A 144,179-nucleotide genomic window follows, 5' to 3' on the forward strand; every position below is an offset into this window, starting at 1 on the left:
TCAACGATACCATGAACAATGAAAATTTGTGAGAAACAAATGCCCATTCCTGACGAGAATACATCACTTGACGAAGAATATAAACATTTGAGAGCTGTAAGAAAAAGTGCAGAAATTGCTTGTCGCAGGAGTGGAAATATAGAAGCATATAGAAATTCGCAGCAAATCACTCAGTCACGCGAAGACGACTGCAAAAATTTGGGAAAAAAGATGACGTGACTTTTGCAACACGTTGTCTCCGCTGACACAAATTTCACGAGTATGGATGACTATAAGTGCATTAAGCGGCCCTGTTGTTAAAACACAACCATTTCGTGTTCTCGCAATAGCCAAGGATACTTCAGAATTAGTGATTGCTGAGGAATTCTGCAAAGTTATAACTAGAACAAGCGTATCTATTACTAGTGCTGAGTTTCAATGTTCGGTTGAAATGGCAAAACCAAAAGTTCTTGCGTTTTTTTCAGTCGCGGCATGTACACTTAGACTATGAATTCTCTATGATGGAGCTAAAACGTGCGCTTGCGTCTTGTAAGACAAAGACTGCTGCAGGTCTAGATTTCCTTACATACGGTATGTTTCAAAACATGGCAGCTAATGGTCGATTGGCACTTTTGGAATTACTCAACGGCTTGTGGAAAAAGGAGGCTGTCCCTGACTCTTGGAAAACCGCACGTGTGATACCTATACTTAAGACTAGAAAAAAACCTCTTTCTCTTGAATCTTTTCGTCCTGTGAGTCTGATGAGCTCTTTATACAAGATCATGGAGAAAATAATTGACACTTGGCTGCAATGGTGGTGCGCGCAAGCAGAAGTAGTTCCCGATCACATGACAGGATTTTGAAGGTGGCGATGCACCATGAATGCAATTTTGGATATCGTTACGTATGTTGAACACGAACGAGCTCGGGGAAATGTCGGAGTAGCGGTTTTTCAGACATTTAACGAGCCTTTGACGCAGTCAGCCATGCTCATGTACAATGTAGCCTGCTTGAACTGGGAGTCTCTGGAAGGGCGCTACGGTGTATATCCGACTTCTTGAACGGCAGGCCAATATTTATTCAAACGAATGAAGAAAAAAGTTCCTCTCATAATATTATTCAAGGAGTCCCACAAGGCAGTGTATTAAGTCCATTTCTTTTAAATTGTGTGATGGCAGATTTACCGCGCAGATTTCCACCTGCATTACACTACTCTATATATACGGAAGATGTTTGCATTTGGGCCTCTGGTTCAAGTGCCAGCCTTATTCAATCAACTTTGCAGGAAGGCCTAAACGTTGTAGACAAATACTTAAAGGAATGAGGAATCTAACTGTCTTGCAGTAAAACGGCTGTTTTGCATTTCACCACAGGACATCTCAACGATTTTCAGCTGTACCTTGAGGGACAACCTTTAGACATACTGAAACAACATAAACTTACGGGAGTTATACTAGACAGACAACTTTCTTAGAATTCTCGCATTAAAACCCACGAAGAACAAATAAACTCATTAATAAATTTTCTTCGCCACGTAGCAGGTACGACCTAGGTAGGGTCGGTTTTGTCCTTACTTAAAGTCCGTAATGTACTTATAAAGCAAAAGATAGCATATTTTTCACCTGTTCTGCATGGAATCTCCCGTTCATCTGAAGAGAGACTCCAACGAATAATAGCTAGTAGCCTTAGAGTATGCTTAGGCGTTCCTCTAGCAACCTCAAGTTCCTTAGTTATTGTGGAGGCACGCGATCCTCCATTTCCTATTATGAGGATGGTTTAACCCTGTCGACCCTACTTTCGCGTTTCAGTGCAGCACAAAAGGCACTCACTAGCATGTGCACTAATTGAGAGAGACGGGGCGAACATCAAATCGGTGATTCAGGTGCAGAAATATCTACTAAAGCATCATGAATTTCGGTCCTCAGATATCTCTTACCCTCCATGGCGACTCATCCCTTCAAAAATTGAACTTTTGGTTGAGTAAATTATTCCAAAACGAGATATATTTATGCTAGCAGCACAACAGGCGTTTTGCTAAATATACTTTCAATACCCTGCCTGTATTCACGCGTATACAGATGGCTCTTGCCGAACAAATTCTTCTACAGCTGCCTTTGTCATTCTAGAATGCAACCAAATACAAACATTTAAACTATCTCACACAACGTCATGAACAGCAGAGCTTTTTGCAATATTGCCTTTGCTACGCTACATAAATTCAATGCAAATAGGGAAACAATGGGTCATCCTTTGTGACTCGCACGCAACTTTCTCTTCACTTCATAGTAATATCAGCAATTCAAATCAGCGTTATTTAACGAGTTACCTATAAAACTCACAAAAGCAAGGGATGAAAATCGCACAGTAACGTTCCAGTGGATACCTGGCCACTGCAATATCCCTGGGAATATTGCAGCAGATAACGAAGCTGGACAAGCGCATGTTAATAACACCACACATGGTCCGCTCTAATACAAGGTGAATTGTGCCGCATACTAAAACAGATGTCAGCCCGTGGTTTCAAAGTGACATGGTTCGATAAGAACTCAAAATCTTCCCATTTATTTCACATTGACCCGTCACTTCAATTCAAAGTCCCGTCCGCATTAAATACAACCAGAGCGTTTGAAACACTGATTCACCGTCTGAGTCTCGGTACCGCGTACACAAAACACTTTCTACATAAAGTTTCAAGAGCTGATAGGCCACGCTGATGAAGATGTACAGCATCTTGTGCTAGAATGTCCGCGACACAACACACACGGACAACGCTTAGCACTTGATTTAGTGGCCTTAAATCGCAGGCCTTTCAGCCTAAAGAAGATCTGAGGTTCTTGGCCAACATATACTAATTGCAAAGACAAGCGTTACTGGCCCTTCAAAGGTTTCTAGAGCAAGGATAGCCAACCGGAACTAGCTCTGGTTAACCGCCATACATTTCTATGCATCCTATTCTCTCTCTAGAAGCAAGCAATATTCATGGAAAGTATTTAATAGAGAGAGACGAAAGGGGAGGAAAGACAGGGAAGTTAGCCAGTGTAAGTGCCGGCTGGCAGCCCTGTGCTGGGGAAACGGGTAAAGGCAATAAAAGGAGAAAGAAGAAGGAAACAAAAGAAACAAAATTCAGACAGTAACGCGATGCTACGCGCGACATCATTCAAGGATGGTCGCACAAATCGTATGTCCTTAAAGCATTCAGCAAAGCCCTTAAAGCCTTGAGTGTCTTAAAAATTTTTCTTCTGTGAAGGGGCGATCGTCCAGTTTTTCGAGCGCGATCACGAGCACTTTTCTTGGCACATTGTAACGGGAACAGTCACAAAAAAGGTGCTCGATCGTCTCGTCGCAGCCGCAGGTGTCGCAAGTAGGGCTGTCGGCCATTCCAGTGCGGAAGGAACAGGAAGGATTTCATGGTTGTCCCGCCGTGCCACAGGCGGCACAGAAGTGTTGCTTCCGGCTAGTGGTAACCCTGGTGGAAGACAGAGTTGCAGACGTGGATCCAATTTGTGGAGAACTGCGTTCGTGAATTCATTGGTGTTCCACATATTCTGCGTAAGCTCGCGAGTGACGGAGCGAAGTATTGTGGCTGTATCTGTTTTTGACAGTAGTATTGGTACAATATGGGCACCATCGTGGGCTGATCGGGCAGCGTCATCCGCACTGTGATTTCTCGAAATTCCGCAGTGACCCGGTATCCACTGGTAGATGTTGTTGTGCGCCTTGTCAATTGCCTGATGGTAGAGTGGTCGGATGTCTGCGACTAATTGCACATAGGTCCGTGGTTGAAAGGGGACAGACACTGGAGAGCTGCTTTCGAGTCACATAAGATGGACCATGAGTGTGATGATTTGTAACCAAGAAGTTACAAAGCAACACGGATAGCTGCGAGTTGTGCAGCCGTGGATGATGTAATGTGAGACGTCTTGAATTTCATGGTGACAGACTCTGCAAGAATTACAACTGCTCCAGCTGAACCTTAGAGGACAAAGAACCATCCGTGTAAACGTGGATGCGTTCTTTGTGCTTGTCATGTAGGAATGAAAGCACGGTTTGTTTGAAGGCGAAAGATGACATCTCCGTTTTCTTTTTCAAGCCGGGAATGACAACAAGAAGCACCAAAGCGGTAGAGATGGTCGCGCTGCAGGTTTGATGGTAAAGTTCCGTGGTTGGCGGCAATAATCTTGCTAAACGCTGAACGAGGTCGAGCGACAGGAAGGGAGGCGAGATGATGCGATGGAAGTCCGGCGAAGTGCCTGATGTGCATCCTTATAGCGTCGACTTGAATATACGTATTGATGAGGTGGTCCTGCGCAATGGCAATTGTTGCTGCCGTGGATGCACATCTGGGAAGGCCAATACAAATTCGCTGAGCTTGAGCTTGCACAGACTGGAGGGCATGAAGGTTGGTCTTACCGCTCCTACCCAACACAAGTAGCGTTTTTACAACTGCTAGTAGGTAGAGCGGGGCGTGGCGTTTCTCACGGCGCTCGACGTTTATGCGCAGGCGCGATAAAGAGTAGGTGCGAGAGAGAAAATCTGGGGGTCTTTGCTCCTTCAATATGGGAGTCTGCCTAGGCACTACGGAGCAGGTTTCTTAACGCATGTTGCATGCGTTTGTCCCCTAGACATGCCGGCATTGTGTATTGCGGTCCAGTGTGTTTACGCTCCGTCGCCGGCTGACCGCGCGGTGAGGCAGTGGGCACGGACGCCTCATCTGGTGATCGCTGTGTCTGGAGGGGCAAGGTTCCGAGTGGTGTTGTATAAGTCGCGGGTCGCTGTTTTAGTCGCGAAGATTGCATTTTTCACAAGCACTGCTCCAGGAGGGCACATGTAACCGGCAAACGGAAGCCTCAGGAAAGCAACTGAGGTTCTATTAAAGCAGGCGGCGCAGGATCTCCAGGGCAGCTAATTGGTAGGGGGTGGGGGGGATCAAAGCTGGATGCAGGGCGGCCGTTGAGTTGGGGCCGTAGAGGCTGAAGCGTGCCTGGGGGTGTTCGCACAAAAAATTGGCTGTCCGCTCACGCGGACAGCCGACCTTATACTTTCCTGACACGCGCAGGCCCAGGAAATATGAGGACTCCAGGAGAGGTCTCGATCTATTATCGCTCCTAGAAAGCGGTGCGTCTTCTCGTAGGCGATCGGCTCTCCATTAATTCTGACAAGGTACGGTTTAATTGCTTTGCGCGTGAAAGCGGCCATAGAACACTTCTCGGAGGATACCTCCAGACCTCGTGCTCAAAGACAACCTGTTGTTACCTTGGCCATTTTTGAAGACTGGCGTGCCCCTGGAGACGCGTCGCTTCTGATGACCAAATGCATATATTGTCTGCATAGATCGACACATGAACGGATTGCGGAAGGGTATGAACCAGGTCGATGAGCACGGGGTTAAATAGCGTGGGGCTCAAGATTCCGCCTTGTGGTACGCCACGGTAGATGTTGTGTTGTGATGACGCACTATCCTCTGTTTGCACAAAGAATAGCCTGTCCTTCAACTAGCTGAAAATCCATGGAAAGAAAGGCCACCTAGGCCGACACCGCCCAAGGCATCCAGGATGGCTCGACGGCTTATGTTGTCATAAGCACCTTTTGCGTTCAGGAACATCGCCGCTGAAAGTAAAGGCTTGTTTTGTGCTGAACAGACGAGACAAGGTCTATCAGATCGTCTGTAGAAGAGCGCCCACGTCAGAAGCCTGCCATAGCGTCAGCGTAGAACTTGTCGCGTTCTAGATACCACTCTAGACGCATCAGCACCATCCTCTCCGTCCCATTCTCTAAACAACTGGCCAGAGCAATGTGGCGATAAAACGCCACGTCTGGGGGTGATTTATCTGGTTTGAGCACAGGCACGAGCATGCCGAGCTGTTTGACCGAGCTTGCCGGGAGCTGCCTATGTCATCCCATCAGGCCCAGGCGATGAGGAACCTCTGCACGCTGCCAACGCCGCCTGCAACTCCTCCATGGAAAATAGATTGTCCATACGAGAATCCCGCGGCATTGGAACGTCATGGAGATCACATGTGGGGAACGAAGACGGTAGACCAGCAACCTTCAAACAGAAGTCCTCCGCTACGTCTATCTCTCGGCGACTTTGGCAGAAAGCCAGGCATTTGATGGGGTGGCGTTTTTGCTCTGATGTTCGAAGACCGCGCACCGTTCTCCATATAAGGGACAGGGGTTTATGTGGATTAAGAGAACCACAGAAAGCCTTCACTCTTAGAGGCGGCAGGGAGTTGACCCGGTGTTGAATCTTCTTTTGTATGTGTCTCACCTCCCTTAAGTCGTAGATGTACTTGGTGCGCCTGTACCTTGTTCAGCGCGACAGCGAATTTCTCGAAGCTGCTCCAATACTGCTTCGAATTCAGAAAATTTAGGAATAGGCCTCAAAACTCTTGTGGCTTCTTTAGCAGCGTTGTTAATTAGTTTCTCGGTGCTGCAGGTATATAGTACTGGATCTTTCGGCAATTCTTCTCCATAAACGACGTGTATTTAGGCCAGTGCATGCGTTGAAGAACTGTGGTAGAGTGTGACTTGCGTATGCCGTCGTCCTTAACGTATGTTGGAACGCGGTCCCTACCATACGTTTTGTTTTCCGTAAACCATTTCACACTGGTACTGAGGCACCTTGAAACAAAAGTTAAGTCGAGGCAGCTGCTCTATGTCAATCCCCGCAGAAAAGTGGGACTGCCGTCATTTAGGCAGCAGAGTTCATCTTCCGACGCGAATGATACTACACGTCTGCCTCGACAATCCATCTTTAAGCTTCCCCATAGCTGATGATGCGCGTTGAAGTCGCCGGTAATAATCCATTGTCCAGGTGTCACTGTTAAAATTGCACTTAGTCTCGCGATGTCAAATCGACTCAAATGTAGGCACCTACTAGCGTGAGTGCGACGTTCTTGCATTTTATAGTCAAACATGCGTACTGATTGTGATCATCTGGTGCCACTGGGTGTAAAACATTAGTGAAATCGCACCTGTCGCAAACGATGACTTTGCTGCGGTCGCTAGAGGTGGCAGACATGAAAGCTTCATATCCTGAAAAGCGTGTTTAAGCGTGGCTCACAAACGACCATGATTGGAAATTTGTTCTTAAAAACAAAGTACCGAAAGTCAGAAATGCGCGATTTAATGCCTCTGACATTCCACTGGAAGATAGACGCTTCCTTGACTTGTTTAAGGAATTCTTTTCAATAGAGCGTTTAAATGTGATAGCGCATTCTATGTTCTTCATTTAACCGATTTTGGCCAATCCAATGCCTGGTTTTTTGTAACTTCATAAGACTTTAAACTGTGATTTCTTATGTGCCCTTATTTTAGTTTAGCTAAGTGATCAGACTTGGTGTTTACTTTAGTGCACATATGTGACTGAACTTTTTGTTGCTGTGTTACTGAATTGACTTTCAGCTTTAGTGTGGCATTAGTCTACTTACGTGACTGGACTTTGTTTTTTTTATAATATTGAGTTGTCTTTCAGTTATAGTGTGACGTTGATGTACTTACGTTACCGGAATTTGTGTTGTTATGATTTCACTATTTTCGTTACGATTTATTCGTTTTTTTTAATCCTTATGAGAATAGCTGTAGCCGACGCCAATTAAAGCCGACAACATCTCCTATATACCATATAATAAAAAGAAAGATACCACCTGGTACGCAGATATCCCAACGCCCCAAGGACAGGCATCCGTGAAGGGCCGTCATGGATTTCGATTAGTGTGTTCCACATATTCGCTGTGACGTTTTCTACATTGCGCTACAGATAGTCTAACAGTCTTGATCTTCCTTTCCTTGATTCCGTCAGTGTTCTGAGAGCGGCCGTTTTTAATCGCCATGTCGGCTTGCGACCATGCTCAGACCTTATGAAGTTTGCCTGCTTCAGACCAGTATACTCCAACCCTGGAGAGTATATGAGGTATGTAAATAAACAAATCTAGTAAATAAATAAATACCTGAATAACTACGTAAATAAATAAATAAATATCCAGGTCATGCTGATATGCTGGCTCACGGTAATAATAAGTTCGCGTCTCCAGTCACCGCCTTCGGCTATACTGTTTTCTTGGCCATGCTCTTGCGCTTTACCTTACGCTTGGCACGGGCGCCCTTTCTGATTGCGTCACGCCACGCAGAAACACGTGCGCTTTCGAAAACAAAAATGTGGGGTTTTGCGTGCCAGAACCACGATCTGATTATAAGGCACACCATAGTGGGGGGACTCCAGAAATTTGGACCACCTGGGCTTCTTTTACCTTCACCAAATTCCAAGTGCACGGGTGTCTTCACATTTCACCCCCATCGAAATGCGGCCGCCGTGGCTGGGATTCAATCCCGCGACCTCGTGCTTAGCAGCCCAACGTCATAGCCACTAAGCAACCACCGCGGTTCGCGTGCTTTTTAAGAAGCAGTACTCTTTAATTATATGGTGGTTGTAAGGAGACGCTAAGGCAGAGGAGGAGTGTGGATAGAGGCAGGCGGACCTAATCTTGAAAAGCTGCCAGCAATCGCTCCACCCGAGCAACGCTTACCATGTGCAGTACAATCTGAAGCCGTTCAGAAAACAAGTAGTGAGGAATAACGGCGCAACGAAATTAAACCAAGGCCGACCATCCACAGTACACCATCCATCTAACCTCACCTTGCCATACTGCCCACACAGCTCCCCATTCCCTCTCCAGCTTGGTTTCGCCGATGTAGTTGAGGTAGAGCCCGAACAGCTCCGTCTTATATATTTAGTGCCCTCGTAGGAACAAAACGTCACATAGATCTGCTGCTACCTACACTTACTGAATCTACCTTCTTGACATACGCCACTGGGAAACAATATTTGTGCTAAAAATACGTTATTCACAAATGTCTGCGATAGAGAAGTACTTTTGCACAATTGGCGGAAACCTCGCGCACGAAACACTCCAAGGCGATACAATGAACCGATTGACAATTCCGATTTCTCTCGAGTCTCTTCACGACAGCCGCGCGCCAATCTCAGGCAATTTTCTTCAGCTGATCACCTCCTGTGACTATCTCCATCGCAGCTATTCGTTGATGCCGCCATCTTGATTTATACATCTTTGGAGAACCACTGTTTGCGTTTCCCGCTTTTCGTCTTCCTTGCTCTGTATTGTTCTGCGCCCCTGGTTTCGCTTGACATTTCTATTTACTAAATTTGTGATGCCTTTCTTTAGGCCCTCGCGTGTGCACCCCATGGGGCCGTGCGTCGGCACTAGGTCATCGAGTGCATTTGGTATCAGAAAAAAAGCTAAAAAAGAAAAAAAGAAGATGGAGCACTCGATAAGATTAGATTCGACATCTGTAACATGCAGGATCGAAATAGGTAAATGCGCGTTTTTAATCATAATTGCATTTTCTCAATTGTTCACCCGCTGGTGTTGTTCAGCAGTTGTGCCAGTGTTCTACTGAGCACAAGATCGAAAGTTCGACTCCAGACCGGGGTGGCCCCATTTCAATGGGAAATAAATACAAATGCGCTTGAGCGCCGTGTTTCGCATGCATGCTAAAGAATCCCACGGGGTCACAATTATTTCGAAGCCTCCCCTTCCTACTGCGCATCTCAAGTTCTCGGAATAACTTAAGGACCTTTAAACATCACAATTCAGAAATCCATTCATTCAGTAACACGCTTGCATTTAGCATGGCTACATGACCATGTTAACTGCGTGTAGTGCAGAAGCCGGTTGTTGACACTTTGACTCAGTGGCCGGTGTAACTCTAACATGACTCTTTGCCTAAAATACATTGTAGAACAGAGGACAAGGAAGTTACTACTTACACACAGTGGCAGGACAGGGTAGAGTCAAATTTCAATAGAGCTTTTATTTGAAGTGCGAAGGAATAAGTGAAGGTTGCTTTTAATTTCATCGTTGAAACATTCATTGGAGTTATACGCTTCATTCAGAGGACAGCAGAATTTTAGCATTGGCTGTTAATGCTATTTACATAAGCAAACATTCCATGAACAGCACAATACACGTCCTGAATGGATGAACCAAAGACACCTTAACTGCGCGTCTCGTTTCTTCTGAAGCGTTCAATTTTTTTTACGCCCTATTTCATAGATGTATGTGTAGGTGGAGCTAAGCTCGAACAAGCGGCAAACCAACAACAAGCTTTGTACCGTTTGTAAACTGTACACGCAGCTAGAGGTACTGTAGCCAAGTGGCTGGAAATTAAATCTTGTCCTTCATTTTTGTGGTTGTATTACGGAGAAAAGGACGTCCACAGAAAGATATCGCACAAGTAACCCGGTTCAGAATCATTTAGCACGGCTTCTAAAATGCGTTATACGCTTGCAGTCGGTGCTACCTTTTTGTCGAGCCTTTCGATGCCGTCTCCCTGTTACGTGTTTAGTCTTTATGTTGTATAATGAGACCTTTCAGTTAATTACCATTCAGTATGTTCACTTCGCAAGCGACTAAAAGTGAGTCTCTAGCAATAGTGTAAGAAGCTAAACAAGTCCACTTTGTCGTCGACGAAAAATATCCACCGTGAGCAGAGAAGTAATTCTCCGGCACTCACGAAATTGTCCTGTATGAATACATTATTCCCTTTGAATCATCTATGGTCTTTTGATCTCAAAAGTAAAACTGTTAATGTTAATGTTAATGTTAATGTACTGACTAGAACAACCTCGTCCTCACAGATCAAAGCAGAAAAAATGCAGATAGCTCTCTTTCTTTTTCGTTTAGGTCGAGCGAGTTGAAAAAAAAACGTGCGACGTTAGATGGCAGACCTGGAAAATGCCATCATAGGCGAGTTCAGAGAGATTGAGAGAAAGGCAGCCTGAAATACAAACAAGCACGGGCAAGGCAAAACAAGACCAAACAGTTTTCGACAGTGGGCGCGCGTTTCGGGCGGCCCGTACTGTCAATAGAATAACGGCGGCACAGAGTTCTTCTTGCATTGTTCGGCCTTCCTCGTCCGTATCCTCATCCTTCTTTTTCTTTTTTCTTCGCTGCTCCAGCTTTCCCAGCGAAACCAATTCCTGTGTGACTCCCGCGATAGAAAAGTCTCGCACCTTCCGGGTCGGCAGGAAACAGCTTTGCTTCCCGCTGGGCGTGATCGCACTCAACTCTGTGCCACGTGACGCGCTCGCACTTGCGCAGCTCGGCTGCTGAGCCAGTCCGCGCCCCCGCGCGCACTTCACGCTGCTTAGTCTTTCGTTCAACCCGTCTTGGAAATACGCGCGAGCCGGTGGCTGGTCTGCCGGCTTGCCTGCCGCAACAGCTGAGGCCACTCGACGCGATGGCGTTAGGGCGGGCTTTTCACTTCACGTGGCGCGCCACCGAAGCGACGACGTGAGACATGCGACGGTGACTACGAGTGTCCAGGCGAGGCCGGATGTCCTCAGTTGACTAGGAGAGCCAGCTGCACAAAGACAAAAAAACGAAGAAACTTTGAGAAAGACTCATTGTGCGAGAGATAGTTGAGTTCGACAACAAATCGTGGAAGTTGTTTGCACCTGCTACTGCATGCACAATTAAGTAGAGCTGCGAAGGGTGTTTAAATGGAGTGGATCATCCCATTGCGTTCCGCTCGAGGAGACAAAAAGACGGCGGTATCAAAGAGCAGAACCAACAGACGTGATTTATAACCCTGTCAAAACTTTATGTACATTCGCTGCCACGCTTCAACAGAAACATCCGATAGGGAGACTAATTCACGTTACCGTTCAGTAGAACCATTAAAAAACGCGTGCAAAATTTGATCAGGCTGACCCGAACCCTTGCTCAGTCTCACAACTTATGCATGCCGTATATTTTTAGCATCAAAGTGTAAATTTCTTAAGCATTTTCTTAACATGAGTCCCCTTATATTTGCATGTTCATGGAACGCTTATAAAAATGCCGATTCGCTCTTTCAAATATTGACGTGTAGTCCCTAATGTCTCTATCTAGAAGAACCTGGATGCGAGACCTATCTGCAAAAAGCCTAGGTGCGAAATATTGACCGGTGTTTGTATGCTGCAACTAAGGAATACAACTAATTTTTCATGGTCAGAACTGCCCTTTTGCATTGAACCCCGAGTGAAGTCGGTATTTACTTGATGTGTGCGCCTGACATTGATAGATAGCTTCCGGCACAACGCTACAACTAAATATAGTCTGTGCAAATAAGCATAAAAGCACGCAATAAGGAGGTTAGTATAAATAGGAGCTGAAGGTTTTCTGTTGGTCAGATTCAGAGGTTTCCTCACTATGACCAGCTGGCCGGGCCTCCCGACCGACCCGCTGACATTGGCGGTCCACCCGATAAAGGCCCGCAGACAGGCATGCCGTTATTCCATGCGAAGGCCTACTGCGCCTCCGCTTTATAGTAGGGCTTCTTGAAATAAATTTGCTGTATTGTGCTTTGTCTCGGTAGCCGGCTTCCCTGTAGTTACAAGCTGACGCCACGACGCCACATCTTCCGAGGCAGCGCCGGAAAATCAGGGGCCTCATGTGACCATTCCACTAGGAGCGCGCTATACTACTAATGGCATGTCCCAACCACCAAACCAGGACACGCGCCGAAGCTTTTTCGAATTCTCAGGCATGCTGGGAGTGCTATCACTACCTTTTCGCTCGAGAAACTACATATAATGTCAAGATCGTTTCTCCAGTCCACAGCATGCTGGGGACTTGATGCCAAAAAAGAATGGAACATGTTTAAATCATCAGAAGAGATAGTGTTTGCGTACAACTTGTAGTGGGATAAACTAAGCTTCACCGCAATTGATAGAACAAGAAACGTGTGTAGAGTTTGAAAAAGACTCTTAGGCAAATAGCTAAACCAGCTGAATTGGCGGGTTTTCAAATCTAATGTTCTTTTTTTTTTATGAAACATAAAAGGGAGAAACGTAGTCACCTTATAGCGGTGACGACTACTCCGTTTCGCATAGCGCAACAACATTATGAAATATATGTAAGAAAATGAAAAAAAAAGAACAGGTAATAGGGTCAGCAATGCATAGCACACAGTCCTATACACCCATGAACATATCAATATAACAGGCAAATGCAAGTTTCACCCCACAGAGTTTGTAAACAGTCACAAACACACGCAAACAGCCTTGTTGTAGACTGCGATGAGCATATTGTTAGATAAGGAATTACGAAGAGTTGAAATAATGCACGCACAAAAAGAGAGAGAGAGAAATATAGATGACGGATTACACAGACAAAGAGTTCCTTTAGCCAAAGGATGGACCTGTAGATAGATGCAAAATGCTCCAGAGCAAAACGGTGTTTTTTTTCCCCAGAAACTGAGGAAAAACTGAAAATGGGAGCATTTCCGTTGCTGCTGAATTCTTAGGCTGGAGACTAATAGAGCATTTCCTTACCCTGTTTGTGACAGGAATCCTCGGTGATCTGCACATACATTTTTGTAAGAGCACTAGAGATATTACAAAGTCCATTAGACTGTGAGGTGGCCGCACGACCATGATCTTTTTTTCAATTACAATTGAACTACAGTCAAACGACATTTTTAAGCGCTATTACAAGAAATAAAATCTAAACAATTTCTAGAAACTACTTGGCAGAGAACTGTTTTCAGACTTCACATGCATAATTTGCCCTTGTGTATATGTCAATTTTCTACACTTGTAAGCAAACTTTATCCATAATGTAAAATGGGAAGTAGAGATACGAGGCTATTTTTTCTGACCAACGCCTGAGTTCCCTGCTTATTACTGACCCATCAAACTTGTCGCCGCATTTCACTGATATAATGAGGTCCAACAAACAGGTCGAGCGCTCACATAAGCTCCGATCCTACGTCATGGCAACGGAACGCAATTTTCGTGCTTTCAAATATAGTAAATATCGCTTAGTGCAGTGTGCTGTATTTCGCTGTCACATGATTTCCCATTTGTAGGCATAATAATACTGCAAATACCTAAATATACTGACGTAAATGTATGAATATCTTCTCTTTCGAATTTTGTCAGTTGCCATTCTACTTGAAATTTATTTATTGGTGTGATTATCACATTTCATATCTTGTCGTTCAGCTTCATCTGTTTAACATGTTGCAATTTGTATCCGTTTCAATTGCTGGCATTCTGATATTACAGCGTCTATCTTAGTGTACGCTGTAGTCGGGGGTCCCCTTCGTTATTAGTGAAAAATTTAAACCCTTCGTAATTGTGTTAAATTTTCTTTTCAACGTCATGCATATTGTACCTCGTGTATAGCTAGGGTAGAGCAAAAAAGAAAAACATGAAATATGAAGGGCCACTTAGGCAGGACGAGGTTAGTGTGTTTCCCATACCACGTGTTTAATTGCTTCGTGCATTGTTTCTGTGATGTCGCCCGTTGTCACTGCCGTTTATGTGCCACTTCGATTCATCCCCTGTTCTCTCTAAATATTGTGAGGTTTCTAAGCGGTTTAATATAGCTGTATGATGGATGTGTTTGGTGTCACGTCTATACAACGTCCTCATAATGTTCCGACATAAACAACTTTAAACCACTTGCCTCAGATTGTCTTTTTTTACCACATTTGAGAACCTGACATGAAAGCGTTTCCTTTTCGGGTTGACAAATTGGTCGATGTGCTTTCTAGCGATGTATTAGTGGCTTAGTCGCGGTTAAATTTTCTGGTAAGGCGCAAAAGAAAATGTATTTAACGTGCCGTCTGAAAATGCTTGTGCGCGCCTGAACATATATTTTAAAGGAACTCGTCTTTTCAAGGAATGAGCTGGGTATTGGAGACTACAATAATTACTGCTCATATAACTAGCTTATCGCAATATATCGCAATAATGGCTGCATGGCACCAGTCATGGGCGCAATAGAAAGGGTGAACATTGTTAAGTCTCGTTTCAATTATATAGACCTATGCTGTAAATTACACCAGTCGTCTTTTCTGGAAACTCTTAAAACGCAAACATTGTTGAGGCTAAAGTAGCGCAATACACAGCATAGTATGGCGTTACGAAGCGGCACGAGCTATCTCTGTCGTTGTGTATTTCGCTATATTCTTCTTGAAAATGGTATACCAAATGATCAATGCTTCTACAATATTGAAATGTATACACATTGCACCCAAGTTTCCATGAATTCGTTGAAATACCAGAGTTTCGGTACACATCAGCAAAACAAAGGACCCTATGTGAAAAAAAAAATGCTGACGCTTCCCAGACCACCTCAATGCATAGATATTTGCTTGGTTGAGATAAAATGACTGCGAACAAGCAAAGAAACTGGGTGCTACCTCTAAATCTTAACAAGCTTATTTGTCACCAGGGATGTTAATACTACTCATATACCTACGAAGACTAGCAGTAAATGCAAAATTCGAATCCTTAAGTAAGTACTTCGCTACTATTCCGGACATTTGCCGTTGGGTGAAATAAGAAGTTATAGAAAGATGTTGAATAATCAGTATAAATGTTTTAGTCAACGCCCAGCGCCGTTATACACAAATGTACATTCATTACATTTATTTTGCTTTTTATCCTGCTGCCGTCGGCGCCATCACTGGTCTCCAATCGGCTCTCCGACCAAGAAAGTTTGCGGACGCGTGCTCTAATTTAACCGATGCATCCAAATACGACGCTATAGCTGCGTAATCATTGGAACGTTTGAAAGTACTCTCAGTGCGCACAATGCGAGAATACATGTACGTGTGTAATAGTCTATTTCATTAGGCTAACTGGTAGAGTAGGCCGGCTATTAAGCGTACGGTTACCACTGGGACATTGTAGTTCCAGGAGCTGAGCAGTTTTTATCTATCGTAAGCAGAGTGGCACATGCGAGTCACATAATATTCCACATCCTTCTTGGCTTAATCATAAACCGACATACGAAGCGTTTCCAGCAAAACATTTCATCGGCATTCTCCGGAGAAGTTGATATGGCTGCGCATTCGTCGCACCGAAAACCGGGCCAACAGCTGGACTGCTGAGAACGAAACTCGTAGTTGTCAGGCGAGCAATGAAAGATTTACCTCTGCCATACTAACGTCAGTAATGCAGCAAGAATGTGAGTAACCCAACAACAGAGCAGTTTAATATCGTTAAGAAAGAAAATTTCATCAAAAAATATGCTTGTCACCGGATTCGTCCTCGACATAACTTGCGTGTAAAACTCGCACAGGCACATACGCACGTGCATAAATAGGGCTCATTACTGATGTGACCACGCTCGGGCTTCCTAGATTTTAGAGCGAAAGCTTTACTAACCTCGTCGAGCCGAGTTTCGCCGTCGCCGCGAATGTGACCTTAATTTGACCGCAGATGCGCCGTAGCCTTCGCAACGCGCCACGCGACTCGCCGCGCCAATTTCCGGTGCCGCCGCCTGACCACGTGACTCGCCGCGCGCCTTTCAAAGAGGATATCGCCCCGCGGACATCGCCCGGCGAGCTATTTCACTTAAGAGGGTCCGGAATGCAACAGGCATCGCACCGTCGTGATCAATGTAGCGACCGCTTTCGGGCCCTGTCCGTTTGTGCTTCGACGCTACGCATGTTCGCGGCGTCTCTTTGCATGTCCACTTGCCCTTTTCCTGTGGCACAACAGGCGTGACACCGTTGAACGATGCGTGTCTGTCCAAGCCTAATCACAGTCATGTCTAGCCACCGACCAAGGCACAGCCGTTATACCTGGCTTAACGATAATTGTATACCTTAGTATAATAAGTACAGCTGAATCAAAGGTTAACCAAGGGAAACCAAGACTTGACTTATGCAAGCTAAAGCAAGCTTTCGCTTTCCATATCCAGGGTTAGCTGAGCTAAACCGCAGCCAATTTTTTACTGTGGTTCTTTAAGTACAGAAGAGCCGTGTGCACTAGTTGATTGCCCTGCAGTAACAGATAAGCAAATGCATTACGTGAAGGATGACTGATTACAAGGGCACGAGATGCTGTCATAATGATGATGATGATGATGACGACGACGACGACGTCAAGCTATGCCGTATACGCATTAAGGGATATAGGCCGAGTTTCGAGCGGCACAGGCAAATATACAATAACTAGATAGACCTAAACCTCAATGAATAGACCAAATGAGAGCTGAAGATAAGGACTGTGATTCATTCATGAGTCAGAAATGGTTGATAATTTCTGTGATTAAAATAAAACAGACAGAAAGGACTGCCAAAATGAGCTAGAAAAAAAATTACAATAAAAACAAAGTTAGGAATTCAGTCGACGGAAGTCACAAATGAAATATTTCATTGCATTGGATATCTTGCTGTTGGTGTTCCCCGTTATGAACTTTCTAAACAAGAATTCTTAAGAAAAATTCAAGCTCAAGCCAAGATGTAGCGCAGAAGAATTTCCTGCGCCGTCCACAGAGAAACCAAGGGCATAGGAGTCAGTAGACAATGGTAAATTATTTCAATTTCGTTACAAAGCAGATATTGCGAAGAGAGCGCCAGCCTAGATCTGTGCCCGCAAAGATTTAACTATATACGGACCTTCCAGTGTTTGTCTTTCTCCGCGTTATCACTTTGCTTCTCTCAGTGTGCTCCAAGGCACTCCTCATGGCAGTGTGTCATTATAAAACAGTTGCCGCCCATGTCACCACACTAAAAGTTAATTGCTCGAAACACTCACAGTCGACCCTGATCATCTTCTCGGCGAAGATTGTTTGGAACGAGGGTGCGTCCGCGGAGACTTCGCATTTATACGTGCCCTCCGATGCGGCATCCATGCCTCGGATGAACACGCTGCCGTTGACAGAGCGAATCATCTGCGAGAGGACAACAACAAAAAAAGCACACAAGTGAACGTGGAGAAGCGTATTCGCCGCGGCAGTTTTGAGAAGCGCAAATTGCGCAACGCATTTGCTTCGCTGTTTCGATGCGATAGCATTATAGGCGGACTTCCCCGATATTGTGCGCGTCCGTCAAACAGAAAACGTGGGTCGACCCTGGAGATAGTTCAATAGTAAATTGGACCGCTGCCATACTATGCTGGACCCAGTCATCTCTACGCTACCAATTGTGCTGCAAAAGATTAAAAATTTTATAGCATTTAAACACCAGCGTCACGAAAGATTTGTTTCTCTTAGATTTCAGCCTATGCATGGGGCCTGGCCTTACTGTAGCTATATAAAAATGCATAACTCCCAACCGTATAAGAATGCTCTCGCGTACTTTGACAATTGTAGCTAGATTTTGCCCTAATTCTTTCTTGATGCATGATCTTATTTCTTTCACAAATTATATGTCAAAACATTGAGCTTTAAATATCTTTGCATGGTCTCCACCTTCCGGTGGCCATGAAAAGCTATTTATTCCTTAATGCACTAACATGGAAATTTGTAAAATGGACAACACAGATACGTCGCCGTAATTAACACGTCTTAAAAAAGTATAGCTGTGCATTCTGTGCAAGACAGTTGGCTACAGACACAATCCTTCAGCCGCACGTTAGGTCTTATTTGCACGCTAACACCCCTTAACATTGCTCATCAAACCGGCATAAGCTGGGCCGAATAAATGCAGCATGATAACTTGATGTTGAAAGTTAAAGGCTTATGTGAAATTGCAAAATTACCCGTAGGACAAGAAGCTGGCATTTTCTCGCTTATAAAGGGCTCTATTCTGCTCCCTTAAGCTGTCGTTCTGTCTTCGCACTGTCTGTCCGCCATCACAAAAAAAGTAATTTTTTAATGCTTGCATTCCAAGCAGACAAATTGCTGCGTAAGGCTGGAAAAGTTTTGATTTATTATTGGCCAACGTTGGATGCTGCTAGCAATAGAAACTGATGACTACTGCTCAGCAAGCGGTCGGGATCGGCAAGCGCGTGAGTGTTCTCGTACAATTCACTTTACCAGATGGTAGTCTGATGGTTCAGCAGTTACAGACGCAAGCGTGCGAAACGCGCAGGCAAACGCTGGTCACTGAAGTGTGGAAAGAGAGATATGAGAAGCTTTCGACATCAGAAAGTTGGGCAAATAACTATGTGTGCGCCCAACTCCATCTCGCCAATAAGGAACATGAATTTTGAAATTTATCTCTAAAGATACCCCGCTGAGCACGTGTTGACATGCTAAGATGGAGCGGGAGAAGGGGGGGGGGGGGGGGACTGTCGCTATATTTTTTTTACCTCTGAATTATTTGTTTTTTACACATGTGTAGCAGCGATCTGGCAGAATTAATTTGCAGTGAACTTCAGTTGCCAGTGCAGCGTTGTCCTCTGCGTGTATTTTTTTTTCTCGTGGCCGCGTCTATGCCTGCTCGAACCATCACGCTATCCTCATGCACCAACTGGCCCAGAAAACCACCCTAATAAACTTACTCTACCAGCGTTGGATAAGATTGTCGCCTCAGCATTAACACCCGTTTTCAGTACAACGTTCGGTTTACCGTGCCTGCGTAACCTTTTAATTTACCCGCTTTTAACTGCGCACTTTCGAATAGGTCATTTTCATTTACGCTTCAATCTCCCACCACATAACGCGTTGAGGCCATTCTTCACAATAGCGCTGTTTGTACGTCATTAAAGCGATTCCACAAATGCACTTGCCATGATACGTTTTAATCAAGAATGTGTGTCAACAAAGCACTCTTTCGAGAAGGTTGTTGAGGGAAGCTAGGACAACGTTGTCCCTGGCTCCCACACAATGCCTTAGGCAGCTGATACTGAGGAAGTACGATCGTAAGTGTTATTTGTAGTTGTGCTACTAATGAACTACGCATCCAAAGTGCCTAAAGACATTGCAGAAGAGGTAGTGCGGTGCTCACGTCTACACGTATGCCGTTCACTTCGAAGTACTGGCCGGGCGGCCTGTCGGAGGGCACGTATCTGAAGAACTCGATATCGTCCTTGTACCACTTCACAGAGTAGAGCAGGTCGCCCTCGAGGTCGTAGGCGCACTTTAGGAGCGCCTCGCGACCCACGCTCACACGCTGAGGCACGTCCAGTGACACGATGCGCAAGCCAAGGATACCTGAAAAGTAAGAAGCACAGACGTGTCAATTCTTGTTTTCTTTTTCTTTTCTTTTTCTGTGCAGAGAATGATCGTAAAACCACGACTTCGATGGCGGAAATAAAGATGATAAACACTAGCGACCCCTTAGCTCTTAGAACAGCCACAAGAGAACATATTTCTCGTCGCTCATCATTCCCTGCCATCTACTACACTTCATTTTCGATTTAAGCTGCCATGCTGCTTTTGTAGAAGCAAATCTGTCGAAATGCAGAGAATCAAGAAAGATCGAATGGACCATACACTTCGACTAGGAGTCGCAAGGAGCTTCCAAGGTGGACTAAGTTAAAGCGGCTGTAAAAGTTCTGTCGACCTGCCTGGTACATCTTATCTTTGCGAAGGCTTGTAGGCTCCGTAAACTAGTATGAAATTACTCAAAAATTGTGCTAGTTACTCATATTTCGCTCGCATATAACGTAAATTATATCAGTTGTACGATAAATGAAACTACGCCGCCTGCATCTTCTTTTCATTCCATAGCTTGAACCATACCTTGAGAAGCAAACACATATAAAGTTCGGTTTAGGTGGCGTATAATCAAAAAAAAAAAAAGTGAACACATAGCTTTGTCTGTCATTTGTCTTTGACTGTCGAGCAATACCTACCCAAAATGAAACGCTCCCAACTCTCCCAAACTGCTACACTTGTCAAGTACGTCGAAGCACAAAGATCATTCATGGTATTTTCTTTTATGCCATTTCCCACCCATAGGTCTTCAAACTTACAAGCACGCGTTGAAATGTTTGTTTATCTAGTTACATGGTTCCAGTCCCACACCGATTGTTGAAAGTTATCGAAAAGGCCGTCGTGTTTAGTTGGGAAAAGGCCCTTCATGCATTCTTTTTTGGTTGAATCCGTCATGCAAGCATACTACAAATAGAATCAACCAAATAAGATGATGAATGTGCGAATGTGCACCAACACGCGAAGACGAAATTAGCTGATGTTGCGTGTCGTAGTTATGTGACAACGGTTGCTGCTTACTTTGAATTATGTTTTGCTTATGTTGACATCCTGTGAAACCATGGCGGAGCGCACTGCCAAGTTCTGGCGAAATACTGGTAAACGAACCAGTGTTTTGCCAGTCTTTCGTCGTTGCTTTGGAAGACGGCGTTGTCTCTATTTTTCATTTATAATTCCTATTGTTTCTTTCCTGACAGTGCTGATTACTACCTTGAGTCAGCTCGTCCTTAACTTGCGGCTTCCAGATAATGTCAACCCTTCCGTTTCATATTAACACACGTGCAACCAATATAAACTCCATTACAAGGGAACATGTTACTGCCATTCTAGGCTATGTAACCACTTTGAGCACGAAATTGAGCCTCGATTATATCGATCGGTCAAGAACTATCAGCAGCTCCCGCATGTTACGATCATTAGTGACTGTGATAGTGCAGTTACACGGAACTTACCATTCGGCGTGCATCTTTTTTATTCAAGTAGACTGCTTTAGATAAATGTTACAACTTCCCATGCAAAATAACTTCGATGCATTCTTCTCCGCTAGAGCAATATCAGCGTATAAAAATAGTTATTCAAATGTCTTACACGTTGCTCATAACATGCGCCAGTTGGATATAACGCATAACCACACTGATTAGCGATAACGAAGTTGGTCATTGAATCACACTGCAGAAAAACGCTCATAGTCCGCATTTGTCTTCTTTTCTTTGAGCTCTTTCGTGGATAAATTTGCAAATCTGGATAACTTCATTCTTGCGCTTCGTTGAAAAATACTGTAACATATATTTTTGTAGTGTTTGCACACAGTGTTCTCTTATTTTATCCTGCCGCAGGCGTGTCTGACGCTCAATTATGATGATTTCGTCAGATGGAAGGGGCCGCTACACGGCAGACAAACTCAACGTCCTGAGCCAAACTTACAACTCAAGCTTTCTCGATGGACGGTCACCTAACAACCCTTCTTTCCGTCGTAAAAGCGCCATAATCCGAACAGCTAAACCTAGTATTTGTAGCGCGAACAGTCCCTATATGTCGATGACTCCTTTGTTTCCAGCGTGAATAGCCGAAGTTGCGTGTTTTCTTTTTGCTTTTTTTTTTGTCGAAGGACAAGAAAACTCGCTTCTTGCTACCCTACGGGAATTAGCATACCTATTCTATTCTTTAGCGGCAGCGCAAAGCTCCGCCAACTTGGCCGAGACCTGCCGGGACCAGTGAAGGTGCGTGAAGCCAGAAAGATGACGAATGGAAGGGATACGTGTTTCAACGCCCTCAATCTTTCTCTTCAACGCAATCAGCTATGCTTCGCTAGCAGTATTTCTTTTATGTCTTTTGCATCACCGTCGACCGCTATTTTAGCCTCACTAGCCGCATTGTGCTAACTGATGTGGGTGAAACAAAAAAAAAAAACTACACGTGAATGAACACAAAAACCTTGAAGTACCTAGCCGGCGATCTCGTCTCACCCGTACCCTGTTTGAAAATCAGTCAGCCCTCATTATGCGAGCGTTGTACTATATAGATAATACGGGAAAAAAAAGAAAATGTGCCAGTACTTTCGTCAGTATACCCCCTGCGATTTATGCGCCAAAGATTGTATACGAAAAACAAAGTTAGGCATCGTATTTCTCGATGGGATGCAAATGCGCAGCCAAATGTCATTCTTCAAAAGGCACACTTCCATACGCACAGCGACACCGCCTGCTCGACAAATATGAGGTCCACGATGAAAATCTTCGAGAACAAGTGGCTCACAGTAAGGCTGGCGATATGTCAATAAAGTATACCATATTCCTTATCTCTTAAGCTGTACATACGGAGAGGTATATTGCAAGGAGGCATGCCTCTCGCCGTTTTCCTAAACTGACGACAATATGGCCAACGATGAGCATACGGCTGCCAACTGGTCAATATGTTATTCATTTCAGCGCTCTTATCCTGCCTCACCACTGCTCATTCGGGAAGTTATTTCGCTCCAGCTTGAAGTCAGCAGTTGCTGTTGCGCTACACAAATGTAACGAGGTTCGCGTGCACTTCATAGATTATCTGTTTGTAAAGCGTGCTTTTCTGAAGGACAGATTAGTAGGACGGCAAAGCCAATAAAGAAATCATAATTTCCGAATTTCTGTTTTCTTTGTTTTTTTATTTTTGTTTCATTAGCACGCTCAGTACTCACATGTTATGAAAAAAAAAGGTGTCTGTGAAGAAAACATTTTATTGAAATACATTTTACGATAAAATATTATTTTAATGATTCACTTAGTGTCACTGAAAAAAATATTAAAGAGTTATAAGACAGACACTTGCCTACGCCATAAGCCAGATATGAAGTGTATGTACAAAAAGCAAAACAATGGCATTGCACTTGTATTTTAATGCTGAGCTGAAAAAAAAATATTTGCGAAAGTTAACATTGAGTAAACTGGTAAAAATCTTGCAATCCTACGCGTGCGATATTCCTGTCGCACATAAAGCGCTGACAGAATAAATCACTTGCAGAACCAACAATGTGTGTCTCGAATTAGTGTAAAAAATCACCCCCGCCAACTTTGTTGAGGTTCTTCACCACCACTCTTGCGGTCTCTTCACTTCTATCGGCCTTTCGTGCCAGAGTAACTGTCCTCAGAATTAGCGAGATTACATTTTGCAGATTTCCTTTTCCGAAATTAAGCAAAGCTACAGTGCAGGTAACTCCGCACGCCTGCCAAGCTGACCGTCGCTTCGACTCTACTGTTTTTTTTTCTCATTTGTCACTTACATGTATAGAAGGCAAGGATGTACATACAGGAGACGTGACACGGCGCCCGCGCACAGCATATTGGCGGCGGCAGCAGTGCCGATGAAAACAAGATTTAAACAGGCTCTACCAAAATACGAATGCGCAGCAAAACAGGAACAAATGGAAAGGATATAGAAATAAATAGGCGAGAAAAGCAGGAAAAGCAGAAAAAAAAAGCGCTTAGAGAGATCCATGAGCAGGGATCGAACTCTATTTTGTCGAATCCCTACGGTGTCGACCGGAACATAGGTTTGCGCCCTGCTGCAGACGGCTTTCTTGTTCACACCCACGCACGAAATACTAGTGAGGGTAGTCCAAACCGTAGAGAGCGTCGGGGTAGGGGTGTATGTGTGGGAGATGAACGGATTGCGAAACGTCTTTTAAGGGAAGGGCGCACGGTGCTGTGCCGCAGGTCTTCCCGGAAAAGAAAACGGGATGGTCAGCATTCAATGCGAAAAAGAAAAGCAGAGAGAAAGAAGGCCTAAAGGAGAATGCAGCCATCTTAGGTAAGACGACTGCTGACGTGCCACGTATGTACGTACAAGCAGGTATTGTTGCCCCCTCCCGCACCCCACCCAGCAGGACTCCCCCTACATCCTCTGTTCGTGACTGCAACCACGGGAGGACGCACCACGATAAAACGGGTAAAAAAAGGCGCAAAGCAAAATCAGTGTTGCAGTTAGAAGGCCATTTATTTCCAGCGTCTCCTTTCGTATATTGGCTTCTCTTCGCAGCTTGCTCTCTTCGTTACCACCCCACTAGCCTTTCCTCGAGAGACCCGACCTTCTGCCGTATGAGAAGGGGCGAATGTTTTCGGCAAGTTTAACACATGTTTATGAGCGAGCCGCTTCAACGACACTCGTGGGATGCAGAGGGGCTGACAAAACGAGAAAAGTTATGGGCGAGACGCAGTGAAACAGAAGCTATGGGGCCACAGTCCAACAGGGTTTCCAGCCGGTGCGAATGAGCGCAATAGATAAGTGTCCCCTTTTTTTTCCCCTTTTGTTCGTTGCTCGCCACTGCACACAAGCACATCCACAACTTTAACAAATGCTCCTTCCGCTTGCCTATATTTTTTTGTCGAACCTAATCTCGCAATTCATTCTGTTCGTCTTTATTCATTTCATTTAAAAGCGTAATTCGAGGTAGTAGCTTGCGAAATGTGATGCAGTAATTATAGAAGAAAAAAAAACATATCTGCGGGAATCACATTGAGATATAAATAAAAATAAAAGCAATAACCAGCATTACAAACAAAACATTGATTTAAAAATACCAGAATGTAACACAGAGAACCAGTGTGAGCTCCGGAAGTGTTCATATAAATAAAATTCCCAAAACTGATTTCACTTGTTCCTCTCACGGTGAACAAAACTTTAAACCTCCAATTGAAGTCCCTATTATGTCGACATGCATTTCGTTGGCTGCAGTCCTACATTTTTCTTGATGTCGAGAGTAAAATACACTGCCAGAATTTTAACGATGAATTCGCGACCAGAAGATAAAGGATGTACCCGCATAATTTCTTTTTAGCTATGCCTATTTTCGTTTAGAAAAGAGGAAGGCGGCTGAAAATGTCTTCCCGTTTTCTTACTGCGCCTTCTTTCTTATTTATTTGCATGATCTAGTTTCAGCCTATTCATACCGTAAACAGTCCCAAGTTAAGCAAGAACTATCAGTAGAAACAACAGCAAGCTGGGATCACCAAAGCCGCGGAGAACTATGGAGGTTTTCGAGGATTCGACGAGAAAAAATGTTACTGTGCCGCCTGCGAATAGGAGTTTCAATCCCAAACGCATTCACATTCCTAATTGGAATGGCGGACAGTGTCAATTGCAGCCCACGTGGTGTCGAAGAAACGACAAAACATCTCCTGCATGACTGTCCTACATACGAAAATGAGAGGAGTGCCCTTCGGACAGCTCTAGGCCACTTAGATGACAGGCCTTTTACAAAGGAGAAGATCTTGGGCCGGCGGCCTCATGCGTCTGCTACGTGCAAAACCATGGAGGCGCTGCTGCGTTTCTTGAAATGCACCAACCTGTATGACCGCCTACGCCTGACTCAGTGATGAACGCTTGTGTGTGCAACTGCACCAAGTGTGAACTTCTCTATTCCTTCTCCTCTTTCAATCGCCTTTACCCCTTCCCCGGTGCAGCGAAGCCTACCGGGCTCAGCCCGGTTAACCTCTATGCCTTTCCCTTATGGATTCTCTCTCTCTCGGCACAGTTTAACATCTCACAGTAATAATCTGGTTAAACAGATTACATAATATAAAAATATATAGACCATTATTTTATACTAATGATATATTACTGGTCAATAATAATATAAATAAGTAAAGTAATAAGATAATCGGCGAAGCTTTAGTTTTCATTGACAGAAACACGGACAACCAACTTTATTTGATCGTGAGGAGCTACTGTCAGGAGCTCCTAACGGGAGGCCGTTGTAACCGCTTGCCGCGGGCACATAGAGGACAGAACGCCGTGACGCTCCACTCTTTGCTGGGCCCTTTCGATAGCCTGGGCTTGCTTTCGGAGTACCGCGCTTCTGATGGCCTCCTCCCCTTCTGCTTCGCTGGAGAGAAGGCCCTTAGGCAACGCGGGACATCGCCAGAGCATGTGAGCCATAGAGCAAAAGGTTTCACTGCAGTCGAGACAACCAAGGTCCACATCCAAGTATATCCTACTGAGGAAGCCCCGCGACGAGAAAGATCCCGTCTGCAATATTCTTAGACTAGCTGACTGATTTCTACTGAGCTTCGGGTGAGGCAGAAGATGAACTCTCCTGCCAAGTTGGTAATGTTTAGTATTTTTATTGAATGTGAGATGCGGATCGTTCTGCTTAGTCCTTTCTTGCCCCTCCGGAGCCTCCAGACCGTCGCGGCGCGTGAGTTTTCGAGCACGGTCGTGGGCCAACTCGTTGAGGTTCAGGAATCCGTCGAGAACCTTCGTCCTCATGTGTGCGGGGGAACCACGTGATATAATGAGAACCGGGGCAACCCCTTTTCTCTAGTACAGAACCCGCCTCTCGAACGAGGTTACCCGATTCAAAAGCTCTGATTGCGTCTCTCGAGTCGGTGTAAATGTGGAAGCGCTCTGTGTTACACAAGCCCAGCGCAACCGCGATTTGCTCTGTGCCGTCTGTAACTGACAACGCGAACATTCTCCTGTTCCCGTACTGTGGCGCATCGACAAAGACCGTGGAGTCTGTCATCGTTAACATTCTTCATCATGGCTCGTGCACGGGCTTTACGTCTACCCTCGTTATGCTCTGGATGTACTTTTCGTGAGAAGGACCTCACTAGGTAGATCGCCCTCGTTTCCCATGTCAGTGTTATCCGCCGGTCCTCCGTTATTCAGGAGCCATGCCAACCTCGTCAAGGATTCGCCTGCTAGCCTTGGTCGACGATAGCCTAACCAGCTGGACAGTGACCTGCGTCTCTATGATCTAGTCTATGCTATTGTGTATTTCGAGTTGATCTAGCCTGTCGGGGCTCGTGACAATTCCTGCTTAACAGCTCAGTATAATGCATCGACTTCATCAGTCGTATACCTGAAGCCACTCGCATTCGAATCTGTCTTCACAAAGAGACCAAACCAGCGATGTGCGTCAGTATTATTATTTGTTTCGAAAACATATGTACCTATGACAGGAAAGGGAAAGCGAGGAGTAGGCTAGAAACTGTTACCGGATTCGACACCACTCTTGTCTGCTCTTCAGAAAGGAGGGGACAAAAACACAAATGGAAGTAGGAGAGCAAACGCGAAAGAGAGAGCAAGATGTTAAGTCTCAACGAATAAAGTAGAAAACACAGTGCAGGTCACACACAGCAGGGCCAGTCACCGCAGATCACGCTACTACAGAATGCTAAATAGTTGAAATAGTGTCTGAGCTACAAAGGTAAGCTTTCGCCCACAGAAATAATGCGCCGGCAAAGTCCGACGTTTAGGTGAAGAATAGAGTAAGGTTGAGATGAAGAATACTCAGATATCTTGCATGCGACAAATTACTAACGGCGTTCTAATGTTTCACGGCATCGAGAATAAAGCGGTCGCCTTTCACTAATTTGTGCCACTGCCGCTTTCCTGACAAAAACTAAACAACAGCTTTAAACAGCACGACACAGGACACAACAAAAAAAAGCATAGCATGAAGCGCTGACTGTGGATGGAGCTCCGGGTGTTTCGTTGTGCCGCGTGTCGCGCTGTTTAAAGCTTTCGTTAGCGAGATGCGTTAACCCGCCTAAATTAACACCCTGTTAACCTGAACAATGCCACGTAAACTGCTCAAAACACTCCACTGCGGAATCGGACACCTTCTCTTTTTTCGCATTCATGGTACTCAGTGAGGCACGATTGTTTTCCTCATGCGACATAGTAAATGCGAGGTCAGGCGAATGCGAAAAAAAACATAATGGAATAATACTTGACGTCCGTTCAGTCAGCTGTGTTCTGTTTTCTACAAACGCGAGCACAGCCTATTGTCGGTTTATTTTCCTGCGTGAGTGCGGCATTTGCCCCGTGCGAGGAGCGACAAGCACGCGCTCATTGAATTCATCAGGAAGGTTAACTTCACCTCAATTGTCAATTAAAACCTCTCGTACAATTTATAAACCAACACCTATCTGTACTCGTGCTAAGCACAGTCCGTGGCGCTAACCAGTTCGAGTAGTTGAGGCTTCTTTTCTTTCTTTAAACATTCGCCAAGAAAGAAAACAAAAAGATGCTCGAAACTTGCCCAAACAATACGCGACACTAAACTAGGCATGTCACGCTCCCTATTAAATCTACGCGTCATGTACCGGAAGGTGTAGGGTTAAAACACGAAAACATTTACTTCGTGGTCAGGTGTATGCTTGAGAGGGGGATATGGAGCGCTGGGCTCACGAAAACACCGAAACAAAAAAAAAAAGGCAGCTAATTGTATTTGGTCCACAGCCAGCTTTCGTCCTTTGGCGCGGGATAATTACAGCCGCGAATGAGTTAGGGCGGCCGGCCACACACGTTCACTTTTCTTTAATTTATTCTCCATAATGCCCATCACGAACTTGCCAAAGCAGTTAATGTTTCTTCTTTTTTAACGTTGACGTCGTTGACCATTGTTCCCTTATTTATCTTCTTTTTTGGAGTGCGCTAAAAGCCTGTTGGAGAGATTTTTCGCGTTATTATTATTTTTATTAGGACCGACTGCGCCCACTCGCTCAAGGGTTCTAGAAAACGAGCTTCGCGTAGCGCTAGCGCGCGAATTGAAGCAGCTCTCTCTCTCTCCTCACGCTCTCCGCGTTGATAGCGTAAATGGAAAAGTTTAGCCGACGCCGAAGACCCATCTCGTTTCTTTAGTGCAAAACTTTCCCCTGCTTTCCTCACCCCCCTCCCTCCCTCACCTTCGCATCACTGTCTCTCGCCCCGTCCAAACGCAATCACCTGGTCACGCTTACATAACAATGCATCCCCGTTGAATGCGGGACACGGCGTCCGCGCGTGCAAACGGCTGTTGCGTTTCGCCTGCGACACGTGGTTTTGCCGGCGCGACTGCGGCGGGGCGGCGGACATTTTGGCCCGATCGTCGTCGCCGCAACACTCATCGCCAGGTGTTTCCAGGCGCGTCTGCGGCGATGCGACCGCCTAGGGATCTCGTTCCAGTCATTGTGCCCGAAACAGGCGATGCCAAAGCAGGGATCTCATTCCAGTTATTGGGCCCGAAACAGGCGATGCCAAAGCAGGGATCTCGTTCCAGTCATTGTGCCCGAAACAGGCGATGCCAAAGCAGGGACCATCTTCTCGTTACAGTCATTGTGTCCGACCGGCAGCGCCACGACAGGGTGCTACGAGATCGTGCGCAGCGCCACGACGGGGTGCTACGAGATCGTGCGCAGCGCCACGACAGGGTGCTACGAGATCGTGCGCAGCGCCACGACAGTGTGCGTCACCATTAGCCCATTGTACATTCACGTGCTCGTCTTTTGAGGGGTTCCTTCTTGCCCTCAACTGCGAGAGTATAAAAACAGCTGCCCCCGGACGCCAAAAAGAGGGCTCCGATTTCTTCTGTTGAGTGAAGTGCTCTCCCGTCTCTCTACTTCGGTCAACCTGACCGCCAACTCTTTGCGATGTTAAAATAAACAAGTTGTTTCGTTGTTACCAGTCGACTCATGCTTTGCCGGGACCTTCGGATGCTTCCAGTTGTACCCCAGGCCGCCAGGCCAACGCTACCCTTGGGGCTTGCGACCCAGGTACAACCACGGGCGTCAGCGCCGAGTTCCCAACAGATCGTACCAGCAGTCAGATCCAAATATCTGGTTGCCAGCGGTGAGATCGCCTCCGACTTCAAACAACTGTCTGCCAGCGGCGAGATCGCGACAACGGAGGCCAGCAGCAAAGAGATGCAGTTGACTGTATGCTGAGCAGCTCAACGACGATCCGGGAGCAGTGCAACGAGCCCTGTGTGACGACTGGTTGCCTGCAGCGGAACGACTGCGCGGAATTCCTGCCTGCGAGGTTTGGTGAGTGCGGGACTTTCTTCTTCTGAGCTTTGCCAGGCTTTTGTTAGTGTTAGAAACAGAGCTGGTAATTGTGGTTGTCGTTGCTGCCGGGTTAATTTGCGGCAAGACAATAGTAAGCAGTAGAGAAAGCAGCATTCAGAGCAGCCATGGATTTGAAGTCGTTGCGCAAACCGAAATTGTTGGAGCTTGCAAGAGAGTTGGGTCTGGATGTCTCAGACAAACTCAGAAAACCAGAACTGCTAAAGGCTATTCTTGAGTTAGAGGCTGAGGATGACGAGCTGTCGGAATGCCTTGAGACTATTGAAGAGAGGGAGACTGCAAAAGAAAAAGAAGAGTGTGAACGTAAAGAACAGAAAGAGCGAGAGCAACAAGAGCGTGACCGTCAACACGCTTTGGAAATGAAGCGTCTTGAGGTAGAGATGGAACGCGCTCGTAATGGAAGTCAGGCACACGGTGCAGGAGAACGCGTATTGTTCAAAATGACTGACCTGATGCGGCCGTTTAAGCTTGGAGAGGACATTGGTTTGTTCCTGGTTAACTTTGAGCGAACGTGCGAGAAGCAGGGGTTCTCTCGGGAAACGTGGCCACAGCGCTTGCTCACTTTGTTACCCGGCGAGGCGGCCGACGTAGTCGCTCGCTTGGATAGAGAGGAGGCAGAGGATTTCGACAAAGTAAAATCGAGTCTGCTAAAAAAGTACCGGCTGTCTGCGGAGGCGTTCCGTCGGAAGTTTCGGGAAAATGAGAAAGGCAAAAGTGAGTCATATACAGAGTTTGCGTATAGGCTTATGTCGAACATGCAGGAGTGGCTCAAAGAAGAGAAAGCGTTTGGTGACCACGATAAAGTTCTGCAGTGCTTCGGGCTAGAACAGTTTTATAGTCGGTTACCGGAGAACGTGCGATACTGGGTCTTGGATAGGCCAGACGTGAGTACGGTGGCTAGAGCCGCTGAGCTAGCCGAGGAGTTTGTGACGCGTCGAGCTCGCGGAGCTAAGGACGGTCAAAAGGGTGAATTTGGCTCCAAGTCTGAGAGGCCAAGGTTCACGCCCATGAGATTTAAGGGGGACACGCGTAGTGAGGATGCGAGTGAAAGCAATCCGACCAAACGTAAAGAGACGGCAGCCGAAGCCGAACGCAGAAAGCGGTTCGAGATGAGGCGAGCGGGCGTTTGTTATACGTGCCAGAAGCCGGGTCACTTTTCGGCGCAGTGTCCGGAAACAACACCAAAAGTTGTGTTTTTTTCAATAGGCAGCACTGACGAGAACATGAAGCTTCTTGAGCCTTACATGCGAGACCTCCTCGTAAACGGGAAAGAGTGCCGAGTGCTTCGCGATTCCGCAGCTACGATGGATGTAGTTCACCCGTCTTACGTAGAACCCCATATGTTCACGGGCGAGTGCGCGTGGATCAAGCAAGCCGTGGAAGCTCATAGCGTGTGTCTGCCGGTAGCAAAAGTGCTTATTGAAGGACCTTTCGGAGCGCTTGAGACGGAGGCGGCAGTGTCATCTATGCTGCCACCCCAGTACCCGTACCTATTTTCAAACAGGTCCGATCACCTCCTGCGCGAGAAGGGGCTTTTGTTTGGTGAAGCTAGTGTTCAGGCCTTAACCAGATCGAAGGTTCGGGAGCTCGCTGCAAAGGCGGTAGTTGCGGGGCCGACGTTATCAAACAACGAAAAAGGGTCAGAGGCGCAGCAAGCTGATATTCAGAGCACGCCCGAACAGAATAGAATTGAGTCTGTAGCGTTGAAGGCGCCAGATACTGGAGAGGAAAATCCCGACGCGGGAAAGTTAGAAGAGCTATCTACTGATTTGCTCATCGCGCCTACGTCAGACGGACTTGATAGGTTGCTAAAAGTCAGCCGGACGGCTTTGATAGCCGAGCAAAAAAAGGATGGCAGCCTGGAAAACGTGCGCTGCAATGTCAAAGAAGGTATCGCCAGGAAAACTGCGCGTTTTGTGGAAAGAGGTGGAGTCCTGTACCGGAAGTATCTAGACCGCCGAGGAGTGGAGTTCGATCAGCTGGTCGTGCCTCAATGCTATCGTCAGGATCTGTTGCGCTTGTCACATGGGGGTTCGTGGTCCGGACACCTAGGAGTTAAGAAAACTAAGGACCGTCTCTTGCAAGAGTACTATTGGCCAGGGTGTTTTCGGGACGCAGACCATTTCGTGAGGACATGTGACACTTGTCAGCGGGTGGGCAAACCAGGGGACAAATCGAGGGCGCCGTTGAAATTGGTACCTATCATTACGGAGCCTTTTAGACGGCTCGTTATTGATACAGTGGGACCTCTGCCGGTAACAGCCACGGGGTACAGACACATTTTGACTGTGATCTGCCCAGCGACAAAGTTCCCTGAAGCAGTGCCGCTTAAAGAACTCAGCTCAGTTGAGATAGTTAATGCACTACTGTCCATATTTGCGCGAGTTGGTTTTCCTGCGGAAATCCAATCAGATCAGGGCACAGTGTTTACTAGCGCTTTGACGACAACTTTTCTCGAAAGGTGTGGGGTAAAGCTGCTACACAGCTCAGTGTACCACCCACAGTCGAATTCCGTTGAGAAGCTCCACTCCGTCATGAAGCGCGTGTTGAGAGCGTTGTGTTTTGAACATCGAACTGACTGGGAGCTGTGTCTGCCTGGGGTGATGTTTGCTTTAAGGACCGCGCCGCATGCGGCTACGGGGTTTTCGCCAGCTGAACTGGTGTACGGTCGCTCGCTTCGATCTCCGCTTCGCATGCTTCGAGAATCATGGGAAGGTAGGGGCGACGACCCAGTCGTGGTGGAGTACGTGCTTAAGCTCCTCGAACGCTTAAGAAGGGCACAGGAGTTGTCAGGTGAAGCAATGGCAAAGGCCCAGCAGAGGGCCAAGGTTTATTATGATCGGACAGCCAGGGCCCGTCGTTTTGAGGTTGGCGATGAGGTCATGATATTGCGCACATCGCTAAACAACAAACTAGACGTGCAGTGGGAGGGCCCAGCACGAATTGTTCAGAAACTGTCGGACGTTAACTACGTGGTAAGTCTGCCAGGAAAGCGGAAAGCACAGCAAGTTTACCACTGTAATCTGCTCAAACCTTATAGACAAAGGGAAGCAGTGGTGTGCATGATGGTAAACGTTCCTGAAGAGCTTCCGGGACTAGGCTCAGTGACGAACAGGGAAGACACCGGTCAAGTCATTAGTGACCTTATCAGTAAAGCACCGCTGTCGCCTGAGCAGAAAACCGAACTACACCAGCTATTACAAGAGTTTCAAGGTCTGTTCTCTGAGAGGCCTGGTAGGACTTCTGTACTTACTCATGATATAGAACTTACCTCCCCAGAGCCAGTACGATCCAAGGCGTATCGGGTGTCACCCCGCCAGAGCGATATTATGGAGGCTGAGGTAAAGAAAATGCTACAGCTCGGTGTTATTGAGGCAGGTGAGAGTGATTATACCTCCCCTTTGATTTTAGTTGAGGTACCGGGCAAGGAACCTCGTCCTTGCGTCGACTACCGCAGGCTTAATTCCATCACTAAGGATCAAATTTATCCGATCCCTAACATCGAGGAGCGCCTTGAGAAAGTTAGTAGCGCTCAGTTTATTTCCACCCTAGATCTTGTCAGGGGTTATTGGCAGGTTCCACTTACAGAAGAGGCTAGTAGGTATGCGGCGTTCATTTCACCAATGGGAACATTCCGTCCTAAAGTGTTGAGTTTTGGTTTGAAGAACGCGCCATACTGTTTTTCAAGCCTCATGGATAAAGTGTTGCGGGGACAGCAAGAATTCGCTTTACCGTATCTAGACGACGTAGCGATATTCTCCGCATCCTGGTCTGAGCATATGGCACACTTGCGGGCAGTGCTAACCCGCCTGCGCGAAGCGGGCTTGACAGTCAAGGCTCTTAAGTGCCAGTTAGCACAGGCCGAGGTTGTCTACCTCGGTCACGTGATTGGTCAGGGTCGTCGCCGCCCCTCTGAAATAAAAGTGGCCGCTGTGCGAGACTTTCCGCAACCGCGCACCAAGACCGATATTCGGTCGTTCTTGGGTGTCGCCGGCTACTATCAGAGGTACATCCCTAGGTACTCTGATATCGCGGCTCCCCTGACGGATGCTCTAAGAAAGACAGAGCCTCAAACAGTCGTCTGGGACGAGACAAAGGAAAGAGCTTTTAGCGCCCTAAAGAGTGCCCTAACAAGCCAGCCTGTGCTACGATCGCCAGACTATACAACAGGGTTCATTGTTCAGTGCGATGCTAGTGAGCGAGGCATGGGCGTTGTACTGTGCCAACGGGAAAATGGAGAAGTAGAACACCCCGTCCTGTATGCTAGTCGTAAGCTGACCAGTCGTGAGCAGGCGTATAGCGCCACCGAGAAAGAGTGTGCGTGTCTCGTGTGGGCCGTTCAGAAATTGTCATGCTATCTAGCCGGCTCGAGGTTTATCATTGAGACGGATCACTGCCCTCTCCCATGGCTGCAGACCATCTCTCCCAAAAATGGCCGCCTCCTGCGCTGGAGCCTCGCTTTACAACAATATTCCTTTGAGGTGCGTTACAAAAAGGGGAGTCTCAACGGTAACGCCGATGGCTTAAGTCGAAGCCCCTAACGTAGGAATCAGCCTCAAAATTGTTTGTTACTGATGTTTTTCTTCCTGAGGCAGGATTTTTTTTAACATATTGCTTTTGTTTAGTGTTTCAAAGTGATGATATGCTTTCTAGTGCAATTTTTCAATTTGTGGACGCGTTCTGAGTGATGCTAGACTACTGTAAGGAACTAGGCAGTGGTATAAAAAGGGGAAAGAGCCTGGCAGGGCTTAGTGAGGGTTGTGCCGTGCTTGCTGACTGAGCGGTTGAGTTTTCAGCGTAGTTCTAACGCTTGCCGGGAACGAGAACAAAAATGTGAACTCTCCCGAAGTCACTTTGCAGTGTCCCGTGCGAACCTGAACGAGAGAACGAGGCCTTCTCTGTGCGCTGCGCTCAAGAAACGTCGAGGGACGCCCGACTTCGGTTATGAGCATCATCGAGCGACATCCCTCCGGACAGCGGATGCAGTCCCCTGTCCATCGGGATCTCCTTCCCCCGGCGGGGCGGTCTGTTGCGTTTCGCCTGCGACACGTGGTTTTGCCGGCGCGACTGCGGCGGGGCGGCGGACATTTTGGCCCGATCGTCGTCGCCGCAACACTCATCGCCAGGTGTTTCCAGGCGCGTCTGCGGCGATGCGACCGCCTAGGGATCTCGTTCCAGTCATTGTGCCCGAAACAGGCGATGCCAAAGCAGGGATCTCATTCCAGTTATTGGGCCCGAAACAGGCGATGCCAAAGCAGGGATCTCGTTCCAGTCATTGTGCCCGAAACAGGCGATGCCAAAGCAGGGACCATCTTCTCGTTACAGTCATTGTGTCCGACCGGCAGCGCCACGACAGGGTGCTACGAGATCGTGCGCAGCGCCACGACGGGGTGCTACGAGATCGTGCGCAGCGCCACGACAGGGTGCTACGAGATCGTGCGCAGCGCCACGACAGTGTGCGTCACCATTAGCCCATTGTACATTCACGTGCTCGTCTTTTGAGGGGTTCCTTCTTGCCCTCAACTGCGAGAGTATAAAAACAGCTGCCCCCGGACGCCAAAAAGAGGGCTCCGATTTCTTCTGTTGAGTGAAGTGCTCTCCCGTCTCTCTACTTCGGTCAACCTGACCGCCAACTCTTTGCGATGTTAAAATAAACAAGTTGTTTCGTTGTTACCAGTCGACTCATGCTTTGCCGGGACCTTCGGATGCTTCCAGTTGTACCCCAGGCCGCCAGGCCAACGCTACCCTTGGGGCTTGCGACCCAGGTACAACCACGGGCGTCAGCGCCGAGTTCCCAACAGATCGTACCAGCGGTCTGATCCCAAACACGGCCCACCGGAGAGGACGGCGATAGCGCGCGCGCCCAGCCGGCGCCCAAGTTTTTCAGAGAAGCAGCTTCCACTTCGAAGGAATAAAACAGCAAGCCTTACAGCGACAAGATGATGATCAGCAAACAAGGCCCCGACGATACTAACTCGCGGGGCAGCAATGAGCCGTGTGCAGTAGAGAAGCGACAGCAACAAAGCGGGGAGGGGGAGGGCACGACGGGTGCGCTGGAGGCAGAAGAACGGGGGGAGGGGGGAGGGGCGAGACGCGAGTATGGTGCGCACCTAAGCGACGCAGCTCACGAAGCGACGGGCGCGCAGCCTACTTTTCTTGCGTACTCAGCGGCGCAACGCGGGCGAGTCTATACCACCACCGCGGCTAGTGCCACTCCAAACAGCGCACAATGTTTTCTGCTCACGGAAGACGAGAGCGCCGGAGGTCGTACAAAAAGCCGCAAATCGGCTGCTTTGCCGTGGCCCCCAAGAACAACACGGAGGGGAGTTGCGCCGTGCGAAGCCTTGCGACGGGAGGTTGGGGGCGGCTGAGGCGGAGGAAAAGGGTTCGGCGCTGCGTGCAAGAACGAAGTGAGCGAGCGGGAAGTCGGGGAGGGAACGCTCGGAAACCGCGCTTTTTTCAGGCTTGGCCGGAGACGCCGCGCGCGGATGTGCGCTTATTCGCATCACGTTGCGCTGAGTAATTAGGGGAGGCCGCTATGTCCGCGGAATTATTAATACAAACCACGCCTTGCCCTCTTCCATTGCCGCTCTCTTGCTCTCTAGCTGCCGTGTTCTCGCTTTCTGACCGCGTCCCGTGCTCAGCTTACGGCCGCGGGCGCTCGGTGGCCGTGTAATGCAGCGGAGAGTATAACACGGTGGCGTCGGTCCGTTTCGCCTACGAGGCCGGAGAGACAGAGAAGCATTTTAGTGAAATTGGTGCACGCAGAAGCGAGGCGCCGTGGCGGCGGGATCGAAGAGCGTGGCCAGCGCGAAGGACCTATCGCCATTGGCTAAGGTCCCGAGGAGTGGATAACAAGGCGGAGAGGCAGACAGACGCTTTAGCCGAGATCGGGGGTGGTGCCAACGTTGATAACAAGTGGAAAAACGTCCAGGCCACAAAACAACCTCTTTCTCTACAGCCGTGTTCAACGGTCTGTTGTAAACCAAACCACGCAGCTGAAAGTGAGAAGAGAATGAAGGAAAGCGTGTTACAGGTAACTCAATCAGTCGCTGTTGGCTTCGGGATGCCGCTATCCTGAGGAAGGAAAAAAAAACGCTGAAACGAGAGGGCAAATGTAAAAAAAAAAAGTATTTCTACTCGCTAGTGGAAGGCTGGTGATGCCTGATGGAAGGTGCCTGCCGGGTTTGGTTACTGATGGTATTTTAGAGGCATTTAAATTCCACCTGAACACAATACAACTCCACGTATGGAATACCCTCTAAATGTGTAGATATGCGTTGCGAGAGTCATCGCATAACTCGCAAGTGTTGAGCGCATAACACGGACATACGCATACGCATTATACAAGCGTAAGAATACGCAAACCCCTATACGCTTAAGCGCAGATATAGGGATAGGTTTCAACTTTCTCGAGCAACTCAAACAAGCCTCGCATCATTAGGCTTGAACGTTGCGCTGGGTCAGCATGTTCCTATTACTTGGAAGCAATTATTGACAATTATTATCTACCAACTTCAGGCTAAATAGAGTTTAGTATGGGAGAGTCAACTAGTTTTTAATTAAGATTCAGAGTGCGTATAATTCTTTTGCGGTAACTTATTAAAGAGCGCATGAGCCCACGCGTGCGAGAAATAGAGAGAGTCGAAAGAAATGAGAATGACGTGAACGTTAATCAGAACTGGAAATATGGTTTAATAACCCACACTGGGTAACGGGGGAAGGAAAATTTAGACAGATAAGTTGGAAAAAATAGAGGACGCTTAAGCTTCGCGTTTAAGAGGAAGCTTTAGCTCGGGCCCCAACTCCGACGTAGCTTATTCAAGTATGTGTAAAACATAAAACGTTTTTCTGACATAACCCCTTGACCGAATTTCATGAAACTTGTTGCATTGGAAATAGAAAGTTAAACTCTAGTGACCGTCGGAAACGGAATTTCGATTTAGGGCCTGAATTTTCTTACAAGACTATTCAAAAATTCGAGTGTTTGAAAAAATAGAAGCACGAAGTTTACCAATTAATAGTTCTGCATCAAGAACAGATATCGTGGTTTTGTAAACAGCATCTATTATATCATTGAAAGGGGGCAAACTTGATGTGTCATTTTATATCTTACATCAATTCGTTACGTTGTGTACAAGGGCTCTGCAAAAGCTGTATTTCCAGATTACTTACTTTCTTTAGATTCATGTGTGACATAATAATTTTGTCCGCTTTAGATGTACTAATAGATGCAATTCACAGAATTGTGGTATCATATTTTTTTGTTGAGGTACAGAGCTGTAAATTTGATAGTTTCGTCGACTGAAAATTTTCGAAATTCGCGAAGTTTTATAAAAAATTGACAACTTAAAGAAATAATGCAAAAAGAAATGTGCAACAAACCTTGCCAAATTTGGTGCAGTGGTTGCCGAGAAAAATGAATTCTCCTTTTACGCGTATTTAGATAGGAGCATCCGAACTAAATCTTCCTCTTAAGAGTGGAACGCAATAGCAATAACCGATCCTTGACTGCTTCACACGCTCCCCGGCAACTAAAGCGTATGTAATCGTAATGTTTACCGCGAAACGCTGGCCGCGAACGCTATGCAAGAAGGCGGGCTTTCTTGTAGAAACGCGGCCTCCTGCGTGGGCCGCGATGCGGCAAGAGGAGCGCCGTCCGGATGGTGTTGTTTCAAGGAACCGAGCGCGCCGCTCCCTAGCCTCCGAGATGCTCACGCTCCGGCGCGCGCAAACGGCGCACGCCGTGGCCGGTCTATGTAAGCCAGAAAGGGGCTTTAAGTTTTCGTGTAACAGAATTTTGTTTTCTTGTATAGTAAAATTACATTCCGACGCTATCAACTCTGTAGGTTGTCTGCAAGTAGTACTTTACGATTTTTCTACGTATTTTAGCTAGAGAAATTCAATTAGTTCAGTAGATTGCTTGCTCCACATGGAGGGCCTGGGTATGGGTGGTTCGAAAATCTTTTTGCCGAAACGACGTCCGACAATGGATTTTCTGCTAAACGGGGCTCTTAACCCTATCGCGTTAAAACAGAAGAATATAGAGAGCCCGGACACACAATGAGAGCCAATCACAATCGCTGCACACTATTACCACGCAATATGACGTGTAGCCTAATGAACATCACTTCATGTTAAGTTAGAGAGATGCAAATGAGAGAAAGGCAGGGAGGTTAACCAGTGTTAAAGCCCCCGGTTTGCTACCCTGCACTAGGGGAAGGGGAAGTAAAGACGCAAGGAAAAGCGGGGGCAAAAAGAAAGGGGTGAGAAAAAAAACCGTTTATGCAGGTATAGAGGGAAACGAAGGCAGCACTTTAGGTTTTTAGGAAAAAGATCACAAGCATGTGCGACCGCCTAAGCACAAGCAAATGCAGAGATGAACCACAGACTGGAGAGCTCCAATTGGGCGCTCTCAAATTTACAGAAAACCCTTAAGCTGAGTGCTAATTCGGGAAAGACAAATTAGGCGCACAAGTGGGTGACCCGCATTCATTTCACATTTTGACGTCGCCGACGGTTTCCATGGCAGCGGGCCATCCAGGTGCGGGAACAAAGACCGCTCATTCGAAATATCTCTGCACAACTCTTTCGCGAGGCTAGGGGCAGGTAAGGGGAATAGGATCGTTCCTGCTTAGACAGCAGTCACTGGGCTTTCCGCACACAGAGGAGACAATAGCAGAAGCTCTTAAATAGAAGCCGACCAGTGAAAATGAACGGGCCGTTTGTTTTGGGTGGGCTTTTTCTCTAGCAGCGCTGACGGCTCGGATAATTAGAGACCCTTTCTAAATAGCCTCTCCTGCCGGTATTGTCTCTCCTTCTTTTTTGTGCTCTCTTTTGGTAGGCAGTTTCCCTTTGGCTGTTTCTCAGTCTCGTTCTTGCCTCAGAAAGAGTATTGCTTTTCACGTTCTTCTCAGCGCTCAATCCAGTGAGCTATGGAATATTTTCTGAGAGCTGTGGACGCTATGTGCTTGCGACACCAGATAATTTCTTATCATGTGTTTCTGACACAGTTCCCAGAAAACACGGATACCTAATGTAATGTCTGAATTTAATAAACGAAGCTTTTTGAGTATATTGTCACGTGGTAGTGACGTTAAAGAACACAGATACAGGTAAAGTAGCACACGTGTCAATATGGAGAAAGGTGAAACCTGACCAGTGACTAAGTGCTTATCCGTGCATTTGTGCTTACGTTTTGTCGATTTGTATGTCTTTGCTAAACGAATGTCGTGCGTCTGTGTGCTTATGTGTATGCTTTCGGGGACCATGTAAAGTGACGTTCAGCCCCAAATGGAGAATGCGCTGCAAAGACGCAGCGCTTTACACTTCGATCCGAGACGTATCGTACTGCGCATACTGGATGTACAGAGTAAGACGCCGACGCAGTAACGTCGCGATGATGAAGGTAGTGTTGTAATTCTTTTCGAGGAACGAACAATGTCGCAAGGTGTTACACCCTTTTGTAATACTGGCGTATTGCTGTGCGGGGCCGGGGGTGGGGTGGGGGAGGGGATCGGCCAATATGGGCACATACCTAGTGGCATGTACCCAGTGGCCCAAGAAATATACAGGCTAAACGCAAGAAATATGCGAAAACCGATGAAGCTCGAATGTCGGCGCTTTTCTATTACAATGTTTGCGTGGTTTAGAGAAAAGTATGAGCCGACTTTACATGCACAGTATTTATTGCGGTACTAGTAATGATGACACTTCAGGCGCGTTCGTGCCGTCGGCGGCGTGCTTCGCCGTCATGCTGCCACGGCATCCTCGTGCATGTGCGGTCCCCGCGCTTGTAGGGTTGGAAGGCCCCAAGAGACGCGCACTCCTTGTCACTGCAAAAGCGACGAAGCGGACGCACCTCCCTGCTCCGTCTAATCGGCTCTACCGTAGCGAGGGCAGCGTTCTGACTTCTGCGGCTGGCAGCAGCATAGCGCGCGCACGCGCAGCGTTTCTACTGGGGAGCTTTGGGCACGCCACACCGCGGTGCATACACGGGTCTCAGCGATGCGGACCGTAAACTTCAAGCTAAATCTATCTAATCATTTAAATGGGCGCTGACGAACGCCCGGGGTTTCCCGTCGGTCTCATCTAATCCACAATCGAGGTACGACGCCTGTGACGTCGCTGCCGGTGTTCCTCACTGTGCCAGCGTTGTGAGACGTGTAGTACCTGCGGTGGCGCTGTTCTTGCTACGCAGCAGTAGTAGCCTCGCATACTATGTCCCGCCATGTCGTCTCCGCGAATTGTCAAAACACCTACCCCCCCCCCCCCCCCCGCCCGCTCAACGCTAAGTTCTGCTTTCGGTTTGAATGTTCCGCCTTAGGGCAAAAGTGGCAATTTTGTGTGGTAATTTTCCAAAAGGACTTCTTCTTGGGCAACTTGGTGCTTAAATTTCCTAGGTATACTTTGTGGCGCAAAATACATTTCTTGAAGAGGGACAGAAGAAAGGGAGACAGTGAAGCGCCACTGTCTCCCTTTCTTCTGTCCCTTTTCGAGAAATGTATTTTGCGCCATAAAGTATACCTAGGAAAGTGTGGTGATCTGTTGTTTGATTGCGCAACAAGAAAGAAAGAAAGCAGGTGCGCTTCACTTGCACTATATTTTTAGTCCAAATTTCGTGCTATATAAGCTGAATCATCCAATTGTGCATACCTAGGTCAGCGAGAATGGGATGGGCCAAATATTAGAAAATTAACAGAAACTACGAAGCCGCTCAACGTCATACGCTATTCTATTAAGATGTCGGTATATTTCACGGATACATATAGGAGCCGACATTTTATATCAAGTTTTTATGTCGTGACGTATTGTGCAGAGCACAGGTTTGTTTGGTGGCAGTAGACTGTCGGTCATTATTCTGTATTGCAGCATAATACAGCCGTCTATAGAGCGCGAAAACGTTCCTTAAAGCAAAATCAGGGGTGGTAGACAAAGGAAGCTTAGTTTTATGAATATTTCATTTGGTAGTCAGTTGCGATAATGTATTGTTGATAATCTTAAAATAAAAGCCATACATCCCGTGCCTCGATCTGAAGTATCTAGTGTCTTCTGTAATTGTAGATAAAATGTCTTCATAAAGGAAAAGGGTAATTCCTAGGCAACATTAGTGGCAGCTTGAGGGCCCAACATTTACAAATTATCTAAGCCACTTTATTGCTGTGCTAGTCGTTCTATATGCTTGATAAAAATGTCATAAATTATAGCATGTAATGCATCAAATCGCGCCAAGAGCTAAAAGAACTGTATATGTTGTACACGCAGTGTGTCGTGAAACACTGCCAATCATGGGGCGTTTAGGCTTGATTCATATGGTTGTCATCCGTCCCGTCCAGTAACCACCACAGCACCGGCCTCAATCAGAAGAGATCATTTCTTCACCCGTTTAATCTTAATTCTTATTCTTAATATGCTGCAGAAATTCTGAGAATTGTCTACCATTGCGTAAGCATTCTTTGGCTCGGCTGATAATTCGCTTTTGCTTCCTTACTTTTCCTAGCTTATGCGTGTCTACCCATCGCTTTACCGCTGCCAAGCAAATGAAATTCGTGTACTGAAAGGTGTGGAGATGAGTTGCCAGGATGCTGAGTGGTCCCTGCAAAGCGATCGTATCAACTCAGCCGGAACGCCATCCCAAGGGGTTTCACCACGCATTGTGTTGTCGTCTCCCTTCCGTCCTTGTTTGCTGGCGCTAAATATGCTTTCAGTTAACCAACACGCCCAACAAATGGCAATGTTTCACCATAGTTTTTTTTCTTTTTATTTCAGTTTATTATTTATTTTTTGTTACAACCTTGACGCGGCGGTGACAACGTCACCAGTTTTCTTTTTTTAACGTCATCAATAACTTATCATAATTATACCATTATCACATGTGCCAATCATACATTGTTATTTATACACAGAGCATCCCTACCGCAGGCTTCTCTGCACACTTAACAGTAATGCAGGATAGTAAGTTTTCAAGGCGGAATTAGAAGAGCGGTTTTCTCTGTGATCAATTTTATTGCTTTAGAGCGCGGCTCGTAGGCGCCCGTTCTTGCGGCGAGCGTCGGCGTCCCTTGTAACTGAGTGAACGAACACAGCGAAGGGTGAAAGAGCGAATGCGCAGTGCAGCGGGCGATGAAAGACGGCGACAGCTAAGAGAGCGTGAGGGCAAAACCGGAGGAGGAGGTTGCAGTGGGACCATGATGCGGAAAGCGGAGGTTATGGTAAAAGCATGCGAAGAAAAAGCGTAGTGCCACAGAAGACGGGCTCTGTGGCGACGATGGCTACGAGATGGCTCAAAATGTAGCGCGCGTCGTCTGTTCACCGATGATGCCACCGATACCATGTAGGGAAACAAAGCGCCGCATGAGTGGAGGTCTGTCTGCGGCGGCTGCTGTGAATCGCGCCCACGTGTCACCCCCTCGCTGCCTCTGGCGATCTCCAGTTTAGCGAGCCGGTTAAGCCACTTCGCTCTGTTTGCAACGTGCTGTACGAGGCAGATTTTCCGCGCCAGCCAATGTAACAGAAATTGAAAACACGTATAGAGCTGCACTCAAATTTCGCATTAGGGAGTATCGTAATCTCATCTTATTTTCAATTGGTCCTTATCGTTTATAAAGTTACTAATAATCTACATTTACACTATTATAACATTTAAATGTCTTCGCAAATTACGCATTTTGTACAGATACAAGATATTACACAGATTTTGCTGGGGTACTCGCCAAAGAATGCGCACGCATTAAAACGGGACACCGATAACGTTTCGAGCATCATCCAGCGTCTTTAGTGCCCCGTTTGTGGAGGAGAAACAGGGGAGGAAATATTCTTTCCTGACAGACAAAAGTGCTGTGATGTTAACAGGATGGAGTTGATGATTGCTGTGTAAATCAGGCCTTACAGTGCAAGACAGCTCTCGCAGACGAGTTCCTTTATTGATCGTCCATAAAATCTGGTGGAAATTGTTGCCATTGGGGCACCGAGCGACACATCTCGACCGATGCGTTCAGTCAATTGCATGCCGTGAACAAAGTTGCTAACTGGAAGTTCTTGCACCTACGTTCTAGTAGACTACGTGTTAATTGAGCTTCTACGGGCAACTCGCTTGACTTCCCTCTTGCCTTATGCAGACGACTGCGATAAATATTTGCGCACTGTTCCCGTGCGTGAAATGCAGTTCTTTAATGAGAAAAAATTGTAGTCGTATAAGTTATTCGAAAATGCCCACCCGTTTTCACCGAACTTCGACCCCAGTGAGACGTTCACGTCAATTCACAATGCCATTACGACACGTACATGAACATCTGCAGGTGCGTCCTCACCGCACCGTAGTTTGCAGTCACGTCAAAGGTAAATGGCTCAAGCCTGATTTCTAGTCTGTGACACAAGCCATGCCCAAGACGCCTGCCGCAATAGCTTAGTGGCTGAGGCGTTGCGCTGCTAAGCTCGTGTCTGCTGGTTCTAGTATCTACGTTTTGGTGAACTGTCTCGTGAAAAAGGTTTTCAGCTGATTGCTTTATTTTCTTCACCGTGGACCGTTTATTTATCTGGGCACATGGACGACGCTTCCCGCTTCAATCTGAGCGCAGTAAGGACCGTTTAACTCCAGCATACACGGTAATACGGACATTTTGTACGAGCGGCTTTGCGCGTTTGTTTAAAATATCGTCGTAGGCTTCTTTCTTTGCTGGAGGGGCAGGAAAATTACCTTTTGCGCAGCTTCCTACCTGAAACATTTACTTCCTTAAACACAACTATTAAATACGGATTATATTTCCCGCACTACTCGACGCAATACATCCGTATTGCTGACCAAGACGGACATATTGCTTCGCAAGGCTACAAAAATCAATATGTTTATGTGATTGCCGGTGACATATAAATAATCATATGTAATATATACACTCGTGCCGACTTATCTATGCCATATGTCACACCATGATCGTTGGGAAGAAGGTGAACCGAGGGGCTCGCCTATGCCGTTTAGTGGTACACTGACCATGATCGTTTTACTTGATCTGCCAACACAGGTGGATAAAAGGATAGCTTCGCAAAGCTGCTGTAACTTAAATCAGCATACATGTTCTCTGATGTATCGTCATATAGATTTTATACGTACGACTAATCTCCGCATTACTTGCAATCTTCCGTGTGATATAAATCGAAAGACGATGGTTGTATCTCATCCGCAAAAGGGAGATGGTTATAAAGCTTCGTACAGGCCTAAAGTTACCGTAACTAGAAATTTCTCAAAGCGAAACAAAGTTCCTCCAATCGAAAATTAATGTGACATCACCCTTCTGATTCGAAGAGTAGGCGACACCTCGCTGAAAGTCGTTCGACTAGTCTTCTTTCTGCAGGCCAACATCACATCACGGGCTATAGAATGAAACATATAAACTGAGAAGACAGCTTTGCTGTCAAGCATAATTTCACTGCGGGAAGCTGTTTCAGGCGAATGAACAAAAAATTGCGTAAAAGAACACTGTGATAAAACGTCTATGCCATTTAGTGTTACGCATAAGGAAATAAGGTAGAAAATAAGGGAAGAAAGACCCAGCGCACCTTTCCGAGGGATTGTTCTTGCGAGGCATAAATGTTTTATTCCACTATAGAAGCCCTCGGGGCACGGCTGGGGAAGTAAGGGCCCCCACGGGCAAGGACTGCCAGTTTTCCAGCGTACGGGACGGAGGACTCATCAATATTCGAACATCGCACGTGAGGTGGCGTGCAGGTGGCTCACTTCCGTCGTAATCAAGCCACGGGAACAGCGGATCGCAGACGACGACGACAACACTACCGCTTCTCAAAATGAAAACAGCGCTCTGTTTTCTTGCCTCAAAGACTGCCTCAATAGGTTCTTACTAGCTTTTCTTTGAACCTTTTTAGCGTACTGAGAATTACTAGCTGATGCTATTCTTTCCCCACTTTTCCTTCCTTCTTCTTTTTCTTTTTGTTTTTCTTTTTCTCCGCCACGAAATAGCTTTGAATGGCGAACGGAGGCAGAATGCCAAGGTAGTTTTATGCTGCATGCGAAGTTCGTGCGTGTTTATTCCGGTTATATCCCTTGTTCGAGTGCCAAGTTTTCCGTTTTAGGTTCACTTGATAGTGTAGCCGGGCGGCATGCCTTGCTTTTTCTATCCACTTTGCTCGTGTTAGGCTTTCGTCGATATTAAGTTTTCTTTCTCTTTACACCACTGGTTCACGGCGTAACACCGTTTTTTTATAGCTCGTGGCGGCGAGCTGCTTCGGCCCGTGATTATTCAGGAGCGTCACGTAGCTCAGTGCCTTCTCGGAATTACGTTCAGCCTCACCGTGCAGTATGACCGCAGAGGCCTGACAAAGAAACAAGAAAGGCGCCCCGGTGTTGTGTTTTTTTGGTGAGCAGCATACGTCTTTTTATTTGCCGCGTCATTTCAACCGACAGTTCAGAAAAAGTTTCAAGCAGTTTTATTTTATTTTATTTTATTTTTTTAGCTGCGACAACCATTGTGAACGGGGCGGAGATAAGGGGGCAAGAAGTGCCATGCTTGTACACATTTCGCTGGCTGACGACGTTGTTTTCTTGAAACGCCAGTTCTTAAAAACGGCGTAAGCTTCGCATATCTTCCAAAACGTTTCTTTCCGTTCTTTCTTTTTCGTTTTCTAACAGGCACACGTTTCTTGCACAGCCACTACACAATTACCGATTCGTGAAATGCATGTAACCACAATTTCCCTTTGGGTGGTTTGCAGTTCTTCTGAAATATAATATCAGTTACCTGCACGCTCAGAGTCTTACTCACACTGACTACGATATGCCAACGTTTCTTTTTTCGTTGTTTCTTTTCTTTCCTCTTGGTAATCCGCGAAACATACATGCTGGTCAAGTGAGTCTGATTTGTCTGTAAGCTAAAGAAAACGCAGTAGCACATCTATTATATTTATTTATTTCGAAATAATAATAATAATAATAATAATAATAATAATAATAATAATAATAATAATAATTATTATTATTATTATTATTATTATTATTATTATTATTATTATTATTATTATTATTATTATTATTATTATTATTATTATTATTATTATTATTATTATTATTATTATTATTATTATTATTATTATTTTGCATCAGCGACTTGACAGTAGGTTCGAATAAAAAAAACCTAATAAGACTTTACTTGCCAGTAAAGTCGCTAGGTGTTCTTCATTTTTTTAAAATGAACATAATAGAAGGATCTAGTTTGCTCTCTGAACTAAAGATATATGGTCTGCTTGCAATAATCTATGACCAAAGGCTTTTGTTTGATGATTACTGAAGTAGTTCGTATCATGTTTCTCTCCATAAAACAATAGATTCAGACAAAGAAAGGCAGCCACCCCCTGCACTGTGCTCAGCAACAAATATCCCTCCAAGAGCTGTTTTTAATATACCCGAGGTACGATTTTAGCTACGCTGCGTTTAATATACTATAATTCATAGTTAAGCGCGAGAAGCTGAACACATGTAGTAGCGTTTTTGAAGCGCTGGAGCTAGTGTTCGGTTTCGCATAGCTCAGTACACATGTTGCAAATAAATAATTGGGGTCCCAGTTAGGGTTTTATTCAAATAACGTTTTATTTTTGTAGAGAAGTACAAGATAAAGTCAGGGATAAAGGTGATCAAATTTTAAATCTTTTTGGTGATAAACGGTGCTTGGATTTTACATTTCAGATGGTTAATGTGCGGTCAAATGCGCAACTGAGCTACGCGTCTCACCACCTAAGCATGCAACTCTGAAACCAGTGCAAGCAAAACCTCGGAAGAGAACCCGCTTACAGGCCGCAGCTGCACTGCGAATGCCTCCCTGCATCTTTATCCCAAGTGCCGAATAGACCAAAGTGCATGCAAGTGGTGCGCCAGCGCACATAACTTCGACAATTGCCCACGCGACTGCATAAAACCACGGTTCAAAGTGAAAGAAGGATTAACCGACGAAGACGAAACGCCATCCGAGTGCCCTGTTTGAAATGCGCGGGCCATCGGCCACGGTGCATCATGCTACTGATTGCGCTAGGCAGGCTTTCAAGTTTCAAGTTTCAAGTTTCAAGTTTATTGCTTCATTCATTAGTAGTACATATATGCAGTAGAAGTTATACAGAAAGAGGTCCCACAGTTATAAACTGCAGCGGGTTACAAGAGTACTTTACCTCCCGCTAGAACACTGCGAAGCACGCTCTCTCATGCTGAAGTATATTTTTTAAGCTCAAAAGATATATTTCCTTCTTTTTACCGCAAAGCTGGCATCTACCTCAAGGATGTCCTTAGAGCTCATACCGTGACTCCATTCCCCGGAATATAAGCGGCTAAGGTAAGCGTATTGCGACTGCAATAGCGCGCAAGAAACGTGTGAGGCGTTGACGCGTTAGGCGACAATGTCGTCTCACGCGCCGAATGAGACAAGTCTTCAAGCTTCCGTTAACGCTACGTGGCTGCGAATTTGCAGCTTACGCACAATTTCCGCCACTCCAGCCCGTTAACCAAAATAAATAACGACTTTACTGCTTCGAATAATAAACGTTTCTTTCTTTCTCTCTGTAATCTTTTTCGTCGAAACAAAAAAAATACATTAAGAAATGCAGAAGGTCGTATGAGACTCCCAATACACAGCGCCGTCACCAGTGCCCGCTCCTTCGTTCCTTCCTGTGTCGCCCTGGAAGCCGCATCAGTAAGTCAAAGCATGATAAAGGAATTTCAATCCATCGTCGTCGAACAAAATACTTGAAGTAAGTGCAGTCCCGCTGCCTTAAGCAGCGGGGAAGAGGATCATCGCCCTCGGCGTGGATTCAGTGTCGCGAAAATGCACCGCGCGGCCGACCGAGCGAACCACGTCATCTCGCGGGATTCCCTCCCTCCACGTCGAGGCGCGCAACACGCATTAGTCTCGGCTGCTGCGACTAATGGATGCGCTGCAGAGACACTAGCGGCAAACCAGAAGAGGCATCGCACCACGGCAAGACGCTGATCGATGGAGACTGCTTGCTTCGGTGCGTGGGTTGATTTCCTTTTCTTTGCGAAAGAAGCGCGCGGAGCCGAGAGGGTACAACGTGATGGGGAGGTAGGGAGCAGCGATAGCGACGACGACGCAGTCTCGGACGACGCCCGTTTCGGGTGCCGTGGATTCTGCGCTCCCGGAGGACGCCTCGCGTGTTTACAAGCGCTGCCGCTGGGGAAGGTGTGCGTGTCATGAGCGGAAGAAGTTTGTCAGGGGACGAATAAGAACGACGGAACACGGTGGATGCAGACTTTCGGCGTCTTCGACCTGGACCACTCGGCCTTGGCGGTCCTGTATACTGTCTCATGTTTAGTTTCCTCTAGGAAAAGGCCTGTACTTTGCAAAATCTGCTGCCCATGACATTCTCGTGAACATTAAAATAAAGTTGCGTATCTTTTTTTTTCAGTTCTAAATCGCTTCAGTGCTTCCGTGAAACTTGAGCAGTACCCCTTTGGGCAATATGAAAGTAACGACCCAATTTAATATTGCGAGGCTATGTAGCGAAACATGCATGCACTGCATACAAATGCTCGATGGTACATGTTCTACTGTAGTAAACTTTGTGGAGGTCGACTGCGCCAACTGTGTATCGGAGGGCCTGGACGTTGTAAAGCATGGCAAGGTTTCAGCACCTAAGGTACCGGAGAGACGCGTTGTGTCCTTTTTGAAAGATCACGCGTTTTGTGTTTTACCCGCCGACAAGGAAGGAGGCTTCGCTGTTATGTTTCATGGATTATTCAATGAAAAAGGTTTAGAAGCGGTCACAAAAGCCTTTAGCTCTTGAAAGAACTTGTCCGTTTCAAAAGTGAAATTAGAACCGAGAAATCTCTGCAATAGCCTGGAGCTAGAAAAGGTTTTCAAGGACATAGAAGAAAGTAAGAGGAATTGCATAGAGATCTTTTTATAGTAAAGAACACACAAGGTTGATGATCACTTCACGATGATCACGAAAATCAATTGCCCTATTTCTGCAAGAAAAGCTTAACCTTTTACAACTTGATGACCCGTTCCAGGTGAAGAATTCCGATGTCGTTTTGATTTACACCATGTCGTTAGCTCAAAAGATCCTCAGAGCCTTTTTCGCAGATATCAAGGAATTGTTCTATTTGCTAACGCAATCTGACATACTCTCTTCACTTCAAGACTGTATAGATAGGTTTGAAAATGTAGCTTTCTAGAACGTGGGCGGAACGTCGAGTAGTGGCTTTTTTGGAACTTCTCAGTCTTTACTTCGATCAACTTTGATACAGTGGGATGGGTGGCCGTATCTGCAAAAATAGGGAATATGTATAGTTTCCTATATCGCCTCTATGCTCAGTGATTTCTGTTTAGCACATCTAGACAGGGGCCTTAACTGCCGCCTTGCCGAATTCTATGTAACAAAGACGTTTAGGTACGTAGATGACATAATATTACTTGGCTTTGGCTCAGACTGCTTTAACTCACTATCCAATAATACACTAACCTTCGTATGCGTAGGCTTAGCTCCACTAGAAATAACCTACGAGATGCTGTCAGATAATATTACTAGGTTCCCTAAAATTAGACTTTTATTTCAGGATGAGCAAGTTCACTGGCAGTACGAACCACGCGCCAATAAGCCACTGCTCCCGTACGACTCTGCGCATTCAAAACTGATTAAGAGGGGCATCGAAAAATCATGCCTTTCTAGTGCATTCCATAGGTCTTCTCCTGAACTAATGGCTGCTTGGTTCAATGAACAAACGTTCCGGTTGACTGGTTCTGGGCACCCCACTCATATACTAGTCAGTGTCGCCGAAGGCATTCTAAAACGGAGCTCCTCAAAACTGCCTGATGCCTTGCGGGCTTCTGGTAGGAAGCACAAGTCTGCGGTGATCCCGTACATTCACGGCTTGTCACATCGACTAAAGATGATTGTGCAAAGGGCGAATGTTCAAGTTGTTTTTCTTGCTAATCACAAGGCTCAGAAAATGTGAAGGATGACCAATCTTGGCACAAGATTGGGTGCAATTTAGAAGCACATAGACAAGTTTGTCAAATGTGCATAATCGATCGTGTATAGTATACCGATCTGTTGTGGTAAGACATATAGGCCAAAGTGGGAGTTGTGTAAATGTTCGCCTTCGTGAACACAGTAGAAATGTGAGGGACAAGTGTGAAGGGTTTCTCGACCTGAAGTGCAGGAAGCGTGAGTATAATGATGATGCTAGTGCTCTGTCTAGTTCAGGCAAAAGCGCAAACTCCGGTATAAAATCTAGCTGCGTGCCAATCTATGAAGATTGCAACCATCGTCACGAGAAGCAGCTGCCAACTGTCGCATGAAATTATCGAGGCAGAGATAATTCATAGTTTTCGCAATAACTGTATGTCCAAGCCGTCGACAGTTTTAATCTCGAAGGAATTATGATACTTATATCTTCACTGATTATTTTTCTTGCTGCGCTTACGTGATGTTTGGCCGCAAGATGCCTTTATATTCCGCTCTTCGCACGTCTTGTTAAATTGTTGCAAGTCAGCGCTCGTGTGTCTGTCTTCTTTCACCGTCCTCGTCTGCGCTTGAAGTTATCGTAATAATGACGTGTGCCACTTCAATTTTGTGAGCCAATTCCAGTTTTGTATACGCTTGTTTCCACCTTCTTCTTGAATCCCTTCTTTCGTTCCCTTCGCGCAGGGTTGTAAACTGGACCTTTTGAGGTTAACACCTCATGCCTTTCTTTTGTTCCTCTTCCGCCCCCCGCCCAAGTGTAAGGTAGCCAAACACGCATTTCTAATTAAAGTACCTCTCTCTCTCTCTTTCTTTCTTTCTTCTTCTTCTCCTCCTCCTCCTCCTCCTCCTCCTCCTCCTTGTCTCTCTCTCTGAAGAATGTCCAATGGCCCAGTGCAGGTGACCAGTTGTCAGTATTTGTTATTGGCTTCAGGAGCTTCGTCACGTTTTGTTACTGACAGTTTTGTTCTGCATGATTTGCTCCTATAATAAATGCTGTCATCGAAATGCCCCTTTGATTTTGTTTTATATTAGCATGGCTAAAACTACTACAATTTATAGTGTCACACACTGTGTCCCAACTGCCACGCAGCACTGCATTGGTGATTATTTCCTTCGTTTGCTTTCCTTTCTCTTTCATTTGTTTCTTTTAGACCCTCTTTTCCCTTCCCCTGTACAGGGTAGCCAATCAGAAATATCCCCCTGGTTCATCTCTCTGCATTTCCTCTGCTTTTATATCTATGATGCACTTTACGTGCACGATAGAGAGAGAGACTCACACATAGAGACAGCGCTGTCCTTGTGTGATATTCTATCATAGATTCAAACCAACTAGCCCACCAACGTGCTTTAACTAGATTAACAACCACAGTGTCACGCGTGCTCAGGTAAACATGAACACATCTCTCGTTGAACACGCAAACTCGCTGTCAACATGCTGGAGTGAGGAAGCGCGGCAGCAGCAAGTGAATTGACCTTCGTGCATCTCTCGCTTCAACGCGAACTAAGCATCGAAAGCACAGCGCATACGAAACTACTAACACTGCGCACACTCTACAAACATATCGGATCGCTTTGCAGATGAGGCCCGCGCGGACCCGCACTTCGGCCACGCCGCAGATCGCTTTCAAAAGACACGAGCGCCGGCAACGCGTCCCTAAGGCGTCCGCCAATCGCGTGCCCAACGCCATTGAAGACGCCGCGGTTGTCTCCACTCTGTACGCGGTGGGCGAGGAGGACATCGAGACACCCTAGCAGCCGCCGGAGAAGAAGACACCTCCTCCCACACTTGACCCCCCCCTCCTCGTGCGCGACAGGAGAGGGCACTTTTCCGGCCCGCGTTCCTCGCTCGCGCACGTGAGATTCAACCGCGTTCGCCGGTTCACCCTCGCAAGCTTTCACTCGCACATACAGCATACGGGGCGCCGCGACGGTTTTACTGCCCTTGGACTTTATACGGAACCTCACGGCGACGCCGACGGCAGACATGCGTCTGGAGTGTCCCCATAATTTTATCGCAATATTAGCGAGCAATCGAAGTAAAAAGGTGCCGCATTACTGGGACTGGAAATATGTAATCATTAGGATTACACTATTGAACTTGTACGAAAGGAACACCGCTCGTTATTGTGTAGCCTGTCAATGATGATCATTTGTCCTTTATATTCCTTTCGAACTTTGAGATTTGCGATTCACCGTGATGATGGTGTCTTCATGTTTCCGTCCTCGTCCGACACGTGCGTGCTGTATCACGTCCTCATTGCTTAGCGATCAGTCAAGCAATTGATAGCCTAACGAACAGTTTTATGAGCAAAAGTACAAATGGGAGAATTGGTGACTTCACTTCGCGAAACGAACGAGAACAGCAACAAAGTGGGGAAAACAAATGCATGAAAGTGAGGTGTGACAACCAGTCGTGTTATGCCACAGAGTGCGTGCGTCCATCTTTCCTCAGTTCTTTTATTGTTCGAGCTTGCTTCGTTATATATGTAGAATCATATCAGCTTACACGCAATGCTACTAGTCGGTTCTTGAATTACCGCTATAAACATGTGTTGATCCAGGACGATCTTCGACATTTTCTTATTACGTAAGTGCCCCAAAAGTAAGCCACGCCATTGAAACAGACGACCATCGATAGCCATCGCGATTTTCTGGGTGGCTGTGTTTCTTTTAGTCTTGGAAGCACAACTCCATACAATAATGCCGCTGGGCAAATAGAGCGACCGAATAAGAAACAATCTACGAACGTCATCTGACGGCAGCTGCCATGCTGCAGGCGTGAAAATTTATTGACGCTTGTCGAAGACCTTCTGTGGTTAAGTAACTCGCCCGCTGACCATGTGCCTTCTGAAGTGGCCAAATCAGAACCAACGAATGCATTTGACTTTCATCGCCTGTAAATGGACCTTTGCGCGAATGGGCACATTTTGCTAACGGCAACATCGCACCACGTGTAGATCAGTCTGTTTCACGAGTGAAGTCCTCACGCTTTAGTTTCCACACACACACGCACGCACACGCACACGTACACAAAATAATAGTCAATGCAATAAAAAAAATTGCACTTCTTGGTGTGACTCAATCACGCTCATGTTTTTCTTTTTTTTATGAAAAGGTAGTTATCTTTCAGTTGTGGCAAGAATTTATATAGGCATTCATAGGGACCGTGATAACGAACATCGATGCGTATTTGCAACTCAACTCCTCCGAAAATTAATCGCTCCACTGTACTCAGTCACTGATGGAGGCGCTCCGGTGCGAGATTTCTCTTCTGTCTTTATGGTCCTATTTGCATGAATGCTTTTGTCTGCAATTATCTATTTACGAGAGCCGTGTACCAATAGTGCGCTTGATTCACCACTTCACGGCAGGAAGGAAGGAAAGAAAAAGTGGAGAAGGAAAGGCAGGGAGGTTAACCAGTTTAGTTCAGCCGGTTTGCTACCCTACACATGGGAGCGGGATGGGGGGATTAAAGATGGGGAGGAGAGAGGGAGAGTACATAGCACAGCACACACATCGTCAGTTACAGTCCGTCACTCTTGCGTGGCACGTTACATCACTGTCACAGCCGCTTGCCCAAGCACGTCTCTTTCAAAAACCGAAGTAGTCCTTTCGTCGCTTTCAGCTTCGATGTCTTCTGTCGGCTTCATGTGAAAATCGTTTCAACTGACAATAGTCTACTGTCAAGGCGCACCAGAACGGACGCCAGGGACTGTCTCTGAACATTATATTCACGGCAGTGTACACCATGTAGAGATATAGAGCAATATCATTACAATAGCCCAGCCGCTGTCGGTACACATGTACATATATCTCGTTAAAAAAGAATTACACACTGGTCAAGCTTACCGAACGTAACCTTCCGTAATATTCGCTACGATACGCTAGCCATTTATCAATGCACGCATCTAAACTGAGGTGCAATCTCCATGCCGTTACTACGAGGATGATTCCCCATATTTTCCAGATCCCATAACTGAATATTATACCAATCTTGCCACCTTCTTTTTGTTTCATATTCAACTATACATCACTCCACCCACACCATCAATGTATAGTTTTCTTTGCACTTCCCTAAGGGAATGGCTCGGAGATACACCGCACTGCCTCAAAAACGCATAGTAAGAACTTGCGTCAGCCACCGAAACAAGAAAATAAAAATCTGATTCGACGCGTAAACGTCCTGTACAATTGATTTTAGCCCTGGGTGATAAGAAGCAGTGGCGTGCTTCGACGACCAGTCGTACTTAAGGCATCAGCCCGGGTCTTCCAGCGTCGTCCGACTCTTTCATCGTTGCTGATAAGCCACGGCCGCGAATTAGAGGCGGCGAGTTCGGAAAGGGAGCCTCACATCTCGCTCTCCCCCGCCATCTCCTGCCACCTGAAGCGAGAAATGTACGCGACGGCATCGATTAAAGCGCCACGCGGTAGTGCCGTGCAAATTTAATACGGTCGTGAGGTCGTATACCGCCGGTGAGTGAGCCGGGAAAGTTCGCTGAAACGGGCGGCCTGGTCCGGGCGTACTTTCAGTCATAAAAAGCAGCGCGCTCTCCGAGTGAGCGGGGCCTCCCGTGAGAAATCAAAGTAAAGCTACGGTGCCCTAAGGTTAATGTCTCCATTCGCCGGCTCTAGATTAGGACAAGGTAGTGCTCTTACACAGGAAATCAGGTCCGTGGCCTGGACCTTTCGTCCGATGACTTCAGGCCGTTAGGACTCTGGTGTTGTCTCGCCCGTCTGTGCGTGCTTCGTCTATCGCTTCCTCCTTCACATATCCAGCCATTTTGCTTGCTTTCCTCGCCACATTTTTTTCTTTCTTTCTTCGTTTCTTTGCTTTGATTTTCGACGTTTTACAGCCAGCGGCCGCGCGCGTATCGGTTTCGCCGTGGTTTGATGGCACAGAGCAGGCTTACGACGCGCCTGAGGCACGGTGGTGTGGCACACTACAAGGATTAGCTTTATTTTGCATTCCCTCTTATCCTAGGATGTAGGTGCCTACATTACTTTCGCGCGCATTAGTTCCGAAGAGGTCTTTGTTTCAGCAAACGCCGCGGAAGCTTAGTGACGAAGACGTTGCGTCGGCTGAGCTTTTTGTGGAAGGTTCGATCTCGTACGCGGCGGCCGCATTTCGACGGGGTTGAAATACGAAAACGCTCAGGTACTTAGATTTATTTGCACGGTGGTGAACACCAGCCGTCCAATACTATTCCGGAGTCCCCATACTGCGGGGTGCCTCATAAATCAGATCGTGGTTTTGGCACGTGAAACACCAGAATGTTTCTTTTCTTTTTACCTTTGAGGTCAATTATAATTCAATTCTTCGCAGTCTTTGTTGTGCTCAAAATTAAAGTGTTGCGTTTGAAAGTAGTACATTTATGTTCGAATTAAGCATGCGAAATTGTTGCGGATCGGTAATAGCAACCGACACTTACTAGGCACACCTGTGGTGTTCACTTTACCCTATCCCTGCCTGCAACTCCCCCGCCACCCCCCCCCCCCCTGTCCTACTCGTGTATTTACTCTTCTGCCTATTCATTTTTAAAACGCCATATCAATACTTTTAGGGAGATGTGTGCATTCCTCTGCGCGGTGGACTCTGTAGTGGTGCAATCTATGAGACATTTATTGATTGGACAAAGCAGAATATTGGGAGCTCATTTTGTAATGCACAACACCAATACATAAACTATACAAAGTATTAAAATTACGCTTTATTGAAAAGCTTACGTTTCAAAAGTAACATTCTACGTTTTTGGTGAAATTCGAATAACAGTTATGGGAGGTTATCCGGGCAAAGTAACACAAAGAAAAGGACATAGCACTTATTAATGTACAAAATGCTTAGCGTTGCTTGAGGCTGTATGTTTTGTTTATTATTTATTAGCGGTTAACCATGCACGCAAGCTTGTTATAGAAAGCCTTATGTGGAGCGGCAAACATGTCCGCGCGATTGATTTTGTTTGTATTAGCTAGCAGAGCGTATTTATAAACGAACGTGCATGAAGTTTCTATAATATTGCTTTCTCTTCACAGAGAACAGAATCATCTGTGCTCGGCTGCTGGCGACTTTACGCTTCATGTAACAGAGCCACCATAGGTACAAGTTACCAAAGCTGCGGCCTATGTTGACCTTCGAAGCCTTAGGGTTCGACCAGGACATACAAATGTAAGCATGTGGTGATCGCGGGGTCATAATGACAAGTTCGCGTTTATGTCAAGTACACTCTCTGACGTCTCTGGGAGCACCTCATGTCAGTTCGCAACCCGATCTATACGCAACTCAAACATAACTAAACTCCGCTGATGAGCTGTAGTTCACCTTCCAGGTCAAGTTCAGAACTTATGCTTCCTAGCATTCGTAATAATGTCTTTCTATGACAACTTTTATGTGCTTGCTTCTGAAAACTCTATCGTACGACGCATTTATCTTGATGCCGATGCAAGGAGTGATCGCTGCAGCATTTAATGCAGTGAGCAAGCGCCGTTTGCAGGCGCACTACTCTAGCCTGTGTCCAATAAGCAGAATAAGAAGAGAGAGAAGAGGCGCTTCCAGCGCAGCACGTGTGAAGGGATATGAAAAAAATTTTTCTGCCCAGCAGCAGCCAGAGAAAATGAAATGCAGCGCTTGGTAAACAACAACGTTTTGTACGAATACTTTAGGTTGCACAACGTTATTGGAAGAAACACCAGAACGCCGATACGAGAACTTGGTACATAACAGCAGCACTCGGTAAAACGTGAGCCCGTGCGGAACATCAAGTGAAAAAAGAAAATGAAATAAACGCACAGTTGAAAGCGGGTACACAAGTTTGCTCGTGTTTTCTAAGATTAATTTGGCATCCATGGGACCAGCTTTCCGCTATGATGCGTGCCGCACAACACGGTACTGTATGCGTCTAAGAGTTTCAGGAAGCGCAGAGAAGTAAATGCGCCCAAAGTGTTGAAAACGCGTGGCCACGACGCTTGAACGTTGACGGGTATTCGGACTTCGAAGCCGGCTGCTGGCAAAAACATATGGCGACGATTACAGCCGCCCAGGACTCCACGACACCGGATTAAAAAAAAAGGAGGCGCACACGTGCATAGCTGCTTGTAACAAACAGATGCCAAAAGGCAAAAGAAAGCAGCAGATTCAGCCGATGTTATCGCTTGTTTCTCTTCCCCTCTCAGCTTGCAAACAAAGCAGATTCATTAATGACGGTATAGTCGCACAAGGAGGGCACGACGTTACCGGTCTCACTGTAAGCAGGCGGGAAAAAAATGAGAACGCCGCGTTTGTTATACCTGAATGGAGCAGGCGCAAGCTCGGTTCGACGCCTTTTTGAATAACATTACTATGACTGCTCAGAAAAGGATATAAAATTCAAAAGGCAATAAAAGTAGCAGGAGCGAAAAACGCAGCAACGGCATGAAACATGTTCGCGATACACTTTTTTTAATTCTTTATCTCTGGCTTGGTAATTGCATTTCTGGATACTTTTCAACAACGCACATTTGGTGGGAATGAATATCATAAGCTCGTGGATACGCCATTTCCGTATTCAAGCCAATACTTATTTATTTTTTTTTCACTGCAAAAAATGTCAAGTTGCTTACCAAAGTTTGTCCTTTCTCGTGTAGATATTAAATGTCCTTTCTTAGGCAGTTTTGACAGTAAGTAGCCTCTCTACTTAACAGCTCTTTAGTAGAAAAGAATAATCTGATTTTATTGCAAAACTTTTTTCAGAAAGCTTTCCTGGGCTGCTCACAATAAGGCGTAGGAACTGTTACGCTCCAGACTGACCATTTACTTAATATTTTGGCACTCTTGGGCTTCGGCTTCCTTCAATGTAACGTTGGTTTCAGTTATACTCGACTTGGTATTTTTAAATGAGAAAATGTTCCTCTTACAGGTTCTTGTAGCTCAGAAAGCGCAGACGCTGTCAGGGACAGGGCAAACGGGTTTCTAAAGTTGTAGCTGCCAAGTATTTCTTCTTTAACTACTGAAGGAAAAACAAGCACAGTCACCGTCCGAATTTGAGCGTCTGCTTTATTGTGGCCAGTATGCGTCTACGATACATTAACCTATAAAAGAAAAATTGACCCCTGCTTATGTATGGGCCGCCGGCTGACCCCGCATAAAGAACATGCTTTCTGACTGCCATTTTTTTTATTGAAGTGAATGTTAGGAGAGGTTGGCACCTTTATGGTGGCACCGGCTACTCCTTGTCACTTGGCAAACGAAACAAATTTGCGTACAAAGGAAGAATAGCGACACAAAGTATAACACTCAGTAGAACACCGGATCAATAAAAAATATACAGTCCAGCAGTACATGAGTCGCAAATTTCTGTGCACTAGTTCAGTCCATGTACGCATATATAAAGTCAGATGTTTTGAACAGCCAAAACACACAACACATGTAATACACTGCAAGTACAGAACAGAATTATACATATTGCGTAAAAGATGCGATCACCCCATAAACCAATTATGAACCACGAACAACGTTTATGTAACTCATTTAGCGTATTCGGATTATCTGATACTTATATTTTCCCAAAATGTTGGTGTCCTCCAAAAACTTTTTCAGAGCAAGAAGTGCTCTTTTTTGAAGGCCCGCAGTTGGCCATGGGCCAAGTATCTTTTTAAGAGTGAATGGTCTTCTGTCATTATAAACGAATTAGCTTGCAGTGCCGTTCTTTGTGTATCGTATTTCGTGCATTCAAGAAGAAGATGATGCACATCATCGTCTGGATGGCCACAAGAACACTGCGGACTAGAGATACGTTTTATCCTGTACAAGAAGTGTTTCGTAAATGCAGTACCAAGACGCAGCCGGTGTACCAATGTTTCAAATTTTCTGTTGTCTCTTAGAGTTTCCGGCATTGATAAGTTTATACATGGGTCTATAGAGTATAACTCCGAGTTTTTAGTTTGCTGGTCAAACCAGGTAGTTTCGCTGAGGCGACAAGAAATCTGTCTCAGGATCAGATGGACTTCACTGCGCAATAGGGGAAGCTTGGTTGTCTCTGCGTTATTGTGCGCTCGATTCGCAGCTGCGTCCGCTGCAGTATTACCAGGAATATTGCAGTGCCCAGGTTCCACTGAAATGCAATTACGTGGTTCATTGCGCTTGCTTTTGTAAGTTCTTTGAGCGTCTCATACAATAGCGAAGTGTTCAAAGAATTTTTCTTATTGCTCTGCAGTAATGTGAGAGCGGCTTGCGAATCGCTAAAGATAACCCATTTTTGCGAATGTTTTTCTGATGTTATGAAACACAAAGCACACAGGATTGCAAATAGTTCTGCCATGGTGGAAGATGTCTCCCGGGATAATTTAAATGTTTGCTCTAGCGCTAAATGTGGAATGACGAATGCTGAAGTCGAGGAATTTTTGTGACACGAACCATCTGTATAAACGTGGATGTACTGGGGATATAATGAGTAAATTTGGAAGAGTGCCAGTTGCTGTGCGGCTACTATGAACATGTCTCTCTTTGATATAATCCCGTCAACCGATAATTCTATTTTAGGGCATGCTAACATCCAGGGACTGTAACTAACATCCACTTTGCATAATTCAAATCTTGGTAATAATGTTTTATGTTCTCGAACAACATCGTGAATTTTTCTTTTGTTTCTTTCGGTGAGCGCGAGGTTTAATGGACGCTTCTCGTGATGGGTTAAGATGCGATAAATATGTCGGCATGTTTCAACCGTTCGTATGGCTGGAAATGGGGGGTGACGAGCTTCAGCAATTACTAAAGAACTCGATGTAGCCTGCGGAACCCCAAGATACACTCGTAGCCCCCTTGCTAGTAAATGTTTAAGACGTTCCTCAGAAGTTTGCGATAAACCATGGAAAATAGGGGCCGAGTAAGCAATTTTTTGTTTTATGAGCGCGTTATGGAACTTGTAGTAGCGATGAGACTGATCCCCCCACGTTGTGCCAGCGAGTCACCGAAGTACGTTTCTTACTGCATTGGTCTGCTTTTCAATTGCGCGGATGTGTGATGCCCATGTTAGCTGGCTGTCAAGAATAACTCCAAGAAATGTATGCTCTTTCACAAACATCAAACTTTGCCCATTCAGTGTAAGTTGCGAATTATTTAGCTGTCGTCTAGTGAAAGGAAGTACGGCTGCCTTTGCGTATGAAAGACTCATGCCTCTTTCTCTTAAAAAGGTGTCGATACTATCAAGACCCTCTTGCAGCGTTGTTTGAAGGTCTTGTATATGAGATCCAGAGGCCCATATGTAGATGTCATCTGCGTACAGAGAATACTGTAGACCAGACGGGAGTTTTTGTGGCAAAGCTGCCATGACACAGTTGAATAAAAACGGACTGAGAACACTGCCCTGCGGAACGCCCTGCGTGATGCTGTGATAATTACTTTCTCCTTCAATTGTTTCCATAAATATTTTTCTGTCTTTCAAGAAATTTGATACCCATCGCAGCGTTCGACTGTGTAGGCCAAGCTCTAACATACCAGCAAGGACGTGTATGTGACTTGCAGTGTAGAATGCTCTTTGAATGTCTAAGAATACTGCTACTGTCACATTTCCGCAAATTCGTTCACGTTCGACGCATGTGACAATGTCTAATACTGCATCCATTGTTTACCGATTTTGTCGAAAACCGGTCATGCGGTCGGAAAACACATTTGTGTGTTCGCACCACCATTGCAGTCCACTGTTTATCATCTTCTCCATTAGTTTGGAGAAACAGCTTGTGAGACTGACGGGTCGGTAGGAGTCAAGAGAAAGTGGAGTCTTTCCTGGTTTTAGCACTGGAATTACCCGAGCTAATTTCCATGAATCCAAAAGGGTCTCTCTTATTCAGATATCATTAAATATATCCAAAAGAGTCATTCTTCCTACTGGACCTAGGTTCTTTAACATCACATACGTAACCCCATCTGGGCCTGCGGTTGTCTTTGTGCGGCATGACGAAAGAGCACTTTTCAATTCATTTAAACTAAACTCGCAGTCAAGCTGAGGATGTTGTGACATATAGCGCGCACGAACCTTCTGTTCTACTAGTGTTGTCGAATTTGCGAATTGTAGGCAAGTAAACGGAATTCCTCGTCTGGGTATAAGTTGACAGAATTCGTCAGCAACATATATTTCCGGAGTGCTTCGAGCTACGGCAGGGGCTCAGAGGGGATGGCTCTGGGTAACTGGACCACTAAAAGATCGGACAACGGACCATATTCTGGGAACTGGAGTAAACGGAGACAACGACGCGCAGTATTCTCGCCACCTTCTCGTACCTAACTTTTGTAAGCGTCTGCGCGAAGTTGACTCAACTCTCTGCACCATCTTGTAGTCATCCAGCTTTCCACTGCGGCGGTAAGCCCGTTCTGCGCGTCTTCGAATTGCCCTTAAGCATTCATATTCCCCGTCGACTGCAGCGTATTAATTCGGAACAATGACTTGCTTTGTGCACATCTTGTAAGGCTCACACAATATATTTGCAAAACTTTGAAAGTTCGCATTTTCGCCCAATGAGTTACTTAAATGGTGCCGAAAACTTTGCCAATTAGTATATTTTGAGTAGCGCCGGGTCCCCTCACTCCGTATGAGGTGATGTTTTACCAGGATCGGAAAATAATCACTGCCGTGCGTTTCTATGTCTGTTGACCATTCAACGCCATCAAGAAGGTCTTGTGAGCAGAGCGTGACATCCATACAGCTTGAGTAACGAAACCCCGCAAGAACGTTGGAGAGCTGTCATTTAACACGACCAGGTTACTTTATGCTGCGGCAGTCTCTATAATGCTTCCACGGGAATCATTAGATTCACTGCCCCAGATGACGTTATGTGCGTTGAAGTCCCCGCAAACCAGCACATATGAGTTTGCGATACTAAACACATTCACCAAGCTGTCTACTGATAATTTGCTAGAACATTGTAGATAAAGACTGATGACTGTGACGCTTGTATTTCTAAAAGATATCTTGCATGCTACGAACTCCGGTGTATTTAAATCGCTCGACTGTATTAAATAGGACGGCAGGTCTTTTCTCACGCATAACATCGCTCTGCTACTTCCAGCAATGCGCGATGATTTATATATAACATAGTTCGAAAGACGAAAATCATCTCGTACGCCTGCCTCCTGTATACATAAAACAGGAAAGTTATGTTGAGCTAGTAGTTTGCGGAAATCAGCTGACTTATTTCGAAGGCTATTAGCTTTCCACTGAAATATGAAAACATTGTTATAGCGATTATTCATTGTAAGCCTGCAGTGGAGCTGTTGGTGGTGGTGGAAGCACCAACGATTCCATAGAAAGCAGTGCTTTTACCTCTGGAAGGTTACAAAGACGGCGCCGAACAAAACAACACACGAAAAAGGGGGACACGAGACAGCACGTAGGCGCACTAACAACTAACGTGCTGTCTCGTGTCCCCCTTCTTCATGTGTTGTTTTATTCGGCGCCGTCTTTGTAATCATGCTTAACCAACTAGCCAACCAACACATGCTCAGTTATTTCTGGAAGGTTGTTTGCGCGTGGAATGGCACTGAGAATTGCACGCAGAGCTGTGAATAGCATGGGCAGCATCATCTGTGCCATGGGTAAAGAGGCATAATCACCAAACGACGCTGAAGCGCTCCATGTGTGCTCGAAGCAGGTCGCTGAAGAGCTGACTGAGATGGTCGCTGGGATGACTGGTGTGGTTGAGGCGAATGTTGCGGTAGTCGCTCAGATGTTAGGTGAGGTTGCTGTGTCACTGGCAGAGAGCGTTCTTTAGAAGGTCGGCGAAGTTCACTCGAAGCCTAGGCAAGATGAGTAGTGTTCTCTGGAGGTGGATCGTGTCGCTCGCTCTCAGAGCGTTGTCGATCTGAGTGCTTTAGAGCTGCAGAATAGTTCATGCTGACCACTTGTTCTTTTTCTTTGTTGGCAGTTGGAGGCGCGCATCTTACAGCATCAAGGTTGGGTGGGGGCGCATTACGAGGAGGTATCCCTTCGTATTTCAGCTCATGTCTGCGCAACCTTGAGGCAGCTCTGCTCTGAGAGCACCCGGCGAAGGAAGCTGTATGGTTTCCGCCATAGTTGGCACACTTTGGCTGACACACAGACTTGCACTCTGAATGGTCGTGGTCTTCTGAGCATACCTTGCAGCGACGTGGACTGCGGCAGCTCTTCGATAAATGTCCAAATCTCTGGCAGTTGTAGCATCTCAGAGCAGGGCCGTGATATTCTTCTACGGGATGACTCGTGAACCCTAAATGCACTCGTTGCGGCATTGGTTTGTCTTCTCTGAAATGGAGAATGACAGTTCTCAGAGGGCGTGATTCTACCGCTCCGTCTTCTTGGCGATTGTAGCTTGCCTGACGACGGGAAGATGTCACGCCAAAGTCCTTCAGGAAGTCCACCAGTTGTTCTTCTGTATACTCAACTGGCACATGGCGTATCTTACCAACATTCCTGGTATAAGATGCCGGAACGAATGGTTTGACTCCCAACCCAGCCACTTCGCTCATCGACAGTAGATGTCTTGGAGATGAGACTGAAGTAACGTTGACAGAGAAACTTCCATCTCTATTCACGCGGAATGACTATACTTTTTCCTTTGCCGTGGAGACAATTTCAGACGCAGCGCGGTTTGGATTCACTTGCCAGAAGTTGCGTCCTTCCTGTGAGGGTCAGGGTCGAAAAACAACTGGAATTCCCTCAGGTCGCTTCTTTTTATACGTTACCAAGGAGACTGGCGTTTCATCGCAGTCTGTGTCTTCACCTACACTTAGCTCATAGGTAGACGTCTTGTCGTCGTCAACCCGTGGTTTCTTGGCTTCGCTTTCGCTTGTCTCAGCCATATTCACTGAAGGTGCGCTGGAAGGTGGGGCAGCGTTGAAGACTAGCGTCGCCGGCTTGATGACATTAAGTGCGTGTTGTGGCACTTCCGCGTGCGGCGCCGATTCTGCGGCACTCATCCGCCTAGGAACGCGCTGTAGGACATATAGCTCGTGCCGGTGTTCTTTGCTGCCCACCTCCGTGGCAGGCGTAGATGCGCTGCAGAGCGCAGCAAAACGACGCGATACTGTGCGCGATCTCCAGCACACAGATATCCCACGGAATTTCCCTTTCTCTCTGGACAACAGCGAAATCTCAACACAGCACTGATTCTTGAGGAAAACAGAAAATAATACCTCACCGAAGAAACAGCGGTCGTTCGGAGGGACTCAAGGCAAGCCATTTATTGCTTGCATTTTTATTATAGTTACACAATCCCTGATATCCCGGCCGTTCGGAGGGACTCAAAGCAAGCCATTTATTGCTTGCATTCTTATTATAGTTACACAATCCCTGATAGTGCTTACCCATGTAAGCGCTTCTTTCGTTTTTAAGTGTTTTGTCCAGCCCTTCTTGCTCTGCTATACAGCGCAATAACATCGATCCTAGGAAAACAAATCGGACTACCCACTGAAGCGAAGGATGATCCCGTCGGTCCCGTACGAATTTCTTTTTAACACGACAGTCTATTATGTTGGGCTCCACCGAAAGTCTGTCATACGTACTTACGTTACCCAATCATCATCATCGGAATCTACGAGATTGCGATCCTTTGCCGTTTTCTGCCTACTTAATAGTTAGATACCTGAATATCTTGGGAAATCTCTACGGAGGTTCCCCGGCTGCCTTAATTCATCACAATAACAGTTTAACATTACCTATGAAGAAAGAGCTCAGCCTAAGAGACACAATTTCTCCGATGCTGTTCAACGTAGGCTTAGAAGTATTCAAGCTAGACTGGGAAAGTTTAGGACTGAGGATCAACCTGGAATATGGAAACAACCTTTGGTTTGCAGATTACATTGCCCTGTTTAGCAACACTGGGGATGAATTGCAGGAAAGGAATGACGACCTTAACCGAGAATGTTTAAGAGTAGGGTTGAAGATTATTATCAAGAAGATAAAGGTAATTTTCAATAGGCTGGCAAGGGAACAAAAATGAAGGATTGTCGGTTAATCTCTAGTGTCGGTGCAGGAGTGCGTTTATGTTGGTCAATTACCCCGAGGGGACGCTGGTCATGAGAAGGAACTTTACAGTAGAATAAAATTGGGTTGACGTGCATACATCAGACATTACCAAATCCTGATTTCGAACTTAACACGATCGTTAAAAAGAAAAGTGTACAATCATTGCACTCTACCGGTTCTAACATAAGGGGCAGAAACTCGGAGGTTAACAAAGAAGCTCGAAAACAAGTTAATAACTGCTCAAAGAGTGATGAATGAAAAATGTTAGGCGTAACGTTAAGAGACAGGAAAAGAGTGATGCAGATCAGAGAATAAACGGGAATATCTAATATTCTAGTTGACATTACGAGAAAAAATGGAGCTGAGCAGGCCATACAATGCGTAAAACAGATAACCGGTGGACCAATAGAGTTACAGAATGGGTGGCAACGAAAAGAAAAAGGCACTCGAGGACGGCAAAACATTAGGCTGGTAGATGAACTTAGCAAATTTGCAGGCGCAAGTTGGCATCAGGTAGCGAAATACAGGTACAATTGGAGACCGCTAGGAGAGGCTTTCGTCCTGCGGTGTACATAAAAATAGGCTAATGTTGATGATGAATAATGGTTAGGAAGGTGGGCATAGAAAGGTTGGGAAGGTTGGCTAAATAAAATAATTGTTCTCTTGATCAAGTGCATTTGTTGTAATAAGAATATCTAGGTAGTGTTGGTTTTTCACTGAGTGTGCTTATAGAAAACATGAGTGGCAGCTTGGACAGCTACAGATTATTAAGGGTTGTAGTTCTTGAAAGTGTCTTGCGGTCATATTTGCTGTTTTGCGCCTACCTAATGGTTATAGAAATAGACATACAATGGCTAGAAAGGTGTGCTTTATTGAAATAATTGTGCACTTCATGACACTAACTTGTTCTACAGAGGATTTTTAGAAACGAATTGTATTATCACTAATTATTTCTGGAGAAACAAATGGTCGATAGCCTGCCTCCCTATTCGGGTAGTAAAGATTAGTGCCTTGCGGTCTACACTGATAAAAAAGAAATCAGTCGTCACTTTAAGGTCGCGTTTCTTCATTTTTGGCAAGCCATCGGCGTCATACAGACAAGACGGCCGAAAAAAACACATTTAATGTCACAGTAACGCGATTATATTGACTAGCGCGCAGACTACGTCTTGGCATACATCTTACGAAATGACGGCCCGCCGTCGCCTTGACGGTCAAAGAATTGGCCATGAACTGCCAAGGTATTTCCCGTCATCAACAGTATTTTTTTTTACAGTGTAACTCCGTCGTCGACCCCGGGTGACGGCGTTCCAGGCGCTTTTTCGAAAGTGATCTCCGTTACATTTCGGTGGAGCCGCGGCGGCGGCTCATCTTTCAACATGTTTATGGGCGCGCGCGCGATGCAACCGCAACTTTAACGACGCAGTTTCCCCACACTCGCCTTCAATATCGCGTCGGTTACACTTAAGACGCCTGCTAGCCTCCGCGCTACTGTTTCGCGCTGCGCGGTAGCACAGGCCTCGCGTGCTTGCTGTCGCTGCCATTGGTTCGGCCTTGGAGCGCCTTGTATTGGTGAATCTGCAACGAAGCTGTCACCGCTTCTGGAATACACGTTTCGCTTGAGTGCTATGGTCAATTCCTACGAAAGGGGGATCAACCATACTTTCTTTTTCATTTTAATATTTAGCCATATTCTTTTATCTTAAGCTGCCGCGAAGTAACGGGCACGAGTTATTCTCTCTAGACAACCTATCCATAGTTCACAAGCACTGAGGAACTTCCTGCCTCTTGGCCTCTTTCCTACTGTGAGAACGTCAAACTGACGGCAAGCAGACGTTACCTAATGCTGTCGTCGCTTGGACTCTTGCTTTTTCGACACTATATGTTGGATAGCAACATTTAGGACCATTGTGCGTCTGTGACGCACGTGAGTTGACATGTTTAACCCATGTACATGCGTTTAAGTATAGCTGCAGAAATGGCTTGTTTGGGGGACCGGAGCTCGTATGTCATCATCTGTTTGGTAGCGTTTTTCTCTGCTTGGAACTATATAATGAGAATTGGTTCTATGCCTGAGTGTACTAATCTTCAAGATGCTGCAGTTACATATCTAGCTTTCTTTTTTCCCTTCCTGCGTTTTGCAGGAGCCTGTGGCGAAGCGAAACGAAGCAAGCGTTTGGAGCTGTTCTTCAGGCAGTTCGCAATAAGACTAAGGCTAGGCAGCAAAGTAGCATTTTTATTTCCACTTCCAATCATAGCAAATGCGCACTGTGCATCCTCTGGTCATAATAATTCTCTTCTTTAATCTAGCACATAGAAGAACCAAAATGCACATTCATAAATCAGGCGGCATTGTAATGACAAGGAAGACTAGGAAGATTGGAAGCTTCTGCCGAACAGCTTTTTCTCGACAATATATATTTTAGTTGTTTCACTGTACAAGAAAACCTAAGGTAAATGACCTACGGTAAATCTGTTTATTGTTGTCGGTTGGGGAAGTGTAGATACGAAGTATAGAGATTTATAAGGTCCCTCGAGGCGTGGTGACAATAAGCCGCTATGGTAATTGAATCGTTGGTTGATAGATGGTATCGCTAGATAGATGCGAACACAGCTAAAATTTTCAACATTATTTATAGCGCTTGGCAGAGTTAGTGGGGCGCGGGCACGGTCATTAATATAATGGGTCATCTTTAATTCTCCAACGGACCAATTTCTTGTTGCAGCGTAAATCCCCCATGGATGCATCCACGTTTGCACGAATTGCAGGGTTTAAACTTGAACCTTACCACGGTGCATTTGCGTGATCTGTGCAGCCATTAGATCATAGACACCTCATTTTGCATCATAAACCACAATAGAAATCGCAGCCTTCCATCGAGTCTGGGGTTCACTATTCAGAAATCGTTCGAAACGTGATAAATCTTCTATGGCAATAATGCAGCTATAGCTCCCGTGTAGTATGCCGCCGTTTCATCATACAGTACCCTTAAATACCCGTTTCTCCTGCCTGTGTGAGGTATTTGGATACATCTGCTTACGGCGCCAGATTCTGTGCACTAGGAACTCAGCGCGTTTAAAATTAACGTAATTGCGTTGAAAGTCAGCCACGCGTACTGTAACACTGAGCAGCCTTCTTTAGAGAAAAAAAAGGAGGTAAATTCCTTTTTCCTCTTTCTGTCTTTCGTCTATATCGAACCAACCTCCGACCTTTCCAATAGACTGCATTCCGAATTTGCTTAAACCGCTGGTAGTTGATCATTTCCATGCGTTCCCAGCGCTATATATGTACACGCCGGAGAGGACAACCTAGAAGCTCGCTTCACTGCTGCCACTTGGGGACTGGGACTCAATATGCTTCTTGTAGACTGGGTCTGAGAATGCAACTCAGCGAAGGCTTGCAATGCAGCGAGGCTCATCATCCATCATTGCCTGGATCCAAGCCAGCTGCCAGCCGCGCGGCCGCAACCGGGACGAGTGATTGAGCCCGAAAGCGGGCCGTGCGGCCCGAATCGCTCGCGGCGGCTTGTTTCCCCGCAAGCATGGGTTCTCCTGATTCACTTCCATGCTCTGCCCTTTGCGCAGGAGCTGAATTCATTACCCAGGGTTGTTATTCTGGACATCATCAAATTCCGCCATGTTGTCAAATTAAAGTAATGGCGGGAATGTTGAGCTAATCAGAGAGGCCGTAGCGGTTCCCTTAGCCAATCGCAGCTGACAAGAAGCCGAATTCGAGAACATGTGGCGGAATTTATAAATGTCTCGAATAGTACTCCCTCAGCCCGCGACCTACGACATCAGCATATTAAAAAAAGCCAGCTTATGCCACAAATTGTGACTTGGAGACACAGCGCACTCCGTTATTTTGTAGGTGAGTTAAACTGACACAGCGTGTGATTACGCGCGGTCTTCACAGCCTCGAGGGCCATAGAGTTTGCTACAAAAATAACTAAGGCACCGCGATCTTTCCGCGGGAACGAAGTGTATTTAGATACATGGATTTGTCTAATCTATCTGCGTGTGGCTTTATGACGTACTTCTCGCCTTAATAAACGCACATTCATTCGTAATTGGAATGGCAGACAGTGCCAACTGCAGCACATGTGGTGTTGAGGAAACCACTAAACATCTTTTATGTGACTGTCCCAAGCACGAAGATGAGAGGAGTGGCCTTCGGACAGCTTCGGAGCACTTGGATGACAGGCCTTTTACAACGGAGATCTTGGGCCCATGGTCTCGTGCGTCTGCTATGTGCAAGGCTACAAAGCGCTGCTGCGTTTTTTTCTAATGCGCCAGCCTGTAAGACCGCCTGTGACTAACTCAACAACGAACGCTTGTCTGCGCAACGGTACCAAGTGTTAACTTCTCTCTTCCTTCTCCTTTTTCAATCCCCCTCACCCTTCCCCAGTGCGGGGCAGCCAAGCTCAGTTTGGTTAAACTTCCTGCCTTTCCCTTATGGCTTCTTTCTCTGGCGTTAATTATTGCGCTTTATCTTTCTCAATTCCCAAGCATTCATAATCTTCTAAACACAGCAATGCAATTAGTCTCTGTAAACGAGTAATTGTTGCGAACTGTTACATTTTGAACGAAACATTTTGAAAGTTATCAACTTACAAAGACACAAAAAGCCCTTTAAAACCACAAGGACGAAGTTTAGGCAAGTCCTTGTAAATCATGCCCATGCTGGCTGAACCACCTTGCTTACAGGTCGCAGTAGGCGCTGACGCTAGAGTTACTTCTAGTGAGCTCTTTTTCTTTCTTTTTCGAAGGAAGCTCCTATGTATGCGACAGTGCCCACACAGGTAATCTTATGTTTTTATTCCTCCCCTCTTTCTTTTTTATCTCTAATCTTTCGTGCCGTTTTTCCCTCCCCCTGCGAGGGGCAGCCTACAGGAGATAACTTCTGGGTAATCTCCGTCTTTACTTTTATCTCTCTTTCTTCAATGGCTTGGGACTGCGCCAGGAATAACTTTCTTCAAAGCCAATATTTATTCAATAAAATAAACCAATGTCTTAATATGGATTAAGCAATGTGGGCGAAAATCATCGACGATGGCAGTGAACGCAAGCTATAATAGCCGAACGATTCTTGAAAGCTATCCTCTTTATTAAACTGTGGCATAGAAGTTGCATAGAAGACGAATGGAGTGCCTCAGACAGGCTGCCCAACGTTGAGATAGGTGGACCTATACGTATTTCTCAAAGAACCAAGATAGCTCCACCTATCAAATTGTTGACCAGCCTTACTGAGGCACTTTATCCCTGCTTAAATAACTTCTATACTACAATGTGCTACTCTGTCTGTCGGTCCCCACATCTTTATTTTCACTTTATAAAACAAATGGTGCGTTTGACGACGTATGTTTGTTCCTGTGAGAGTTCTTAAGTAGCGTTTCCAATCCCGTAGAGAACAGAGTGATTAACCAGTGCTTCCGCAGCACTAGTATACCTGGAGAGCACGCCTGTCTCCAAGAGCTGCAGTAATTGGCGTTCGGCAACGAACGTGCCACGAAAACCCGCTGATCAAGCGCGCGTGCCGTATGCGTCGGTGCGAACGTCCGAATACGAGAACGAACGAAAGATCCAAAGAAAGCCGATTCGCTTTGATTATTTATATATATATATATATATATATATATATATATATATATATATATATATATATATATATATATATATATATATATATATATATGTATATATATATATATTCTCTAGTCAGTTGAGTGAGATGCACCTAATGCCATCAACATACCGGCTTCTTTGGCATTAGCATGCAGCTTGGGTTCGCCCTCTTGTTAACGAGCAACGCTGTGCAGCTGATGGTGCACTCTGTAATGTTTTAGGAGCGAATCTTTTCCTCATCTGTTGGACACCAAGCACGATATTTTTTTTCTCATTAGTTTAAAATACGATTCGCGTGTAGAATACATCGGAGTATTCCGCCTTTTCAAACGAATATTTCAAAGCGAAAGAAATTACCTTCACGAGAAAACGCATTATCCATCTAGTTGATTCTTCTAAAAATTCAGTGATGTCGCAGCTAAAAACTGCCCGAATTGCTAGAGAAAGTCCAATGGGAATCTGTTTACTCGAATGACAATGCACTCATTGCGCATTTTCAGATGGGGTATTAGGGCATCTCGAAAGTGCTGCTAGTCCTGGGATTTCTGCTAAGCGAACATGGCTTCACTGGTGATCGGCTTTAATTTTGCAATTTCAGCATGTATGCTAAAGTAATAGCTTAAAAATTTTTTGCCCAATGTATATTTTGTAATTAGGAGCCTATACTAGCAAGTTGCCGTGTAAGTAATGCGCAAACGTGCGAGTAAAGCACCTTCATAGTTTTGTTTTCATTGTTTTTAAATAGTCACCAACTATTCAGCCCACCTTATCGCAGCAATGAGTACTCAGATGTTGACAACACGGGACGCATATGTCGGGCTTCGAAGCACTTATCCAGGTGAAAAATTGCAACAGAGATTTCGCATTTTCTCGCTGTGCAAATTCTCATCCTGCTTTGGATTTCGCCATTTTTTCCAAGCAACACATTTTAGCACCACGTTGTTATTGTCATAAACATGGTAGGACTCATTACTCTTTCCTGTCTAACGAGTAGTTAATTGAACAGTAAAATTAGGGGACTGGTGAAATTCAATATCCACCTGTTAACTACCGTGCGACGACAAAAGAGCTAGATGCAAAAAAAGAAGAATGACTGTAACGATATGTAGATGAGAAGAGACCAGGATCACTCGCAACCTACCGAAACCAGTACTATTATCGGTTGCCTGTACAGCAGCTCTTGTGTGCTTGACTACCTCCAAGTAAAGGTTTTGTAACCTTCTGCACCGACAACGAAATACAGGTACACGGAGCCTCAAAAATTCGTATCATCAAGGTCACTAGGGCAAATTGTTAATTCAGCTCGAACTCTATAAAAAGTTCTATGTACGTGTACAAGTTTGCTTGAAAGCCTACCGTGGCGACTCAGTGAGCGATTTTTTCTTCCTTTCTTTTCTTTTCCTTCCTTTTTTCTCTTTTTTTTTCTTACAGCGAAGCTGCATATGGCTAGCTTCTAACTGATCTAGTCTCCGTTGACACAGACCAACCATTTTTCATACGTGGGCCGACCCGAGGCAAAGGTGAAGCAGACGTTCAGCACTCCGCATACGTGGGCCAATCCCGAAGTTGTGCAATGCCGCGCCGACCCGCGGCAGAGGTGAAGCAGGCGTTAAGCATTTCCCATACGTGGGCCGATACCGAAGATAGTACAATGTAGGGCCGACCCACGGCAAAGGAGAAGCAGGCGTTCAGCGCTCCACATACGTGGGCCGATCCCGAAGTTGTGCAATGCCGGGCCGACCCTCGGCAGAGGTGAAGCAGGCGTTAAGCATTTCCCATACGTGGGCCGATGCCGAAGATAGTACAACGTAGGGCCGACCCACGGCAAAGGAGAAGCAGGCGTTCAGCGCTCCACATACGTGGGCCGATCCCGAAGTTGTGCAATGCCGGGCCGACCCTCGGCAGAGGTGAAGCAGGCGTTAAGCATTTCCCATACGTGGGCCGATGCCGAAGATAGTACAACGTAGGGCCGACCCACGGCAAAGGAGAAGCAGGCGTTCAGCGCTCCACATACGTGGGCCGATCCCGAAGTTGTGCAATGCCGGGCCGACCCTCGGCAGAGGGGAAGCAGGCGTTAAGCACTTCCTATATGTGGGCCGATCCCGAAGATAGCACAATGCAGGGACGACCCGCGGCAGAGGTGAAGCAGGCGTTAAGCAATGCGCATACGTGGGCCGATCCCGAAAATAGTGCAATAACGCGCCGATCCGCGGCCGAGGTGAAGCAGGTGTTAAGCACTTCCCATACGTGGGCCGGTCCTTAAGATAGTGCAATGCCGGGTTGACCCGCGGCAGAGGTGAAGCAGGCATTAAGCACCCGGCCCGCATACGTGGGCCGACCCCGAAGATTGTGCAATACCGTGCCGACCCGCGGTGGAGGTGCAGTTCGCCAGTAAACGGCCCACGTTCACAGCTTCGCTGGTCTTCCTTCATAACAGAGTGGAAGGGCACTGAATTTCTTTTTTTTTACGTAGTTCATTTCGAAAGCGGCATGCAAGCGAATCCTCTCAGCGTCAAGCAAAAACCGGTAAAAATGATAGGCATTCTGCACTTCAGTGCTTAGACATTCAGAAGAGCCTTCATAGCAGAAACGGTGCGCCGTCGCATTTCAGTCGACCCTGATGCACCTGGTCTGTCATTAAGGGAATGCAAAAGAAGAGCCGCAACGGTAACATGCTTTGACTAATGCATATTGAATCGGCCATCCGCGTAGTTGTCCGGAGACGGAACGGGTACAGGCGCACGCCGTCTTTTGTTTAGAGCCATGGTCTATCCGGCACCGTCCTCCACCTCTTATCCTCTCCCACGCTAAGGCGCGGGAAACGCGTTCATCGACCAATTAATGCGAGCTCCGGTACAATCGATTATCGATTCCGGCTTCTGCGCTTCGGAAATCGGTAACCTCCTCCGCCCGCTTTCCCCTTTTGTGACGGAATAGAAAGCGCACTTGGAGAGCGCGAGGTGACGGCACGTGGGCCTTCTTCTGGAAAGCCTGTGCGCGAAGTAGAAATAGTAGCGAAAAATAAAAAAAAGTGAGACAGCGAACGGCGGCGCGAAACCTGATCGCTTTCTCTAGTGGGGAAGGCGGTGGGGGGGGGGAGTGTCTCGTCTTCTCCTGCTTCGACCCACCAAACTTGCGCTGCCGGCAAGAAAGGAGAAGGACCTTTCTCCGAGAACGTCTACACAATCGCCGCACTTCCCTTAAAATGCAGCAGCTGGAGGCGACCTTTTCTCTCATCCCTTTCCACTCGACGGTGCACGGGGGCAACAAGAGAAAAGTCGGCCCAGCGTTCAAAGGAAGGACGGCTATTCAAGCGCTCACCTCTCCTTTCCGTTACTCGTGTCGTAGTGCGGCGCCATAACGGGTCGGATCTTGCAGGTTCGCGAAGCCTAGGTGGGGCGGCTGGTTTAGAAGAAAAAAAGAAAAAGAAAGAAGCAAGGGAGGCGCTGTACAAGAAGGGCGCATGGTCTCTGCAACAACTTCTTTTGGATAGAAGAGGCGGGCTCGCCTAGGCGAGCAACGGAGAGAGGAGAAATAGAAGGCGACGCTTTAGGCAAAGAAACGTTTCCGTAGCCTGTTACAAGAACGTTCCGCGCTTGCTCGCCAAGCACTCTTTCCACTGCTATCGCGATTGTCGTGCCTGGGAAGCAGAAATAAAATGCACTAAAAGAAAGCACAAGGCAGCGGCTCTTGAGAATACCTTTGCAAAAGAAAACTCAATGCCACTTGTGTTCCTCTACATGAAGCACTGAAAAGGAATAGTGCGATCAAGAATGAAGAATATAAACTACAGTTGCAACAGAAGGCATCTAAAGGACCGTGGCAAGAGATGGAATCCCTTTGGTTGAAACGAGATCGCACAAGGAACTTAAGATAGAGAGAAACAATGGAATGGTGGCAAAGTGACTTTCTGCGCATCGTTCTTAGTAAGGCGTTAAATTTAAATCGCATAGAGATCCGGGCCATCTTTCAGCATTTAAATGATACTCTATGACGGAAACAGAAAAAGAAAGCTTGCCATTTCGGGGCTATTGCAATGCAGTATGCTGTGCAATATCGAGTCTGATAGGGACATTTTTCCCGGGCTGTTGCTGATGCCATCGAATAAGCGAATCGAGTGGCGCATGCGTGCTGTCTTAAAGATAGCTACCAGATAAGTTAAATATTATGAAAGTGTTATATTGAAAGTGACATATTATGAAAGTGTATGAAATTTTTCGTCGACTGTGATGCTTTCTTTCCAAGAAGCCCGCATGAGTTTCGTTTGACGCATCTTTCTATTCTACGTGCACTGCTATAACGTGCTTCAAGCCTTAGTGTCGGGATATAGTTGGGACATTAGGCAAGGTTTCCTATATATCTTGCTGATTGGGGGTTACGATTACATCCCCCTATCGGCGCCCTTCAAGGCACGCTATCAATAATGATGAATTATCTGATAAAGCTTTAACGCCATTTTTGAACCAAGCGGGGTAACTCGTGTTTTATATGCACGCACGAGCTAGTTTTTTGTGACTCTTCAAGTTCGTGCAAGCAATTAAACGATAGACTAGAAGTGATGCCCGTTTGCCTCTTTCATCTCTTCCGTATTGTGAAGGTAAAGGTCATCGGAACAGTTACGCAGAGGAGAAACAAAAATAGGGAGAGAAAAAGAAAGAGACGGAAATATATACAAGTGGTAGAGAAAGTCACAAGACGGGGCACAGACCGGCGCAAGGAACAGGGGCGTAGTTAAAAGGGCATCAACTCGAGCGGAGGAAGCGTCAGGCATCGAACGAGGCCGATTCAATTTCCGGCTGGGGCGCGCTACGCCGATGCTAGCTTGCCGCGCGGGCATGCATCCCGTCGGCGGAGCGACACGTGCTCGGCGGTTACCGACGACCTCCGTAGCAGCCTCAATATCCCCGGCACGCAGTCTGCGGAGAAATGCAAAAAGATGAGCCCCTATATAGTTCGGAATATACCGCCATAGTTCGTCTGTACGGCCAACTTTCCTGATCCGCTTCTGCATGCATGGTCGCGCAAGCAACTGATTCGTTCTTTCCGTATTCCAGGGGGTTGTCTGTCTCTTTGGCGGGTATAGCATGGAGCGTATAGGGAAGGCTTGCTGAGACGCAACTTGCATTTCTGTAGCAAGGAACTTCGTACGATAACGCATGGTAGCACAGAAACTACTACAAACGTACAGAAGTAGCGGGCGGAGGGGGGTGGACGAGAGAGGGGAGCAGTGCAATGCAAAAACCGTGTCGCGAAGCGCAGCTATGCGAAACCGTAAAGGAAGCGATACCTAGAAGTGTTGCCGCTTAAGATTCGCTAGACGTACGCGGGAGGAAATTACGAACCTGTGTGTTGCAGCCAGATAGTAAAAGTTCGCAGCGTTCTAGAACGCGGATATCTTCTTTCTTTCTCGAAAAACAGAAAACTTGCCAAAATTTCTGGGCTTTTACGTGCTGAAAGTTCGTTCTTATTATGAGGCACGCAATAGTGGCGGAGAACGGATTAATTTCGACCCCCTGGGGTTATTTAACGTGTAGCCAATGTACGATACGCCGGCGTTCTCGCATTTCGCCCCTGTTACGGTTGGCACCTAGCACGCCGTGCAAAAAAGATTTTCGCCTACCATGCCTCGTCTAAACGAAGCGTGACTTCCTAATTCACCATGGTCTTCTCGAGTGTCTGCGGGTCTGTTTTTTACTGTTTTTTGGACTTCCTCCAAATCCAATATCTTGCTGAGTAAGCTTTTGGAATACAAATAGCGTCCTGTCAAAATTTGTCACGGCACTTACATCATCTTTGGCAAACCATTGAATCGCGCGATGTTTCCGTTTATGACAGGCGATAAAGTTTTGACAGTGACGTAAAGAAGTGCATCCGTCGTGAAGCCTGTGCACCTGTAGGCCAAATATTACGCAGTTCTTCTCTCTGTCTCGTCGCGCAAAGAAAAAATCTATTAAAGGACGCCTTCTATAGATTGACTGGCAGGTTGCGGCAGTCATCTTGTTTAACAGCATTTACCGACTAAATTTATCCACAAGATCGTGCACAAAGACACAGGATTGTGCATAAAGATACAGCTTCGCACTGCACCGTGAAGTTAATAATAATTTTGCTGACTATATGAAAACTACATATTTGTTGACTGCGTGAAATACATTTCTGTTTCCAACGTTGCGATTGCACGACAAATGGCAGCTCGTCCTATCAGCAACACTCGTAATTCCTCGTATCCCACACCAAGGAACATTAATTTCCTCCAAATAATTCATGTTTGAAACGCTCACTAGAATGAAGCGTTCAGAAAACACGACAAACTTGGTATACAAAAGTAGGACCTGACTTCTCATGCACGTATGTTCATCGCATCAAGCATTGCTTGTCACTGCTGGTTAAATACATGATTCAAAGAATTTCACAGGATAAAACAAAAGCTCAATAAACTGCTCAATATTGCCCCTCCTGTGCAGACTAAGGAATTGTGCAGATGCAACGCACATGTTTCAATCTGTGTGGAGTGAAGTGGAGCGTAAATGAAGCGGGTCATGGAATGTTATACAATTAAATACGATTTGTACAAGTGTGTTTATTTTCACCCCGTGCAACATACAATCTAACGCAATGTTTATGTTTATGCAACACCCCATTCATACTCTATGCCGACACGCAATAACCAAATCAAACGAATGTATACAATGGGAGAAGTCGACGCAGCGATGTATAATGCTTGCCGAGGACTGGATTGCGATCAGAAGTGTGTTTATATAAAGGTATGACATACTATATATAAATACATATAAGGGTTATTTATTATTTATTTATTTATTATTTATTATAAATTATTTTGTTTCTGACCTGTCGGTTGGGCGTTCATTATGCATGATTAGACTGTGACTGTCATGTTTATTTTCTGTATTTGAAGTATTTCGTTTATGCGATGCACAAAAGAAAGGAAAAAATACGCCAAATCCTACAAAATCTATGCGCTTGCCGCGAGAAAGCACGTCTAGTTGACGAAAGTGAGAACGAATTCGCCTCATGCGGCCTTTCGTCCAAATATCCGCCGCAGTGGCGCCATCTTCTGGTCGTTCGATGGATCACGAAGGCGTGGGTATCGTTTGCGCAATGCGCCCGTTCTTGCAGTTTGAACCATTTACCTTAGTGATAAATGTCGTTCCGTCCGTGATTAATTTCCTTTCTTACTTTCTTCCTTTCTTTCTTTCTTTTTAATTTTGTCAAATGATTGCAACTTTGCTGATGCCAGTGTCAGCGCAGCACGATTTCAGGTCACTGGCCAAGTTCAGCACACCACTGCTGCCTTGTGGTTTCGCTTTTATCTGGGCAAATGGGAACAAACGGGGCTACCACATGCATCGATTGGGCGCAAACGCCAGGCCGAACGCCTTGCTCGCACTCTCGGTGCAACTTGTTTTTTAGGGGCCTATTTCCAGAGCAGTCCAGGTGTTGGTCCACCCGGACAATATCGAGCTGCGTCGAGAGGGTTGTGCGGACCGCCAGTGCAACGAACACTGGCGCGATGAATATTTTACAGTTTACGCAACTGCGATTGTTTATTTAGAGTATTTCGCGGACGTCGCTGCCACGGCACATTCTTTTCGAACGCTTACAGTAAAAGGCTCGCTTTCGGCTCAACTCTCTCGTATGATTCATGCGCTCCGTGTATTGAACTGCAGGACCAGAAATGTTTTGTAGGGGAGGAACGTGGAGAAGTAGAGGCGACTGGAAAATGAAGCTTGTTTGCAGCGACCAACGATGCCGCGTGCGCTAAGGAGGGGCGCTGCGGTTGCGACGCCAAGAAGTGCGTGGATTAATAATCTGATTGCTAAATGAGTCGCGGATCCTGTTTACATTCTTAATGGCTTACCCAGCTCCCGCATGTTTCACAAGCCTCCCACGATTTACGCTCGTGGTGTCGTTTCGTTCGTTATTCATTAAATGGAAGACTCGGTGAAAGCGGGAGGTATGTTGGGGAGCAGTCGAACCCCGTGCATTCCCAAGAATGCAGAATGTGAAACGTGCAACAACGTTGTCAGTTCCTTTAAGATGCGATAACTTGCAATGTCTTGGCTTAAAGCTGGATTATAATTAATATTTTTTCCATAATATCAAGATTACGCGTAGCGCGGGAAAGCATAGAGACGGACAGAAAGATAACCAACAGAAAATCTCTCGTCTGTTGTCTCTTGTTCTGTCCATCTGTACGTTCCCGCGCAAAGATTTGCCATGATGATTTGGAAAATTTAAAAGGCATAATTCCAACTCGTCGCCTAGGTAAGGCGTGTTGTTTCTATCTTTTTATGTAGACATGATTAGATTGGTCAGCGGCATCATCTGCAAAAATGTCAACTTATGTGCGTGTTTTTGAACTCTCTTGTCATTACGGGATAGTTTGTTTCTTAGTGTTACTTTACTCGTTTCTGAGACTTCCTTTCTCTTGTACGAAACTTCGCAAATGTTTGTGACATTTCACTGTATCAATGTCTTCTTGATTTTAGTTTTGCCCGTCTTGCCAAGATTAGCATCCGGTGCCAAGAAAATCGCCAACCTCTCCTTGAATTACATGTCATTAACACAAAACGACAAAAAAAGGACGTACTTCTAAAGGCCAACGAAATTAGGGTAATGCTTTCCAGGCAAAGGATCCAATACAAGTCCCTTATACTTTGTTAAAGATCAGTATCGTTGTAGTGCTCTCGCAAGCATTATATATCTATATATATATATATATATATATATATATATATATATATATATATATATATATATATATATATATATATATATATATATATAGGAAGTGGCATATAGGAAGAGGCATTGGAAGTGGTAAGGGAATACATCTACTTAGGACAGGTAGTGACTGCGGATCCGGATCATGAGACTGAAATAATCAGAAGAATAAGAATGGGATGGGGTGCGTTTGGCAGGCATTCTCAGATCATGAACAGCAGGTTGCCATTATCCCTCAAGAGAAAAGTGTATGATAGCTGTGTCTTACCAGTACTCACCTACGGGGCAGAAACCTGGAGGCTTCCGAAAAGGGTTCTACTCAAATTGAGGACGACGCAACGAGCTATGGAAAGAAGAATGGTAGGTGTTACGTTAAGGGATAAGAAAAGAGCAGATTGGGTGAGGGAACAAATGCGAGTTAATGATATCTTAGTTGAAATCAAGAAAAAGAAATGGACATGGGCAGGACACGTAATGAGGAGGGAAGATAACCGATGGTCATTAAGAGTTACGGAATGGATTCCAAGGGAAGGAAAGCGTAGCAGAGGGCGGCAGAAAGTTAGGTGGGCGGATGAAATTAAGAAGTTTGCAGGGACAACATGGCCACAATTAGCACATGACCGGGGTAGTTGGAGAAGTATGGGAGAGGCCTTTGCCCTGCAGTGGGCATAACCAGGCTGATGATGATGATGATGATGATGATGATATATATAAAGCCAACAAACAATGCCACCAAAGAAAACATAGGGGAAATTGCTTCTACTTACTAACTGAAATAAAGGAGTGATAAATTAATGTAAATGAACGTATATGAAAAAACAACTTGCCGCAGGTGAGGAACGATCCGACGTTTTCGCATTACGCTTGGGATGTTCTACCATATCATCTATCAATTGGCAAAGCGGGATCAAACACTGGTTGCGGCGGCCGCGATTACGATAGGGGCAGAAATGCAAGGAGCACTCTTGTAGCGTGCATTGGGCGCGATGTAAAGAACCCCAGGTGGGCAATATTAGCCCGCAGTCCCCCAGTACCGCGTGCCTCATGAGCACAGCGTCGTTTTCGAACGTAAAACCCCAGAACTTATTTTTTTACCCATTTATGGGAGCCATCTGGAATGTCGAATCAAAAAAAGAAGAGCAAACAATATTCGCAGACCTAAAATGAGAGCACCGTTACCTTTCATCATGTGTACGTTCCTCAGGAAAATCTCTCCGTGTTCTATTAGTACTTCTGGGCTATGGCACTAGCGTTTACCTCCATTCCTCATTTACCTTAGCGCTTCATTTTTCTGCTATATTTTTCTTATAACGCCGTTTCGGGAATCATGAGCACTAGCTCAAAACAGATCCAAATACCTACGAGTGTATAAATTCTTTTTTCCCGGCAATGTTTTAGGTTTTGCTAGTCAGACGAAGGTCACCTTCCAGCAGAATCAACTCAAAACGCACTGAAAGTGGTGCATACAATTAATGTTACGGGACGCTTTGCGTACGTAAACACGCCGTACACCATTTCATTTCATTAATTTTCTCTCAGGGCCGAGGCGAAATTGGCGGTGCCACAAATGTCAGCAGGTCAACGTCATTACCTTAAGTGGTCGCAAGTGACCGAGCAGCGAAGGTCGAAAGTCAACTCGAGGGGAGAGTATAATAGTCGCACAGTTTGTTTGTGACAGGGATGGCCAGTTGTGTATAAGACAAGTTATCATTTACGAAGCAGCCAACGCACAACTTATACAGGTCACGATAAAATGCATCACGAAAAAAAAACAGAAGAATAAGTATAATTTTAATTTAAATTATACGTACAGATGAATTATTTGAGATTGCGACTTTTGAGCACAAATACCAACGTAGTCCATAAGAAGGCAAAGCACTTTGCACATATGCGACCATAGATTATATTAGGTATAGTTAGAAATGAGGGAGGTGGGTCAGAAGCATTTGCTTTCTATTACTTCGTTTGACGTCCTAATGGGCTAGGGCGCTATGATGGATCAAAATTACCTGAAAAAAACTGCTTACGTACACGGAAAAGATAGAAATTAAACTACTAGATGGCGTAACGTCACCGAGTTGGAAAAACAAAATACAAGTTCAGACTCCAGCACTCTGTCAGTACATCGAGACTAGGTTGCAAGAAACAACAACAAAAAAAATCTGCACGCCACATGATGTCCTCCTTGCGATCTCTGGAGACGGCCTTGGTCCAAGAACAGTGCCCAAAGCAGGCGCAACATTCTCCATATTGCTCTAAGCTTGACGCGCAGTTCTAATCTCTGATAGGCGTAAAGATTACAGTTAAAGACCACATGCGTGATGTCGCCATCTGGTTCACCACTAGCGCACGATGATGATCGAGCGCTCGCTAATCTATGCAGGAAGTGGATTGTGAAGGCAGCAGCTAACCGGGAGTCGAATTCGATGAAACAAGGTCTCCACGTCTCTCGGTAAGTTGACAGAAAGTCTGAATTCTAGTTCAGGCTCCTCTGCTTGCCAAGCCGATCTCTTTAGACAATAAATAAGCACCGCAGTACGTGGTCAGAGTCATGGTAACTTCAGAAATCATTGCTGCAACTGCAGCGAAGTTAGTTTGCAGAATTGGCAACCGGTTTATATCGCAAACACGTGGGTGGCTCACCGCTGTACCGTTTCCCCAAGGAGGCGTGCGCTGTGTAAAAACAAAAGGAATGCTAACAGTTCTTTATGCGGGGGTGGCTACATTTCTTTCCCACTTCCGACTCCATTCTTCTGATATCTTCATACCCGCAATAGGTGCGCCTTCGCTCATTACGAGCACAAACGGGGCGGACGCGCTTCGTCGCGGAGTACACCACCTCTCAAAGAAGGAGTAAAAATGCTGTAGAGCCAGCGTGAGGAAACGTAATTGGCTACGGCTTATATCTCTCTCTGCGCGTCCCCTGCTACGCCCCGAACATTGGCTGCTTGTTCTGTTTCATAGAAAAATAAAGAGAAAGAAAGAGAGAGAGAGAGAGATAAAAAAGAATGTCTACGTTTTCCAAGCCGCGCCGGATGATTTCCGCGTCGGCTGAGTGAGGCGAGCGCAGCGGCGCGCAACACGGCGTGGAATACGTGCCGCGGCGTAGTATACTCGCTTTACACACTCCGATAAGAAAAAGAGAGAGAAAAAAAAACAAGGAATGGGGAGGAAAAAAAAGGAAAGAAGTGGGGAAAAAAAGAAAGTAGTGGGGAGTGGTGTAAGGCCACAGTTTAGGCGAGAGACGGGAAGACATCCTAATCCTTCACGGGAAGCGTCGTTTCGCCCCGAGCGATAGCCCCGGGGGCGCGCGCGGGGCGCTGCGGGACCGAAGAATCCGTCTTAACCTTCGACGTCGTGACGGACAGCCGGGAACGCGGCGCGAAAGCTGCGCGTCTTTCAAGTCATTTCGGCCATGATCGATGGACTGAATCGCGTGCGAAGAGGAGCGCGGCGCGCCGAACACTTTGCTCGGGGCGGCGACCGAGAGAGGAGAGGACGTGGAGGAAGAGGAGGGTGCGTATCGCAAGGTGGGGCCTCGCCCTTGGGTCCTTTGCTTTACTGCCCGAGCTTCTTTCTGCTCGTGCCTTCCATTTTACTAAATATTTCTTTTTTTTTTCGAAGTTCCCTGCCCGAGCTATTTGTCCAGGGCCTCACCGAGACCGCACGGCACGCCAGGGACTGCAGACGAAGTAGCGGTGTTTGCGTAGTACATTGTGAGCCCGTTAGGGCCCCTGTAGACGTAACTGCGATCGATGCTGTTGCGTCTGGCAGCAGCAGTAAACGGCGCTATGCAACCGGTATGCCGTATATCATCCCGCGCTATGGCCCGAAATCATTGCCCGGAGCCGCTGTTTGCATGCACGAGTATCAAGGACGGGGAAGCTTCCACTTCCTTATAACGGGGAATCGAGTGCAGAAGCGTATAACGAATGAAGCGTATAGCCTTGCACGAGTTATGCATTAGCTAAAGTAAGCGTGAGCACAACATTAAGTAAGCATGAGCACCGACAAACATTTTTTTTCCTGAGGAGCGAGTATGGCGCCACCACTCACCACAAAGCATTCCGTGTAGTACGGCGAGGCGGGCTGTTGAGCTCGACATAAGTCAACGTATAATGCTCGTTGGCCCTCTCCGATGCTTTTTCTTGTATTTCTTTTTGCTCTTCTTTTCTTTATTTCTAGCATATCTCTTTTCTATTATCTCTTATTCCCCTTATCTCCTTTCCCTAGCACAGGGTAGCCAGCCGGTCTGAGAACTGGCTAACCTCGCTGTCTGTCTGCCCTATTTCTGCTTCCTTCCTTCTTTCCTTCCTTTCTTCCTTGCCCAACGTAATTCAAGTATCCGTCTTGGCTGATGACGTCTGCACCTGGGTGTCTGCTATAGGTGTCTGCTATAACACGATTACAGGTACGAGCAACTAGACTACAAAAGGCAGCTACGTTATTTATCAAGGTAAAGTTGTAGGCCAGTTGGTGAGACATTGTGAGTAAAACTGCTACAGACACAGGACAGAGGGAAACGACAACACAACTGTCCTGTGTTGTCTCCCTCCATCCTGTGTTTTTAAGCGGTTTTATTTACAAAGCAGGAACGTTAACATAGTTGTACTTGCGAAAAAGATTTGAGACCTGACTTCCGAGAAATGCTGCCTGGTTACATTCACTTGGCAGATAATGAGGCCTTACTCTGTAAGTTTCGAATGGGCAAGCAATCACAAACGCACAGAAACAGCGCTTTTTAGGGGTAATCATCGACCACGACGTATCATGTAACGCACACATTTCACAGCTAAAGAGCGGGTTAACGACAATAACACATCTCCTCAAATTCCTCGGCCGAAAGTCGAGGGGCACATCGGTGCGTTCAAAGCTACATCATTATTTACTTGAATGAACTCTCTTGCTCGTCCGAGCTGGGGGAGACTAAAGCCATGAATTCTTGACAAAGGTCCCAGCTCCCACAGTTACAACAACGGTTATAATCCGTACAAATGAATACATATAAAACGTACTTACAGATGCAATAGAAACATAATCAATAATTAGTGAAAGTAAATGTCATCGGCGTGCAATATTGCACTAAACTCTTTTTTTGAGAAAGCTTTCTGAAGCACTGACATTTACCAATTCTCCTACCTTGTTTAATATTTCTATCGACTATGAATGTTTCATTTCCATAATTTGTTCATGTTTTTGATGCGTGTCTGGTATTCTGGCGTACTGGATAACGAGATATTTCATCATTGTCTTTTTTGGTGAAAAATTTTCGTTTATGTATGGTGACCAGAAGCTCCTTATAGTATGCTCTGCCCGCTCGAAGAATACAGCAACGTTGAAATAATGGAGCTGTTTCAAGTTCTAAAAAATGGCATTGCAGTATATACGAAGTATTCGTTTCTGTACAAGGATTAACATGTTATAGTTTGTTTTTGAAGTTGTTCCCCAAACCAATACTCCATAGCAGAGTTTAGACTGAAGGAGGACTTCGCATAACTGTTGTTTGAGCCAAAGCAGAATCATCTGGGTTATCCTGCTAATGATACCGAGATATTTAGTAAGGCCATTAATAGCATCCTTACATGTGAACCCCGAGATAAAAGTTCATCAAACCATACTCCTAAGAATTTTTTTTTGGACATGGTTAATTGCTGTACCATTGAAATAAATGTTAGTGATTGGGTACGTTCTTGTTGGAAGCCCTCAATAAAATGTTTGTTGTTTTTTCAGTATTTCATTCTACACTATTTTCTCTAAGCCACAGTGGCAAGCGATTTAGAAACGCGCTAATGCTGACGATAAGTTCAGAACTGTCATGGGATGTAAAAAGCACGTTGGTATCATTGGCATACATTGCAAAGTCAGGTGAACCGAGTATTCGCACAATATCACTTATATAATTTAAGAACAACAGTGGGCCTAGCTTTGGGCCCTCAGATACACCCTGTTCTATAGGGAAAATGTCAGAGGCAATAGAATTTATCTGAACAAATTGGTTTCAATTTGCTAAATAACTTGTTATTAAATCATGAGCGACGCCGCGAATTCTGTGGATTTCTAGTTTGTGTATTAATACTTTATAATCGATCGAGTCAAAAGCATTCCGCAAACCTAAAGAAACGCCAAGTGTAAGCTTCTGTTTTTCGATGTTCTCAATTGTTTTATGTTTGATATCTAGAAGGGCTTGCTCTGCTGACTTAATATTTTTGAACACGTATTGGTACTTTGAGATTATATTGTGTTTACCCAAGAAAAACCCCAGCCTGTCAACCACGACACTTTCTAAAAGGTCTGAAGATATATTCAAGACCGATATTGGTCTGTAATTTTAGACTTGATCTTTCGCACCCTCTTCATGAATTTGTGTTATGCGAACGGTATTTAGCGTATCAGGAAAAATTCCTGAAGATGCTGACAAATTAGCAATATAATCTAGAACGCCACCTATTTCGCTTGAGACATGTTTGATCGGCTCCGGTCGAATTCCGTCAGGTCCTGCCGAGGCTGTGCTCTTTATGTTGTCTATCAGATATTGCATCTCAACGGTTTCCGTGGGTTGCAGAAAAAGGGAGTTGGCCGCGGGCGGGATATCGTTTGCATGAACCACTCTTCTTTCGCCTCCTCTCGAGGCACATGATTCATCCTGTTCCTTGGTTTCGCAAGGTACAGCCTCCCGCTGCCAGGCACCATCTGCAAAACAAACCTGCCTGTACTCCAGGGACTGCAAGCTCAAGCCCTCAGGACGTGCCTCGGTCTTCCTGAGTGTGCGTCTACAGCGTCAACGATTGCCATAGCGCGAGATCACCCACTATCACCTTACATAGCCACGGACGCTCTCAAAGCCCACATTCGGTATGTTTCCCGACTACGTTTTCGCCATCTTGGTTCTTAACCTGCAGAAAGGCCACATACAACTTTCCGCCGTTCAATTGCTGTCGATCGTGCCTCGTTGGCCTCGAATTACATGCCTGCAGCAAGACTCTTCATCCTCAGCTTTACAGTGCCTGCACAAACCTGAAGTATGCCTCACCATCCCAGGAATCACGAAGCAAGCTAACATGCCGTCCTTTGCCCTGAAACAGGCCAGATTAGGACTTTTACAGGAGGTGCACAGTGGCCGCGTGCATGTTTACACTGATGGATCAGTCACACTTACAAGTTCAGCTGCAGGGATGGTGATTCCAGCAAGTTCCATCATAATACAGCCAAAAACGTTACATACATCATAAACGACAGCTGCTGAACTGGTAGCCGTCAGTGCGGCCCTTGACTTCATTCAGGAGAAACCACCCCCGTCGATGATCAATCTTATGTGATTATAAGGCAGCCCTCCAGAGTTTACTCTCAGCACTGCACCACGGATCCCATTAGCATCTCTTCGCAGAGATCAGACAAGTCCACCATCGAATAGTTCGAGTAGTTGAAGGCCACGACATACTACATCAGTGGTTGTCTAGTCACTGTGGCATAGATGGCAATGATCAAGCAGTCGCAGCTGGCCGACCTTCCCATGACGGCGTCAACTGCGTTGTCATTCCTCTATTCCTCTTTCGAGAAGCTACGCAGAGAAACAAACTTTCCGCCACTGGCGAGTAACCTAACGTTCGTTCAGTGGAATTCATCCGGCTTCACAAGTGCTCGCCTTCATACCCCGGACCATAACGTACAGCTCCGTATTCCGTCCGACCTTCCACGACGCGGCTTCACCCTTCTATACCGTCTATAGGTTGGAGTAGCATTTTCAGATTGCATACTCCTTTCTTATCGTAATGAGCAATAGCTCAATTTGTGATTTCTGCGGGTGTAGCGAAAAGATTGCGCATCTTCTCTGCGCGTGCCCTTCGCTCCAACCAGAAGTGAGCAGCCCTCTCAGCCATGCTAGACCAACTGGACAAGCACCCACTAACAGAGAACAACGTTACTGGAAATTGGCCCACACGAACATCAGCGCGAGTCGCTGCGAAGGAGGCACTACTACGTTATTTAAAAAGGCATCGGACTTTGTGACACATTGTGACTGTACACTGTGTGACATAGAATGTATTAAAGGGACGTCGACACTGTGTAACACTATGCGAAGCCTTCGCGGACTCCGTGACAGCGCCCACAGAAGCAGTTCTGTATTGTTTTTGTGTGCGCGTGTGTGTGTGCGCGTGTGTGTACGTGTGTGCGTGCGTGTCTGTATGTGTTTCTTTTTTCTCTTTTCTTTTCGTAATATTTTGCTCTCATTTATCGTGCCTCTTTCCCCTACCGCGGTATATGGTAGCCAACCGGAGATAATTTCTGGTTAACCTCCCTGTCTTTCGTTTACCTTTCTCTCTCTGTGTCTCTCTTTCTATCTGCTCCGGAAGTGTTTCTATATGAATCCGTACTTTTCTTGCGGCACCATATTTCAACGAGATAATTTTGGCACTCTGTTCCCTCTAGGTAACAAAAAATAAGAATTTATAGCAATTATAGCGTCCCCCTTTATTCCACTTTTCTTCTTAAGCCGTTGATTCCAGAAAGCAGCGATCTTTATTTTTTTACTCATGCATGTTTGTTCAACGAGGATTATTTTTCGCGTTTTTGTCACGTGCGTGTGAACTGGATCTGTTCCACCTTACAACCTTCGCTAGCTCACGCTCATTATTTTGAAAGGTGTTATTGATGCACCCAGCTTTCATTAATCAAATTGTTCCTGGTCGCGCCAAAATTTCATTCCCCGCTGCTCATTAACGTGCCGCCCCGGCGACACTCTCTTGCAACGGTTCCTTTCTTCCTTTCGTGTTCATTGGCGTTGGTAAGTTACTGTGCAACACGCACGAAAAATGAGGGTAGCAATATTTTTACACATTGTAATTAAACTAGTGCAGTACCCATGCTGTGCACAAAATTGATAGACTTCATGCCACGCTCTTTTTGGTCTTTATGATGCCTAATTCTCGGCTCGAGTGCCTTTGCTAACCTCCTCGAACTCGAGGTTGCCTTTACTATGAGCTCACATCTCTCCGCTTGTTAGTGTGATCGCAGTTCCGTTCTTTTTCTTTTATTTCAGTGTCATTCCCCCCCGCCCCCTTGTCAAGCGCAAATTCCTTGTTTGTTCCCGAGCACTAGTTCGAATCCTGAATAAGTCATGTTTCAAAGGGCTTTCACAAAAGAATATCACACAAGAATTCTACAAGTACTTCAGATCACTTTGCACGTGTTTCCGCCTATACAGCTAAGTAAGCGATAAAGCAGAACAATAAAAGTGCTTCTACGTGTTCTTGAAGTTCGTAGCTTCTTAGGTTGTTGCCAAAGTTCCTTAAAAGGTATTTGAGGCTGTGTTTGCTTGTCATCTGTGTTTTACGATGCTAAGTGCCGTCTGCTCCACGTATAGCAATGTGCAAGATGACGCTTTCACTACTGTTACCGTACATACATTTTCGTTGCACTGCAGTTGGAAGTCCTTGTTCCACCTAGTCAGTGAAAAACACGTGATCTACGGGGTCACGTGGCTGCAGCAGCGAGAAGACAAGTGGGGAAGCTCATCCAACGGTTGCAGCAGTCTGCTGTATTTATTGTTAGCGACAAAGCACCGGCGCAATGCGTTCTACTCGTCGTAGTTTGTCGTTGTGTGCAGTTGTACGGCTTTACTGGTTTAGCTTTTGTTCGCGCTGTGCCAGTTCCGACAAGTTAAGATTTTAGAGAAAAGGCGCGTGAAACGGCAAAACTCGATGCAAAAGCTTGCTGCGAACACATTGGGAAAATGAAAACACGGTTTGTCGAAGACAACGAATAATAAGAGGCTGGCGCTACGTGGTGAAGAATATATCGCAAACTATGCATCCGGAAGCTGCATTAAAAAATGGAGGCGTGTTTTCAAAAGAGCGAGCTACGTACGTTCGCTACGCTGTTGTGAAATGTGACCGACACTCGCTCTTCTCGCAACGATGGAACATTTCGCGGCTTTGGCGCGGAATCTTGAATGTTAACGTGCCCTCGGGATATTTCGAGGATGGCATAGTTTCTGAAGTGTAACTGTTTTTGGTAGGGCCGTTTATAATAGTTTCTTTGGTTTTCAGTCGTATCGGACCAATGTCCACGCAGAGGCGTCTGCGCATTACGCTCGCACAGGCTTCCAGTATGGAGGGTGTCTAGCCCGTCCCCAACACTAGTGGTATTAGTGGCTTCATGCGGAAGGTGTCAGAGAAGGCAAGCAAGAAAATACGGACAGTTAAGAGGTGAAGAAAGTTTGGAATGGTGAAGCAGCGCGCAAGACATGGCCATAAGAAAGGCGCAAGACACACACAGCGCATGTGTGTCTCACGTCTTTCTTTCGTCGCGCTCTTCCGCGCTGCTCTACCATTATTAACGTGGAACCAACTAGCATAAAGTTCAATTCTGGTCAAGAGTAAGGGTTTTTTTGTTAGGTCTTCCTAGCCGTCCATTGATTACTGTCTTTCTTTTTTTTTTTTTTGGGGGGGGGGGCGTACTGTCCATGGATGTGGCATTGTTATGCCTGTGTCAATGCCTTCTTTCTGCAAGTGGACTGATTCAACGTTCGCTTAGCACATGTTAAGAAGAAAAGCACCCGTTTCTACAGCATCGCCTACACACCAAGAGTGCTGGTTGGAGTCCATCTTAAACAACTGTTCTTGATAAACCCACCGCGCCATTGTAGCAAGGCGCAATAAACACATTTACGCGCACACGTTTGGTCATTCCCCAGCAGGCATAGTGGACATTCTGCTTTGAAGTGGTTTTCTCATAATGGAGTCCCACAATAATTAGGTGGCAATAAATAATATTCACCATGTTACCAGAAAATGTGCTAACATATAACATGTATTTATTTCAGAAATAGGAGAAACAAGAGTCACATAATAGAACAAATAGAGAGTAAATTCACGATACTACCAGAAAATGTGCTAAAATATAACATGTATTTATTTCAGAAATAGGAGAAAAAGAGTAAGATAATAGAACAAATAGAGAGTGAATTTAAAATGCTTAATAAAGACGATGAAACAAACTCCCGGTCCTCTCCAAGAAAACATGTTCGCGTCAGTCATGATTTTTTTATAAGCGATTTGCTGTGTTCGCTTACAGGCAGAAGCGGTCACAGGGAAGAGAGTCTTCCGTGGAGTGCTGTCATTAATACTCGCGGTCAGTGACCCGAATGTAGCATGAGTCTGGCTGCTCCGTCTCGCGGCTACTGCGAAAGCCACGCTAGCTGGGAGTCTCGCAATTTATTTGTTTACGTATATTACTGACACGTGTGCAACAGCGCTACTTGCGCTGAAATTCATAAACAAGAACAGTGTGCCTTCAGAATGCGCTTAAGTGACCATATGTACACCGACCCGTTCTTCGGAAAAATGAAATCAATCCACAGTCTCTTGCTTCGAAACATGACAATAATTTATTCTGCGCGTCTCGCGCAAGCAGCGATGGCGTCATTTTGTTCGCCTGTAAAGAATGCAACACGATTCTGGCGTTCATCGTGCAACGCTCGGTTTGCGTCCTACACGCTTTTCGAGTCTACAATTTAGTGAGTCACAAAGCTCGTATTCATGTCTGGTTACATTAACTGTCGTTGCAACATCGTGCACGCACTATAGTGCGCGGCACATCACTTAGAGCGGTAACCATGCCGACAGCATTGTTACTCGCGTATTTGTCGTCTGTTCAAATACGTACACCAAATTCAGTCTGTGTATTTCAGCGCTTATTGTACAGCTACGTAGTAGAAGCTAAATGATAACGTGTATTACATGGAGGATCCAGAAGTCCTCAAGAACGACATAACTGAAATTTGTAGCAGCCCAGAGTCACGGTTCATGCATGTTCGTGGCCAGCTTTCCCACACGAACGTGGAGCGCTTGATTGCGGTGATTTGTGCACGTCTTAAACGTCCACTCAAAACAACTCTACTTACACACTCTAACGAATCAAGGAGAGAGGATAAGTTGAATGTTATCGTTTAAGAATTGAGCTTGACAAACAGTGCAGTTTTGGAAGTTCCTGCCTCTTCTTGACGGTTTTGCTATTTCTACGCCAACTCTCCGGCCATCGGTTTGCCTCTAGACGATTTTCGGAAATAAAGATCCTTGGGCCCATAGCCGTGTGCGCCGGCGCCAGAGAAATCCACGAAAGCGTTATTGCGGTACCTTAAGTCGACGGGTCTCGGCAACCATTTGTAGACTCGGTGCGCACCTTCAAATGTGCGGAAACTGCGTTCCCTCTCTCTCTTCATCCCTAGATCCCCTCTCCCCCACTGCTGGGTAGCGAACTGGACGTGGTCTGGTTAATCTCCCTGTCGTCTTTCCGTATCTCTCTATATACACAGGGTGTCCCAGCGAACTTCAATCAGAGTTTAAACATGTGCGAATGCCACATGGCTGGACAGAACCAAGGTCGCTTGGAGAAGCTCAAATTATTATTTTTTCATTCCGCCTAGTTAGATAATTACTCTTAATTAATTAATCCACTTCTCAAATATTATAATTAGGTGGAAAGTGTCAATGCGGAAATTGTAGAGCGACACGAAAAACTCCCGATACATCTTTCTGTTGCTCAATACGTGCTACATAAAAGCGTTTTTCTGGGTGTGAAAGAAGACCGCAAATGCACGCAAGATTGCTTCACGACTGACCGCTCGAGGCACTTTGCGTGTATATGCGGGCTTCTCACACACTCACAATCGTAACAGTACCCGCCCTGGTTGCTCAGTGGCTGTGGTGTTGGGCTGCTAAGCACGAGATCGCGGGATGGGACCCTGCCACGGCGGCCGCATTTCGATGGCGAAAACACCCGTGTACTTAAATTTAGGTGCACATTAAAGAACGCCAGGTGGTCAAAATTTCCGGAGTCCTCCACGACGGCGTGCCTCACAGAAAGTGGTTTTGGCACGTAAAACTCCATAATTACAAAAAAAAAAATCGTGACTCTAGGCTGCTACGAATTTCAGTTATGTCGTTGTTGAGCACTTCTGCATCCTCTATGTAATGCACGTTATCATTTAGATTCTACTACGTAGCTGTATAATTAGGGCCGCGCCGCGGAAAGAGCTTGAATTTCGAAACAAACACCTTTTGCCCTTCTTGCGGGCGCCACGCTCCCAGCCGGAGAGTCGGCGTATATCGCGCAAGTGCGCCTATAGTATACGTACATGGCAGTGCTGTGACGTCACTCATAGTAACACGTGACCTTGAGCATTATCCAAGGCAGCATCAGTTAATTGTTTAATATGTTGCTTCAGTAGACGAATTAAAGTTTAGAGAAATAATAAAACATACAAACTGAACATGTGCGTAGCAAGAGACATCTACTTCCATTTCATTTGCTTGTTCCCACATCGTGCAGTCGCGCGAGCTGAGAACGAAACTGCGTCATTTTCTACCGTCTTTCCGCGATGTAATCATGATCTTTCATCCTCTCGCGCCTGCCTCATTGCTCGTGATTGTGATTGGCACTTGATCATGTGTTCTCGTGCAGAGCACGCAAAATTGTCGGTTGCGTGAAACGAGACGAACGCGACAACTCGCGCGCAAGGCTGTCACCGGAAGTGCGCCACTCAACAAAAACGTGCAGGAAAAAAATCATAATAAAGAACGCCGGGCCCGTGACGTATCCGTCACGCGATCGTCCGGCTCCGGTATGGGACAACGCTGGGAAGTAATTTCGCTTGCGGAGGCTGCACGGGGCAAGTGGAGAGAATGTCTAGTTTGGCGGTGACGCCCGCCTCTTGAAATCATCGGTTCGCGGCACCTCGAACATTTCTATATCTGCTATCAATGAGCTAATTTGAAAATCTCTTGCTGTAGAACACTCCCTCGAGGGCACGTAACAACTTCCAGCGCATAACCAAATTTTGGTATGTGGCCTGGTAAGGGACCCTTTAAGGGTAATATGACACATTCATTCCGCCTACGCTTGCCACCGGTCTGGATTTTTTCATTTATTTCTCTATTTGAAGGAGCAGTGCGCAAAAGAAACAAGTCTTTAACACTATGGCCATCTAAGAATGCTCCGAAAGCATGACTCGAAAAGTTTTTTTAAGGTTTCCGGTTCCTCTTGATGGCTATACAAATAAATTAAGCTCGCTATTCACGTGCGAGCTTTTCTCTTGCCAACATTTGATTCCGTGTTGGCGCCGACGTACCAGAAGTATTTGGCGCATTCTTAATCGGTAATTCTACTTTGTTACCACTTTACCTCCCCCTCCCCTCTCTCCCCAGTGTAGGGTAGCCAACCGGATCTTTTTCTCTGGTTAACCTCCCTGCCTTTCCCCTTTCCTCTCTCTCTCTCTCTCTCTATCTGGCATGGTTCAACAACGAAAATAAGATACAATATATATATATATATATATATATATATATATATATATATATATATTTGTGTACATGGTCTCTTTCTCTTTTGCTATGCGGGCTTAACGCGCTTTTCAGGATTATGTATGTACTAGTGTTCGACAAGTGCTCAGAAAATTCCAAGAACAGCTCGTGCCGCTATTTTTTTACGTAAGGATTACAAAAAATCAAATCTATTTTGCCTATAGGAAAGCGGTAGGTAAGCCTATAGTACTCCCTCGCAATATTGAGAAGCATTGGAGTGGAAGAGTTCATAAAAAGTTTAGCTATACTTGAAAGAAGTATAAACGATAATCTTTCCACTACCTTCGATGGAAGCTTCTGGTTAGTCGGAGGAAGTTTGGGCGCGAAGACTGACTGGAAGTCAGCTCGGAGTTCCCAGAGAAATGAAGCGCGTGTGATGAAAAAGAGATTAAAGCTCAGTGAAGCTCTTCTTCTTTAGACTAAACGCCTGTTTCGGTAACCTGATTTTTTATCTTGTTCCTTCAATGAGAGACTGGGCTGGCGTGCTTTTTCATATTCTAGTACATAAAATAAACTAGCAATGAAATTAGGGCTCTCTCTTCTCGTAACCTTAATCCGAAATTAAGCGACCGATATTCATATCTGCAAGGATATGTGAATTTGAGCGGCTTAATTGTAGTGAATTACCAACACCCGCTCTCACACCTAGCTTCACTAAATGTAGTGACGCATTCATTAAGCATTAGACAATTGTAAGCGTAGGATAGTTACCAGAGCTACACTGTACGCGTACAAATGTCCCCTTTGTAACGACTACGCTTCCCTATATCACACCACTTGGCCGTTCCCCAGCACAAAGGCAGACCCACAAATCCCCAACCCCACACCCGGGCAGTGGGAGGCCGTGCTTACTAGCTCGGACGTTCGTGACCAGCAGCAACTGGTGCGTCGGGGCGGCCCGAGATACAGCGAGAGCCGCGGGAGCCTTGGACTGAGGGTGCCTCCCCGCACAAGCAGACAGACACCTGCTTGGCTTTTATTTTTATTCAATAAATCTTGTTCCTCCTCCTCCACTTTCTCATTGTCATGCTTAGTAGGAAGAGTACCCGTAATTTTTTTCTGGCCACTCAAGAAAATGTGTGATGGACAGTTCTTTCTTCTTTTTCTACGATTACAAGGCACTAGATTTTGCACATCACACCATTATCTCTGTGATCATTTCTGCCATGTCATAATTACACGAAACACTTTATCCCCTGCTCCAATGAGGGTGTCGATGCGCGACGCAATTCTTATCCTAGCAGATCAGCGCCTTATAGGACTACGCGCGGGCAGGTCAGTCAGACGATCACCGCTCGAGGATCACGGAACTTGCACTTTGTCGCAAAGGTGCAAGGGTCAACGCTCTCGCCGCGACTTTCTGTAGCAGTGATTTCGCTTTAACTTTGCTGTCGGGAATAAGAGTGATATCGAGCGCCTACTCTGGGCCGTAATTTTGTTTCCAGCTAAGGCCGGTGAGCGCAGATCTAATGTGCCCGAGCGCGCGGGCTATATATTGCAGTATGTAGCGCATGGTTTTTTACACTGTAGACAGAGCTGTGCGTCAGTCTGAATAAAAAGACAAAGATACTAAGAAAAAACTAAACTGTTTCGTACGTTCGGCACGCTGCATTGAGTGTACGGGTGAATTGTACTGGATGCACGTAAGAAACTTCGCAGCCACATGTTTGACTCCTCCAGTCAGCTAAGAGGCTCTGGAATTTGTTCTTTCTTTTTTTTTTCTGTGCCTGTCCTCTGCACAGTGCGCACTTGCTCTAACCTCCCAAAATTCTTTGTCCCCGGAATTTATGAGCTCCTGTTCCAGATCTCGATTTAGACCTGGTCCATATACGCTACTTCATTTAACCGTTCCGCATAAACTAAGTGACTGAGGAACACAGCGCTGTGCGCTTGCTTCGATACAATATGCACGCATTTCTCAGTTCTCACCTTTTCCAATCACACTTTGATGACTCGTACCTTCAAGAGATTGTTTGCCATTCCCGGTTACTTCTGATATATATATATATATATATATATATATATATATATATATATATATATATATATATATATATATACACGCAGGAAAGAGACGACGAACTTTTTGGAAGACTTCTTTTACTTAACGTTTTCGGCTGGGGGACCAGCCTTCGTCTGACTCTGACGTACTGTACTGTACTGTACTTCGTCAGAGTACAGTACTGTACTCTGACGAAGGCTGGTGCACCAGCCGAAAACGTTAAGTAAAAGAAGTCTTCCAAAAAGTTCGTCGTCTCTTTCCTGCGTATGTTACGTCGGGTCCTGCGTGCTGAACTTCGAAGAAAACCCCCTATATATATATATATATATATATATATATATATATATATATATATATATATATATAGTTGTGTATGTACAAAAGCTTTGGGACACCAGCGTTTGCCGCACGTGCCAACCGCCCCGGTCCCGACGTCCCCTCCAGAACGGCTCCACTCACCGGCCTCCAGCGCAGCCAACAAGAGGCAATGCAGGGCACCCGTGGCTGCCGACATGGGTGTGCACGTGGTGCTGCTGCGCGCTGGCGGCGGCGGACGACCGCACCGTTTATCCGCAGGAGTCGCGCTCGGTGGGCGTACTCCGATTCCGCGCCGTGCCTCCTCGACCGACGAGCAGTCGTGGACACCGTGGAGGCCCCAATTGCGCGCGCGCGGGCTCGTCGCGCACAGCGTGCTCGTCCCTCGCCGGACTCCCAGCGCCGCACGGATTCCACGCGCGCCACTCGCCGCGTATCTGCTGTGCGCGCGTCCCGCGTCCGGCCTTTCGAGGGCGTCGCGCGCGGCGTGCTGCTAGCGCCGCCACGGGACCGGGCCGGTGACTAGCGACGAGGCCAGGACCGGGACCCGGTTTTCCCGCGCAAACACGAATCGATATTCGGATTGCAGTTTACCTTTTCTTTCCTGCCCCCTATCTTGTCCATTAATTATCGTTTTCCACCCACGACTGGGTTCCCCTCCCACCTCCCCTCCCTTGTTTTCTTCTTTTTTTTTCCCTGCTTTGCCCCGCGACTGGCGCGCGCGGCGCGTACCCTCATGCCGTGTGCAGAGCACGCCACACGCGACTTGTCCACCTACCGCCGCCCCCCATTTCGACCTGTACGGTGCGCGCGTATGCAGAGTGCAGAGCTTTCTGACGACTTTTATCCACTATATGTGCTACAGAGTCTTGCCTGGTCGTCGATGAGCGTTATTTTAGGATGTTGAAACTTTGAATTACACCATTGAAAAATGTAACCAACCGGTCGTCTTTTGGAGCGATATGACTGCGTCAGGGGACATATTGCCGCGTTTAGTATGTGATTCGTGTTCGTAGACGGAGTTACAGTACTAGAACATTGTGACACGACTTACTTGTAAGGCGATAAAAAAACGAAACATATTTTTTTTGTGGCGACCGCAGCGTTCGAAGGTGACATCGCTGGGTTAAAACGCTGATGTGCAGTGCAAATACTATTGTCTATTTGCTGTTCACATCACTTAGTACACGTGCCGACAATGCGAAAAGTGAGAACAGCCACGATAAGAACGATGCCTGATGCGATATTCGGCTGGTCGTTTTCAGGTTCTCCAGAGCACGCCGAAAGGTGATCATTTTCGGCTGGTTGAAAAAGAATGCCCTATATGTCGGTTGTTTCTCTCTTTTTTTTTTTTTGAGACCATATATACAATTTGAATGAAAGGGAAAGCGAGGAACAGGCTGGCAACTGCCCCCTGAAGAAATGCAGGATAGGAAGGAGGGGAGGAAAGAGGAAAGAAAGAGCGACAGGACAAACCTGAAAGAATAAAGTAGAACACACAGTAAAGGTCACACACAGTACAGGTCACACACAGTAGGGCCGGTCGCTGAAGGTCACGTTACCCATGCTATTGCCTCCAGTCAAGAGCACTCAGAAGTGCTCCGACTGTTCTGTCGGATCGACTCTAAGATCTGGCCGAACTATGTTCATGTATACCGCTCGCTTCTGCGGTGACTACCGCGATTGCATAACCAAATGGCAGCTTCTAGGTCACACGCTTCGATACTAAATTGCCCTCGCTATTGGCATATCAGTTATCGCGGAACAAAAATCAAAGGTAAATTCAGCCTGTTCTAACGGTGAGGGCAAATTTTAGCAACACTTTGTCTTTATTATTGAGATCAGCTGTTTGTTTTGACAATAATAGGTTGATATTGCACCGAGTCGCCAAAGTGTTGAGATTTCTATCTACGAGGTGGTTCCATAGCGTTTAGCGTATGTTATGCTTTGTCGATGTGGAGTGCTTCTGAAAGCGTAAATCTTCGCTCCAACACTAATTTACTTCTACACTCCAGCGCAGTCCGCAATGACGGTATGCTAAAACCTTTATCTAGCGGCACGTCTATCGTAGTTTCTCGGATAGGAGCCGCATGTGGATCATATTAACATATTCCGCAAAGTTCAAGCGACATATTGTTGTCGCACTTCTCAGTCCCTTGAGCGTCAAATTTTCTGAGAGAGCTAGGATGCATTAAAAGGCAACGAGGTTAACCTGAGGAAGTTCCGGTTGGCTACCTTGCACGGGGGGCAGGAGTAGGGAGATAAAAAGAGGAAGAGAGCGAAAAGGGGAGATAGAGAGAAAGAGAGACGAAGCACGAACAGACCGCTTACACTACAGAGCGGTAGGGGGCGGCTTTCTCGAAATCTATCGTGAAGGCCCGTAGACCACAGGAATCTTAGTAACGCGAATAAATCCTTCAGCGCTAATGCTCAGCTTTCTTCTGAAATGTCGAAACGTACAAGCCACAGCGCTGGCAGCGCAAATTGAAGACGCTGCTCATGTCTGCGTTCGCGGCGCTTTCGCGTTGTGGTGTCGCTCTCAATAGAGTTACAGTATATTATCTAGCACTATAGAGCTCTGGAAGTTCATAGGGCTCAGCCTCGTGGATGCATCGCGAACTCGGCTCGCCATTGCTGTCCTAGTTGGCCCACTCGCACCGCTGGCGTTCGACTATATAAAGACGAGACCTGCACTCCCATCAGGTGGTTGTGCGCGCGCACTGTAAGCGAAAATAAACCCACATGGGAGTTGTACCAGGTCCCTCATTCTTGAATATTTACTCCGACATATGGAGAAAATACAGCGGCATTCCCTCGTTTTCTCCGCACGCAACCCGCGCGAGGATAATGGCGACATGACGTGATTTTACTCCGCCTTCAAAATCTTGTTATCTTGTGGAAACTCCGCACAGGGAGTTTTAAACACTCCCCCTGCCGAAACAGGTTGGTCACGTGGCGCTTCCCATGAGGCTGTGCGCCGCGCCAGCGACCGGCCGCGTTCGGCGGAGACGGCTTTACTCGTGGCTGACGGCTTGTTTGCATCTGTGAAGCGGCATCGCGATGTCAGCGTTTCGACGACTTTTTCCCTATACCTGCTTCCAGAAAGTATTATCGGCGTGCTTGAAGCTCACTGTATCTCAGCTTCATGTACGTTAGCGGTGATAACTTTGCTGACAGCAATGAATGCAAGGGCAACATTTTCGAGTGCGAAAAAGCATTAGGTATGACCTCGAAGCTGCCGCTTGACTCGTGGTATCGGTTCAGGTCTCTGGCTACGATTTCGTGTTGCGACACCTGGACTTGCGTCCTTCGGTACGTGAAATGCGAGTTTATGTCCTTGTTAGTTTATGCTTACAACGGCTGGTGTAATCTTTCAAAGTGGCGCGTAGCAATGGCAACAGCAGCGTGCACAGTTCGAGCGACAACGCCCGTGCAAGTCGCACATGAATGCCGTTTTCCAGCATCGTTGCGGTGCTGTGTTGCCAGTGAGGAAAACCAGAGTACAAGCAACTGTTTTTATATATATGTGTACGAATATCCTCGGCCGACAAAAACGGTAGGACGTAACCCCGTACTGCAAATAAAGCTTCTCATTAAGCGATGTGAATCGAATTGTTATCGCGCAGTTCTGTTTTGATCACGTCGTTGCTTCAGATATTGAAACAACGTTATGCTGCATAAAAGACAGTGATCTAGGAGCAATATTTTATTGGGTTTTACGCGCAAAAACCCGGATCTGAGTATGAGGCACGCCGTAGTGAGGGAGGGGGGAGGGGGACGGCTACGGAAAGTTGGACCTCCCGTGGTTCTTTAATGTACACCTAAATCTAAGTACGCAGGTGTTTTCGCATTTCAGCCCCATGGAATCGCGGCCGCCGTAGCCAGGATTCGGCCGCGCGACCTCGTGCTTAGCGTTTAGGAGCATACCTGATCGGTTCTCTGTGTGAGGATTTGTTCGACAGATCAGCGATACAGCTCCAGTTCACGAACAGTAACGTTGCTTAGATGCTGAGCATGTAGTGTGGTAAAAAAAAATGTATGACTATAGACGCTCAGTTTTTCGGTGTTACGTGGACTGATAAGGGTCATGATCCCACGTGATAAATTTTTGCTATGCTACCACAAATTCGTACGAAGTTAATTTTTCCACAACACACGCCCACTTACATTTTTCTTCCTCACTCTCACTAACGCGCTACTTTTTGACCGCGAACGCCGGCAGTGTGCGAAGTCACTTCAGCACTCGCATAATGACATGCTAATGTTGTAAAATATAGCCATTAACTTTGTTTTTTCATTGTTAAACAGTTTTGTGTTGATTTAGGTCGTCGGTTAATTTCATAGCGACACATCTCATATGCGCGAGCATGTGAGTCGTAATTCTCAAAACAGCACAGCTGCTCGCTAGGCCACTTCGAGGTACTCAGTATCGTGGCTATATATACTGGCTTCGCTGTTTCTCGTTGTATACGTCGCGTGTATGTTGGATGTCTTCCGAAGTCATGCATTGGGCGTTTCTCAAATGCTTTTTATGTCGTGGTTTATCCGCTCTCGTTGACTTACTTCACAGAATTTGACCCGGTCGTGTGTTTATATTTCGCAATTTGACCCTTATCCTCTACGTATAGAAATCTTCACGCAAACTGACGTGGTACTATTTTTTATACTCCCAGTGCACCTCGAAAATACTCCGTCCAGCGCGTATAAAAAAACCAAAAGAAACTACTCCCAAGACTCCATGCGAAAATTTCGCCCGCTCAGAGTAAAAATTATACTCTGATTATACGTAGTATAACAAACTCCAAACCGGGGCGTCGCTAGAGGACAAGCACTATACACTCGCCTGAGAGTTGTCTTCGTTTACTCGTGGTGACCGGTGGTTCGACAAGACAAGTGGTCAGCTGTGCCTCACTGAGCGTGTGAGTGAAACAGACTTGAATGGCGTATGTTAATCTCTCCGGCTTCCCGCTACAAACGGGAAGCATCAAGCTATAGTCACAAATGCTGAAGCGTGCTAGGCTGAGAGCTGTGCCTACAGCTCGGTCCGGCTCATGATCTGGCTTCTCGGAAGTAGAGTACTCGAGCGACCAGCCGAATATGCCAGTACATATATACCTAAACCAATTCCAGGTTAAAGCGAAGCATTATGGTACCGAAGGAAGCCGCTTGTCACTTCTGTAGCTCGTACCAATGAATAAATAATCTGAAAAGAAACATGTGAATCCATTTTCATTGATGTTATATGTAAAGATTAGTTGTAAAAGCATACACAGATGTAGAATAAAAAAAGTCCGCCATGGTTGTAAATTGACTAGAACACTGTCCTGTAATCAAAAGGCGTATCCATATTCTTTGGTATGGAATATTTCGTCTTGTGTGTCGATTTGATTCCGTTAATCTAAATAGGTTTGCATTCTTGTTTTCCACTGCGTCACCGAATTGAATCGATTGTGAAAGTAAAGGTTTATCTCGTCGAGATTCGCGTCAACGTGCATGATATACTGTTTTTTTTTTTATCTGTGCCACACTCACATCAATAATCTTGCATAAATTCTGGACGATGCATGCGAATGGTATGTGCCAGATATAAATAGAAGGTTGTCACGGTGACCTGATTAACTTTTTACCCCTCGTAGGCTATTGTGTTACTTCAGTTGGGAACAACTGACAAACCATTCTTAACGGCGTCACTGAAAGGGCTCTTCGAAGACCTTCAGAGAAATAAAGGAGTAAGCTGCACAGTGACACTGTGCAGAAGTGCACAGTGTCACTCCTGTCATTGTGTACTTACAGCTACCTTCTGTAGGCGCATCATCACTCTTCCTGTGGATACGCCGGCAAGCTTCAATGCGGAGTATTCTTTAGCTCATAGCACCGCTTTTGGTAGGTTTCCGAGATGCACCGCTTAAGGCATCTTCAATAGATAAAAGATATGCTTGTGCGATGGTAGGATGGAACAAGACTGCCCTACCGCCGGAATTCAATGCTCTATTCATTAAACCGCAGACGCTTTTTTTCTGTACCTTTATCAGGCCACACACGCAATGTATAATTACGTCTTGCCAACGTCCACCACAGCGCTTTGAGACGATTCGCCCATGTGCCACGTTGCACAGGAACAATGTTCTTTATAAAATGCGGGAACATGTGCGCGGGCTCCATTTCCCATAAGGCCACCGGCGGAGGAATAGAACGCATAAATACATGTACTCGTTATCCATTTCCCTCCCGTACGCCGCGTCTCGTTGCGACAAGTTGCCTATTAAAGTGATGTAGCGCCAGATTTTCCCCAGCATTCCCTAAGTACATGCAGTACTTTGTGGCGCTAAGTAATATGTTGCACCGCTTTTGGTATCGGCTAACATTTCCCATACCTATCCTCATGGCAGCTAGCACTTACAAAAGCTATGTGACCTTGTCCCACCATCGGGATCGACGCAGGGTTTAACGAACGAAAGCATGCAACATTGCTTATCCGGTGTAGACTAGGCCAGTCATCGTGCCACCCCCGTCCCCATCGCACACTGTCGCCGCCGTCGTCGTTGCCTTATTGCGGTCATCGCACTCATGGTCGCGTCAAAGATCCGATTGTTCGCCTTACACTGACACGCTGGCCCATCAAATGCCGCTTTGCAGAACCCCGATCGAGGCTTAATAGCCAGCTAACTGCAAGATGATTCGCGTAACATCGATTCCCACGGTGTGTGGGATGCGGATAATTCTTTTTTTTTTCCAATGTGCGGCTCTATAAATACATGCGAATATGGCAGCCTAGATGCCCAACCTTCCTCGATGCTGATTGAAAGTCCGATGCACTCATTTAATCAATAAACCAATCAGGGATATCTCATTCAACTTGCCTATGAAGAGGCACCCACTAGTACTCTACTATACTCTCGGTGGGTGCCACGACCTGGCACCCACCAAGGAAATATTGAATGTCGGCGCATGCTAAGTAATGAAAGTTTAATTAATCTTAAGAAGGGGATTTAGTGCGAAACGATCACGTAAATTTAGTGCACGGGATTAGGATATTCGATAATATTAGTGTATGTAATATTACGGATAATATTAACTCATCGGCTACAATTCGCTAAGTGCATTACGTGCCGTGAAGTATTCAATTAGGAAGTCGATGCATATTCTTGTGTTAATTAGTTGAACGTGTTTCGATTTTTCGAGCAAGTAATGTCCGCTTCTTTGAATAATCGAGCTCAAGGACTTAGATTATGCTATCTGCCAAAGGCGATTTTTATAAGTTGTGTGTAAATTTAACGCTAAATCACCCTACATGAAAAATTCGCTTCACATGATTTCGTTAGCGGCGCTGTGGCTACCTGCAACAGCCTACAGCTTAGCAGGCTTATTTAGTTATTCATTTATTTGATTACCTCAAAGGCCTCTAGTCAAATGGGTATTGTATGAGGTGCGTACATTAAAATCTAATGCACACATTTAATAACTAATGCATACATACATTGAAAACTAATACATACATTCACAAATAAATACCGTTGATACTATTCTTGAAACTGGCCGACCGGCGGTGCAGTATGGCTTGGAGAGATAAGTTTTCCAGACTTTTGCTGTTGGTGCTTTCTTACTTTGTTTAGCTCTAATTTTGTGAAGAAAAGCAAAAGGTGCACTGTGTGCACTGTGTGCACTTTAGATGCTTCCATGATGTTCAGTAACATTTTCTTGGGCGATTTGGTGTTTGCTGAACGACATGATATTGTAGCGCAATAAACCCAGAAAACTTGTTTGCTGAACGACCGAATGAGGGAGCACGCAAGAAATTCAAAGAAGGATATGAGTACCCATCTCTCTGCGCATTGCAGATCGTGCTGCGGTAAACCATGTTTTTCTGAGGTGAGAATCCCAGGCAGGCTCCGAGATAAAACCGCGCGGGAACGGCTAGAAGCATGTCACATCAATATCAGTAGTCGAGCATGAGTTAGACAAACATCTGCTTTGTTATATTACGCAGAAATGAAATTACTATAGGTTTTTCGCAAACGAGATGACTTGTCGCTGGCCTTTTGCCGTCCCCTGGTGTCGAGAGTGTGCACGGTATATATATGTGGCAGGCTTTGTGCCTAATAAGCAGTTGACTGTATAGCACCGTCTTTCTTGCTCTTCTGTCTGTCCCTTAGAATTGTTCTTGTTTTCTTTTTCTATTTTTGTGTGTGCGTGCGTTTTGCACTGCAATATCATGTCGTTCCACGATGTTGTTTCTCGTCTACTTTCTGACCTAGCCCAATCAGAAGCGCTGAACAAACTTCACTGGCATAATGCGCTCGCAGTGGTGGTCCCGTTTAAGAAACGCCGTGAATGTGGTGCAAGCACGCTTCGCTTCCTCCACGCTCGCCTACTACGCTCCAAATCGAGTTCCCGTTATCAGACAACCGCAAACAAGGGCCGCGTCAGCGCTGTTGTTGAGTTTAATGGCAATTAGGCCTAAACCCAGAAGCGCGCCCGCGCCCCCGGTGCGCCTCAGCTTTGCCGCCTCCGCCCTTCGAGTGCGTCGCGCAGTGTCGGGGGGGTAAATCAGCCGTGGTTTGTTTGGTGGCTGTCGACACGCTCCGATAGAGTTGTAGCGGAGTTCGCAGGGTCCCCTTTGCCGACTCGAGTGCTTTGTTCGCGGTCGAAGCGGCGACGGCGACTAATAAGTGCGCCCTCTGTTTGCTTTGGCGATATTTTGGGCCGCTGGTATGGATCGCTGTGCGGCGGTGCAGACGAACCGCCCAACTTTTGTGGCCACCTCGGCATGTTGGCCGTGTTAGCCCTGCAACAAAGCAATGGGTAGCTGTCGCTGTCTCCGGAATATCTTGGTGACTTTCGCGTGGAGTCCGTCCAGCGGTGGTGTGTTCCTAGGTGATGACCTAGGTATTACTGATGTTGTGATGTGTGCAGTTACAGCGGCTGCAAAACAAACTGTAGAATACCATCTCAGACAAACACAAGTGGGGAGAAAGAAGAATTTTAACAGACAGTGGCGATAACGCTGGAGCCATAAGACCACTCTAAACGTGGAAAAGTGTCAACTAATTTCTCGAATAATTTGATTCAACGTAGCTAAATAGCCAGAAGGAGTATTACAATCATCAGTTACGTTTATAAAAACACTAAATCTTTAACATTGTTCTATCTTCTGAAAGTTGAAGCAACTAAACGACGGCACGTAGTTTCATGATGATTGTACATAATAACGTAAAGAAAGAGGAAGAAAAGAAAAAGCTCCTGCGGTGGCCTTACTCGGAGAACATTTGAATGAATGAATGAATGAATGAATGAATGAATGAATGAATGAATGAATGAATGAATGAATGAATGAAACTGTGTGTCCACCTCTACAGTGAAATTATATTTCACATTTTTAGCTTATCATTTAGACACACTGTCCTTTGTAAAGTAGTATCTATCTAGTTACCGAGATTGAACGTGGTCCTTTAAAGTCACATTCACGCAGGCTTAATCTGTGATACCTTGTCAAATGCGTTACAAATGCCATAAAAATTTATCATTTTTAGTGTCCCAGCACGTAAGTCTTTATCACCACGCACAACGGTCACTTTGGCATTCATTGAGCATTGTAAAAGCCGTTCTGAATAGTCAGCAAGTTGTCCGCATTGATACAGAAATATTACTGTTTTTATTTGTTTCGTGGTTAGTGCAATACGTCGAATTGAGACGCGCAAGGTATTATTGTTGTCCGTTTCGCTTGTTATGAATCTGTGAGAAATAATATATATATTCGCACATCCGCATTATTACGATCTCACACAGAAAGAAAATAGGGTAAGTGATTGTAGAGGCTGAGGTAAGCATGCGAGCAAAAATAAATAGTGCACGCACACGCAAGGCCCTCGCCCACCCCCACCCTCCAGCAGAGCACAAATAATAAATATTCAATGAGGCGCATCGATGTCGTAAATTGTGACAGCGTTTGTTTTCTTTTCCACAACAGCGAAGCCTGCAGCCCGTGTCATTCTGTCCGCCTCTACGGAAGGAACATGTTGCTTGCAAATGCAGGAGTAGGGCATGGGTGTAGGCAAAGGACTTGATTTGAGTTGCCACTGCGCTGGGATAAGGGGGAGGTATGATGGAAGTTTGGAGATGGTCAATAAAAAAATTTGCAGTTCCTCCCGAAATGCGAAGCACCGATTGCGATAGCAAATTAGTAGATATCGTTACAAAGTGAGCAGAGTAGCTATATCGGCCGTATAAACTTGTAAACATTCGCTTACTAACTGAATTAACAATGATAGAATGCGTAGGCGTGACTCAACGAGGACGTAGAAAGAAACAGACTCATGGAGACAGCGCTGTCCTTGTGTGTCTGCTTTTTTCTACGTCCTTGTTCAGTCGTGCTTACACATTCTATCATGGATTCAAATCAACTAGCCCGTCAACGTGTTTTAACTAAATTAAACAGCACAGTGTCACGCGTGCACAGGTACACACATCCCTCGATAACAGCGGAAACTGTCTCTGAAAACGCCGGAGTTAGAATCGCGGCAGCAGCCGCGAACCAATTGACCTCCGTGCATCTGTCGCTTCAACGCGTACGAAACGTCGAAAGCACAGAGCATACGAAGCTACCGGCACTACGGGCACAATGCAAACATCGCAGATCGCTTTGAAGATGGGGCCCGCGCGGGCACGCGCTTTAGCCACGTTGCAGACCGTTCTCAAAACACACGAGTGCCGGCAACGCGTTCCTGCGGCGTCCGGCAAAGGCGTCTACAATGACATCCGCGATACGCGTGCCCAACGCCGTGGTAGACGCCGCGGTTGTCTCAACTCTGTACGGAGCGGCGGGCGAAGAGGACATCGAGGCATAGTAGCAGCCACCGGAAAAGAACGCCCCTCCTCCTTCGCCTCACAGCCCTGCCTCGCGCGCCACGAGGGAGGGCACGCATCCCGACCGGGTTCCTCGCTCGCGCAGGCGAGATTGAACCGCGTTCGCCGGCTCACCCTCACACGCTTTTACTCATACGGAGCCTCACGGCGACGGCGACGGCAGAAATGTGCCTGGAGTGTCCATATAATTGCTATCACAATAATAAAAAGTTTGAAGTTATTACCGAGACAACAACGGCAGCAGCTAATAAGCTATATCGACTATTATTCCAGGTAACTTCAGTTTCGCGATTTCAGAGTTTTAATTAGAAGCTCTCTAAGTATGCTACATGAAGTGCTTCATGCAGACATGCATTATTTAGAGTGACTGTCCTGAACGCTTTTCCACTGCTTATATTTTCAGGCCAAAGATTTCAGCAAGGGTACCTACTGTTGCAGAAATAGAGAGAAAATAATACATAGAAGGCTATATTACCATTCCGGTTGGTTACACTGAACAGGGGGTTGCTGTAATGTTATAAAATATCAGAACAGATATAAAGAGGATTTGTCCGCATGAACAGGAGGAAGGCAGCTGACGACGACTGTAGCTAATCATGCAATCTCAATGCTTCGAAGAAACACACTATAGTACTTTTACTGCAACTGGGACTCACCTGCAGTGTGACCAGTGTCTAAGAATTGTTTATCGTAAGGAGGCAGTTGTCAAGCTTATCTGGCATGTTGCAGAGCGCTTACCTTTGCGCAGTGAAACGAGGGCAATCACACAATGTGCGGAATTGTCTCTTTGCACCCAAAAGCTTGGCATTTGGAACTTCTGGCCATTCCAGTGAGGATGGAGTGGTCAGTGGTGAAAGCTACTCCAAGCCGTATACGACAAATAAGAGTTACGTCCCGTCGTGATAAGCAGGTGGGGATTCAGGAAACAAAAGCGTTGACTTGTAAAAGTCCACCAAACTCCGCTGGGCCAACGAACTCTCGCGTGCAAGCGTGGAAGCGCGCAGAGCATTCCCACTGTATTTGCTTTTGACATCGAGATAGCAACGCAATTAGCACTGTCGTAGGATGATTGAACGGCTGCATCTGCTTCGTCATTTCCTATCAAGACTGCGATGACTTGGCAGCCATCTAAAGTTGATGGCATGGTCTTTATCAAATGCTCCATTATAAATTTCTGTTATGTCTGAGACAAATTGTTCGTAGAATGCACGGCGTGATGGATAGAGTAAACTCTGAGGGAGTGCCTTAGAATTACAGTAGGTGGATATTTTTTAGCGTGTTTTCTGATTTATGCAATCATGCAGCCCTGCGTGCAGCCTACGGATAGAATGCAGCAAGGTAAGCTTATGTGAGACGTAGTGTTTTGCCCTTTTGCTAACTATTGTTGTTAAGCGCAAGCTTTTTTTCTCTCTCTTGAGTTTAAGTTCACATCCGTTATCTTTTATCCATTCAGCACCATTCCAAAAGCCACTTCTAGGACAACGAATAAATTGCAGGAATCTGAACCATCAGTGGTGAATTTCCGTTTTGTTCTGTGCGCGAAAGGACTAACTATAGCTGACGAAAGTGCCATTAAAGAGCCTTCAGCGTAAGACTACTCGTGAAGATTGGCATTCGAGTACAAAAGATGGTTGGAATGCATTAACAGTATCGTCTGCAGTAAATGCAGTCAAGCGTAGTTCGAACTAAAGTCTATATCGGCGCGATATAGCATTGAATGCATAGCTCAGCTGCTTATGCACACGTTAATGAAATATTACTGAATTAGACAGAAACAGCTTATGAGTGCCAGTCAATACGTAAACATATTTCATCTACGACAGAAACAAGGACCGCGCCACCCCGTTCCCTGCAGTCGCTCGGCACTGCCGACAGTCGACGCGCGGCACGGAATTATCAAATGACATTGTTCTAGCCGATCTTGAGCCTGGCTTATACCAAAAACATCATTTTTGCATGCCGAAACAATATAATTGTGGGAATGCTCCGATTACCTGATAACCGAGTACTAATCACGGCGAATATCAGTGTTATTGCGCCCCTTTCACGACGCATTGTACCAAGCCAAGCCTGCCGATTCTCGCCGCCGTATGTATATTTATCGAATCGATACTCCCTCGAGCATTTACATGTCGACTGACTAGCTACGTCAAAGGATCGAAGCTGGCTGCCGATTGCAAGCGATCCAGGGCAAATAACATTTAGTTTGTTGAGCTCTGTACTTGAGCACGCTGTACTGGTTCCTGCACACGCTTCGTGCTTGAAAAACATGTATGATTCCGCCAGTGACGAATAAGATTTCCTAGCAATACAAATTGGAAAAGTACGTAACAAAATAAGCAAATGAGCCAAAAAAGTAGAGAGTTACCGAGGAGTGGGTTCGGCTTCCAATCTTTAGGGACAGCGGCGCGTGCCGGGACGGAGAGGTTAGAGAATTGGGAGGGCTCGATTTAGTAACGTGTAACGGACGATATCAGAATATATGATAAGAAAAAAGAACGAATGAACGGGGAACGAGACGTGCATTGTTGGAAGCGCGTATCTCTTCGTTCTCTGCGTTCTGTTGACTCTGCTCACACACGAGCGCGGCGAGCATTGGCGAGAAGCGACATCGTTCGGGCGTGTGTCGTGTACCTACACAATCGCTAGGCGCCGGTAACGCTCTGCTACAGACGTGTGGGGTTCTACCGCATCGGTTCCGCCGCCAAATTCCGGCACGCCGAGTTTCGGGGCGAAGTTACTTCCTGTACTTGTCGCGATCAGCTCCCCACCGTCTGTACATCTGTGTATCTGTTTTACAGCATACGGTCTCAGGCTCGAGCTCCGTACCTCGGCGCGAAAAGCAGTTCGCGCTGCTACGAAGAAAACGAGCGCGCACGTCTCCAGCAGCTGTTGCGCGCCTATTGTGCGGTGCGCGCTCGGGTCTCACGATTTCCATAGGTGAGGAGGCGAGGGTACAGGAAGGGTGCAGTCTTAGCCTGCAGGTAGAGCGTGCGCTCTAGGCCTACCGCGTTAAGAACAGCGGCCAAGCAGGCGGAGGGCGTGAGCATTTTAAAGACAGCTCGCACCTATGACGAGAGGAGCAAAGCACGGGTGCGCTGCTGGAGTGGAGTTGCTGAATTTTCTAATGAAGCAGCAGCTTCAGGAGGCTTTCGAGGTTAATTTGCTTTAGTTTATTTTGTGTGTGTCGATACTTCTGTTATTCCTTTGTAACGCCCTTTTAGCTGTTTATTTTTTTACGAAGCGACTCGTACATTTGTCAAAAGTTTGAGCTTCCAGCTTGTTAACGATGCTAGAGGGCTAACAGCTGCGAACGAAGTCGAACACTAGCAATAACGAGTCAATGGATGCTTGGTTTTAACTTTCTCGATATGTATATTTCTCTGCCGTATTATTGTTTTAAGACCTAATTTTGAGCTGGATAATGAAACAAGTTTTCAAGAAGTGGGGACTGACTACGCGAGAGTTGACCAATGAATCTTGTGTTGGAGCAACGACTGTCGAAATGCGTGTGTTAACGCAGCATGCAGATCCCTCCATATATTGCAAATTTCATCTACGCTTTTCTTGATGCTGCGGCCACAGGATTAATTTTTATTCGTCCATTGCCTTAGCTATATTTTTCTAAGCTAATTCTAGTTGTAATTTAGGTATCAAGCACTGGATCCTTAAGCACTTTAAGTGCTGTCATTTCCTGCATTACTAATATTGCTTCGTAAGTCATGTGTTTGAATTATACAGAAAATCACGCTTATGTGAACAATATGTTAGGCGCAAGAGGGACTGAGTGCGATAGACTTAGGTTTATGCATAACATTATTCGCGGGAAGCTTAGAATATAGTTGCTTACTGGCACATCGGTTAATGAAGATAGTGTGAAACACAACTAGCATGATCTTACGACTTAGATAATTGCTTGTGGCTGCAACTGCTCATGGTGTTGGGCTGCTGAGCACGAGGTCACGGGATCGAATCCCGGACACGGCGGCCGCATTTCGATGGGGGCGAAATGCGAAAACACCCGTGTGCTTAGATTTAGGTGCACGTTAAAGAACCCCAGGTGGTCAAAATTTCAGGAGTCCTCCACTACGGCGTGCCTCATAATCAGAAAGTGGTTTTGGCACGTAAAACCCCAATATTGCAACTGCTCAGTCACCTTTCTTTAACTAAAAAACATGCATGCTTAGAAGGAGCTTCTGTGCTGTGTAACCAGTTTCCTTTCACTGCGTGGCATTATTTCGATAAGTTAGTAGAAGTGGAGACAATGGTAGTGTATTGATATCTCGCCCGAATAATATTATTATATTGAGTTCAAAACGAGCTGCCTATATCTTGTATCCTCATGTTTGGCATTCGCAGCGCATACATATAGCATATTACAAAAAAAAATTGTATCTATGCCTTTCGCTGCGCGTAATATTCATGGACACTTCTAAGCAGGTGAGTCTTAATGCTGGCAATCATTTCCGTGAGCTAAAAGTCAAGTGCATTGTTGCAGTAATGTTTAAGTTGCATGTAAGTCTCTCGAAAATTGATATCTTTATAACGGGCTTAATTGAAACCATCGCACAGCCAGACCTCGAAATTTTAGGAGGAGGAGGAGGACGACGAAAAGTAGACGAAACGACAGTGGTTAGCCAGTCTTCAGACCTGCTGGCTGTAGATTGGCACCAGCCCTATGTCCTGAGTCGGTCGAATAAGATATGTTAGAGACTGGGTTTAAACCACCGTATTTTTGTAGCCGTCAGCCTACTCAGGAAATAGTTAAGCTTACAGTACACAAGGGAACAATCTACACAGCAATAACAGAGACAACGACGATGAGTCCAGGCTCAACAAAAATGCTGGTGGCCAACCTGACTTAGAGGAGGTCCGTGTTTTCGCGCTCTTCGCCCTAGGAAATTGCCGGCGGCTATGTATAACATAAATAGGTTTAGCCAATTTACGTGACCTTGGTAAACTCTGACAGTGTTACAGAGAAAGCGGAGATTAAAGAAAGACATAAATGTGCAATGGTGTGGTTTCGGCGACAGCTAAAACTCATCTCCATTTGATCTCCTTTCTCTAAAGCATATCGAGCTTGCGTCTATACTCGCCGCAAGCGATGCACACAAGCTGCTTGGAGCTCTTATATGAAAGTCACAGAGATTCATCCAAAAGCTTGAAAAAAGGAAAGCTCTCGATTAAGTAATGACGCTGACAGACACCTGGCGGCCACTAGGTTTTAGGAACAGCGCTACTTCGCATCTCTCTGAATTTGTAGTCTCGGTAATACTCGAACATTAAGAAAGCTATTACTACTTACTTTATGCCCAGGCCCCTAGTCGTTTCTTCCTGCTTCATTTTGTTAGCAAAAAAATAAAAATATATATATAATTTGTGTGTGTGTGTGTGGGTGCGTTGTTGCGTTTCGCCTGCGACACGTGATTTTGCCGGCGCGACTGCGGCGGGGCGGCAGACATTTTGGCCCGATCATCGTCGCCGCAACGCTCATCGGCAGGTGTTTCCAGGCGCGACTGCGGCGATGCGACCGCAAAGGATCACCCTCTCATTCCAGTCATTGTGCCCGAACCAGGCGATGCGAAAGCAGGGATCATCCGCTCATTACAGTCATTGTGCCCGACCGGCAGCGCTACGACAGGGTGCTACGAGATCGTGCTCGACAGGGTGCTACGAGATCGTGCTCGACATGGTGCTACGGCAGCGCTACGACAGTGTGCGTCACCATTAGCCCATTGTACATTCACGTGCTCGTCTTTTGAGGGGTTCCTTCTTGCCCTCAACTGCGAGAGTATAAAAACAGCTGCCCCCGGACACCAAAAGGAGGGCTCCGATTTCTTCTGTTGAGTAAAGTGCTCTCCCGTCTCTCTACTTCGGTCAACCTGACCGCCAACTCTTTGCAATGTTAAAATAAACAAGTTGTTTTGTTGTTACCAGTCGACTCATGCTTTGCCGGGACCTTCGGATGCTTCCAGTTGTACCCCAGGCCGCCAGGCCAACGCTACCCTTGGGGCTTGCGACCCAGGTACAACCACGGGCGTCAGCGCCGAGTTCCCAACAGATCGTACCAGCGGTGCGATCAAAACATCTGGTGGCAGCGGTGGGATCGCCTCCGACTTCAAACAACTGTCTGCCAGCGGTGAGATCGCGACAACGGAGGCCAGCAGCGAAGAGATGCAGTTGACTGTATGCTGAGCAGCTCAACGACGATCCGGGAGCAGTGCAACGAGCCCTGTGTGACGACTGGTTGCCTGCAGCGGAACGACTGCGCGGAATTCCTGCCTGCGAGGTTTGGTGAGTGCGGGACTTTCTTCTTCTGAGCTTTGCCAGGCTTTTGTTAGTGTCAGAAACAGAGCTGGTAATTGTGGTTGTCGTTGCTGCCGGGTTAGTTGCGGCAAGACAATAGTAAGCAGTAGAGAAAGCAGCATTCAGAGCAGCCATGGATTTGAAGTCGTTGCGCAAACCGAAATTGCTGGAGCTTGCAAGAGAGTTGGGTCTGGATGTCTCAGACAAACTAAGAAAACCTGAACTGCTAAAGGCTATTCTTGAGTTAGAGGCTGAGGATGACGAGCTGTCGGAATGCCTTGAGACTATTGAGGAGAGGTCAAAAAGACAGGAGCGCGAACTTAAAGAGCAAAAAGAGAAACAGGAGCGCGAACTTAAAGAGCAAAAAGAGAAACAGGAGCGCGAACTTAAAGAGCAGAAAGAAAAAGAAGAGCGCGAACACGCTTTGGAAATGAAGCGTCTCGAGGTAGAGATGGAACGCGCTCGTAATGGAAGTCAGGCACACGGTGCAGGAGAACGAGTATTGTTCAAAATGACTGACCTGATGCGGCCGTTTAAGCTTGGAGAGGACATTGGTTTGTTCCTGGTTAACTTTGAGCGAACGTGCGAGAAGCAGGGGTTCTCTCGGGAAACGTGGCCACAGCGCTTGCTCACTTTGTTACCCGGCGAGGCGGCCGACGTAGTCGCTCGCTTGGATAGAGAGGAGGCAGAGGATTTCGACACAGTGAAATCGAGTCTTCTAAAAAAGTACCGGCTGTCTGCGGAGGCGTTCCGTCGGAAGTTTCGGGAAAATGAGAAAGGCAAAAGTGAGTCATATACAGAGTTTGCGTATAGGCTTATGTCGAACATGCAGGAGTGGCTCAAAGAAGAGAAAGCGTTTGGTGACCACGATAAAGTTCTGCAGTGCTTCGGGCTAGAACAGTTTTATAGTCGGTTACCGGAGAACGTGCGATACTGGGTCTTGGATAGGCCAGACGTTTGTACGGTGGCTAAAGCCGCTGAGCTAGCCGAGGAGTTTGTGACGCGTCGGGCTCGCGGAGCTAAGGACGGTCAAAAGGGTGAATTTGGCTCGAAGTTTGAGAGGCCGAAGTTCACACCCATGAGATTAAAGGGGGACACGCGTAGTGAGGATGCGAGTGAAAGCAGTCCGACCAAACGTAAAGAGACGGCGGCAGCCAAACGCAGAAAGCGGTTCGAGATGAGGCGAGCGCGCTTGTGTTATACGTGCCAGAAGCCGGGTCACTTTTCGGCGCAGTGTCCGGAAACAACACCAAAAGTTGTGTTTTTTTTCATTAGGCAGCACTGACGAGAACATGAAGCTTCTCGAGCCTTACATGCGAGACCTCCTCGTGAACGGGAAAGAGTGCCGAGTGCTTCGCGATTCCGCAGCTACGATGGATGTAGTTCACCCGTCTTACGTAGAACCCCATATGTTCACGGGCGAGTGCGCATGGATCAAGCAAGCCGTGGAAGCTCATAGCGTGTGTCTGCCAGTAGCAAAGGTGCTTATTGAAGGACCTTTCGGAGCGCTTGAGACGGAGGCGGCAGTGTCATCTATGCTGCCACCCCAGTACCCGTACCTATTTTCAAACAGGTCCGATCACCTCCTGCGCGAGAAGGGGCTTTTGTTTGGTGAAGCTAGTGTTCAGGCCTTAACCAGATCGAAGGTTCGGGAGCTCGCTGCAAAGGCGGTAGTTGCGGGGCCGACGTTATCAAACAACGAAAAAGGGTCAGAGGCGCAGCAAGCTGATATTCAGAGCACGCCCGAACTGAATAAACTTGAGTCTGTAACGTTAAAGGCACCAGATACCGGAGAGGAAAATCCCGATGCGGGAAAGTTAGAAGAGCTATCTACTGATTTGCTCATCGCGCCTACGTCAGACGGACTTGATAGGTTGCTAAAAGTCAGCCGGTCGGCTTTGATAGCCGAGCAAAAAAAGGATGGCAGCCTGGAAAACGTGCGCTGCAATGTCAAAGAAGGTATCGCCAGGAAAACTGCGCGTTTTGTGGAAAGAGGTGGAGTCCTGTACCGGAAGTATCTAGACCGCCGAGGAGTGGAGTTCGATCAGCTGGTCGTGCCTCAATGCTATCGTCAGGATCTGTTGCGCTTGTCACACGGGGGTTCGTGGTCCGGACACCTAGGAGTTAAGAAAACTAAGGACCGTCTCTTGCAAGAGTACTATTGGCCAGGGTGTTTTCGGGACGCAGACCATTTCGTGAGGACATGTGACACTTGTCAGCGGGTGGGCAAACCAGGGGACAAATCGAGGGCGCCGTTGAAATTGGTACCTATCATTACGGAGCCTTTTAGACGGCTCGTTATTGATACTGTGGGACCTCTGCCGGTAACAGCCACGGGGTACAGACACATTTTGACTGTGATCTGCCCAGCGACAAAGTTCCCTGAAGCAGTGCCGCTTAAAGAACTCAGCTCAGTTGAGATAGTTAATGCACTACTGTCCATATTTGCGCGAGTTGGTTTCCCTGCGGAAATCCAATCAGATCAGGGCACAGTGTTTACTAGCGCTTTGACGACAACTTTTCTCGAAAGGTGTGGGGTAAAGCTGCTACACAGCTCAGTGTACCACCCACAGTCGAATTCCGTTGAGAAGCTCCACTCCGTCATGAAGCGCGTGTTGAGAGCCTTGTGTTTTGAACATCAAACTGACTGGGAGCTGTGTCTGCCTGGGGTGATGTTTGCGTTAAGAACCGCGCCGCGTGCGGCTACGGGGTTTTCGCCAGCTGAACTGGTGTACGGTCGCTCGCTTCGGTCTCCGCTTCGCATGCTTCGAGAATCATGGGAAGGCAGGGGCGACGACCCAGTCGTGGTGGAGTACGTACTTAAGCTCCTCGAACGCTTAAGAAGGGCACAGGAGTTGTCAGGTGAAGCAATGACAAAGGCCCAGCAGAGGGCCAAGGTTTATTATGATCGGACAGCCAGGGCCCGTCGTTTTGAGGTGGGCGATGAGGTCATGATATTGCGCACATCGCTAAACAACAAACTAGACGTGCAGTGGGAGGGCCCAGCACGAATTGTTCAGAAACTGTCGGACGTTAACTACGTGGTAAGTCTGCCAGGAAAGCGGAAAGCACAGCAAGTTTACCACTGTAATCTGCTCAAACCTTATAGACAAAGGGAAGCAGTGGTGTGCATGATGGTAAACGTTCCTGAAGAGCTTCCGGTCGAGCTTCCGGGACTAGGCTCAGTGACGAACAGGGAAGACACCGGTCAAGTCATTAGTGACCTTATCAGTAAAGCACCGCTGTCGCCCGAGCAGAAAACCGAACTACACCAGCTATTACAAGAGTTTCAAGGTCTGTTCTCTGAGAGGCCTGGTAGGACTTCTGTACTTACTCATGATATAGAACTTACCTCCCCAGAGCCAGTACGATCCAAGGCGTATCGGGTGTCACCCCGCCAGAGCGATATTATGGAGGCTGAGGTAAAGAAAATGCTACAGCTCGGTGTTATTGAGGCAGGTGAGAGTGATTATACCTCCCCTTTGATTTTAGTTGAGGTACCGGGCAAGGAACCTCGTCCTTGCGTCGACTACCGCAGGCTTAATTCCCTCACTAAGGATCAAATTTATCCGATCCCTAACATCGAGGAGCGCCTTGAGAAAGTTAGTAGCGCTCAGTTTATTTCCACCCTAGATCTTGTCAGGGGTTATTGGCAGGTTCCACTTACAGAAGAGGCTAGTAGGTATGCGGCGTTCATTTCACCAATGGGAACATTCCGTCCTAAAGTGTTGAGTTTTGGTTTGAAGAACGCGCCATACTGTTTTTCAAGCCTCATGGACAGCAAGAATTCGCTTTACCGTATCTAGACGACGTAGCGATATTCTCCGCATCCTGGTCTGAGCATATGGCACACTTGCGGGCAGTGCTAACCCGCCTGCGCGAAGCGGGCTTGACAGTCAAGGCTCCTAAGTGCCAGTTAGCACAGGCCGAGGTTGTCTACCTCGGTCACGTGATTGGTCAGGGTCGTCGCCGCCCCTCTGAAATAAAAGTGGCCGCTGTGCGAGACTTTCCGCAACCGCGCACGAAGACCGATATTCGGTCGTTCTTAGGTGTCGCCGGCTACTATCAGAGGTACATCCCCAGGTACTCTGATATCGCGGCTCCCCTGACGGATGCTCTAAGAAAGACAGAGCCTCAAACAGTCGTCTGGGACGAGACAAAGGAAAGAGCTTTTAGCGCCCTAAAGAGTGCCCTAACAAACCAGCCTGTGCTACGATCGCCAGACTATACAAAAGGGTTCATTGTTCAGTGCGATGCTAGTGAGCGAGGCATGGGCGTTGTACTGTGCCAACGGGAAAATGGAGAAGTAGAACACCCCGTCCTGTATGCTAGTCGTAAGCTGTCCAGTCGTGAGCAGGCGTATAGCGCCACCGAGAAAGAGTGTGCGTGTCTCGTGTGGGCCGTTCAGAAATCGTCATGCTATCTAGCCGGCTCGAGGTTTATCATTGAGACGGATCACTGCCCTCTCCAATGGCTGCAGACCATCTCTCCCAAAAATGGCCGCCTCCTGCGCTGGAGCCTCGCTTTACAACAATATTCCTTTGAGGTGCGTTACAAAAAGGGGAGTCTCAACGGTAACGCCGATGGCTTAAGTCGAAGCCCCTAACGTAGGAATCAGCCTCAAAATTGTTGGTTACTGATGTTTTTCTTCCTGAGGCAGGATTTTTTTTTAACATATTGCTTTTGTTTAGTGTTTCAAAGTGATGATATGCTTTCTAGTGCAATTTTTCAATTTGTGGACGCGTTCTGAGTGATGCTAGACTACTGTAAGGAACTAGACAGTGGTATAAAAAGGGGAAAGAGCCTGGCAGGGCTTAGTGAGGGTTGTGCCGTGCTTGCTGACTGAGCGGTTGAGTTTCAGCGTAGTTCTAACGCTTGCCGGGAACGAGAACAAAAATGTGAACTCTCCCGAAGTCACTTTGCAGTGTCCCGTGCGAACCTGAACGAGAGAACGAGGCCTTCTCTGTGCGCTGCGCTCAAGAAACGTCGAGGGACGCCCGACTTCGGTTATGAGCATCATCGAGCGACATCCCTCCGGACAGCGGATGCAGTCCCCTGTCCATCGGGATCTCCTTCCCCCGGCGGGGCGGTCTGTTGCGTTTCGCCTGCGACACGTGGTTTTGCCGGCGCGACTGCGGCGGGGCGGCAGACATTTTGGCCCGATCATCGTCGCCGCAACGCTCATCGGCAGGTGTTTCCAGGCGCGACTGCGGCGATGCGACCGCAAAGGATCACCCTCTCATTCCAGTCATTGTGCCCGAACCAGGCGATGCGAAAGCAGGGATCATCCGCTCATTACAGTCATTGTGCCCGACCGGCAGCGCTACGACAGGGTGCTACGAGATCGTGCTCGACATGGTGCTACGGCAGCGCTACGACAGGGTGCTACGAGATCGTGCTCGACATGGTGCTACGGCAGCGCTACGACAGTGTGCGTCACCATTAGCCCATTGTACATTCACGTGCTCGTCTTTTGAGGGGTTCCTTCTTGCCCTCAACTGCGAGAGTATAAAAACAGCTGCCCCCGGACACCAAAAGGAGGGCTCCGATTTCTTCTGTTGAGTAAAGTGCTCTCCCGTCTCTCTACTTCGGTCAACCTGACCGCCAACTCTTTGCAATGTTAAAATAAACAAGTTGTTTTGTTGTTACCAGTCGACTCATGCTTTGCCGGGACCTTCGGATGCTTCCAGTTGTACCCCAGGCCGCCAGGCCAACGCTACCCTTGGGGCTTGCGACCCAGGTACAACCACGGGCGTCAGCGCCGAGTTCCCAACAGATCGTACCAGCGGTGCGATCAAAACAGCGTGTGTGTGTGTGTGTGTGTGTGTGTGTGTGTGTGTGTGTGTGTGTGTGTGTGTGTGTGTGTGTGTGTGTGTGTGTGTGTGTGTGTGTGTGTGTGTGTGTGTGTGTGTGTGTGTGTGTGTGTGTGTGTGTGTTTGTGTGTGCGCGCGCGCGCGCGTGTGCGTGCGTGCGTGCGTGCGTGCGCACGCGATTTTCATAGAATAGCCAGGGCGCTTTGACAAGTGCACAACGCTAGCTCAACTCTATTTGCGGGTTCACTGCTCTGCGCCACCCATTGTGGGATGCACCCGAATGGTTCGAGCCAACGGGCGCCTTTCTACATGCGTGCCAAGAAACAGGGTGACAGGAAAGGCATGCAAATACAGCCCCGCTGTGTATCGTTTCCATCCCCATTTCATTCCTTCCCGAACTTCGCAATCCTGTGCCGACTTTCATTTTGTTGTCGCGCAACTTCCTTTCTTGTCAATACCAACTGTCCGCGTGTGAAGCTTTCCGATTTTGTTCTTGCTTAAATCCTGACCCTTTTTCATGTCAGCTCCTTCTCCTGTCTTTCATTGAATTCGTGTATCCACGTGCGACTTTATTTTTAGCAGACACCACACGCAGTTGTTTGCGTGAAAAAAAAAAGTGCGCTGTACGGAATGAATTCGCTGCTCCGAACAAATACCTCCAAGGTTCAGACCTCGTTTCTTATCGATCACTAAAGGATTTTCTCAGCCTATATAAATAGCGCACGAGAGTTACGACGCTCAATATTTATCCATTGTAATATCGATATTTCTTTTTTAACCGTGGCTTCTTGCATAAAAAAAAACGGGGGGACAATAGGTGTTGCACACCACTTCTTTGAGAATAGTTGCCTCGTGTGCCGTATCAAGCCTTGCTCAGAATTCTGATGCAGAAGCTATGGTCGGAACATGGCGGAGAAGTTGGTTTGAAGAGAAACAGTTCTTAAGAGGCCAGCATTTGTCCACATGGAACACGGAAATTATGGGAGTGAGTACGGCTTATATTACAAATACTGCAACACTTAGGACGTCAGGAGCATGCGTGGTGATCGCAAAGTAATGTTTCAAGGACGAGAGATCGTGACAGAAGAAAGTGCAGCGTAGTTCACCAACGATTTCGTTTGAATATTTAGTATCTTGCGAAAGTGTTCCTTGACGACGAGTTCAACACCATGCGTTTTAAAAAGTTCCGTGCTTATAAAGGAGGAGCATAGCAAATAGCGTGTGGCGCAAAGGAAGTTGCTCGTCTTCTAGAGGGCTTAACTTTATGGAAGAGAGAGACTTATGGCGAGCGTTTGCAAAAGTTTCCAACTGCATAATATGATGCCAGTGTAGAGCCGTCCGAATCTTTCCAAGCAACTCTATAAAAACTTCTTGGTCCCTGTTTGTCTGTGCGCAGGTCTTCCACGACACACGTGCAGTATCATTGTCCCGCCAGTAATGAAGTGTTTGGCGACTATGACAAGATGAAGGGATGATGCGAAATAGCTATTACATCAAGCCTCTGATGCGGAGCAAAGTCGTAGCCGTTTAAAAAAATGCAATCACCCATTCTTGAAGTGCATACTGAACAGAAAATTGGGACGCTAATGTGTATTAGTTAAATTGTATTTGTCGTATTTGTTACGGCCGTACAACTGAATGCCTTACAAAAGTGGAAGTTTAGAACTCTCACATAATAAGGATCTCTTGGTTAGCATTAAGTGTTTCCACGCAGTTTTTCCTAGTTACATACTGGACGGCGTAAGTTAGTCGCCACAGAAAAAGACAAGCTCTAAGAATTTCAAACACGTTTGTTTGTGAACATCGGCAGAAAAAGAAATGATAATGTGGAAGCATAGCAGTGGCTTGCTAGTTTGTTTTCGAGCAGCTTCTAACCTGAGCTTCCGCAAGTGCGTTCAGTTATCGCAAGAGGAATCTTCGTAATTTGTGAAGTCAGGAAGAACAAGGTACTTCTCTTTTATGACATGAAGACAGCGCACATGAGTGAGGCAGAGAACGAAGGCAGATATCACAAAGGCTTGCCCTGTCTGCATAAACATAGTGAGCGTACCAGATTATCATTCGGTAACTTGACACCATTTGAGACTGTTTAGTAATAGCTACACGCTCTATGCTCTACGTTCTAAAGACGCCGTCTTTTCGCACTAGTGCAATAACATTCTCTAAAACTTGGCAACATGAGCGTAGCGCGCATTGTTTGAAGGCTTTTACACAGTGACTGCGCCCGCACGCGTCTGATACGCCTTACACGCAAGCAGTGCTCTGCTTTGCTGAGTAGGTTTTAATTAGGGGCTTTTGCATGTCAAAACCACGATCTGATTATGAGGCACTCCGTAGTGGAGGACTCCGGAAATTTGGACCACCCGGGGTTCTTTAACGTGCACCTAAATCTAAGTACACGGGTTTTTTCGCATTTCGCTCCCATCGAACTGCGGCCGCCGTGGCCGGGATTCGATCCCGGGACCTCGTGCTTAGCAGCTCAAAACCACAGCTACTAAGCAACCGCGGTGGGCAACAGATTAGCTTCTACACAATTCCACAAGGAGCTCTGTCAGCACCAGAACAACATGAAATCCATAACTCCAGTGTATCATTGTCCTCGCCTTCTTTTTTTCTAAACATTTTGGCAATTCTACTTACGTCTAATTGGCTCTTCTGTCTTCACTCAATTTCCTACTTTTGCAGAAGGCAGTAACTGCTGCAAGTTATGCACTTTCCAAGGCGACAATGGATCAAACTTTCACTATCGTTATACTTCATACTTCATCAGCAATTGCAGATAATTTCATTTATCCTGTTTCGCGCCCCTCTGCGGCACTAGACGCCCAACCCGTTAAACTTGTTTCTCGACTTTCTCCTGTTTCCACCACATCGTGCTCACCTAACTGCAGCCGTATCTGTCACAAGCAAGGGCTCTGACCCAAGATTTATGATCCTCAACTTTTCCTTACTGCGCTTGGAAAAGTCGGAGCTATAACTTTATCGAGCACTGCTTAGGGCATGCAGGGGAAAGCAGGCTGTATACGAGAGCCGTGAGCTTTTCTTGCCATTGTCCATAGCCACAAAGGCGTTAATGGCTACAGCCAGCTGAGCGGAAAAGGAAGTGCGCCGTGGCTGAAGTCCTCGCTGCAGCCGCGGCTGCAAAACGGGCACGCCGACCGCTCAGCGCACTGCGTTTCTTGGAGTGGTCTTGGCAGCCTCGGTGGCCGCGTGTCTCCCCTTCTCTCACCCCCGTTTCCCCTCGTCCGGCGTGTTTGTTATGGCTGCGGCGATTATCGCTGGTGGAGCCCCAGCCGCCGCCCCATTAGTCGGATTACAAGTGCTACCACCCGTGGCCAAATCCATTGGCGCGAACGCCACAGCCGAGCTCACTGCCATGGATTCTCCCCCTGGGAACAATTTTAATGACGGCGCCGCACCAGAGAAAGCCACGTTCACAGGCTGCACGAACGTTTCTCGCACGCTCTTTGTACAAAGCGCAGAAGAATCCGCCCAAGCAACGGTCTTTGTCTCGAACTTCCACATTCGTGGACATACCCTGTATAACCCCGGCTTCCCCCTGTGGAGTCCCGGTGGCCGCAAGAGTGATCGCTTGCGAATGAGCATGGCAGCCTGCTTGGCAACATGTAAAGCAGGTGTGTGAGGAACGTAGATGTGGTATGGTTTCTCCGAGAAAGGGTATGCGTACTCTTTTTCACAATACTACTGTACTAGTGTGGAAGCTAGAGATTGCACTAGTAGGTAGGAAGAGGGATGCGAATCTGTGACGATGCAAATCTACGTGTCACCGCGCCACGTGACCACCAAGTCAGAGCTTTATCCGCTCAATCTCTAGTGCTATGTGCAAGCGCATACAGTCATGAGCGCCTGAGCCCGATTCGAATCTTGTATTTCCGTGCCGCATTATTGCAGAAAAGTAGATGCAAGAAATGTAGCATGCCACACAAGGAAAAAAGAAGGGGGGCGGGGGGGGGGGGGAGAACGTGAAATAGTCGAGATAGTGTAGACATAGGGTAAGCATAGCAAGCAGCAAGCAAGCAGGGTGAAACTACACTGGAGTGAATATGCACTTTCGCAAAGATCCATGCTGCACACCAGAGGTATTTTAGTAGCGCAATACGCAATACCACGATATGACCATTTGTCCGGCTCGACTACACAAACACACGCAGGCGCCTCGGAAAGTGCGTATCTCATTCGTTGGGGTGGTTCCTTACTCTGGGAGATAGAGCTGTAAGCTATCTCAATATATTGGAGCAAAAGTTCTTACTATGGTTTATCGACCCAACAACAGCGTCTTGACAACACCAAGGACAAGTAGTTATTAGGGAGTTTTAGAATATGGGACGCAAGCGGCTTGCCTACGCAAAATTTAAGGGCCTTAGCACTGCACATGCGCAGACCACTACCTCTGTGTGTGCGCATGCGCAGTACCACCACCCCTAGTTCTTGCGTACGCAAGCCGCTTGCGTCCCCTAACCTAAAACTCTCTATTAGATCTACTTCTTTTCAGTCGTGTACGTTTTCTAACGAACACAGGGAACACCCTGGCATAACAATACTTGCTGTCATAAGTGTTCTTTACTAAAATAAAGAAAGATGAAGGTCCCGAGGTTTATCTGGAATGGTTTTATGTGTTAAGTGTAGAATGACATTTTGGTTAAGGGGAAACGGAGAGAGAAAGCAAGTTTTCAGTGAGGACCTCAATACCAATGTTGTATGAAATAAAAATAGTGCAGAAATTATCGACGATGATTGTCAATGTAAGCAAATAGCCCGAACGAAGAAATGGACGAGCCAACTAACTAACGAACGAAAGAAAGAAAGAGCGAGCGAACGAATGTTATCCTTGCAGAGTCCTACCTTCGACAAACCTCGAAAACGGCCGAAAGAGTCAAATAAAGGCATTTGTTTTAGCATAATACACTTTTGTCGCTACTGCTTGACATGAAAATGCACGGAAGGTGGTGCTGTGAACTTTCGACGCAGCTGTCAATATCAGTTGTGCGGGACTGGTGAGCACGCATTTCAGCCTCTTTTCTGCTGGACCACTTTGTCCTCAAGTTTGTTTATGCTTGGTTCGAGAAGAATTGTTCGCGTCGCTTGGACAATATAGCGCGGTAGTTCAAATGCAGCTCTATATGTGTGCATACCTTTCCTATACATCGGACAATGAGTCGTTCGCCGCGCGCACCCTCTTCGACGTTCTGCAGTAAAACAATGCGCCGTGCATTTATTCGTGATGTTTTCCCAGCACCAAAAGTGTCATGAAAGGGATCAGCCAGCAGTAGTTCAGCATTCGCAAAGCACACACAATTTGTTTTGGGCCCGCACTGCCGTCTCCGGCCCCAATGCGGCGGTTGTTGCAGAGACCAGCAATAAAGAAACACGTTTTCGGCGATCCCTCGGGGAAACACAGGGCGGCACCCGAAATGAGCGAAGACAAGGGCTTCCAAATTGAAAACCCCCCGGCTCGTGTACAAGACCATTGTTATCCACTGACACGCCACTGGGTCCAAAACCGTGTGGGGCGGAGCCCGATGACGCGCACTGCCACGGTCGCCCAGCGCTCTTGTCAGCGACGACGCCACCGACAGCCAGCGCTTCACAGGGCGTCCACGTGGCGCCTCACGCACGCCATGCGGAGCGTTGGAGCGAAAGAGTCAAAAGGGGTGCCCGGCAGGAGCAGCACAGACAGGAACGCGCGGCCCTTTCGTTAGGCACCGCAGCCCTGAGTAAAACTGCTTAGTTGGGTGCAACACCGATGAAAACTGCAGCGCTCAGTCAACAGTTTTTGACCATACCTTAAATTGTTATTTTAGGATCTGTAGGGCAGCCGTATTTTTTTTTTTCGCCCTCTTCCTGGTTGAAGCATTGCACTCTTTCATTAGCACTTGAGTATAGGGTTAGTGAAGGCATGCCCTTAGCGTATTGATCCTTGCTTCGACTTGAAAGTGCACCGTTACGTCTCACAAGACCTCTCCGGTCCCTGACGTTAAGTGTAAAAAAACGACACACTGACATCAGTTGTGCTGCTTCCGCATGTCAACGCCCGTGGCTGCGCTCTGTGTCGGTGACGAATGGTTGAACAGTTCGTGCTTCCGCTTCTCAGCCGCAAATACTTTCCGCATAATAGCCTGGAACTAATGATCGGTGAAGCGGAATTCATGCATTTAGCCTGCCCTGACCTAACTTTGCCGCAATTCGCCTTTCGAGCAGAGGTAAGTGCAACTGATGGTGTTGGCCACTGTAAATTGTGCCTCGATTGAGCCATCCTCCCCTGTAATTTAAACACGCACTGACGACGGACAACACTGTAGCCAACTTCCATACGAAAAGCCTGTATAGGCACCCGATCGACATGACACGAAGGGCCCGAGTGGCCGAACAATGGGGGCGTCCGGCCTCCCTTCACCATAGGCCGCCGCCGAATGTCAGCAGCCAGCAGCAGAAGCAGTGCTGGATGAGGTCCGGGTAGTGAAGCCTTAGTGGTGCGGGTTTTGTTGGCGCAGCAGCCCTTGCCTGCGGGCTCGACCGCGTGCGCGATTGGTGGAACAGCGGGTTGGGCTTGATTGTCTGGCGAACAGGGCTGATGCTATTGCTGCTACGGCAGCTGTCGTCTTTGTTGATTGCTTGCTTCTGGCCGTGCATGGAAAGTCGGCTTCTCCGCCGAGCACCGCAGCGTTCGACCACGACCTGCTCGGAGGCCATGCTGTAGCCGCCGTGTGCTGCCGCCCGCAGAAGCCCGCCGCCCGTGGTCGCTCTTTGTTCTCCAAAAATGCCATGTTTACCCACGGCGAGCATCCCTCCTCCTCCTTGTCTCTTTTCTTCTGTTGTTTTCGTTCTTCTTCTTTCGTATTCTTTTTCTTCACTCGATAGACGTCGGACAATGAAGCGAGGTAACTGAAGAGGAAAAGCTGGACTATGGGATTGAAGAGGATATGGGAATACTTTTTTATTAGATTCTTTTCGTTTCGAATTTTGGTAGTATGGAAAGCTATAGCTGAATAGAACTGAGTTGTAGTAGGTTGTCTAGCATAACAGGGTAAATTGAGCAGCTGCAGCAGTTTGCCGTGAGTACTCGAACGTCAAGTAACATGCCAAGTAACGCCAAGTAAAAAGCGCATCGCAATGCGTATTTGACATGTAAACGCATCGCCGGAGGGGAAAATCAAGGAACAAGTCAAGCATCTTATTACAGTCTTTTCTTTTGTCCTCGCTTCTTCCCTAGAGATGCTTGCATTAATGACTGATAGAAGTAAATGCTAAAATCTAGTGGTATCCAGCGATCAATAACGACGAAGTTGTCGTTTTGGCTGTAAACTAATTCCGCAGTCGCCTTTATGTGCATGCGTGAAGAGGAGTATGGGGGATTGGCAATAGGCGTAAACCATCCGATACCTTTCAGTAAAAGTAAAATATGTGTAGACGCAAACCTCGTGTCTACGAAACGCTGTACAAATGCTTAGGAACATCAAAAGAGGCTATTCCGAGGTAAATATAAGTTATTTGTTATGTTGCGGTGCACGGTATTTAGACGAAATAAGTTTCAACCTTGCAATCCCATATGTGTTTACGTTCCAGGCCGTAAATTAGCACCACAACAAAAAGACGTAACCAAATTTGCATATCATTTAGTGAAAACGCAGTGATGACACCACGAGAGAATGGGGTTGTACAGGCAAGTGGCACCTGGAGCAGGAGAGAAACGAAATGTGTATTTTATTCAGAGCGAAGGTATAGCGGTCGGCCTGAGTTGTTGCACTCTAGAACGCTAGACTACACAGCGGAAAACGGGACTGGAGTAAAATTATCAATGACGATGAAGACAAGGGAGGAAGAAAATGTACACGTGGTGACGTTACACGAACGCCTCACGAAAGCCGCTCCATCCTGTCCCGTCGCATGTGGGAACTCCGATAGCGCTTCTGCAACATCTTCAGGCACAAATTAAAGTATACCGTTGCCGCAGTCGTCGTTGTCGCCATCTTCTTCTTCATCTTCTCTCACCGACGCCATTCGGCCGACAACCCTCCTCAATTTCTGGCGCCGCGAGTAACAAGTGCAACAACGATAACGAATGGCGCGCGTAGCGCACGCACTCGACATCTAGGCCACTCGGAGCGACGCCTCGCGTATCCAAACAAGCAACGTCGCATTTGTTCCTTCCGCCGCGAACGCGTGTATTCAATTATGCTCGCGGCGGCTCCGTCAGCTTGCGGAGAGAAAAAAAAGTTCACTCCGCCTAGCGACCATTGTGTTTTGGCCGCCGACGGCAACGCTCCCCTCAGCCATCCGAGCAACCGTTGCGAGTTTGTCGGGGCAGCGTCGGCGAGGAGCCGGGGGAGGTCAGGGCACGCACGTCGGCCCCTTCCGGAAGGCGCTTGCAGTGCCGCAGCGGCTTTGCATCCGCTCTCCGACGACGTTGTCGTCGCCGCTTGCTGGCAAGCTCGCTGTGTGCGGAAGCGCCCTCGCCCCGCGCACTAAGACTCCGCGAGGGTGCGGGTGAAGAGAGAGGCGGGTGTTGCACGCTCGTTAATTAATAGCCTCGTGCAGCTCGGAGCGGAAACGCGCAGAGCGCGACCCGTGCCGGCCTCGGAGTGATAACGTTGCCGCTCTCGGGGAAGTCCCATATTTCACGACGCGCGTAATTCTCGCCTCCGCCGCGAGAGGTCTCGTTTTCGGCACTGCGCGATAACATCTCCGGACGCCCGCTCCACCCCCGCTGCCCTTTATTTACCGCAGCGCGTTCTCTTTCTCCCTCTTTTCCTTTTTCAGGAGAGAGGAGGGAGCGAGCTCCCACCAGGCAGCCCTCTCCTGCTCCTACACTCCGGCAATGTACAGCGATCCCCGCAACGGAATAACCTTGGTCCGTTGGGAAACTTGGTAGCCGTAAAGAGAACTTCGTTTTTCCCCCTTGTGAGCCTCGCGAGAGATCGTGGCTGTCTGGGCCGAGCGCACGAGGGAAATATCCTTGGTCATTTCTTGACATGGCTTCTCTTTCTTTTAGTTCGCCGTGCATTAATTTTGTGAGATTTCTCTTACCGCATGAGATAGGCTGCCCAGACTTCTTTGGACTACCGAGAATAGCAGCTCGAGAAAATCTTAGTACGAGCCCATAGGGATTGGAGCACTTGCCGCCTGGTGTTCCCGTCGCTCTTGTGGACCGGTGAGTGCTACACCGTAACGAGTGTAGGGAAGAGCGGCCGTCCATGGGACGTTTTCTTCTTAGCCGCGCCTCTGGCTACCTTAAGTTCCTATTCGAGTTCGCACTTTCACCGAGCGCACCCTTACGTGTAGCAAGAGAAAATGGCACTCCAGAGGTGGTTAATGGGTGCTGGTTTCCGGACATGAAGTTCTGCCTATGTCGTTTTTTTTTTTTTTCACTTAGGCTACTAGTGTTAGGAAAAAAACTCCTTGCCAAAAGAGTGGATAAATCTGTGTGAGATACCCTCGCAACATCTACCCGATTACATATACGAGTCGCTCGCGCAGGCTGACAACTTTTGTCAGCTTTCAAATGTATTTCAGTCTTTCATTTTTGAACTGTATTTCCATTAATTCGTAAAGCAATCTTCTAATCCTCGTTGACCACAGTTTCTGCCGTTCTAGATGCAATCAAATTTTATTAATTTCTCTTTCATGCAGATCAATAGCACTTGATGTAAACTGATGGAGCATGACCACATAGCTGGTCATCTAGGGGCGCTGAAATGATGCGACAGGAATATACCTCACGGAAATATCAGGGTGTTCTTACTTACTCTAAGAGGAAATGCCTGACTGGCAACGCTGTTCTACAGACATTGTTCTCGATTGCTCAATCGTGCAAAGCAAGGAAACTACTGACGCGGTATCACTAAATAGAAAACGGTATAGCAAGTGCTGAAGTGGAGGTTCCCATGAGTACTGCCTGCCAACCGCAGGGAGCTTCAGAGAGCAAGGCAACCAGTGCTCTCGTTTCTCTCCTGCGTAAACAAACTTATTTAGAGCGAGAGAAATGGGGAATCGTATAGCGGTCCCACACGTCTCGTCTTAATGAAAACGCTATCGCGAGGTTCGCATTATTATCACCCCTAGAAACGAATCCGCAACTTTTCCCTTTGCGAACGACTGCGTTGAGAAAGGGGACGATACAGCCATGACGCCACCATGGGTGTACACGTCGTCGTCTTAATTACAACATAGCGGGAATGCCCCTAGCCTTCGGAAGCCACCGTATCGCATTGTCCTCGCTTTTGACAAGCCTCTCATGCGTTCGGACTCCTTTCCTTCTCTTATCCGTACACCATCTTCAAGGTGAATCTTCTTCTCTATCTCCGCTTGTTCGCCTGGGGGCGCCGTTTGTGAAAGACCGTCCCAAATAGACGCAGTTGTTCGTCGGGGAGAAGGGGAGACGGGAAGGGCGAACAGAATCGCCAGCTATCGCCATTCGTTATCAGGCCGCGAGAGAACAAGGCGGGAGGGAAATGGCGCCCTTCGTCTGCCTGGGTACGAGGCCACTGCCACGGCAATCCACTTCCCCTTGTTCTCCCTGGTACCGCCTTCGCTGTTGTTCTCCCCCGGCTAGGGCTCCCACGATCCGCGACAAGCCACTGCCACGGCTGAAGGGAGAGCCGTGTTATTACTAATGGATGGAAAGTCCGGATAACGGTTTGGGCGAGGTCGGCCCTTCCGATAAGGTCGGACAGAGGGGATGTCGAATTAATGCGCGGCTGCAGCTTTCGGCCCTCTGGTTCTCCCCGCTTTTCGATTAAAGGCAACAGAACAGCGCTTTTAATTCTTAATTTACGTGGCCGAACCTTTCTTTCGCTTTATGTTCACTTCTCGGTGCACTCTGATTTTCATTTTTCCTTTTTTCTTCGCTTTCCTGCGCGCGTTGGCCGGCTCTTGTTTCCCGCTCGCATTATTCTGCAAATGCATAAATAACCCTAGCTCATAAGGAAACGTGGGTGCGCTATGCAAACATTAGCGTTCTGTTAGCCACGCAACCTACTATTAAAGCATAAACTTTTACCAGGTGTATCTAGCTATGGTAACATGCTACAATTCTTTATTATAATTTAGACGACTTTAATTGACAACGCACCGTCTCCGCGACCCTGGGAGGAGACCATGAACAGCGTTAGTGAATTAGACATAAAAAATACTCAAGTGATTAGGCGACATTCTTGTCGGATTGTTCGGTAAACTTACACTACACAGCCAATCCGTGCTTCTCCTTGCAGCTTCTGGTGCGTTCCCTATAGCAGGGCGACATTGATGTCATCAAACCGGTAATTTCCTATGTGAGGCCTTTCATATAGGTCATAAGATGCCCAAACATGTTCTTTTGTTCCTTTCTGAGTCAGGCTAACTTCCAGCTTCCGTCAACAAATGTGCGTGTGCAAGAACTCAGCTGCCGAAATGAACGCAATGTCGCTTCATTCTATGCAAAAGCTTATACGCCTCATCACTTGGATATGCATTTTCAGCAGATTAGTTATCAATAGGCACCATCTTCAAGATCAGTAGGCTCTCAAGTAGATAGTCTTTTTTTTCCTTCTTCCTTGATCGCAGGTTACCCTCGTCGGCTAAATCAACGCTGCTTGCGCAGATTCAATCGTAACGATCTTGTGCTTGAACAGTTAGGTGCATTGCTGTGGTGTTGCTTGATATTTACGTTTTTGTCGTTGATGTCAAGTTATGAAGGCCTACATTAACCGAAGTCGCCTTGCTTTGAGCACGATCTGAATGTTCTGAAACGGAAAAAAAGAATAGCAAAGCCAGCAACAGCAACTTTGATCGCGGATACAAACGATCTGCCAAGTACGACGCGACTTTTAGCGTCTTACCAATATATCCTACGATTCCTTCAACCGGTGTTTCTTTTTCACGAAGACGAGCAGACGGGAGCAGGCGCTTTTGTAGCCGCTGTGAAGGTGCGTTCGCAGAACCAGGAAATTTATTAAAAAAGATAAAAGCTGGAACGCCTCACCCCACTGGCATCTCTCTGCATTATGCATCGAAAGTCGCGGGACGGCAAGTACAAGCAAGACCTGCAGGGGCACCTCTGCGCCCATCCGCTATTATTTTGTTTACTCGAGGGGTTTGGGTTCCCGTCGCGACAACAAGGGGTGCTCGTAACGAATGCCCGAGTAACGCTCTCGAGGCGCACCACAGTTTGCCGTTCACTCTTGCATCATTTATTTGTCTTTCGAGTCTTTGTTCAATGCTCGCACCGCGTCGATAATTACGGTCCTCGCGGCTTCTCCGTGCGCACGCCGCAGCATTCTTGCTGCTCCGGGCTTCCCGGGCGCGCCGCAAAGCCGAGTGGTTAAAAAAAGCTTAGCGGCATAAGAGCCCCACCCTGGCGTCCCACCCTTTATTCGCTTTTTGCCGCAGCCTTAACGTTCTTTCGTTTTTGAATAACAATCAAAAAGAAAATCCCAGTTCTGATACATGTTCTCAGTTAGATTAATGTTTCATACACCTTATTTAGGTGATTTCCGCGACTGAGGTGCTTGTACACAAATGACGCGAACCAGGTCATTTGCGCGAGAGTGCATGACTCGTAACGGCTACGCGCGCGTAATGTTCAAACTCCCTGATTAATTTCACTTTATTATTCTATGGTTCATTGCATTGTTCGATAACAGGCGGGAATTTTCTGCGGCTCCTGTGTGTCATCGCTTGCTTAACCTGCGAGTTAAGTGAGCGACCTAACCTGTGCCCGGCTCAGTGGCGTTTACTTCAATCCCCACCACAGGACACCAGCCGCATAAGATGGCTGCAGGAAGTCGCGCGCGAATTCCTGCAGTCATGGGAGAACCGCTTGGGAGAGGTTTTGCACAGACCTCTGAAGCTAGCAATCCAACTAAGACAAAAACACATTTTTTTGTTTATCATTTCCCTCGCTGACTGACATATTGCCTCACTCACTCACTCACTCACTCACTCACTCACTCACTCACTCACTCACTCACTCACTCACTCACTCACTCACTCACTCACTCACTCACTCACTCCAGCTTGCTCACACGCGCAGACCCAAGTAAGCGGGAGCAGGCGTTTGTACTGAAACACCAGCAAGCGCCATGTACGCTTTTATTGGACCTTCAGATGGCACAAATGGTGTCTAAACATAGTCGCACGAAAGGTGTGCCGCTGACAGCTTTCGCAGAAGCACCCGTCATACGCCGTAGTGGCTGCTGTAATAACAGAAGCACGTGCACAGGGTGCTGATACGGGTGTAGCGTGCCTTGTTTTCGTGTGACGTAAGCATAATAAACAAAATCGGCCCGACGCAGGGGTGGTCTCGTAAAGACAAGAGGTAATTGCCTCTGCCTATGAAAATAGCCTTCGGTAACTGCAGCCCCAACCGAAGTGCTCATGGGGAAGAAGAAATCGTTGTGTGTTAAGGCACAGGATATGTGCGTGCGCATATATAAGTAGATGGTCGCGGAAATGGCTGATCGTTATTGCCTGCTAATTGCGTATGCAAGAATTATTGATTTTGCGTTGACAACAAGAAAATACAACTCAACAAAGACCAGTCGGCACATTTATGCTATCCATTTTCAACTGTTACCGTCATTGTTCAAGCTTCATGAGTCAATAATATGCAGCAATGCAGTTCGTTTTCGCAAGTTTAGAAGTGCGCTTCGATCCTATGTGGAAACATTGCCAGAAAGGCTGTTCTCTTTTTCGTTTTGTTTTCTTCATCCATATGGTCGAACCCATTGGTAAGCAGGTAATAAAAACGTTTGGGGCTTTCTACGGAAACATGTTTTTTCCCTCCTCCATCAAACATAGCCAGGTAAGGCAGAAAATAGTAAATGCGCATAATCTGGATTAATGGTTTGCTACAAAGCACTGCTGCATTAACTCATGATCATCAAGAGCCCTCTTTCAGCTCACAGATCATTCGACAACCTCCATGTGTTCGTTTCTGTTAACTAAAACACGCGTAAAAAAAGAAGCGCAGCGTCATACTAAGGCCACAACAAAAAAATCCGGTTACAGTTGTGTTTGCTATCATTTAGGCTGGGACGTTTTGTGCATGACCCGCCGCGGTGGCGTAGTGGCTATGTCGTTGCGCTACTAAGCCCGAGCACGCGAGATCGAATCCCGGCCGCGGCGGCCGCATTACGCTGAGGGTGAAATGCAAGAACGGCCGTGTACCGTGCATTGGGTGCATATTAAAGAAGCCCAGGTGGTCAAAATTAATCTGGAGTTCCTCACTGCTGCGAGCCTCAAAATCAGATCGTGGTTTTGGCACGTCAAACCCCAAAAATTTGTTTTCCGCATTTCCCATTGAAACTTTTTGTGAACCAATGTCTGGTTTCATCCTCGTGAATGCGTCATCGTCATACCATCCTTGCCATAGCCGACGCTGGCGAGCGAGTGTCAAAGCAAAGTAGGCCTATCTCCAAGACAATGTATGTCGCATATAGCCGAAGCAACAAAAATCTCAGAATGACCACTAAAAATCCCAAAGGAAGGTGTCTTTAGTAGTATTGTGCATCGCCAAATTGGATGAATCCTAACCGCATTGCCATCTACAGCCATCGCCATGCAGGTTCGGCGGGAATTTTTTAAAGATTTTCTATCATCGTCTATGTACTTCCTCCACTTTCAAGAGTTCCTAGGGATTAAACTGTAGGTAATTCTTTCCTGGCTCTCAACACGTCGGCTGAGTTCCAGGAGGCAGGTTGTTGGGGGGCAGGCATTGTTATAACGCGGAAAAGAAGCACGTTGACAATTGAGTGCTTTTTTTTTCCAAGTACAATAATCTAGGGTGATGCGGACATGGTGCAGGGGCATGGTGCTGTTTAGCCTTACAGTACCACGCAGGCGGGTTAACGGAGGCGCCGTAGCAGACCTAATTCTCCCTTCCTTGGTGTCCTTGAGCCTATGTGACGCATTTGCGGCCTGCAAGGCGACAGCGCTTTAAGTAAAAGATTGTCAGAAGCGTCACATGAGGTGCTCTCTACCAGACGTGAATGTCGCTGCCAGCGGTTTTGTGGTGGTAAAAGCAGTTTGTTTTCGACTGATTTGCCCGCATTCATGTGCCTACGTTCTCTCGCGTCTGCTTAGCGCCATAGAGTGGGAGTCACACCTCGACCTTCCGTGACACTACTGAACGCTGCCTCCCTCGCTGACACGCCACACAGAGAGTCACTTAGCGCGGCTGTCTTGACCCCAGTCTTGCAGATACATGTATCCAGACGCGTAAAACTTCACGAAGAACAAAGCTGTGGCTTTTGTTCCTCCGCTAGGGCACCCTCGTCTCGCTTCCTGGTTGTTTTAGTCTTATTCCAACCGAGGCGCCAAAACCCAGAATACGAGCACAGGCAGAGGGTGTTTTTTTATTTACTATTTTTCGTTTTCCTTTTTCTTTTACCTGCTTTGTTCCGACGGTGACATCGCGCGGCTGGCCGCTGTTTATGCGCGGCGAGTCGCGCGCGCGCCGGAATACCTTACGCGCCAGATTGGACTTGGCTTCAGACAGGAAAAAGCACTCGGCTGTAATTGAAAGGCTCTCGGGCACCCCGGTGCGTGCTGTTCTTTTACTTATTTTTTTTCCTTTGGTCCCGCATTGTGTCGTTTCGGGGCTTGACACATACGAAACCACGTGGACAGCATTGCAACGCTGGTTGAGCAATGGCGTCCGGCGCAAATAGCAGAGTCAGCGGCGGTGCGTGGGGAAGAAAAAGGAGAGAGAGGGGAAAGGTGCAGGGCCAAGGGGGAACGCAGTAGTGAGTGGGAGGGAGAATATAGGAGCGGAGGTTACGCGCAGTGCTTATCCATCCGGCCACTAGGTGGGGCGTGCGTCGCGCACGCAGCGCCCCTCGTGGCGGTGCCGGGCTGTTTTGTGGTGGCGCGTGATTCATAGTCGCGACCGCTCGTGTGCGCCCAAAGCGTCACGCTCAAGCGCGGCCGGCTCGCGCATTCGGCTCTCTTCCGACGACGCGCTTGACCGAGCCCGCGACATCGGGACGCATTCGTTCGACGCAGCGGCCGCGTGCGCTGCCACGCGGCACGCGGTGTGTTTGCTCGCGAAGCCACGCGAGGCTTGCTTTGTTGGAGCCCCTTCGCGGCCAACTCTTTCTTTCCCCCATGAGCTGCAGCCTTAACACACCCCCCCCCCTCGCACACACAGACACACAACTTTACCACTGTGCGTCTCTATGTGTAGCTGCTCGTTCAGCCACCAAGCCGTTTTTGCCAATGCTATTGTTGCCTTTTCCACATGTTATTATTTTCGTTTCGCTTACTCCATGCTTCCATTGCCTCTTGTAGATGCATTGCGAATTCTGCTGCAAACGAGGCTGGAGCAATATTCCTGGCCAAGAGAGGAAATGCTTATCTGAAACGGTTGGGGCCCGATAAACCTAGAGCGTAAATTGGCATAACGGAAGGGCGTCATTTTGGCTTTCTCAGCTGTGTACTTTCTCGCTATATCAATCAAACTAAAAGAAATACCGCATGGATGCACATAAGGCCAGGATGGTGTCACTTTTGCTTACCAAATTAATATCTGTAACCTGAATCCTTTGTCAGTGCACATTCGTTCACAAAGTCAATATGTCGAGGTTGCAGCACGCATCCACGCTGCCAAGAGCTGCAACGTTTATATTGAGGCGTACACGAATACTCTGCGTTCTTAGTGCGCTCTTAGTACATGTACAAATTGCGCTCTTAGTGCGCAATTTATACATGCTGGATGAGCATGGAAGAAATTCGATAACGAAGACTTGAGCGTGGACTGTTCGGTACCCTCCACTGCGATTTCAGTTTATAAATTCTCTACAAGGCTTTGATCTCAGACACTTGTTGATTGATTCCGGATATGTTTTCTCAATTTCGAAGGCTTTTAAATCGAGCCGTCGCTTTTTGATGTCTTATATATAAACATATATTTTTACTCTCATAATATATGTATACAAATACCTGATAGAAATATTCCCTGTTCTTTAATATTCCTGTTTAAGCTTAAAGAAAGAGATCTCTTTAAGCACGTGCCTATAGCAGATTGCGCAAGTCTGTTCCTTCAGAATTATCTCTCAAAGAGGAGCGCGGTACATACATGGCATATGAAGATGCGCAATTGACGAACTAATAAATACTGAAATGTTTAATTATTTGCATTAAGGCTCACGTGGCACTTCTGAAATTGAGGCCATTCATTACTCAAGGCACGTCAACTGAACGTCGCGCCCAGGTGTGCTGCTTGTGAAGGAGATTCAAATGAAATCTACAGTAATTATGCCTTCTGCGATCGTAAAATCGATAATAGTACTACTAAGCCAACACTGGGAAATGTTACTGGTCTAATTACATATAATAAGGTAAGGTATGAACTACAGGTATCATAATGAAGTACGTACTAAATTTAATACGATATGTTATTGACGCGAAGATGTTGACACGCACAAAGGTGATGAGGCCTTGTTCTTCACAAGCCTTTACAATAGATCTGAAGGCCCCCACAACACATTAATAAGTAAGCACAATAGGACACCCATTGCACCATATCGTGCAATAGGTTTCTTAGAGATATTCCTCATGCAAAAAAATATGACCTGCTCGAAACACTCGATAAGTAACGAGTGCCCCAGTGCTACTAAAAACTCCCCTTGCAGAATTGTCGAAAAGAGTGCTCGGGGTTTCAAACCAAATACAACGAAAAATAAAGAACACATTAACATGTCAAAAAAGAAATGATACACCTTTTCCTTAATTTGTTTCTTCTTGGGCTGTATTAAGTAAGAAAAATAAGCAACTGGCACAGCTGAAAAAATGTACCTGCTTGCGGAAATTTCTCAGTGTTCTAGGCTGACTTCGATTGTGCAGTAGGAGACACGTGAAACCGCTGCCGCTTGCATATATATGCATCCCTGAAACCAGACCGTATTATCGGAGTCGAATATTTAGTTCGATTCGATTCGATGTGTTCAGAAATTTTGAATGTATGTGCACCCTTAATGTACGTGCTATCCCTTACGTCAGAAAGTGCATTTCCACCCTCTTATTCTCGGGAGGATAATTTGTGGCCAAATGAGGTCTTCAACCTCTTTCTTACAACGAGTCACTGATACAGTCATAAAGCGATATCACACGGGAGAAAATAGAATGGCGTGAGCGGACGAGACAAACCCTCGCGGCGGAGAATGTGCGCTTAATGCGCTTTCGTTGAGGCTGTTGAGATTTATGTCAATGGGATAGCCGGCACACAGGAAGGAAAAATGGATGTCAATGGGCGTCATTTGACCCCGTTTCTTCCATAGGGCCCCTCACCGTGATACACTCAGGAAGGCTTCAACATATGCTCGCGGCTATATGTCTGCACAGTTCTCATGTATATATATATATATATATATATATATATATATATATATATATATATATATATATATATATATATATATATATATGTGTCCGGTGAAGTGAACCGTCTTTGCCGGTCGATCTTATTACGGGAGAGCGCAAGGCCGGGAGAGGTAACGCCCTCATATACTGAACTGGTAAGACCATTTTCGATGCGCATCTCGTAATAAACAGAGCGAGCTTAGCGAATGATCTTTACTGGACGCACTCCTTTCTGGACGGCGAGAATAAACGCGAGGTAAAGGAAACTAAAAAGTTGAAAGCGCAATCAAGTGCAAGCTAAGGATGATTCGCCGCCTTCTCTGACATTTCCGCTCGCCTACCGGAAGAGGAGAAATCGCATTAATGAATAAATATTGCTCCCAGGAGAAGTGGCAGCAAATAGTCAGTAAAAAAAAGAAGGTTTATGCGTAGCTTGACAGAGGAGTAATGAGAGAGAAAAGATATATAGGGCTACGGCGGTAAAAAAGAAAAAAAAATACTGCGATACTGTGCCTCTTAAACGACTGTCATCACGACATTCTGTAGTGCAGCTCCCGTTTCGACTCCCAGCTGGACTGGCGCGCACGGGCAGTCTTCATTTGATTTTCATAGTCGAATCTTTCTCTCTGACTCTCTGCCTCTTTTTTCGTTGTCATTCATTGCTGCGGTCCTTCCTTGTTTTTCTCTCTTTTCGTCCGACCTGTCCCGTCGTTTGACTTCGGGGTATTTTCGATCGTCCCTCTAAAAAGTGAACTGCCACCATAATGACGATACTCAAAGTTTTCGCAACGGTCTTCGCGGAAAACGCACTGTGAGCTCCCGTACGTTTTCTATGCATATATTGGAGAGCCTAGGTGTGCGCTCTACCGGTTCATCACCGGAGAATTTGGCGATTGAAATCTGGTGCTTTCCGGTCGCCGCCCTACGTTACGCCTTGTGTTTTCTTGTCGTTGTTATTCGTTATTACTATTGCTTACGTATGCGTCATCGCATTCCCTTTCCTCCGCCAAAGAGGCGGGGAGGGGGGGTTGAAAGGGAGGAGGGCTAGATGAAATCACGCCTCTAATGTTGCGTGTGCCCATATAGACATTATGGGCTTCAGAGGCGCTTCTGTTTTATCGTCTTTAGTTTCTGACGTTTGCCTAGCAGCGCCATGACCGAGCGTGGGCTGTCGACGGTGCTGGCTTTTAGCGAAGATTGGAAACTGTCAGCGGGTGAATGTTCTAGCATAATGATGATATCTTTCCCTTAGTCTGTGTGAGTGGGCTGGGCGGCAATGTCCCTGATGTACCCGTTTTATCAGTTTGCTCTGAGGATTTCTCCTATTCTCCGTACTAGGTTCTTCTATCGCACTTATTTTTTTCGCTGGATAGGTAGTTCGGGGCGCAGGCTGACCGCCCAAGGTATTCTTCGCTGGATTGGTTTCTTGTCATGCATTGCTATGTTCACTCCTTATTTTCTTCCAGCCGTGTGGTGTGTTTCACTCGCTTATGAGCAGCGTCAATATATTTTCGGGTCTCGGTTTGAACTTGCATTTCTTACAACACACTCGCCTGTAACGCTGACACTGTTTAAAAAGCAGAGAAACAAACTAAATATGGAACTTAGACGCGCTAAGAATGCTTATCATGAGCATCTGTTCGCAAAGGCCACTGGTAAACATCCTGAAACCTTGTGGAGCATTATCAATAAGGTTCTTGGCTGCGAAAAGCATGCTACCTCACCAGACAAGATAATCTATAATAACAATGAAATTTCAGGTTTAGCACTCGGAAACCATTTCAATAAGTACTTTGCAAGTGTAACCGTGCCACAGCAAACTCGGCCTGATACGTCATCGTTTCTTTGCGTTTCTAACATCTTATTTTTCAATCCCACTAGTAAATTTGAGGTATTTAGCGCTATCATGAACCTTAAAAATAGTAAAGCTCTTGAGATTGATGATATCCAAATAAAACCTATCAAGTTTGTTTTAGAATACATCACTCCCACTTTAACGCATATTTTTAATCTAGCTTTGCAGTCTGTGGTGTTTCCAGAAAAGATGAAAACGAGTACGGTAACTGTACTTTTTAAAGGAGCCAACAGAAACGACGTGTCAAATTACAGACCCATCTCAATCATTCCAGTATTTTCCAAAGGATTAGAAAAGATTATTTTTTCTCGCTTATCTAACTTTTTCGACAGACAAAACATTCTATCTAGTGCTCTGTTCGGCTTTCGTAAAGGTAGGTCAACAGAAACTGCTTTGCTCACACTCAAGGAACATGTACTAAAAAACACAGAAAGAAATCTCTTCACATTGGCACTATTCAATAATTTCAGTAAGGCATTCGATTGCATAAATCATAAAATTTTGCTATGGAAATTATCACAGAATGGGGGGAGGGGGCATTAGAGGTACTCCTTTAGCATTATTTGAGTCTTACCTTACTAATCTAAAACAATCAGTATGTATAAAACACGAGAAGTCAAGTTTTGTTCCTTTACTAAATGGCGTGCCACAAGGAAGCGTACTAGGTCCTATGCTTTTAACCTCTACATTAACGACATTACTAATGTCAATACAACTGTAAAATTTATCGTGTATGCCGATGACACTAATCTTCTCATTTCTGGTCCGAATTGACAAGAATTATTGGGAAAATGTAACTATCTACTCAATAAGCTATCTGAATGGTCAGTCGCTAATTGCCTAAAAATAAACCCTACGAAAACTAAAGTAATGTTATTTCGGGCAAAAAATAAAGTTATTACTAGTAATCAAACCTTAGTGTCTGCTGGTAAAGAACTGCAAATTGTGGATGAACATAAAATATTAGGCGTCACTTTTTCTTCGCACCTTACTTGGGATAAACATATTGAAAATATCTGCACAAAAATGTCTGCTATCACAGGCGTTCTGTCTCGATGTCGGCGTCTTTTTCCAACCAAAGCAAAACTTAACATTTATTATGCCTTATTTTTTTCCCATTTAAATTACTGTAGCTTAGTGTGGGCGACTACAGGAAAGACAAATATTATGAAAATCCTTTCTTTGCAAAAGAAACTGATTCGGCACATTGACAACATGGGTTATCTGGAGACAACACGGCCAACGTTCTTAAAACATAAAATTACAAAAATAGAATATTTCTACACGTTTCGCCTTCTAAATTCATTTTATTTCTCAAATACTGCCTTCAAAAATTTCCTAGTGTCTAGTGCATCTTTGGCACCAAAATTCAATTCTTCCAATACAAGAAATAGTGATACATGGTATGTTCCGTGGTTTCGTAATAAATATAGCCTAAAGTCATTAAAACATAATCTACCACATATTTTAAATAAATATAGGGGTACATATACCTTTTCATCGAACGAACTGCGAATGCATTTTGTAAACATGTGATCAGTGATTGTTTATCGTTCTTTCAGAGACAACTGTACGTGTTACTGATTTTGTAACCCATACACATGTATTTCTATCTTCTGGTGTATCGAACGTTTTTTTTATTTTTTAGTCTGTATTATCTAGTCTCTATATCAGAGCGAATTGTATTAGTTTTGTGAGTAACCCTTCCACACATACTTCCATTTTTCTTATGTATCAAATATGTTTTTTCTCTTAGTCTTTATATTATTTTAGGTCTTGTTATTGTGCATTTATGTACTTATTTTATTCTGAGTGTCTAACAATGTTACGATTTTGATGCAACCACCATGTATGCCTTGTAATGGACCATCGGCCTAGTCAAGCTGTTTTCCAACAGCTTTTAGCCTTTGGCATCCACCAGAACACTTGTAATTCTGGAAATAAATTGAATTGAATTGAACTTTTCCTGTGAGCGCAGTTAGGAGCTAGGAACAAGCGGGCTCGTTCCTTCCGTGCATCAATCCGCGCACTCCCGTTAGGCGGCGTCGTGGAGAGCTTGATACGTTCCTTGTGTTACTCTGTGGCGTGTGTGGTCATGCCAGGGTCAATCTCAGGCTGTGGACGCCATTGTTACCCGCCGTGGTGGCTTACTGACTGCAGTGACTGCAGTTCTGCTAGTAAGAACGAGGTCGCGGAATCAACTCCTTACGCGGCAGCAGCATTCCTAAGAGGGCGAAATGCAAGAACGCTGGCGCACAAAATTTAGGCGCAGCCTCAAGATCTGCGAGTGGTCGAAATAATCCTGGGCCCCCACTCTATGGAGTCTCTCATAGTCAGTGTGATGGTTTGGAGGGGTAAAGCTAATATTTTATTATATTTTACGCTTTCGTTACTGTACCGTCATCGTCGTTGTCATTGTGTCGCCATCATCATTGCCGTCGTCGCGCCGCTATTTTCATTTCTTTTTCGTTACAACTGCAGGAGCTTCAGTGAGATTGTACAGCATTGCAGGAGCTCGTCCCAAATTGTACCCGCTAGGTGTAGTCGTGAAGTACACGCATGCATGCAAGCACGCAAGCAAGCAAGCAAGCAAGCAAGCAAGCAAGCAAGCGCACACACACACACACACACACACACACACACACACACACACACACACACACACACACACACACACACACACACACACACGCACACGCACACGCACACGCACGCACACGCACACACACCCACACACTGGTAGTTGAATATGCAGGTATTTCGAAGGGTGGGCACAAAGTTTGCACCCTCTCAGGGACTTGTGAATATTTATGGGAAAGGAAGGAAGTTTGACCAGAGGGGAACATCCTGTTTGCTACCCTACGCTGGGAAGAGAGGGGAGGGGGCAGTAAAATGATAGAAAAGTAAAGAGAAAGAAAAAAAGAAAGAAAGTAAGAAAGAAAGACAGAAAGAAAGAAAGGAAGACAGAAAGAAAGAAAGAAAGAAAGAAAGAAAGAAAGAAAGAAAGAAAGAAAGAAAGAAAGAAAGAAAGAAAGAAAGAAAGAAAGAAAGAAAGAAAGAGAACACAGACGCGCAATCACACTCGGTCACCATCACCGTGCAGCACAGTAGCACTTGTAGCATTATAAGCATCAGAATCAGAATCAGAATCAAAAATTTATTATTAGAAGTTGGGTCACAATTGCAAGTACTTAGTATGCAGAAGGAGGTCCCATAGTCAAAGACTGTATCGGGACCTCCTGTACAAGAACGGTTATTGTAGTTAACATCTAAAGGCAACAACAGCATATAATAAGGAAGTATACAAGCAACAAGAAAAGAACGGTTACAGAACAAAATACATGATTGATTACGAAAAAATAACAAGGTTTAGCATATCTCATGGTAGCAGTGAAATTGTGCGCGAACAAAATACCAGCAGTTTATTTACAACAACAAAAGAAAAAAAAGAGGGAAAAAAAGAAAAACAAAAAAGAGAAGAAAAAAGCGAACAATGGCCGACTACAGTAATCCTTGTCGTTAATCTGTCAATAAAAAATGCATTTTTAGTTCTCTTTTAAAATGTGATAAAGATCTTGAGTTTTTTATTGTGAAAGGAAGCGTGTTCCATATTGATATGGAAGAGAATTCTACAGACTGCTTACCATAGTTAGTACGGATTCTTGGTAAAAGAAAATTGTTATTCAACGCAAATCTGGTGGTACTATGAATCATCAGGTTAGAAGGTGAAAATGGGATCGATGGTAGCTCATTATTCACAAATCTGTAGAAAAAAATACCTAGGTTGTATT

The 144,179-nt window shown here is 46.4% G+C and overlaps 1 protein-coding gene across 1 annotated transcript; it reads right to left on the reverse strand.

The window, feature by feature from the left end:
- Window positions 1-9,790: 9,790 nt before the first annotated feature.
- On the reverse strand, window positions 9,791-97,623 carry LOC142582938 (uncharacterized). The gene is made up of 4 exons (XM_075693085.1): window positions 97,342-97,623; window positions 19,675-19,880; window positions 17,540-17,675; window positions 9,791-11,361 (listed from the first exon to the last, which is right to left on the reverse strand). Exons 1-4 carry the CDS (start codon window positions 97,394-97,396, stop codon window positions 11,264-11,266), a joined length of 495 nt encoding a protein of 164 aa, XP_075549200.1. The 5' UTR covers window positions 97,397-97,623; the 3' UTR covers window positions 9,791-11,263.
- Between the last annotated feature and the right edge of the window lie 46,556 nt (window positions 97,624-144,179).

Source organism: Dermacentor variabilis, chromosome 5 (assembly GCF_050947875.1).
Source record: "Dermacentor variabilis isolate Ectoservices chromosome 5, ASM5094787v1, whole genome shotgun sequence".
Lineage (NCBI taxonomy): Eukaryota > Metazoa > Arthropoda > Arachnida > Ixodida > Ixodidae > Dermacentor > Dermacentor variabilis.

What these genes read in the sequence shown, in the direction of transcription:
- LOC142582938 (XM_075693085.1), bottom strand. Translation starts at nt 97,396, where the DNA reads ATGTCGGCAGCCACGGGTGCCCTGCATTGCCTCTTGTTGGCTGCGCTG. An exon ending in GTTGGCTGCGCTGGAGGCCG is followed by an intron (nt 19,881 to 97,341) that starts GTGAGTGGAGCC and finishes CTTACTTTTCAG; the next exon opens with GTATCCTTGGCTTGCGCATC. An exon ending in TGAACGGCATACGTGTAGAC is followed by an intron (nt 17,676 to 19,674) that starts GTGAGCACCGCA and finishes GTCCTCTCGCAG; the next exon opens with ATGATTCGCTCTGTCAACGG.